At 39.4% G+C, this 144179-nt stretch overlaps 1 protein-coding gene across 3 annotated transcripts; it reads right to left on the minus strand.

Moving 5' to 3' along the window:
* Positions 1–26153: 26153 nt before the first annotated feature.
* On the minus strand, positions 26154–111238 carry trim44 (tripartite motif containing 44). 3 transcript variants are annotated; one of them, XM_022672166.2, is made up of 7 exons: positions 111173–111236; positions 108730–109018; positions 106232–106774; positions 98961–99038; positions 85657–85968; positions 77222–77244; positions 26154–27327 (listed from the first exon to the last, which is right to left on the minus strand). In XM_022672166.2, exons 3-7 carry the CDS (start codon positions 106733–106735, stop codon positions 27249–27251), a joined length of 996 nt encoding a protein of 331 aa, XP_022527887.2. In that variant the 5' UTR covers positions 106736–106774; positions 108730–109018; positions 111173–111236; the 3' UTR covers positions 26154–27248. The 3 variants fall into 3 exon arrangements, with proteins under 3 accessions (XP_022527887.2, XP_049331185.1, XP_049331186.1); XM_049475228.1 differs by having other exon boundaries at positions 108736–109018; positions 111173–111235; XM_049475229.1 differs by lacking the exon at positions 77222–77244 and having other exon boundaries at positions 27245–27327; positions 108736–109018; positions 111173–111238.
* Between the last annotated feature and the right edge of the window lie 32941 nt (positions 111239–144179).

The following is a 144179-nucleotide window of genomic DNA, read 5'->3' on the forward strand; positions in this document are numbered from 1 at the left end:
TTGGACATGAACGGAGACTGGACATTAGACTGTACACTGGACAAGAAAGGAGACTGAACGGGGAACTGGACAGGGGTCGGTGACTGGACATGGGGCATGACTGGTGACTGGACTGGACTGGATAAGGGAACAGGGACAAAAACATTAACCGGGATAGACACGAACACGGTCACAGGGACAGGTACACAGAAACCAGACAAGACAGGAACAGGAACATAGACCAACACAGGAACCAGAACAGGGAGCGACAGGGGTACAAAATAAACTTGGGGATGCCCAGGACTGGCTAAAGTCTTTGGTGTGGTCCGTGGGGCCAGCCTTGGCACAGTTCTAGGGCTGAGGTCCGGGACCCTTGGGGCAGACCTGGGTAGACGGGGCCTAGGGCCAAACATAGTCCTAGGAGCTGGAACTGGCGTTGGTGTGGTGACGGGTGCAGCTTGGGCAGGCGCGGCGGCGGGTGCAGCTGGCATCGGAGCTGGAGAGATAGGCACCACTGGCACAGGAACATTGGCAGTGGGCACCGCTGGCACAGGAACACTGGCGGTGGCGGGTACCGCTGGCACAGGAACATTGGCGGTGGGCACCGCTGGCACAGACACTGGAGCGGTGGGTACCGCTGGCACAGGAACATAGGCGGTGGGCACCGCTGGCACAGGAACATAAGCGGTGGGCACCGCTGGCACAGGAACATTGGCGGTCTTGGAGACTTGGGCTGAAGGAGATTGCGTGGAGATGAGGGCTGCTGAAGAAATCACAGAGACTTGAGCTGAACTCACCTCAGTGTATGCAGATTCCGGGGTGGCGCGAGCAGGGGAGTGTAGTGCCGTTGCCAAGGGAACCGCGGAGCGGAGAGCTGCTGCTGCCGCGAGTGACTCGAAAACCCGGACTGGATCAGCTGATTTGCCGGACGAGTCTGGAGTAGGAAGCGCGGAGCCGCCGGTAGAGTCCAGCGCAGGGGATGTGTCGGAGCGCGGCTGTGCGGCCGCCGTGGAAGCTGGATCTGCCCTCGGAGAGGTGAGCGCCGTTGCAGCCGGAGATGAGAGCGTCGTGGTAGCAGGGGATGCTAACTGAGTTAGCCGCGCCGCCGAATAGAAGGCTGGAGCAGCAGCCGCAGGAAAAGCTAGCAGGTTAGCCGCTGAAGCTAGCTGAGGAGCCGTTGAAACAGAGCGCATCATGGGAGGCGGGCGGACAGAAGACGGCGTCTTGAGGACCGGCGCTGCTGAAGATCGGTTCGGGGTGAGGGATGCCTCCTCCAGGAGATCGAGTGGACTTCGGAAAGCCAGGTGCAGAACAGATCCCGGAGGAAGCGGCAAGCGGGCTCGCGTCGGAGGGTAATCCTCATCCTCCGAACTAGACGCGGCAGCTACATAGTTCCAAAAGTCCTCATCGCCAGCGTCTCTGACCACCTCGCCTCCCCCGCGGTTCAAAGCAAGGCCCATAGCCCCAACCGTGATGCCCCCCCAAGAAAATCCTCCGGAATTCGGGATCCCTTAGAGCGCCTAGACCGAGGCCCTCTCCGGCCTCGAGGCCTCGGATTTTCCTGCGCCGGGATCCCGAAAGGGGGGCGATGGATGGCCGGCCCGGACCTCGAAAGAATCCACCCGCTACGTCCATAATTAAAGGTCGGTCTTTCTGTAACGCGGGACCAGACGGATGGCGGACGTAAAAGCGGGTAAGACAGACTTTAATGAATAATAAGTAAACAAATAAACAAACAGGGGAATAAGGAATAAATATATATACATAAACAAACAGGGAAAACAAACAAAGAGCTAAACTAAACAGATAAGTACAAAACAGGGCTAGGGATATATATACAAAGGATAAATACGTAAATATGTACAAAACAAGGAATATAAACAAACAAGAGATATAAACAAATAATACAAACTAAACAAAGAACTAGAAACGTGGAGAAGAGCAAATAGGAAACGTGGCAAAACTAAGCTAAGACGTGACGAGACAGACAACGTAGGAAGGTGCAAAGACCGACCGAGACAAAGTGGCAGAGGAGTGCTATTTATAGTAACATGTAACACACAAGAATAGGAAACACCTGGGGAAGGGGCGGAGCTACAAATGAGAAACAGGTGGAAAAGTACTGAGACGGGAGACACAGGGGAGCACAGGTCACGTGGGGAAGACACACAGAGACACGAGACGAGGCCAAGACGTGACATTTTCTTTGTTGAAATATTGTGACAATTTCTGTAATATTACAGAAATAAAAAATACTGTTATATTTCAGCATTTTAAAGCATTGTGAAAATGGAGTGTTTTCCAAAAATGCTTTGGTGTTTGTTTTAAGTTAGTTGGAAAGGAATTTTAATAGTAGTCATGTGTTGTCATTCATTGTTTTATTGTTAACTGTCTAAAATGACTTTTTTAAGTATAGCATCTTATTATACAACGTGGTGTGAATAAAGATAGCTGTAGGAAAATATCTGGCGTGTTTATATGTTGGTGGTTGTAAATACGGGTGCGTCACTGACTGATTTAAACCCTGACAGTCAGCCACCCAGTTCTAACAGTTAATTCACAATTAGGACTTAAAATCTGTATCCAGGCAAAACAGTAATTTGTTGTTCCACACCTTACAGAAAATTATCATTACTGGCATCTAGAATATATATTTTTTAACGTGCATTAAAATGAGTGAAGACTGTGGTACAGATGAACCCTAATGCAATAAATAAAATAAAATTCAAGAAGCGCAGAACATTATATGGCAGGTTTCTCTGCATGAAGTGAAGTGAAGTGTGAAGTAGGTTAAAGAGTAAAAGAGGTAAAGAGGTCAGTCCTGAGGGGCACGGACAGACGCTGCCCCGCTCCCTACTGGAGCAATTAGACCGACTGCACTGCCCAGACCCCCACACCACCACCACACCACTTAACACCACCAGCAGCAGCAGCAGCAAGCTAATTTAGCTGATGTATGAATCCACCAGCACCAACACAAACACACACATAAACACACACACATGCACATTTATATACAGGTTAGAGATCATAAGTGCACATGTAACAAAACGGATATGCAGTGAACATGCAACGGCTCATCTACAACTCCATTTACTCCCACACACACATGTACACACACAACTCTTCTACACAGCTTATACACACTTACTGTATATGACACATACTACACACACACACACACACACACACACACTGATGTGATGTCAGTCAGATAAGCTTGTGTGGGCAGAAGTACTAATGACACACATGCTGGTTACAGTAGAAAAACACAGTTTATTAAGAGGTTTAAAGTACCTTTTTAGAAGAACAGCATTAGATACTGTTGTCTTCACAACATGCTGTGATGTTTTCTCTCCTCTGGTAGCAGATATACAGATTACACACATGCATATTTACATTTATTAATAAGGGTTTTTAAAGAGAATGAAAAAAAGTGCTGACAGATAAATATGTGTGGGGCATGTGTGCTCGTTAAGGAAACATACCTCAATATGTTTAATTTAGTTATCAGCTAAATACACACACACAGACAAATAGTTTAATAAAAATAAAATACAAATGCAATGAGAAGGGGTTGCTGGAATAGAATGAAATTTTATATGTAAATGTAACGTTACACATCATTACAATATTAAAGGAAATTATATATTTATTGAGGGAAAACTACAATTGAAAACAGATTGTAGCTCCCTGTTGGGCACCTCTAGCCAGGCCCGTTGCAACAAGGCAAGCAAACCAATCAACTGCCCAGGGCCACGAGCTGGCCTGGGGCCCCTAGACAACGCCTAGTTTTGAACTGAATGCAACAATAAACAGTGTGAACAAATCTTTATAAATTCTGTAATGATCAATAAAGGAGAGAGTCCAACAACACTGTTAATGCAATCCCCCTCAAAGAGGACCCTACCACTAGTTGCCTGCCAGCCAGGTTCGTAATTCCTGCAGCCAGCAAAATATGAAACTGCAGCAATCATAAACCAGAGATATCCTTCGGGAAACCAGAACAGTTGGATAAATTTGGCCTACCATATTTTTTTCACACTATAAGGTGCACCGGATTATAAGGAGCACTATCAATGAACGCCATGTTTCCTTCTAATTCATCAGTTAAGACCTGTAAAGCTAAGCTAAGTTAAGTGAAGAAAACTGTAATAATAATTAAAAAAAACATTTCCTTTTAAAGTCAAACAAAGGCTGGATGGTAATCTACACAGATTTCTCACCTGAAAACGGTTTATTAAGGTGTGTAAAGCACTTTCATTTAATTACAGTAAGCTTAGATTAGCAGATTTACTAACTAATTCTAGCTACAGTTAGCGGCTAATACTGCCCGACAGCACTACACTGAGGAACCCTGAATGTTCTGGTAAGCCAGGGCGATATTAACAGGGCAAACACGCAGACTAAAGTCCAATAGTCAGTGTTGTGCCAGTTAACAGCTTTTCTGAACTAGTTTAAGTTCAGTTCATACATGCTCAAAGTGTTGTTCACGTTCAAAGTTTACAATTTTAATTTTGAACTAGTTCAAAGTTCAGTTCATTTTACTTTTTTCATGAGATATTCAAATAAATACTTTTTTCACACTACAAGCTAGAAATCACTATACGTTCTTTGAAACTGCTCATTGTAGACATTTGCTCATGACACTGCAATTGTGTGTTTCTTACCAGGTGATGAAAATGTTCATAAGGAGAATCGGTGTCTGTCTCTGTGCATCACTTCCACTAGCATTTTTTTTTAAATTGCAGCTCTCTCTATCTCTCGCGCTCCGCGTTCTCTGCATTGTTGCTTCTCTCTCTCTCTCTCTCTCTCTGTGTATCTCTCTCTCTCTCTCTCTCGCCCTCGCGCTCCACGCTCTCCGCGTCATTGCCAGTATGTTATTAACTAGCCAACGTTCATTTACAGGGATGTCTGCCGTTTATGACACATACTGTGAACTAATTCGCGTTTAAGTTCTTTATTTACAAATGTATTGTGTTCAGTTCAACGTTCGCGAAAAAATGAGCATGTTCAATGAACGTGTTCTTTTGAACTCGTTCACGCACAACACTGCCAATAGTACTCATTTCTGAATAGCAAAAGAGCTAATGCAGCTAGCGGGGTAATGCTTATGCTGCTCCGGCAGTGCTATCCAGGGTTAGCAGCAAGCTGCAGGCCAATAATACTCCAAAAAATATGCCAAAAAAGCTCACACTTAGCGGCTAATGCTAATACGTTTTCACTTTCGATTCTCTGTACTGGAGAACTAAACTGAAACTTCTGTATAATGCTGCACTTCAGCAGAGTGGCTTTACTGCTCTTTATAACTTGACTGGTTAAATTCGATTTTTGGGAAAAAGACGATTTTTGGGAAATTAAAGAATTTTAAGCCCTCCTTGTAGTGTGAAAAATGCGGTTCTTGTTTTGTACCATGTAGTACAAAGCGGCCCTCCCTCTAGCCTGGATATTAGATGAGATACAGATGGACATGGAGACACACAGGTGTCCAAATCCATGAAGACGTCCACCATGTGCTCTGCTCCTGTACCTGACCTGAGGTGCAGGTCAGCTGTCTGATCAGATGGATGCTTGTAGAGGGCAGCAGCCTCTAGGGGAGGAGTCAAATAAATCAATCTGGGACTGACTTGATGGACCTTTTGACAGAACATGTGTCTGGGGCACCTTCACACAGGTTAATGGACTTTTCATCACACGGGAAGACACTAATATTGTGATGCCAAAGGATGACAAAAACCTTCTTACCCTAAAGCCACTCTCATCTTCAGTGGTCAGCAGCAGATTCAGTCATTCTGGACGTCTGTATAGTTTACAGCACAGAGAGAGAAAGAGAACAAGCGAGATAGAAAGAATGAGAAAGAAAGAGTGAGAGAGTGAGAGACAGAGAGAGAGAGAGAGAGCACATGATGGACAGTTTCAGAACTGAACGTGGACATTTTTCCCCCTTCTTCTTCGCAGCACTGATAGATGTTCCTTAGAGCATGAGAGAGAAAGAGAGAGAGAGAGAGAGAGAGCACCTGTCTGTCTCTCTCGCTCTATCTGCTGCAGCTTGATTCATGCTCCAGTGCAGATGGTCACTGTTGCTGCAGGAGCTATGGATGTCATACGCAGCTGCGGACAGGCAGGCCGGATGGTGGGATTGGCAGGTCCGGGGACAGTCAGAGTGATGGGGTTTGTCAGCAGGAGATGGATATCTGCTCCTTGTGCTTCCACAGAGAGGAGTTGTTCATCCACAGCAGGTCCCAGACGCCCATATGTACCTGTCAGGCCTGACAGATGCCCGACGCCACTCGCACCCCCAATATCTCACATCACACAGCTCTGCTGAACGAGTCATTTCTCTAATTTCACTTCTGCTGTATTTGCTTCAGGCAGCCAAAAATGTTGGAAACAGTTCTTCTGAGAAATGGGACAGAAACCAATATATTAAATGCATGGCTCACAGAACGGGTTTCAGACTGAAAGAGCTTGACTTTTTTAACCCTTTAACATCTTCACGAAAAGAAAAAAGTAATAGAATATATTTCTTTATGTATTTTATTAGTTTGGCACAATGATATACCGTAATGTTCCCAGCAAACAACTTTTGATAAGTAGAATGTTTTCTACAGCGTTCAATGTGTCAAGTTTTCTGGATGTTCTTAGAAAGTTTTTATTTAACGTTTTTTGTCACATTTTCGTCCTGTTCTGTGTCTCTCCTTCTGTCTCTGTGTTTTTCCAGCCCTCCTGTTTGTTAATTTATCTTTTTTCTCCCTGCCTGTGTGTTCTTTCCCCACATGCTTTTCTGCACATGGCTTTGTGTGTTCCTCAATTGTCTCTGTCTTAGTGTTTTCACCTGTGTTCATTTGTTGCTCTGCCCCCTCGTTACCTGTCCCCAGGTGTTTCCTGTTTCCTGTCTACTTCTGTCTGTATTTATAGTTCTTTTGTTTCTGTGTTCATTTGTTGGTTCTTGTACATCTTATATCTGTTAGGTTGCTAGTCCTTTGTTTTCTGTTTTAGTGTTTACTACTACTTTCTATTTTCTGTCTTGTTTTCTTGTTTTTGTTAAATAAATACTTGCATTTGCGTCCACTCTCCTCGTCTCCTTTCTGTGCAACCCTGACATTTTTAAACATTCTGGTAATGTCACTGTAATGTTACTTGTGTCACTGTTTTCATTTTTAATTTTGGGAATGTTATTTTTAATGTTTGCGTAATGTATGTATGTAGTATTCGCCTTTCTGGAAACGTCTTTGTGAGAAACATTTATACAACCATTATTATGTTACAGGTTTCTGGATATTCCTGGAACATTGTTTCTGTAAAGTTACAAGCTAACCTTATTGGAACCCTTTCAAAACCTTGCTACTCTGCTAACTGGGTTTGCGTTCATTTTTCTTTTTTCAGTTTTAAAATCTACACCTCCATCAAATATATAATATATAATGTGTATGTGTATGTTGTATAAAGTTACATAATTCCAGTAATCAAAACTCAATTTCAGGCTTAATTTCAAGACTTCCTAACATATAGCATGAACACAGTGATCACGTGTATCTGGATTTCCCTCATACATACAAACATATCGCCTCTGATTAGCTAACAGCAGTGAGATAAACAACGGTTAGAAATGTTGTAAAATAAAGACATTTTTACACTAATAACAGTCTTTGCAATGTCATGTGTAACTTTATAACATGTGTAATGCCCTGCTAAGGGCAGTTCAGCCACTGATCTAGTCTTAGAGTCTCTGTAAAACACAAAATCCACCGGAGATCCTATGTAAACTTTATAGTTAAACACAGAGATGGATAGTCCAGGTCCAGGGGTGGATTTTAATTTTAACTAGTGTAGACAGAACTGTTTGTGGGTGAGGCCATGAATAATAATTCATGGGTTGACACAGGGCTTTTTTCTGATTTACTCATTTTTCTGAATATTTTCTTTTACTAGCTACCGCAGACAATGGAGGTTGAGAACGAGTTTCATTTGCAGCATCATATACAACTCAGAGACCTATTGTATTTCATAAGGAACAAGAAAAAGTGCATTTTAGCAGAAGAACACCTTCAAAGAATCTGCACTGTGGAGAGCAGTTTAGAAAAGTGTGTTTGAGAGGCCAAAAAGCAGAAGAATATCTCGTTTTAAGAAACATCTATGTGAATAGGGCCTCAGTCTTAAAGTTTTATTAGACTCTGTGAGGATTGTTCTTGATTATATTAAAATTCACACGCATGCTTGTGGGTCCAGACGCATCAGGTCGAAGGAGAAAACAGAGGCTGATAGATGATCTTCTGTCAGCTCAGCATTGCCTCTTATCTCCTCTGAAGGTTTGCTCTCAAACACACTCTGAAGACTAAAGCTTGACAGGGAGCAACTTTAGAGCAGGAGCTGACAGCAGTCTGTGCAGCGTATACAAAAGTAAACAGTAATATTTGTCATCTTACAAATATTAGATGCGTTTAAAGGAAACCTACACTGTGTTAAAGTGAAATAAGACCACCAGTGGAACTCTGGAATGATGGAGCTCCTTATGATACTATTGGGGTAAGTTGGGGAGTTGGGGATGAGGTGGAGTGGTGCTGAGTAACAGTGAAGATTCAACATGACTGACGAGAGCCAACAGTAAACTTTTAATACATTGTTAACACTATGAGGAGTGGCACAAATGTCTTAGCGTGGCCTCGATGAACAGGCTATTAGTAGTTTGGTAGTATTCTACTACTGGCTTGCTGGATTAGTGGTTAGCACATTTGCCTTCCAGCACTGGGGTCTTGGGTTCGAGTCACTAAATGGGTGGAGTTTCTATGTTCTCCTTGTGTCTGTGTGGGTTTCCTCCGGGAGCTCCGGTTTCCTATGTATGACTGTGTCCAGATATGGATTGGCTCTGTGCTGGGTAAATGCTGTAGTGCCCGATGCAGTCCACCAGGTGGACGGTTGTTTCCGGTTGAGAGTACGCTGTGTGCTATTGGCTGCCGCTTCCCACCGGTGTGTGGATGAGTGCTGAGTATAAATGGTTGTGTGTAAAATGTGTAAATTACAAAGTGTCCTTGGGTGTCTAGAGAGACGCTAAATAAGTGTAACTTTATTCATTCATTTATTCATTCATTCATTCGTTTTCTCAGAGATGATACAGCCATGATTCATGCCGGGGAGTCCAGTAGAGCATCATTTCTTCATGCTATTTCTGAGTAGGTAGGATGGCTCTCCTTCTCCTCATCACTTGGCACAATATGAGTTAATGTGGATGTCTGTAGACTTTATCAAGCAATCTCCTCCAAGGCCGGCATGTGGAGCCATCCAGTGATTGAGCTGCATTGAGCTGCACTGTGTGATCTGGGGAGAACTAGTGTGTGGGAAACGTCAATTACTGAATTAGGATGAAGAATTAGATTGACCAGACATAAGCTTAAGGTAAAAAAAGAACAAGGGAGAAAGAGAAATGATAAAACCCTGCATACCTCTAATTCATTTTCCTAAATCATTTTATGAAGGCCTGGTTTATGTAGGATTATAAAGTGATATAAACCAAAAGCAACCCAAGAGAACAATGTAATAATATGACCACTACAACCTTTGCTTGCTACACAAACATAGAGCATTACATTAGGTCGAGATGCCAGTTTAAAATGCTGCCCGAATCAAAAATTTGCTGTAGCTAATCAGATGTAGACAGGTTGTAAATGTCACTGATCTTGATGAATCCTCTTGCTCAATTACTGAACCATAAACTCTGCAGCCAGTCTAATTCAAGGTGCAGCTTTTTGTCAGGGTGACCTTTCACATGCAAAGACTACAAAACAAAAAAATCATTTTTCATGGAAATGATGAACACCTCAGTTGCAGATCATTCCAGATATTTTCACAAGAACTCATTATGAGGAATGGGAACGGGATTTTGCTACAAAGGTTTCTCTGATTTTGCTATTTATAGGTTTATGTTTGAGTAAAATGAACATGGTTGTTTTATTCTATAAACTACGGACAACATGTCTTCCAAATTCAAAATAAAAATATTGTGGTAACACTTTATAATACTTTTCCATAGTTAATAGGTAACTACGCAGGAACTAAGCAGTAACTAATTAATAGTGCTGCATTAACACCTAAATATTTTCTATTAACTACCAGGAAGTACTGAATAATTACTCAGTAGATAGTACTGAACTAATGATTATAGTAGTTCACTATTAACTTCACAATAATTACTGAGACTTACATATCTCCCAGAGAACTACTTACTAATTATGTCTCCTTTATAATAACTATTCATTAATTACTGCTCAAATCAACATTAATTACTGAAAACCCTTACATCCCACCTGGGGAACTATAGATCTAAATCAGGCATATTTGAGTTAAATGCATATTAATTGAAGGCATATTTGAATTAAGCAAGTGACACCTTTTGTAGTAGTGGTAACCTTAATTACCTTATTATCCTCAGTTCCTTCCTAATATTAGCAACATATAGTAAAATATTTAGTGTGTATTACTCTGCTTAACCATCAATTTTTGGAAGAAAAAAAGAACATTATAACGTAATATTATTGCATAGAAGACATTGATGAAAGTTCTCCAGAAGGCATATAAGACTCTAAGAATGACTGTAAGACAGTAATAATGTAACAATCACTGCTTTAATATTAGGTATCAGCCTTATAAAAGTGGATCTTCAGCGTTTGCAGTCTCACAGAGATTTATTTACTGCGCATTATTAGGGCAATTACGGTAATTTCACAGCGGACGCAGCTCTCCTGGTCCTTCGTGTAAATTCTCTGCTGCGCTGCTGCTGCTGCTGCTGCTGCTGGAGGAGGAGGATTAATAGAGACTCTGCTGCTTTCATATTTCTGTATTTGATTGAAAATAAACTAGTAACGTAAGAGAACGGTATATCGTACACTTCAGTATTCCGTACAGTTGAGCATTTAAACAATAAAATACTTAATAATAAACTATTGTTATGTTTGAAATATAGTCTGGGTCATTGTCAATCCTTCCTCTTTCCATTAAAACAGGTCAGTGACCATCCACGTTGTGTTTTCTCTTGAAATTCCGGTAGGTAGGGAGGAACCGCCCGCGTCGCCGAAAACGGGTGGGTGGGGAAGGGTTAACAACGCTGAGGCTAAGGGGTGGGGAAAACTTTATCGACTAGTTCACGTAAGGTTTTACCCACTTTTAACATCGCATTTCACCCAAAATGCAACGTTAAGCATCCAACTAACAGCATTTGTTGTAATATTTGATTGAGGAATTAATAATCATTGTTTATAACTTACTTTAAAAAACGAGCTTACTCCAGCTCCACTTCACCACTCATAGACAGCTGAGATTTTGTGCTGCAGCTTCAGCACAATTTTTTTTCAATTCATAGACAACTTATCAAATCCATTTGACAAACACTTTACTAAGCATCTATGTCAGTCTAAGATCATATGTTAAAGGTGGTGAAGTTTTGCAAAATACAGCCACCACGAGTGGAAATCTGAGGTGTACGGAACACCGTTGCCTGTTTGTTTGCAGGTGTACGGAATACTGATGCACACTGGTGACAGGACTGAGGTCAGTTTTTGGGGTTTTCTTTAAAACTATTGGTCCAAAAGTAACCAATCAAAATTTATTTTGGTTGCTAGGCAGATATTCCATAGTTTAGCCAATCACTGCAGCCTATTTGAACTCGGGTATTTTCGTAATATCCACTCAAACGTGGAAAATACCGAAAATGTGTACGGAATACCGTTCTCTTACGTTAATCAAGATATTGAGATCTTTTCCAGCTTATTTTACCCCCGGATCAGAGGAGGACTCTTTGTGGGTTGTTAACCAGCTTTAGGATGTGTGTTAGCTAGCTAAGTTAGCTAGTTTATGTGTGTGTTAGTTAACTGGCTAAGTTAGCTAGGTTATGTGTGTGTATTAGTTAGCTAGTTTAAATGTGTGTTAGTTAGCTAGGTTATGTGTGTGTTAGTTAACTGGCTAAGTTAACTAGGTTATGTGTGTGTTAGTTAACTGGCTAAGTTAACTAGGTTATGTGTGTGTTATTTAGCTAGTTTAAATGTGTGTTAGTTAGCTAGGTTATGTGTGTTAGTTTGCTAGCTAAGTTAACTTTTATGTGTGGGTTAGTTAGCTAGGTTATATGTGTGTTAGCAAGTTAAATGCGTGTGTGTTAGTTAGCTAGGTTAAATGTGTGTTAGTTAGCAAGCTAAGTTAGCTAGGGGAAATGTGTGTGTGTTAGCTAGGTTAATTGTGTTAGCTAATTTAAATGTGTGTGTTAGTTAACTAGGTTAAATGTGTGTGTGTTAGTTAGCTAGGTTAAATGTGTGTTATTATTATTATTATTATTATTAATGTATATTTCCCTTTATAATACTGTGACATGATCTGCAGTAACTCCTAAAGAAGAACACAGTAACTCCTCAGTCATTAGTAATGGGTTACCATGTGCTGCTGTTAACTCCCGAAAAAAGAAGACAGGGACCCCTTATTAATTATCTATGAAGAACACAGGGATACCTAGTTCGTAATCTAACACAAATATTTATTCATTTAAACATGATTTCCCCCAGAATAAGGATCTAGGACACAACCTACAGTAAAGCTGTATGTGAGCCATCACTTCTACTGAGCACATCTCCAGGAGGACTGAAGAAGAGCACAGGTTTAGAATAAACACCTGTAACACACTGACAGAACATTACAAAAATGTGGGTTAAACAGACTACTGCACATTTCAGTGTGTCTAACATTTGGAAGATATTGAGCATACTAAGGTAAGTAAGGTTAATATATGATAAGTGGTGTCACTGACTTTAATATCACCACTGATAGAATAACCTGCAGCAGCAGATAAACACACTGATAGAGGCTAGCGGTCTTGCGCTGTGGAATTACCGTAATTACCCTTATAATGGGCGCTAAAAGTCTGTGAGACTGCAAGGCTGAAGATGAAAGTTTATAAGGTTGGTGCTGAAAATTAAAGCAGTGACCATTAAAACAAAATTGAGTACAGTCAGTCTTAGAGTCTTAGATGCCTTCTGGAGAACATAAATAATGTCTACTATGTAATAATATTACGTTATAAAGTTTTTTTTCTTTCAAAAATGGGGTTTAAGCAGATTACGACACCCTGTAGTATTTTAGTCAAAGTCAAAGTCAAAGTGGTTTTTATTGTCATTTCAGCTATATACAGAGTACACAGTGAAACGAAACAACGTTCCTCCAAGGACCATGGTGCACATAAATATATATGTTGCTAATATTTGGAAGATAATGATGATAATAAGGTAATTAAGGTTACTACTACTACAAATGGTGTCACTCAAATATGCCTTTAATATCACCACTGATAGAATAATTGTTTGTGTAGACTGATTTAGATCTATAGTTCCCCAGGTGGCATGTAAGGGTTTTCAGTAGTTAATGTTGATTTGAGCAGTAATTAATAAGTAGTTATTATAAAGAAGACATCATTAGTAAGTAGTTCTCTGAGAGATATGTAAGTCTCAGTAATTATTGTGAAGTTAATAGTGAACTACTATAATCATTAGTTCAGTACTATCTACTGAGTAATTATTCAGTACTCCCTGGTAGTTAATAGAAAATATTTAGGTGTTAATGCAGCACTATTAATTAGTTACTGCTTAGTTCCTGCTTAGTTACCTATTAACTATGGAACAGTATTATAATTCAATTCAATTCAATTCAATTTTATTTATATAGCGCTTTTTACAACAAAGGTTGTCACAAAGCCGCTTTACAGGAAAAACAGGTCCACGCCTCTTATGAGCAGCACCACAGAGATGCCAATTTTATGGTGACACAGTGGCAAGGAAAAACTCCCTTTAAGAGGAAGAAACCTTGGAAGGAACCAAGACTCAGTCCGAGGAACCCATCCTACTCGGGTAGGATAAAGTGTTACCAATATTGTCATTTACAGCATCTATTTGTAGAAAATGAGAAATGACTGAAATAACAAAATGCAAGATGCAGAGCTTTCAGACGTACAATAATACAAAGAAAACAAGTTCATATTCATAAAGTTTAAAGAGTTTAGAAATCAATATTTGGTGGAATAACCCTGGTTTTAATCACAGTTTTCATGCATCTTGGCATGTTCTCCTCCACCAGTCTTACACAATGATTTTGGATAACTTTATGTCTGCACTCCTGGTGGAAAAATTCAAGCAGTTCAGTTTGGTTTGATGGTTGGGATCATCTATCTTCCTCTTGATTATATTTCAGAGGTTTTTAATTTGGTAAATTCAAAGAACCCCATAATTTTTAAGTGGTCTCTTATTTTTTTTCAGATCTATACATATGTACAGCTATGAAGTGTGGCAGAAATGGAATACCACAGAGTTCCAGGGCAGGCCATGCAACATCAGGACACAACAGGAGGAACAGGGCATCTCACTACATGCTGTATCTGTATGTGACCTATGCTACATGTGGAACAACATGGATCATCACAGAGAGATGGCTGAGAAAGCTCTTAGATAAGTGGAAGACGAAATCATGTGTAAATATGTGGCAAATGCCTTCCATTAGGCATGGGAATGAGCCAATAAGAACATGTTTATGTTTATCTACTCAGGAGAGTCTTATTCTATTGGTGGTACGTCTTCACAGAGACACACAGACAAACTGTGTGTGTGTGTATTTGTATCTGTATGAGTAATGGGTTCAAGTGGATTAAAGTGGATTCTAAATTAATTCAGAATGAGAAGGGGTGTCCACGGATATTACACATGTAGTGGCTTTTGAGTTAAGTGTCCACTAATTGAAATGCAATAGGTAAAACAATACAATCATAAAAAGAAAATTGGGTAAGCAATCTAGAATTTTTACAGTAAAAAGGTACAAATTCAGCTCAATTTATTTTTCTAAATGGCGCACAGACATTGCCGTCTTCTCAAATCTTCTACTGTTTATGAAAACACACTCCTTAAAGTCAGGCAGCAGCTTGGCTATGTGTGTGTGTGTGTTGTGTGTATTGGGTTGGTCTGTATTGACAATAATTGATTCTCTTGTTTCTTCTGCAAAGAGATCAGAGGCCAGGGATACCATCTGGATACCTGAGCACAGAGAAACTGATTATGTTCAGCAGAGTAATATGTGTGTGTGTGTGTGTGTGTGTGTGTGAGAGAGAGAGAGAGAGAGAGAGAGAGAGAGAGAGAGAGAAAGAGAGAGAGAGTAAGACTCTTTTCCTGTATGTATCAAGGCGGCTCAATGAAAGGTGTTGTGGGATTTTCCTGGATTTGGTGTATAATGTAAGCAGTTGTGCTATTTGAAGATTTTCTGGGACATAAAGGCAAGGAATGCTGATGTCTCTTTCTTACTTTCTCTCTCTCTCTCTCTCTCTCTCTCTCTCTCATACACGCACACACCCACACACACACACACACAACAGGGACTTGAATGTATAAATTGAGAGGAAGTAAGGCACTAAACTTTGCCTTTTCACTAGCTTGAAGCAGAATACGTGATCAGGTTATATTCCATGAAAGAAAAGAAAGAAAAACGATTCTTTTATATTTCAGCTGTTTTAGCCTTTTTAACCCATCGTAAAAGTGCCAGAGAATGGATTGTGATTCATATTCAGAATTTAAAGTAATTTTTGATATAAAAACAATAACAGTTTGGACTTGGTTAGAGTGAAAAATGCTCAGATGTTGATGAACAAGTCACTTTTATAACCCTGTTTTACATATTTTTTGAAGGGATCCAGTTAAAAAAAAAGCTGTAATTTTATTGGCTGGTTTAAGCTGCCTCTAAGTCATGTCAGAAATATCATATTTACAAGATAAGTGCAAATGAATGTGGGGAAACTAGGATTAGTTCAGTGGGCTAAGCGCTGCCACTATGATCGTGAGATTTCAGGTTCGAATCCCGGTTATGCAGCTTGCCTCAGCTGCTGGAGCCCTGAGAGAGCACTTTTGGACTTGCTGTCTCTGGGAGGGTAGATGGTGCTCTTTTCTCTCATCACTTCAAAGGGTGATGTTGATTAGCACAAGGCGCTGCGCTTTCCTCTAAACGGATGCTGTGATGCTACGGTAATGTTGCATCAGCAGCAGCTTGAAAAGAGGCGGAGTCTGACTTCACATGTATCAGAGGAGGCATGTGCTAGTCTTTACCCTCCTGGTGTTGGGGCATCACTAGTGATAGGGGGAGTCCTAATGAGTGGGTTGGGTAATTGCCTGTGTATATTGGGGAGAAAAAGGCTGATTGGTGTATTTAAAACTGGTTATTTGGTAGTTATTAAGCTGCAATTAAACACTGCAGACTATTGTTAACAGCTTACACTAATTTAATGAGAAATGTGTTTTTCCAAGTGTTTTTTTTCTCTGTGTTCTTTGCATTCCCACTTGAACATACATCAGACCACAACCTCCAAAGGCATAAGTACAAACTTCCAAGGTGAACTTAAAGGCAGCATTAGCACAGTTTTAGTAACGTTACAAAAACACTGTAACACTTACCAGACGGTACCACTGTCCTCTTCTTGTGTTCTGTCAGCATGATTTGCTGCCAGAAAGCTGAGGAGAATGTAGCCAGTAAGTTCTTAGCCTTGTTTCACCTTCCACAGTGGATTTCTCTTTAATAAACTAAATACTATAAATATAAAAGACAGTACATAAGCTGGTACTTTCCCTTCTGAAGTGTGTGTAGCTCCAGTTTGTTTTTAAGGAACCAGATGTTGAGGTGAGGAGTTGGTAAATGCCACTAGAGCTAGTGTTAGCTTTTAGCCTACTACAGACTACTGATTGCCCTTGTAAATTTTTACTTTGGCACAACCAGAGTTTGAATAGAGTTCAGACAGTGGAAGGGGAAAATCCATGTATTCAATGCGACCTATATTTTCATAAGTAGTGTCTTGAGTCTTGAGGTGATGTGCTGCTCTCCAGTATCAACAACACAGGTTTACCAACAACACTGCTTCACCAGCTTTAACTAAGGCTTACATTATTGATTGGGATGGGTTATGGTTTATGTACAATTTGTGGGAGTAAATATTGAGTGAGTCAAGACTGTTCTGTAACACTTTTGAGATATTGGATATTGGACTCTATTGGTTCCGCTAAATAAAGAGAAAACAGTATAGGTTTGGTTTGTGGTTTGTTACTTTCATGTACTAAACTCTCATTATTCAGCTATTCCAAGATTTTTTCCAAGACGTTTTTCATTCTAGAGTTTCTTTAATGTTTCATCCTTTGATTAGATTTTGCTATTGGCTTGACATTTACAAAGTAATTCTAACAAGTCTGCTATAGTTTTGCATATTTTGACATTAAAAAGGCCTAATCAGCACTGCGTTAGGTGCCAGTGGAGTTACGCTGATTAATTTACAAACAAACAATCACATAAACAAACAAACAAACACTAGTTTGCTTCACATTTAGTAAACGGAGCAGAAAAACAAAAGGTTCATCGGAACGCAAGATTAAAGCACCGCCGCCTCTCGCACCCACCTCACGTAACTAATTTAATCTCGCCACCCACAAAGCAATTAATTTTTGTCAACACAAACATTATCTCCTTGGTTGCCAAAGCGGCTGGTGGGGGGCTAATGGCTGCCCGTCTGCAGGAAGGCAGATGAGCGGAGAAGAGGCGGGGTAGCAGGTGTAATTGATTGTGTTAAAAAAGGTAAGTAAATTAGATCAGTAGTTTTTTTTCTCTCTCTCCATTGAACACGAGTGAATTAACAACTGTTTCCGCTAGATTTGCTGCTGTTGGTTGTTTGACAGAGTGGAATAGGGGTGATTGAGATGTCTCTGATGATGACATAATGACCGTGTGCTGAGAGGTTCAGGGCTCTGATAATGATAAAACAGAGCTGCTGAAAGTGTAGCCTGATGTCTACAGCTGGCCAACGAGGGTGTTTGATGTGACCCATGATGAACTGACCTTAACCCTTAACCCAAACACCTCAACCCGAGAGCAAACAAAATAAAAGAGAGAAAAAGAAAAGTTAACTCTTAACACATTAGACCATAAAATACACATAATGCAAAAAGCACTTGCTTTTTTGGACATCCATTATACAGTGCTTGGCTAAAAAAAAAAAAAAAAGGTCTTTAGCTTTTAGCTTTGGTTGTGGAATGTATTTGCTGTGGTATTGTTTCGAGACGCTTCTGCAATGTCACAAGATTTATACCAATCCAGTGTTGCATTCATTTTTCACCAAGATCTTGCAGCAGCATTGATGATGGTAGAGTCTGACCACTGCACAAAGTCTTCTCCAGCACATCCCAAAGATTCTCAATGAGGTTAATGTCTGGACTCTTTGGTGAACTCTCAATCCATGTGTGAAAATGATGATCTCATGCTCCCTGAACCCTGAACTCTTTCACAATTCCAGACCCATGAATCCTGACAATGTCATCCTGAAATATGCCTGTGATAATCAGCAAAGAAAAAAAATCCATTGATGGAATAACCTGGTCTATATTCAGTATATTCAGCTGACCTCATTCTTTCAACACATGCTGTTGCTGAACCTAGACCTGCAGACCAACTGCAGCATCAACCCCAGATCATTTACTTTTTTTATTGGCCAGGCAGTGTATATTTAAAGTAACATTAAAAATGAGGAAATGCCAATTAATCTTTTTAACATACATTCTAGCAAGGTGCATCCGGTCATGATCATTACTGCACACTGCACTGTCCACTGAGTGGTAACGTCTTCTATGATGTATTATATCACAATTTAAACTGATCATCTAGTGTTGCGAAGGTGCTCATGGCAAGGCAACATTAGTTATTAGAGCTGGAGTGAGGCCTGATAGTGGGTGCCAGATGGATGGCACCTGATTTTACTATTTATAGGTATATGTTTGAGTAAAATGAACATTTAGTTGGTTATCCTATAAACTACTGACAACAACAAACACAGATGCAGAGCTTTCAGACCTCAAATAAAGCAAAGAAAACAAGTTCGTATTCATAAAGTTTTAGGAGTTCAGAAATCAATATTTGGTAGAAAAGCCTTGTTTTCATCTTGGAATGTTCTCCTCCACCAGTCATACACACTGCTTTTGGATAACTTTATGCCACTCCTGGTGAAACAATTCAAGCAGTTCAACTTGGTTTGGTGGTTTGTGATCATCCTTCTTCCAGAGGTTTTCAATTTGGTAAAATAAAAAAAAACAAACATAATTTTTAAGTGGTCTCTTATTTTTTCCAGAGCTGCATTATATATATTAAGTTGATAAAATGTTGCATTTTGGCGTGATTAAAAAATGTGAGTCACTCCTGCAGTAAAATAAAAAGCCTATACCATCGCTCCTTTTAACTTCCACTGTGGCCAGAAGCAATGGTGTCTCAGAGACTGTAGAGACTGTATACAGCAGAACCCGGGAAGCAGTGAGGAAGCAGACCTGCTGCGGAAAGTGCAGAACCGGCTGCATTGCTCCAAGTTAGCAATCGTTACAGGCAGAGTAAATGGAACCATTAGAGCCCATTATTCCCAAAAAGGGAGCAAAGACACAGAGGTCGATTTGCAGCTGCTCTTTTTAACCGCGGCTATGGGCTAAATGAGCTTTCCCACTGCTGTAGTGCTGTGGCAGCAAAGACCAGCCACAGCGATAATGCAACTTTCAGAAGGAGATAGAGCATGTGTAAGCAGGCCATGGTCAGCAAGGTTCATATAGTTTGTTTGAGTGTATGTGTGTGTGTGTGTGTGTGTGCTGGATGTCTGTCCAGAAAAATGGGACAATACTGCTGTTTATATAAACAGGAAAAACAGTAACTGCTGTGTGCTGCAAATATACTGTATAAAAAAACTGTTTAAGTGAAGGAATGAAAATAACATTACATTTTTTTCTAATCGATGGGGACAGAAGAAAGAATGTGCGTTTTACTTTTTAATTTTAGCTAAACTTCCCAAACATAAGCCATACCCCAAAGATCAACATATTTAACTGAAAAAAAAATAGTTTATTCACTGCAAAAAACTAAATCTTAGCAAGTGAATGTTTCTAAATTTAAGGCAATAAATCTTATTTTCTTCTCTGATAAGACTTTTTGTATTACTAAGCATTGTGTAAGTGTTAGATTATTTTGCTTATTTTAGGGATAATTATGCTAATCATTCTTACTTAGAATTTGTATAATCAAGCAGCAATCAAGTTATTCTGATTGTTGTGTCCAAAAACAGAGTTGTTTGCTTGATTTAGGTGTTACTTCACTCATTTTGAGACTTTGCCATTGCTTTTTGTAAGAAATCTTACTAAGAAAATTTTGCTTATCCCATTGGCAGATTTTTGTGGTTAATAAACATATATTTGTCTTCATGTGCATATATTTTGTCTAGTTTTTGCCAATGGATTTTTTTTTTGCAGTGTTCAGTTAAAGAAAATGAATAAATCAATTAGATGAATTAATCCTAACTAAATATATACCAGAAAGTGTGCAGCTAATCTATTACCTTTGACGTAGTTGGCTTAGGTTTTACATGCTGCAACTTGCATTGTTCCATAAAAAACAGAGGTGTAATTCAATACTTAATTACTTTACTTAAGTAGAAATGTTGGTTATCTATACTTTACTGAAGAGTTTTTTTTTTCTTTACAAAAGACCTTTTACTTCCCACTCACACACATTTTCATACAATTGTCTTCACTTCTACTCATTACATTTTAAAAATAGCCTCATTACTCCTATTTCATTTCAGCTTGTTTTTATTCCAGTTTCTCATCATTCAAAAAAATCCTATCCAGATAAATCTCTCCATTCAGACTTGGGATGGATTTAGAGAAGTATAAATATATACCATTCCGACACCCTATTGGCTCAGACGTGATTCATAGCACACTGCAGCAGTCATGTCTAGTGCATCATACATTTTTTCACATTTTAATGCAACATTATAGCAATTATAGCCTTTAGAAAAATGTGTTTTGGGGAAGGGGGGTAGTGTACTATACGCTTCTGTGTAGTATAGTAAACTGTGGCGTAACCTTTTATGCTTAACTGCATTTTTTCCCTTACATTACTTTTACTTTTATACTTTACGTTCTAACACATTAACTACTTCTAACCTAATTTCCTTCTTCCCCTCCTCTACTTTTCTATCCCATTATTTCCCTTTGACCTCCTTTAGGCCCTATCTAAAGATGTTTTTACCTTTAACTTCTATTACTTTATGTACTTCACTATTGTAAGTCGCTTTGGACAAAAGCATCTGCCAAATGTAATGTAATGTAAAAAGATAATGTCACCAAAGTTCTAACGCTAGACATCAACTTAGTCAACTTCAGCCCCTGTATGATATATATAATATTATCCTTCAGTTTTCTGTGACAGAGAGCTTCAACTAAAGTTAGACATGCTATATCAGAGAACTGACAGTTGGCAGCTTGTCGTGCAGTTAATTTCTTAACCATGTTATTCATAGATACGATGAGTTTAGTCTGCTGTATACTGTGTGCCAAACATGGATTTCATTGTTTAATTTTTTCTTTTTTACTGCCATCTTTACTCGCTTTGGACACCCAGAAGCCTTGCAGATTTATTTCCAGTTTTTTGGTGCTGCTAATAATCAAACGTAGCTACAGAGAATCATGTGACAGCAGGGAAAGGTGGCGCAGCCAATTACACTGGCCATATGTGTTACAGGGAGGTAGGACTCGAGGAGAGCATGTGATTTATCCCTTTCTGCACAATCAGTGAATATTGGTGGGGACACCAATCAACATCACTTCCGTCCATGCTAATTCTACACCCTTGCCTAGGATCTCCATGTCTAAAATGGGTCAAAAGCCCCATAGCCCTGTAGGAGCTGTGGAAATTCTGTGTTCTCTCTCTGTAATGATTGTGCAATATTGCAACACAGCACTGATAGTTTGAAAGCGGTATGATTTCTGGCCCTCAACTAATCAGCCATTCGTGAACCAATTTTTCACACAGGACAAAAATAAAACCCTCTGTCGATATAAAGAAAGACGCATTGCTGTGAGTCATCCCTGATGTGTGATTCCTAACTAAGGCCTAACTCCTGTTCAGCCCTGTGAACATGTCCTCTAAAAGGAGCCAGTGATTGGATCTGGATAATGCCTTGTGTGAAGAATGGCCACTACGGTATGTTTCTGTAATCGGCTACTTCCTGCTCTGCCACTGGTCTGTAGTATTATTTATGATTCAGATTGATCAAAGGTGTGAAAAGTATTTACATTCAGTACACTATAGGTAGACGTATAGATACTAGAGTTTAAAAATAAGCACCTCTGTAGAAGTTGAAGAACTCAAGCTTTTTACTCAAGCAAAAATGTAAAAGTACTGCTTTCAAAACTGCTTAAAGTTTAAATGTAAAAGCAATATAAAGAGGAAAAATGCCATTAAGGACAAAAGGTTAGGCCATGCCACAGACTATAGTGCACTACGTCCTCCCACTCCCCAAAAAACGTTTTTCTAAAAGCCATAATGACTATAATGTTATATTAAATGTTAATGTTGAACATTTTTGGGATGCACTAGGCTCCCTGTTTTTGCACTAGGAGTGGCATAAAGTTATCCAAAAGCAGTGTGTAAGACTGGTGGAGGAGAACATGCCAAGATGCATGAAAGCTGTAATTAAAAACCAGGGTTATTCCACCAAATATTGATTTCTGAACTCCTGAAACTTTATGAATATGAACTAAATTTCTTTGCATTATTTGAGATCTGAAAGCTCTGCATCTTTTTTGTTATTTCAGCCATTTCTTATTTTCTGCAAATAAATGCTCTAAATGACAATATTTTTATTTGGAACTTGGGAGAAATGTTGTCCGTAGTTAGTAGAATAAAACAGCAATGTTTATTTTACTCAAACATATAAATAGCAAAATCAGAGAAACTGATTCAGAAACTGAAGTGGTCTCTTAATTTTTTTCCAGAGGTGTATACCCATTGAATATGAATGCTTTTTAGTAAAATGCAGATATATTAAAGCTTAGTTGGGACATTTTGCTCGAGTTCTCTTGTATCTCTGCCATGGACAAATTAATACTAGGCTGCATACAGGGGTTGGACAATGAAACTGAAACACCTGTCATTTTAGTGTGGGAGGTTTCATGGCTAAATTGGAGCAGCCTGGTGGCCAGTCTTCATTAATTGCACATTGCACCAGTAAGAGCAGAGTGTGAAGGTTCAATTAGCAGGGTAAGAGCACAGTTTTGCTCAAAATATTGCAATGCACACAACATTATGTGTGACATACCAAAAGAGTTCAAAAGAGGACAAATTGTTGGTGCACGTCTTGCTGGCGCATCTGTGAACAAGACAGCAAGTCTTTGTGATGTATCAAGAGCCACAGTATCCAGGGTAATGTCAGCGTACCACCAAGAAGGACGAACCACATCCAACAGGATTAACTGTGGACGCGAGAGGAATCTGTCTGAAAGGGATGTTCGGGTGCTAACCCGGATTGTCTCCAAAAAACATAAAACCACGGCTGCCCAAATCACGGAGAATTCAATGTGCACCTCAACTCTCCTGTTTCCACCAGAACTGTCCATCGCCACAATAAATTATTGTGGTCTAAAACCAGGTGTTTCAGTTTCATTGTCCAACCCCTGTACATCTGCCATGTTTGTGTGATGGATCACATCAAACCAATAGGGAGTCGGAATGGTGTACGTTTATACTTCTCATCCAACCACAATCAAACAAGCTGAAATGAAATAGAAACAACGAGGCTGTTTTAAAAATTTAAGGAGTAGAAAGCTCAGATAACTGTGTGGAAATGTGAGAAGTAGTAAGTAAAAAGTAGTAGTATAGTAGTATAATTACTACTCCAGTAAAGTATAGATAACCAAAATTTCTACTTAAGGTAACAAAGTAGTCATACTTTATTACTTGACAGCTCTGATGTGATGCTGCTGAGGTGCATTGAGTACGAGTATGAGAGGAAATATATTCAGATCTCTTTGTGATTTTTTTTTCTTAAGTACGGTTAAAGGAACTTTCTTTTTTTGTGAGGATGTCACTTTATTGTCAGCTGTGAGTTGCGCTTTTGTATTACAGTGGTGTCACCATGTCTGCGAAATAACAGCAGAGGCCAGAAATGTTTAAAAATACAACTTTCTCAAGCTTTTCCAAAGTTCCTCCAGAAGAACAGACATTTGTGACATTTTTCATTAATCGCATAATCCAAAAACAGCACTCATGATGAAAGGCTAGACATTCCTTGCCTAGAAAAGCTCTTTAAAGCACTGCCAAAAGGCAGATAACTGAGCAGTAAACAGCAGATAGATGTTCAGCATCGCTGAAACTAGAGCTACATTTCTGTATGTAAATGAGTCATTCAAAAATAGACGGCCTCGTGGAAACACTTCTTCCACAAGAGGATCATTTAAAAGTCTGAGCAACTGTCCGTGCACAGTGCAAAAAAATAAAAATAAAATAAAATATCGCCTTAATTAACACAATTCATCAATCCATTTGAACCACTGCACTGTAGATACCAGGGCTGCACCATATTAAAAAAACAAATTATATATGTGTTGAGCTATGATTGATTGTGATATTAAAACAAAAAAACATAACCAAAATCCAACATAAGTCACCATAAGTCAGTAATAATGCAATGATGCATGTAATGATATAGGTACAGTCTGGTGTAAAATGACTGATATTAGGCAGATATAATCTGTGTTGAAAAGTTGTAGCATGATGTGTTTGAGTTTATTTGCTTTAAATGAGTTACTATTAGGTTGCAGCCCAAATACACACACTGTAAAAATGTAAGATTCGAAAATGATAAAGTAACTAATAACAGAGTTATTATTTAGTGTTTGAGTTAACTCAACATAGTTCAGATCACAAGTTCTCCTAATACACATCTTTATTCCTGCTTCTACACAGTTAAAGTTGAGGCTCATAAACATGTAACAGTAAATGAGCTGCAGCTGAAATTCTGGTTTGGGCTTCCCTGATAATTTTCATGATTTTTCTTATAAATATAAAATATAAAAAGTTGTTTAGATCAGCAATTTCAGTTAACTATATAAATCATATAGCAGACAAACACAGTCATATTTGAGAAGTGAAATTAAGTTTATAGGATTTACACAAAGTGTGCAATAATTCTTTAAACAAAATTAGGCAGTTTTGACGTTTGAACTACATACACTGTTGAATCCTGAATTATGAGAAAAGGTTAAGGAGCCAATTGCAAGTCTTTCTTCTTTTTGCATCTTTTCTGAAGGCAACATGGAAGCTTCAAAACAGAACTCTTAAATGACCTGAAAACAAAGATTGTTCAACATCATGGTTTGGAGGAATGATAGAAAAAGCTCAGTCTCAGAGATTTCTGCTGTCAGTTTCCACTGTGAGGAACATAGTGAGGAAATGAAAAATCACAGACACAGTTCTAGTTAAGACCTGAAGTGGCAGAGGATCTAAAAATCTGAACTAAAAATTTAGGGTGTCCATATTTATGCACCTGCCACATTTTGTTTCAAGAATTATTGCACACTTTCTGTAAATCCTATAAGCTTAATTTCACTTCTCAAACATCACTGTGTTCGTCTGCTGTATGATTTATTTAACTAAAATTGCTGAACCGAATAACCAATGATTTATAAATGAAAACCATAAAAATGATCAAAGGTACCTAAATGTTTTCACACCACTGTATTCGTTAAGATGCTTAGTCTGTTTCTCCTCACCCTCAATTTATTTACTGTTTATTCTGTTTTTACTACTGTTTTTGTGCTGGGCAGCCATCTTGGATTATGAATGTAGGGTTTGCAAGACTCCCACGACTTTCTGAGTAGGAAATCTAAATTGTGGACATAAAACTTGTAAGTTTAAACAGAATGCAGCATAAACCTTTGCAACCTTTGCTGGGACTTAATTCATCTCATATTTATTGAGCAGCAGTTAGACTGCTGGGCCACTCTAGAGCTGTAAAATTACACTATCTAAACTTACCTTCCCGTTCTACCATGGTTTCACAGTGGTGCAACTATCTAACTGCCTGCTTGTTCACACAAACTTCAAGAGAAACTTGGAGAGACAATCAGAATAAAAATCTTATGAAATATTTCAGATGCATCTAATTTACTAACATTTCTGAGTTAGCTCAACTCACTTTGTATTGTATTAAGTCATCTCAAAAATTAGAATATCATTTTAAAAAAGTTACTTTATTTCAGTAATTCAGTTCAAAATGTGAACATCATATATTATATAGATGTATTACACACAGAGTGATCTATTTTAAGCATTTATTTATTTATTGTTTATGATTATGTCTTACAGCCAATAAAAACCCAAAAGTCAGTGTCCCAGAAAATCTGAAAATTTGAATATTATATTATATGCTGGAAAATGAAATCTGCATCTCAATAAAAGTTGACAGCAGAGGTGAGCATGAAGTGCTGTAAGCCAGGTTATCTGCTGCTGTTAGTCCACTGTGTTCTATCAAGTCCAAAATCAGTGCAGTGTTCTCCTAGAACTAAATTACTGAAATAAAGTAACTTTTCAAATATTATTCTATTTTTTTAGATGCACTATTATTAATGACTTAACAAAGTTGAGTTAACCTAAAAAAGTTGCTCTGTAATCAGCTACTTCCATCATTTGAAGCTGGTCTGACCTGAACGTTTAAACTGCATGCATATATGAAACATTATTTTCCAGGTTAAGACAAAAGAGAAGATAGATCTGCTTGTTATGTAGACGCTTGAGACTCTGTAAAACACAAAGTGAAGACAATAAAACATAATGAGGAAGAAAATGAAACATAATGTCTAACAAAACAAGCTGGACTTGATGTTGGTCTTCAGGGCAGTGTGCATTATCTGCAGTGCAAAATCTGCACATTTACAATCACTACACTACAGTTCCATTCTTATTCAACAGCCACAGTCTTTGATATGTTTTTTTTTCTTTTTAAATAAGCCATTGTGCAAAATGTTGATTTGCAATTTCTTACTTTAGTTATGCTTCACTCATATTCCTCATAACTCCTGCACTATAATCAAGGCAACATGAACCGACGAAGGCAATTTTCATTCTGTGTTTAATTATGCAGGAAATAATCCAGCCCCTCATCTGATTTCACGCACAATTGAAGGCTGGGAGAAAAGCTGGCTCCTGATTGTAAGCAAGCTCATTCATTCCATTATCTTCATCAGGAAAAGTCAGTCAGTTTAGATTGAATAGAAAAAAGGCAACAAATCCGGGATATCAAACTGGTGGTTACAATGCAGTTCTGATACCCCGAAGCAGTCCACTCCAGTGTTCTGTCCCTGATAAGAAAGTAGGAGAGCAGAGATATGTGGAGATTTGTGGGCATTTTGCTGATATTATGGTGCATGTCCCATGAATGAGTCTCCGTCATCTCCATAGTCGCGATGGTCCTCTGGGCCTCGCCGGTGATCATGCCTGTGAAAGAGAGAAAAGAGACAATAAGTCAAATCAGAGTCTCAAATGAGTCTCAGGAGACAACAATACAAAAATGACTAAAACAAGAAACAGAACATAAACTGATAACAGAGCAGTGTATTTGTGTAGTGTACTGATAATACAGACAATGACAACGACGATGATGATGATACTGGTTGTGTTGCCATACAGATGTCTGTGTAACAGCCTATATAAAGCCCTATCCGGACGAGAGTAGTTGCTCAGGGGGACGTCTGTTAAAAAATATTTCATACTTCTACTCAGTGATAAAACTCTTGCATCCAGACTGCAATAAAAAAAAGGAGAACCAGTGAGTTTTTAGGCTTTCTCAATCACATGACCGCATTCAATAGCTCCTCCATTTCCACTCGCTTTTGTGTTTACATGGATCTCCATGGAAACGTGCACCCAAAGTGTAATTACGTGTAATTGAGTGTAGTACTGGAGGACAATGGAGTTCAGCTTAAAACAGTAGGTAATTCAGCCTGTAATTTTCTAACAGGACATCTGAGAAAAACACATACATGGTCATTCCAGATGAGAATAAAATCATAAAGGATCCCCCATAAAAGAGAACACTACCCCAAAACCGCCTGAGAAACGATTCCCACCCAGATAGGGCTTCAGTCTGTCTTTTTTCCCCTCCAGTACTTTTCATTCCCTAATAATTTGAAAGATGCAAGAAGTGTGCATATTTAAAAACCACAGTGGGCATGCTCATTAGAGTTCAAGTAATTTGGTTAATAGCACAAAATTACAAAATGACCCTACAAGGATTTGTTTTTTGATGAGTGAATGCAAGTCCATCATTTGCCATAGAGGTAAAGCTATTCGGTGAACTGCATTAGCCTCCAAGCTTTTACATGAAAAGATGAATACTGAAGAATTTCTCTCCAATTTTCTGCTAACCTACAAAGGCAACAGTGGCTCCCAAACATTATGCACAATTCAATTCAATTCACTTGGCTCTCGGTTTACTTGTTGCTTGTTAAGATGAGCAAATAAAATATCACATTCTTCTTCATCAGGGACTTTCCTCTTGGTGCAACAAACTAATGTATTTTTCACACTATAAGGCTCTTAAAAGCTCACACGTAAGCTCACACTTAAAATTCTTTTAATTTTCAAAAAAATTGACAGAGTTTCAGTGAAGTTTATGAAATGTAGTCATAATTTCTTTAGTTCTATCCCTGGTAAAATTAGCTAGCTCGTATAAGCTAGCTAAAGTTAGTATGTTAGCTAGCTTGCCGCTAAAGTTAGTATGCTAGCTAAAGTTAGTATGCTAGCTAAAGTTAGTATGTTAGCTAGCTTGCTGCTAAAGTTAGTATGTTAGCTAGCTCACCGCTTAAGTTAGTATGTTAGCTAAAGTTAGTATGTTAGCTAGCTTGCCGCTAAAGTTAGTATGTTAGCTAGCTCACCGTTTAAGTTAGTATGTTAGCTAAAGTTAGTATGTTAGCTAGCTTGCCGCTAAAGTTAGTATGTTAGCTAGCTCACCGTTTAAGTTAGTATGTTAGCTAAAGTTAGTATGCTAGCTAAAGTTAGTATGTTAGCTAGCTTGCCACTAAAGTTAGTATGCTGCTAATGTTAGCTAGCTCTCAGTTAATCTTAGTTCTCTTCCCTGACTAGATGTTTACCAAAAAGCAGTTTTCCCATCTGCAATAAATGCGTCATCTGAAAATGTAATACCTACAGCAAATTTACAGTAAATTTAAGACAATTTAAGACCTTAATAATCCAGATTTTAATTTAAGACTTTTTAAGGACCCGCAGGAACCCTGTATACGCTGTACTGATGACTTTTGGGAAAATTAAGGTGCGCCTTTTAGTGCAGAAAATACGGTATTTAGTAATTGCCAATAGTCTGATACACATCAGTATGGGAAAACGGAATCAGTACTGAGAAAATGCAGTCCTGATTTGTCCCCAACTGTAGATGACCATCAGCGTAAACTAAAGCTGAAGTTTTAGTCCGGCAACTCTGAAACCTCGCTGAGCACTTTGACCCTCCGCGTCTTGATGCATTCTTCCTCTGTGGACGGGCTGTCCTCCCTCACCTCTCCCTCTCTTTCATCCTACTCTTCTCTGCAGTAAGTACTGAGATGAAAGTGCCTGGCTGGCTATCAGTGGCTCTAATCAAAGCAGGCAGGCTTTAAATTGCTCTTGTCCGGTGGACTCAGCACATGTCCAATAGATTCCATTTTGCTGGGAATCGTTTGGAGTTCATCATATTGCTCTAATTGGGAGGCTTCTGGAGAGCGACTGAGAGAGAGAGGGAGGGAGAGAGAGAGAGAGAGAGAGAGAAAGATCCCCACATAAGACCGACATCTCTCTCCTCCCTCCTGTCTCATATACTCTCCCTACTACCAGGCTCTAATTATACCTTGCCACCACCTCACTGACAAATACCCTGCGCTCACTTTCTTCACATTTCTCTCTGTTTTTCATCTAAACTCCTCTCTCTCTTTTTCTCTCCTGGCCTAGCTCTTCTCCTCCACCATCCCTTTCCCCTACTCAGCAGTGGATGCTCCATTTGCATTAGGCAGAGCTTTCTTTACTCTTCTGACAGCTCGTACATGTGCGTGTGTCTTATTCCCCTTGCACTACATTATACAGTGATAACATGACATTATGCCTGTGTGTACAGCGCTCACCCGGCTACCCCCGCACCGCAACCGTGAATTGATTATGTCAGCATAACGCAGTAATGAAAGAGGTGCTGCATGATTTTCGTATGCATCTGATGTCACATGATCTGACATGATCTGACAGAGAAGCGCAGACTCATTAGACTAATAGAGTAGGATGTAAAATTCCTTTTCATGTGCATACCTGAAATACGACAGCTATATATTAATAATACATACAGTAACATACAGCACAGACCCCAATGTCTGTGGAAATCCTTCTGATTTAATGTATTTAGCTAGAAGAATATGGCACACACTGGACCAGGTGAGGTGCAGAATGCCTCCTTTTCTAGAATGATGGTGCTCCATTCAATACTACTTGCATGAGTTGGGGGTTTGAGGATGAGGTGGTTTGTATGCTAATCTTCTAACACATCATGACCTTGCTAATTCTATTGCATTCGCTGAACGCCAAGTCCTCAAATCCTCACAGCAGTGCTCTAAAATCGAGTTAAAATTCCTCCTCTGGACAAAAGAGACTCTTCTGTGAAATTCTTTTTAAATTCTTTCTTATTATGAAAGAATCAATGAAAACTTTTTTCAATACTGCGCAAAATTATTTATATATTACATTGTAATAAGTATATGTTATATAAGTGTGATATTGACTGTTATATTAGTTTTTAGTTTGAGTGAAAAATTCCGGAGAGCCCTGACATTTTAAATGAGGCAATAATAACTTAAAAAGTGCACAAGAAGCTTTTTAAAAAACACTGTTTTCATCCCATAATGCAGCCTCAGCTCTGTGTGCTGCCGTCTTTATTTTATTATAGACATATATACATAGACTCCACATAGCATGCCTCCTGGCGCCAGCTGCTACACTATGCGTCCTAGCTATGTATATATATATGCCTATGTTACTATAGGTACAGTGATGGCGGCGCTCGGAGCTGAAGCTAGTGTTACGGGATGTAAACAGTAGTTTTTAATAAGGTTCTGGTGCACTTTTTAAGTTATTAATGCCTCGTTTTAAATGTCAGGGCTCTCAAGATTCTGGCAAGGAGGTGTGGAAGTTCTTTGAGCCTGGATAACGGTGGAAAAAGTGATTTATCGGCGCAAATTATGCCCAGTGTCTTCCAGTCTGAAGGGTGTTTGGACAAACTGTTAAAATTTCTGGATCTCTGAATGCTGTGGAGGAACAGAGGTGTGCTATTCATCAAAGGTAAGTACTTTTTACCATGTTTTACTACACCAAAAGTCCTTTTTACATTGGAGTTCTGCTTTAACATCAACCCGAGTGCAATACTAGCCCATTTCTTCTCCATATCCCACACTATGAACAACTTAACAATCCCAATTGTAAACATTTATCCAACTCATTCCTGTGTAAATCCTACACAGAAATATGAGAGTGTGTTTCTGAAAGGAGCTCATTGTGCTTTTTTGTATGAATCTGTTTGCTCACTTCCAGCTGAAGCTTCACCACATGCTGCAGTGTCTAAATGCAAATTCACGTTTCTCCTCTCCGAGCCGGAGCCGTGTGTGTACAGCAGAAGGGCTGTGCTTTTTCTGTGTACAGCCTTCAAGGCCATCACGGTTAGTCAAACACATCCTTCTGTTTGTCTGCTGTTGGCAACGTCTGGAGATGTTAAAATACGGTACAGTGCCAACCTGCTGACTGAAGCGATGGGATTCAAATTCTCCAGAGTCTGAAGTACAAGCAGGGGGGTGCGCACTTTTCCAGCCTGAATTAGTAACCAGAGTGAAATGAATAACTTATACATCCTGCTCTGAAGGGGAAAGAGTGTCATGCCTCTCTCAAAATCATCACACACACACAGGAAGGAGAAGATGCAGAAGAGAGCATGTAAAAGAGAGAGAGAGAGAGTGAGAGAGAGATGAAGTGAAAAATGGGGTAGGAATGCTAGAAAAAAAAGGCAAAGAAAGTAAAGAAAGAAAAATACAGAGTGACAGACAGTGGTTCTCATACTGTGGTAGGTGTAAAACATCCCAAACTGGTACAACAAATGACCTGGATGCACTACAATATTACAGACTGAAATCTACAAAAGTATATTTTTCAGTTACAAAGTAATTCACAACAATTTCATCATTAGGCTATTAAGTTAAGCGGTTATCAAGTAAACACGATATTTCTTTATATCTAACTGCAAACCTGTTGTTCTCATCTGTCCCAAAATTATCTGATATATCTCAGGGGATTTATACTGCACTGACCAGATCTGAAAAATCAACTATCCTACAATACTAGCATGCATTCCATGGAAGCTGTCAAATGTTACACTAACAGGTGAATTACTTTTGGCATTAAAGGGAATGTATAATGTGTGTGTGAAGGCCACATCTAGCCTACAGTGTGTAACTGCAATCTAAAGCCTAGACTGCGTTTCTCCACTGCTGTGTCATAGAAGGCAGTTCTAAAGCAAAGGAACCTTTGTATACAGGCAGGAAATGAAGCTGAAGTTCTGAGCGACTTCAAGAACGCAACTGATGTATCCTTCCTGGCCCTCGGTTGCCCACAATTCTGTACAAAATGTAAAAGCACCATAGAAAATGCAGAACATGAAGAATTTGTAAATAACCTGTAAAAATGAAAACATAAAATTGTTCTCCTTAAAGAGCCACTACACCCTAAACCATATTATTTCCATTAACAGCTGATATGCGTTACTTTAAAGTAATAAACACACCAGTCCTGCTTTAAACGTTTATAAACATTTCCTAACCTTTAAAAAAAGCTTTTATTGTGGTAATTTCTTCCTCTGCAACGCCCTTTCAGATTCAACTGTTCTGTAGGTGAACATGATGTGTCCATGTACTTTGATACAGACACACATCTTAACATGCAGACCAGTCAATCAATAATACCATCCCCCTGATGACGTCCAACCATCTGCATCTCCCACCGCTATTAGAGGCACACTGCTGCTGCTGCAGCTCAGCCAATCAGCTCTCCCTCCTGCCCTGCCTCTAAACCCATACATCACCCAGTGTTCCTTCCAAACTATCTCAAACTATTTGTTTAGTTGATCCTACACAGTAGTCAGCAAAACTTACAATACACAATTAATTTGTCCTATTTGTCCTAATTTAAGTTATATTCATATAACTTAAATTAGGCCAAATAAAACAAAGCAAATTTTTAAGTTGGTGAGATACAATATTTAAAGTTTTGAAAAACTGAAGAATAACTATTCATCTTATCTTTTGATGTTAATTAAAGGTCTCATTCCATTGTTGTTTCATTCATTTGAAATGTCTAGTTGTGGTCTCTAGTAGGAATGAATGCCATGTGAGCCGTTTTTTTTTTTTTTTGAGAAAAAAAAAAAGTGCTTAGGTGTTTTTGTTTAGCCCTGCTTTATTTCACTGAATTAGTGGTCTTTGAAGTGAGACAGATTTTGGCTCTTGCTCATGAATATTCATACATGCAAACATATCCCCTCTGATTGGCTAACAGCATGGCAGCAGAGAACGCCTACCTGCCTTTTAGAAGAAAGAGACCTTTAAAAAACACATGTAAGAAAAAATTAATTATTAATTATGCTCTAAATACATTAAAAACACTAATAAGCAGTTACAACAAACAAATAGAAAGGGAAACAGTGGCCTGTCATTTGCCAAATAAGGATTCTTAAATTAGGACAACAAAGTGAAATTTTAAGTTGGTAAGACTCAATATTTGAATACATATAAAAAATGATTATTCTTAACTAAATATTTGTAGTTAGCACATAGCTGTCTGTGGTTTTCTTCAAAACTTGTTTAAAAAAAAAAGAGTTTAGGCCTTAAAACCCAAAAATCTAGTGCACCAAGTCACCATGAAATTTTGAGCTTTTTCAACTTTTTTATTTTAAAATGTCATTTTTTCATTACAACACATTTTTCATGCCACAGCTGCAAGAGACGGGACCTTTCTAGTGATGTCAACTCAAAGCCTTGTTAGACTATTCTATATGGGTGTCCAAAACCCTAATAAGTGGTCTTCAAAGAAAATTACAGTCCTACCAAAGACCCGTCCTACTTCTACTCCAGCATGGACATAGTAACGCAGCTGAAGGGAGTGAGAGAAACAGTGATAGACTGAGACAGAGAAAGAACCTGAGAGAAGAGGTGAGAGCGAGAAGCGAGAGAGAATGAGTGATGGTGAGAGTGAGATACCTGAGAGAGTGGTAAATTCTGTAAGACAGAGACAGACAGACTAGGAGATAAAGATAATAGGCCCTATCGTACACCCTGTGCAAGGTGCGTCAAAATGTTCTTTTCTATCTTAAACCCAAACAACAGTCTATTTTCACGCTTGCGCCAATGCCGTCAAAATAGTGTTAGAGTTTAAGAATAGATCTACACTAATGGGTGTGGTGGTCTGGAAGTAAGATGTGTTCAGGTAGATTTCTGGCGTGTTGCTATTTTGACAGCAGAAAACACCGTGCGCCACTGACTGATTAAAACCCTGACAACAGTCTGTAGTCAGAGACATTACATATCTCAGCTAAGTCATCAATAGACAGAATAAATAATAAAATAGCATTGCTGTTCACTTAAATTGAGCTTCTGTTGTACCTTTACAGCATGAACAAGCAGGTCAATATTCTTTGCTGAGACACGCAAAAGCGCAGGGCTGTTAAGATATCAATGCGCCAAAGTCAGAGCTCATCTGGCTCTTAAAGGAAATGACTGAAGTGAAACACTGATTGGTTTATTTCACATTATGCCCAAAACACATTCAGGAATAATTAGGAGAATTAGGACATGCCTTTTGCACAATTTGATCTGCGCAAGGCATATTTTTTGCTCCCTCATCATACGAAAGACACACGACACATCCTAAATGCGGCTACGCGAAGCACGACTGACGTCTGGCCTTTAGACCGCTAAAACCGTGTCCAAAGAGTGAAAGTGTGGTTTAGAGAGTGTAATATTCTGAAAGGGAAAAATAATTTCCTATATTCTGTCCACAGTTGGGTAATATAATGTTCAGTGTGTATGTGAGTCTGTGTACATGTGTGTGCAGCTGTGGGTTTACTATATGATAAATACAGTAATAAAATAAAGGGCAGCTTTGGCCTTTTCTTGTGCTCCAATGCTTTCAATGCAATGCAATTAACGATGAAGGTCAATCAGTTTCTATTTCCTGGTCCAGATGGCCAGACCACTGAGTGTCTCCATGAATGGCTAGTCTGAGAAAGACGTTTTGCCACTGTACAGAAGTGTGACGGACAGCTCCAGCAGGGAGTGCTCGTTTAGGGAAAGAAGAGGGTCATGGGAGGTGGAGGCCTCTCTAATTCCCCTCATTTTTAGTCAGCAGGTAAAAGAGGAACGTCCTGTCAGAATCCATTACTGCTGAAACTGGATTCCAGGCCCTGCCTGAAGAGAGGCCTGTTAAAAATTTCATTCTCTGACCTTGTCCCATTTTTCCATCTCCTTTCCCATCTTCTTTTTTGTCCTGTTCTCTTTTTACGTCTGCCTGCTGTGAGTGAAGAGTCCCTATTTTCCAGAACAAGCTGGAATGTTGTGTTTAGGGCTGGAAATCAACCAGAAAGTGCTGGGTAAATGTGCACTTTCCAGGGGCCGGAATCACAAACTCTTTCCTAAGAAAACTCTTACGAAGAATCTTAAGATAAACACTAAAGAAATTCATAGGAATGTTCATAAGAACGCATGTCTCAAGTTCTTTAAAGAGACCCTCCTTTGGTTTCTCATGGTAAAATACCCTACATGGACAGAAGTATTGGGTCACCAATATGCTCATTCATTATTTATTTTAGTTTATTCAGCTTTTGTTGGAGTAACTACTGTCTCTACTGTCCAGGAAACGCTTTCTACCACATTCTAGAACATTGCAGTGAGGACATGATTACTTTAAATGACAAAAGCCTTAGTGACTGAACCGTATTCCCAACTCCCTTCCAGAAAACACAGTTCCACTGCTGCACTGCTCCACAGCTCAATGCTGGGGGCTTTATACCACTCTAGCCCACAGCTGGCATTAGGGATTGGTGCTCTGTAGGGACTAGGCAAGCTTTGTGTGTGCATGGCACATATGTATTTCAGCCAATGGTGCAACTTAGCTTAACTTAACTTGCAATAGCTGAACACATTTATTAAAAGAGCAGTCACAAACATATGGACACACAAGCGCTAGGCTTAATATCTGTCCTGGAAACCAACACATAGTGCATAGTTTTTAATGCTTATTATGCATTTTTACAGCTTATCATAAACAACATGAGACATTTTCCATTTTTCAGTTAAATTAATGCAGTGGAGGGAAATACAGAGAAAAAAACAATGTCAAACTAAGTTCTAGTGGAAGAAAATCAACAAGACAAAAATTCTCAGTGGAAATTAGAAGAACTGTAGCCTGAGTCCAGAAAACCATTTTTTCCCTTATGCAGAAACTTAATCTTCTCAAACTGTGAGCCTGCCATCAAGATATTTGGAGAATACCAGTCATTCTCAGAATTTCTATAATGAGAACATTTAAGACAATAAATGAAAAAAGAAACTACTACCAGGAGTTTCGAAAAACTAAAGAATAACTATTCATCTTATCTTTTGATGTTAATTAAAGGTCTCATTCCATAATTTTTTCATTTATTTTAAAATGTCTAGTTCGGATTTCGGCTCTTGCTCATGAATATTCATACATGCAAACATATCCCCTCTGATTGGCTAACAGCACTACAGCAGAGAGAGCCTTTTAGCAGAAAGAGACTTTTAAAAAGCACATGTAAGAAAAAAACGGCAAATGGTACCACTGTAAAATAATGCTCCTTTATAAAGGGTTTATAAATGGTTTACAAATAAGTCTATAAATGATGATTAATTATGCTGTAAATACTTTAAAAAACACTAAAGCAGTTCCAACAAACAAATAGAAAGGGAAACAGTGACCTGTCATTTGCCAACATATAACCTTTTAATTTTAACTATATTAAACTGACTTTCTATATTATTTTACTAGATACGTTGATGCTGACTGATATGAACAAAGTAAGATAAGCATCCAGACCACTGTTGCCTGTTGCCCTTTCTATAAATGTGTTGATTATTAACTGCTTATTAATGGTTTTACAACCTAGTTAACAGCCATTAATAAACTTCTTTATAAATCACAACAATGTGAATGAGGTTTTTTATTTTGGACATGAGACATTTGACATGTCCCATGAAAGCTACAGAATGCGTCACTGCGTGTCCTGCATTGAATGTATGTGTGATTTCTGCACAAGTCAGCATGTCTGTTCACATGGACAATTATAGCCAGACACCACCGGTTACAATCATTACCATCTAAGCTGGGGAAGTAATGCTTCATATGACGTATTCCCAGTAAACACGCGAGACACTGTGTGGATCGATAAATGTCCAACCCATCTGACACCCATTCCCATCATCTTGCAAAGAGTATGCTGGCTAGTGTTGAACTTCACTCACAAGATAACACCTTAGAACATATACAAGTTCATACTTATTAAGTGTAGGCATTACTAAGCCATCCCTGGAGTTAAACCTTTAGAGATAGCTGAGTTATATGAATTTTATTTTGTTTTTATTTTGTGTGTTTATTTTCTATTTCAAGCTTGAAATCACATTAAAATTAAGTAAATTATTGATATTTCTCTGCTTTTTTAGGCTTTAGTCATTAGGGACACTGTCGCTTGTTTCTCTGATGGATTTTTTTTTCTTTTTAATTTATTTAAGCAGTTAGTTACTGCTTATTCAGTTGTTTTGATTACTGCTTTAATTGACGTATGTGTTGTATTTGCTTTCTTTTTTCACTTTGTGATTTTTTTTATTTATTTCAAAGACCGGTTTTATACTATTGTTTTATTGCATTTTCTTTAAGCATTTTTTTTTCGTCTTTTTCTTTGTGGGTGTGTTTGTTTGTACCCTGTTATTGTTTTTATTCCCTTGTGGCACCCCGTGGCACTTGGCTACAGTAAAAAAAAAAAAACAAGTCTCCCCTCAGTGTAAACTGAGCCTAATTAAGTATGATGATATTACACAATCTGAATTATTATTTTAGCTCCATATGCAGCTATATTTATACTCTTACACTGCTGTTTAAGGACACCAGTTTCTAGCTCACAGTATTCACTCACTCACACGCCTCCTCTGCTCCACTCTTTCCCCTGAACTACGATACTCCTGTACTGGGACACGCTCAAAGTGAGGAGAACAAGTGTGTGTGTGTGTGTGTGTGTGTGTGTGCACACGAGTGTGTGTGTGTGTGTGTGTGAGCTGCCTGATTATGCAAAAAGGTTGAGTGTGGACGAGCCTGTGTGCAGCAGAGCCGTCACAGCAATCATCTTCTGGTTAAGTAAATATTCCTCATTTGCATTTCCTCACAGCAGCTCTGGCGGCTGGATGAGCTCCAGTGTAAAACGCCTCTCAGCTGATCAGAGAACAGCAGCAGCAGCACTGTGATTCTGATGATCAGCTCTGGGTGGGACGGTCGGGGCTGGTCCGGGACCACCGTGAGACTCTGCACCCTAATGAGGGAACATTAGTCTAATGGCTACAGATGGAGCCCAGAGGACGCACTGCTACTCCCAGTTTCCTGCCAACATTTTAACATTCTCTCTCTCTCTCTCTTACACACACCCACCTTTCATCATTCATTCACTCCTTCTATCAGTCTCTTTCTCACTGTAACGCTCCCTTCTTCTTTCTCCCTTTCTCTCTCTCTCTGTATGTATTTCACATTCTCTACGTCTCTCACTCACACCCACATTGCATCACTCAATATTTTATAACATACAGACATACATATATATATATATTTATATAGTTCCTCCCCTTCTCTCACCTCTTTCACTCTACCTCTATCCCTCCTTGTCTCTAACTTTAGTTCTTTCTCCTGTTTTCTCTTACTGACTCCTCTATCTCTCTCCCGTTTTAGCTCTCTCCTTTATCACTCCTTCTTACTCTCATTTACTCACTCTACCTCTCTCTTACCTTATCCTTCCCTCTCACCTCTACATTATTCTCTCCTTCTTCCTCGCTTCCTCTTTCACTCTACTTCTTACTCCCTGTTTCGATCCTTCCCTCTCTCACTACCAATCTTTTACACTGTTTCCTCCCTCTCATTTTACTCTTCCTCTATCACTTCTCTCAGTCTTTTTTACTCATTCTCTCTCTCTTTTACTCACTCCTTCCCTCTCTCCCACTCTCACACACACTACTTATTTCTCTCTCTTTCCATCTCTTACTCTCTTACTGACTGTCCACCTCTCACTACCAATCTCTTACTCTACCTACACGGTTTCCTCCCTCTCTTTTTACTCCACCTTTATCTCTCTCTACCATTTACGTACTCTACCTTTCTCTCATCCTTTCCTTCCCTCTCTACCTCTTTCACTTATTTTAATAAGTTGTTCCTCTTTCCCTCCTCCCCCCTCCAACTATCTTACTGACTGTCCACCTCTCACTACCAGTCTTTTTCTCTACTTTGCTACACTATTTCCTCCCTCTCTATTTATTCTATCTCTATCACTTCTCTCACTCTTTTTCGCTAGGTTTCTCTCTTACTCAACCTCCTCCTTTCTATAATTTACCTCCTTCTTTCTACATGATTACCTCCCTATTCTTCACTGCCTCTCTCCCACTCTCACTCTACTTCTTTATTCCTCTCTCACTCTCCTACTGACTCTACCCAACTCTGTCCCTCTTTCTCCCTCTCTCTACCTCACTACTAATCTCTTACTCTACCCCTCTACTCTGTTGCCTTCCTCTCACACACTCTCCTCCTTTTCTCCTCCTTTTCCCTTCCCTTCCCTTCTCACTTACTCTTACTTCTTTCTCATTTCTCTCTCCTTCCCTCTCTCACTACCTTACTGACTCTCCCCACTTCTGTCCTTCTTTCTCCATCGCTCCACCTCTCGCCACCAATCTTTTTCTCTACCCCTCTACCCTATTACCTTTTTTTTCTCCCCCTCTCCCCCTCTTTCTCTTCTCTTTTCTTCTCACCTACTCAATTATTTCTCTCTCCTTTCCTCGCTCACTCCCTTACTGACTCTACCCACATCTATCCCTCCTTCACCCTCTCTCCACCTCTCACTTCCAATCTCTTACTCTACTCTGTTGCCTCCATCTAACACTCCCCCTCTTTCTCTCTTCCCTCCCTCATCTCTACTTTCCTGCCTCACTCTTTCTTACATTACTCCTCACACTACCCTTTTCTCTTACTGACTCTACCTCTATCCCTCAGTCTCCCTCACTCTACCTCTCACTCCCTCTCGCACCTTGAGATGGCACACCTTTTATAACAGCACAAGAAACCCAACAGTTTTATCTGAATAATACTTCTTAACATAATACTCTAATTGTATCATTTTAAAACAGTCCATAAAACACCTTAACTATAAATCATATCTGCTGTCAACATAGTTGGTGTAGTTATGAGATTTAATAGTCATTTATGCACTTCAAAACCATTATTTTACACAATTACTTACTGTGTCAGGAGAGAACCAAATGCTTTAATTCATTTATACTTCAATAAATGGTGCAGTATAAAGAAAATGCTTCCTTTATATATTTATTTATTAAGTTTTAATGAGCCCCGAAGAAAAGAAGACCTTTCAGTGAACACTGATACAGATCTTCTCTCTCAAACAATAAACCATAAAAATCTACAGAAAACACGAGAGTTAAAGCTTTAACACTGTACTCAGTTCTGGAACAGAAAGAGCTGGGATGAGAGATTGAAAAGGATTCAGAGAAAAGAGAGAGGAGCGTGAAGAGCGAGAGATGGTGGGAGAAAAAGATAATGAGGCAGGGAAGCAGACGAAGAACCAGGAGCTTCTTCCAGGCTGACATGGAAGGTTCAAGCTGAGCACTGAAGGCATGATTGGTAATTTGACATTTCTGAGCTTTGAGATGTGCTAGATCTAATTGGCTGCTGTCCTACAGGGCTCTCTCACTTTCTCCCCAACCCCCCCCCCCCCCCCCTACTTCTCTTCCCCTCCTCTCTCTCTCTCTCTCTCTCTGTAAGATGTGCATCGTTGGACATCATTGCCTTCGTTTATCAGTGAGGTTCTTCACTGGAGATATTTAATGTAGATTTTATCTAATTTATAACTTCAGCTGAGAAGCTCACAGCATTCCCAAGATGCTCCTCCTGATTCCGCCGCAGCAAATTTCATTCGAGGAACGCTGGTGGGAGTAAGAAAGAGACTTGGGGGAAAGCGGAGAAATGCGCAGGAGAAGAGATGGAGAACAAAAAGCAGGGAAAGTGTTTGCATAAGGAGGAAATGTATTCTGCAAGGATGGTGTAATCGAAAGCGTAAGGCAAGCGGCAGTAATTGGATGCAGTTATCTAGTGCTGGAGGAAGAAAGGAGAAGAAGATTGAATTCTAAAGTAGCGTCTCTAGTTTAGAACTCAATCTGCTGATTATTTCACAGCACAAGCTGCTGTTGAGTGGGTGCTTGTAGAGAATGTACCAGCATCTACTGCGAGACTGTCAGGAGCTTCAGCTCCAACTTCCAAACACAAAAAAAAAACCCAGATAATACAGAATATACAGAATAGATACGCTGAACAGCCTGTTTCTTTTTTTAATTTATTTCATTTTTCCTCTTCTGGGGTCCTTTAGTGGCATACTTACACTCCTGACATACTTAGTAAGGCTGGGAAATATGACCAAAAATTTGTGTACTGGTACTTTTTTTTAAAGATTCTAATACTTTCACAGTACAACATGGCTTTGTTTTTAATAATAATAATTATCATATCATTTTTATTTTGTTTTTATCTGCTTTTCTCCCCCAATTTATCGGATTTAAGCCGATTATCCAACCCACTCAGCTGCACTCCTCCAATCACTAGTGATGCCCAACAACAGGAGGGTAAAGACTAACACATGCCTACTTCGATACATCAGTAAGCCAGAGTTTTTTTCGAACTGCTGCTGATGCAGCATTACTGGGTAGCCAGCACACTCAGAGGAAAGCACAGCAACTAGGCTCCGATACATCAGCTAACAGACGCTTGTGCTGACTGACATCAAGCAGCATGAGCGGTATTCAAACCAACAATCTCCTGAATTCTTGGGAGTAATGTGGCAAGCAGCATGAATGGATTCGAATTAGCAATCTTTTGATCCTAGTGGCAGCGCCTTAGCTCGCTGAACCACTCTGATCCCACTTAATTTTTTTTGTGATGTATTATTATGTCCAAGAGTATTTAAAAAAATTAAGCTTTCATTTAATCATGAACAAAATGATGACTTTGTGTAATATAGGGATATAGAGATATACAAAGATCAATGTGCTAATGAAAAAAATGGCAAGTATACTTTGAAAAACCTTTTTAACTTTTAACAAAAAAATAAATAAATCATTATAATAGGATTTTATTCAAAGTAATTTTGGACCATGTATATAAAATATTTGTCAGAAAAGAACAGAACAAAAAAATAACAATTGCCATATTCAAATTTTGCCAAAAAGTACAAACCAACAAATATATTGTGAACTTTTGTGGTGCAACATTGTGCTCTGCTTTTTTCATTGCCTGCCCTGTATTGTGCCTGATTTACCTACAGTGTGAATGTTTTGACATTAGAAAGTCTATTGGTTTATTCAAAACAATCTATATTTGTAGCTTACTTTCTTTGCATTATGTATGTACTCGTTATGTATATATGATTAACCATAGTACATACAAACTTCTAAAAATACAGACAGCAAAATATTTAACTAATACATTGTATTAGCTTTTACCTGCACTTTGTGTATATGTAAATGTTTTATTTGATTGACTTTGTTGTTATATATTTATTCTTATATGTATTATGTTTATTTTATTCTATATTTTATTTCAATATTTTATGTTTTTTATTTATTCAATATTATTTGTTTAATACTACTTATTGAACTTGAAATTAAACATTTTTCTGTTTAATTTAATTTTATTGTGAAGCACTCTGAGCTGCATTTGTATGTATAAAAGGTGCTATATAAACTAAATTAAATCAAATTAAATTACACAAATACACATCACCGGCCCTTTAAGTGACCTGATCTAACTGGTAAATTTGTGAATGTGTGTGACAACAAAGGACAGTGTTTTCCAGTTATGGTGCTGAAGGAGCCCTGTCCTGCTTCTTCTTCTCCTCCTTTAACACAGATGATTTCAGTATGTCCTTCCTGAGGGGAAGTGGGGGTGAGGGAGAGGGGAAGTACTAACCAGTGCAGGACAGGGCTCCTCCATGTCCAAGATATGGAACCAGTGATCCAGGGTCATCTTATCTGCCTCAACCCATTACTAATCTTCAAAGCATCTGTGTCCAGACTGCCTCCAGCCATAACCCCTTATCACAGCTGGGAGAATTTAGCCCACCTCTCTCTCTCTCTCTCTCTCTCTCTCTCTCTCTCTCTCTCACACACACACACACACACACACACGCATGTACACACACTGCAGGACTGGAGATAGATGATGAAATAGAGCAAAAAGTGACAGATTAATAAAGTGGTAAAAACAGGTCTTTTGAAAGCACGGTGACACATCATGGCATCTATATCTAAGAAGATCAGAAACATCCTCTCATCTCCTGCAGACATAATTCCTACACATCGCTCACTAGCAACCCCAAACCATGAGTCTAATGCACAGAAGGTACTAAAAATGAGAAAAAGAGAGAAATAAACTAAAAAAGGAGCTGTGGGCAATTGGATTACCTGTTAACATTACAACAGAGTGTCACAGTTTAAGGACACTTATGAATATGAGTCTTATCATTTACTTGTGTGTTAGGATAATATATAGTTCAAGAAAAAAATTGGGATTTATTATTACATTACTGCTATTTTAAGACAATTTCCTGCTACTGATGTACTGATAATTTAATAGCAAAATGATCCAAAAATGCTTTTTAAAACAATGTAGTTGGAATATTATGCTAATAACTTTTAATTATTTAGTTTAGATATTTGAATTAGAACATAAAAAATAGCAATTCTAAATAAATAAAATACTAGTAAAATAAAAACATAACAGGACACAAAGCCTGTAAAAATATGTTGATGAGTTTTTTTGATTTTATCAAATTGAAAACCTCTGGAATGTAATCAAGAGGAAGATGGATGATCACAAGCCAACAAACCAAGCTGAACTGCTTGATTTTTTGCACTAGGAGTGGCGTAAAGTTATCCAAAAGCAGTGTGTAAGACTGGTGGAGGAGAACATGCCAAGATACATAAAAAACTGTGAATAAAAACCAGGATTATAACACCAAATAATGATTTCTTTTTTTTTTTTTTTTTTTGTGCATTATTTGAGGTATTTTGTTATTTCAGCCATTCAGCAAATAAATGTTCTAAATGACAATATTTTTATGTGGAATTTGTGAGAAATGTTGTCTGTAGTTTATAGAATAAAACACCAATGTTCTTTTTACTCAAACATATACTTATAAATAGCAAAATCAGAGAAACTGATTCAGAAACTAAATCTTTTTTTTTTCCAGAGCTGTAGATATTCATGGGCTCTCCATAATAAGGAATAAATTGTAGTATTGAAGTATTAAGGTCAGCAAAAATGATTGCAGTTTTGTGAATATACTGTATTAAAGGTTGACAGGCCTCCCTGCATGTATCATAAACAACTGTAGAGAGTCTGTAAACAAAAAACATTAGTCTAAAATATCTGAACAAATAATTCAGGTATCTGACTGCATTTAAGCCCACAATGCCATTATCTTTTGCCATCAATTTTTTTTTTATCATGATTGCAAATTGCAAAGCAAGTTTTTAAGATATGAACACATTCCAACTCCAGATTTGGTCTGATTGAGTGATTTTGTGATGCATTATTCTTTTATACAGTAATCAGAGAAATGGTTTCCACATGGCAATAGATTTTTTTTACAAAACGTTTGTCCAAATGGTTGTGTGCAAGTTCTGATGATATAAATACAATATAGTACAGGCAGTACCACAGCAACCACTTGGAAACACCCGAATAAACACTTAAAACATCATAGGAACTAGGAGTGGGCGATATGGCCCTTAAATAATATCACAATATTTCATGGTATGTTCATGATAACGATACTGCTGGCGATATGACAAAACACTGAATTAATACAAAATATATTACAAGAATACACTACTGTAACAAAATGAAAATTAAATTGTATTATTGCATATGATATGATATGACAAACACCTATAAGATATTTAAAAAAATACAAGAATTTGATCAGATTTGTCATGATATTAATAATGCGTTCCATATATCTCCATATATATAGAATTAAAGTAAAATAAATTATACTGGACAGATATAATCTGTCTCTAGTAGATATAAAATGGGAAATGAGAACAGTATGAATTTTTCTTTTGCTAAAAACAGCAAAAAATAGAACCCTGATGTGATAATTAGGGGTGGGTGATATGGCACGATATTTCAGGGTATAATATCGTTCACGATATTCCAAAATGTTGGCTATATTATTGCATACAATACGATATGGCACTCCCCTAATAGTAACAAAACAGTAACTGTTTTATCATACTGACCGCAAAGCAGATAGCTGTCAACTGTTTGGAAGCAATAAACTGCTCTTTACTGTAATTTCTTCAGAAAATTCATGTTTTATCTAATTTTAACTTTTAACTGTTTGGATGTAAAGTACTTCCTTTGCAATGAAACTGCTGATAGAGGTTAGATTTACTGATCACTTTACTGTGCTATCTTGCTAGAGTACAAGCTAATGGCTACATGGCTAACAACAACAAACATGAATGTACTAAAACCTTGATTTAAAAGAAACACTTAAGACCAGAGAATGCATCTGTAGTACATTTGTTATTTTTGCTCTCCTTAGTAAATGTGTCAGTCGGTGGGATGCAAAATAAGCATGGCTAGCTGATTAGCGCGCTAAGGCTAATCAAGCTGAGGGCAAGTGATTTCCATTAAAAAAATTACTCTCCTCATTCTCTCCTGCTTTCTGTGCGCTGAGAGTGGCCACTTGTGGTTTGAGTTAAACTTTGCGCAGAGATGTTAAAAACATTATTGAAATGGGGGAATTGTGTATCATTAAAAAGTCTTTTTAGAATAAAGTTAGAAGTGGGAATAGAGTGGATCGGCAAAAAACAGCCTTATGGTGACTCATAGCAGCACTTAGTACTTAAAGTACCTTAGGAAAACTACTGAGCATGACACAGACAGTGTGCCTTCTAAAAGCTTAATGGTGTTCATGGTTCTCATGTGCCTACATCATAGCAGAGCCATTAAACACAAACTGCAGGGGGAGAAAAAGAGAGAGAAAGAGAGAGCGAGAGAGAGAGAGAGTATATAAGGTAAATATGGCTGTGTTTTCATTAAGCCTCGCTGGACCATCAGCTCAAAACAGCGGGAGCTCCTTTAACAAGCACAAATTACTTCGGTGATTACATCAATAAAAAATGACTATTTTTTACAGTACTCTCTATAGGAGTAATGCATAACGACAGTATTTTATCCCCCCTTATTATGCCTAGCCAGTTCCTAACGGTGGACTTACATTAGGCTCCGCCCCCTCCCCACTCCCCCGCTGGCCTGCACTCACACGGTGTTCAAACAATACGTGCCCGAGCACGCTTATGTCATTACTCACTGCTCAGTGGGCTAGACAGTGTTGTGCCGAATTCAACACCCCCGCCATGCAAAGCACCCTCTCTCGGGACTGGGTTTTCTTAATAAAAGCGGAGATAATCCTCTTTAACTTACTTGCTCGAGCACAGATCATGCTGACACTGCATGCGTACCGTGCTTGAGTCCAAGTGAACCGTGCTCTGGCCCCTTCTCCTCAAGCAGGCCAGAACACAGATAAGCGTACCGTGCCTGTGCACGTTTCGGAGGGATCACACTAGTCAAACGAGCCGTGCATTGAGACATAGCGGGCACGGCACTGATTGTCTAGTGTGAGTACACCCTAAGAGTTTGTTGATTTAGTCTTTATAATAGAATTTATTGTCATTTTATCTCAAATGAGTTGAGGGGATAATGTATTCAATGTCAATGCAGAAACAAATCATAAAGTAGCTAGCTATGTGAACCCAACATTAACAATAACTAGCTTTTTAACAAAACAAAAAGATTATAATTAGTGTTAAGCGGCACCTTATAACTTAACACCATATAAATCCACTGCCTTCCAGAAGAAGAGGAGCTGTGTCTGTGGTTGAAGGCGCTACATTTAAAACATGCACCCAAATGTCTCTGTGTCTGCTTTTACCATAATGCAAAAGGGACTTCCAGAAGGACTTGATTATGAAGCTCTGCTAAAGCAGATGCATCAAGTAATGTGAAGCTGTGAGGGAAGAGCCAACCGAAGAGACTCACAAACACCCTATGCATTTGCTTCACCAGTTGCTTCAGTTTCATAGGTAACACTTTACTTGGATGGTCCATTTGATGATGCTCAACTGACATTCAACTTACATTCAACTACATGTCTATTAAATGCAATTGAGCTGAAATGTGAAAGTAAATGATTCACCCTATATCCAACTCTAACCCTAACTCTAATCTTAACATTTTAGCATTGGGTTTAGAGTTAGATTTAAAGTTCAGGTTAGGTTTAAGGTTAAGCGTAAGGTTAGATTTTAGGGTTGATTAAGGGTTAAGACTAGTGTTAGGTGTAGGGTTATGTTCTATTTTGAATCATTTATATTCAACATATGGTTAAGTTGCAGTTAAAAGACATTTAGTTGAATGTTGGTTGAATGTCATTTGAGCGTCAACGAGGCCATCAAATGGACCATCCAAGTAAAGTGTTACCGTTTCATAAGCTCCATTTTTATCCTTCAAAAAAGATATCTTGATCTCAATGGACATTCAGGTTAAATAAAGGTTAGGTAAAAAAAAAATAAAATAATTGCTATTACTTTGGGTAAGGGTGTTCTGGTGTTGGTTTACCTCCCACAAAATGATAATGATATAATGATATATATATATATATATATATATATATATATATATATATATATATATATATATATATATATATGAATGTAAGTTCTATGGTGTACAACAACACTCTTAAAAGTGTCACACAGTCACAACCTGTTAAAAAAACAGTTTTCAAGCTAAATTCTACTCTTCTTTAAATTTTTGTCAAACCTTTTTAACTGAGCATACTATACTGTATTATCACAGAGGTTTATAACTATATATATACAAAAGACCACTTAAAAATGATGAGTTTCTTTGAATTCACCAAATTGAAAACTTCAGGAATATAATCAAGAGGAAGATGGATGATCACAAGCCATCAAACCAAGGTGAACTGCTTGTATTTTTGCACCAGGAGTGGCATAAAATTATCCAAAAGCAGTGTGTAAGACTGACGGAGGAGAACATGAAAAGATGCATGAAAACTTTGATTAAAAAACAGGGTTATTCCATTAAATATTGATTTCTGAACTCTTAAAACTTTATAAATATGAACTTGTTTTCTTTGCATTACTTGAGGTCTGAAAGTTCTGCATCTTTTTTTGTTATTTCAGCCATTTTTCATTTTCTGCGAATAAACGCTCTAAATGACAATATTTTAATTTGGAATTTGGGAGGGAGGTTGTCTGTAGATTATAGAATAAAACAGCTATGTTCATTTTACTCAAATATATACCTATAAATAGCAAAATCAGAGAAACTGATTTAGGAAATGAAGTGGTCTCTTCATTTTTTTTTCCAGAGCTGTATATATATCAGTGGTTCTGCTGTTGAACAGGAGGTTCTACACAATAGAGATAACCCCTAATTGTCACCATTGTTACACAACAGCCTTAAAATTTTTTACTAAAGTTTGGTCTATAGTAGCTTTGCAACAGAACATCCAGCACAGTTTATTGGTTTCCTGAGCTGAATCAGCAGAAGCCATAAACCATGCTGGATTTAGGCCCCACAGGATCAGAGTTGGGTGGGGTGGCCATGGGCTAAAACATCTATAACTCACCATGTTTAAATATTTAAAGGCACTCCACTGCATGCCTCAGAAGAATCGATGACGCATCCGCATTCGACAAGGATTTTTTATTTTTTTTTGCGTAGTTTCTGACAGCTTAGTTTAAAACTGTGCATGTACCAATTTCACACCTCTCCTACATAATTAGCGCAATGTTGCATCACTTCCAGGTAAAGACAGCGACGTGGGCTGAAGCAATCTCCGGAGGCAATTCACCTCCAATCTCCAAAAATGTTCCTGCATGACCGGTTTGGGGAAATAACTGCAAAAGCAATTCAGATAATACCATTAACAAACCCCTAACCAGTCAATCTTACACAGGCTCATTTAGCAAGTTTACAATCACTGTAGTTGCCACAGGGGTAATCGAGGTATCAATTTCAGACAGAGTTGCCCGCTTGTGTTGGGTCCTGATAATGAATAGCTCATTAATTAGAGTGTGAAACAAAAAAAAAAACAGGCCGAGTGCTCGGCGGCGGATGGATGGGTGGGTGGGGGAGCCGGAGCTCTCTGCGCAGCGGCTCCCCCTAAAGGCACTTTCCATCAAGATGTGCAAGGCGATAAACAATTAGGCCTCAGTCTGAGAACGGCTGAAGCCTGTTGGCTTCCACTCGTCTCCCTCGTTTCTCAAGAGTCATTAAAGTCCGATTAGACGGCAATTACGCTTTAATGAATGTCTGAAAATGCACCAGTGCAAAAATAGAGAGTGATGGATCAGACGAGGAGATGCAAAGATATAGCCCTGCCCGGATGATTGAAAGTATGGATCGTGTCCTCCAGGCAGCATTATCTCATGATTCCTCAGATGTTCCATCTGTGCTAGCATGTATTAGCGCATTGTTCTCTAAGGCAAAGTAGGCTGCAGAAGAGAAAGCGGCTAAGCAGAAATTACGCTCGGATAGTCTGTTAATGTTTGATGGGTTGCATAAAGAATCTTGCTCTACTTTCCACTGGGAACGATTTCGCTGACTGAATGTTCCGAACTTACCATCGTAAAGTGTGGCCACCATTATTTAACAACTTCAGCAAAGCAACAGCCGACATTCACTTTTATAATATATAAAAGTAAGTCTTACTGGAAAAAACGACGGAAATGGGTCTCATAAAAAAAATATATACACCATCCTAACGGGATTTTAAACGCAACGCCTTCTAAATCTTTAGCTAGTTTGGGCCCGACAGTGTGCTAAGTAGAGCAGGTCTAAGAACCTTTCTTCTTCTTCTTCTTCCCTTTAAAACCAAGAGGTGATATATATTCAAATGACTGCTGCCCCAGCAGAGTGCACAGAAAAAAATACTATAAAAATACCACAAACTCTCACTGATAGAACACGAGAGAGAGAGAGCGAGAGCGAGAGAGAGAGAGAGAGAGAGAGAGAGAGACTTTACATAACGCTGAGGTCTTCAACCCAGTCCTCCAGCATCTCCAGGCAATGCACATTTTTGCTAATGTTTTGTGCTTTTTCGATTCCCAGCGCACCTGAGTCAGGTAATCAAGTTTGTACGCGGACTGTAAATGTGGACTGGCTTGCTGGAGGTCCACTAGGACGTGGCTGGAGAAACAAGGTGAAAAAATATATACAGTTTTTTGGAAGAAATGCATAACAGAAATGTATAAGAGTGCATATGATATACAGTCATGGCTAAAAGTGTTGGCACTCCTGATGTTTCTTCAGAAACGTTACTGCAAATACACAAGTTTGCTTGTAGACATACGCTGAAGCAAATTCCGAAGGCAATTCACCTCCAATCCCTGAAATGTTCCTGCATGACCAGTCTACCTTGGTCTCATCTGTCCACTAGAGGTTCTCCAAAAATGATTTTTGCGTACATTTTGGCAAACTGTAGTCAATTTTTTAATGTCTCTAAGTCTCCTGCCATAACGATTAATTTTATTCAAATGTTGATGGATAGTTCAGGCAGACACTGATGCACCCTGAACCTGCAGATTATCCGGTGTTGCTTCCTTTCATCATTTTTTCTCTTTTGTTGACCTCCAGTGAGATGAACTACAGTGCCATGGTTTGTAAACTTCTTGATTATGTAGCGTACCAAGGACAAAAGAACACTGAGATCTTTGGAGATTTTTTTTTTTTTTCGAAGACAGTTCTTTTAGCCTTTTTCTGTTCTTCAGACACACAATGCAAAGATTGAATCAACTTCTTTCCTTTTTATCTGCTTTAAGGGATGATTTTTTTTAAGCATCACATGCTTGAAACAAAATTATTCACCCACAAATTTGAGTAGATGCCAAAAAAAAAAAAAATCAATTTTGTGGAGTTTTGTTTGAAATTATGTCAAATTGGCTTTTTCTTCCATGGCTGAGTAGGCCTTCCAACCCCCTTATTCTGACAGCTTTGTATCTATCCTGCTCTAAACTTTTAAACCTTCGAACTGTGTATCGTATAAACATATTTATAGAGTTTTTGGTGTAGGAATACTTGGACAGTCACTTTCAACTTGCATGTGCAGTGCTGTGTGGGAAGCCACTGTCTTGGCACCTGGGGAGGACTGACATTTCCTTAGTGTGGGACTAACATGCATGTATGGCAAAACTGACTATGAATACAAAGAGCAGAGAACAGCACGCACAGAAGGGGCGTGGCTTCAATCTCTAGAATGCTTCAAGCTCAGAATCCCTTTACTACACTACATCTTTGCATAGAAATTAGTTGTTTGCTACTACATTAATGCTTTAAATATATTAGATTTTGCACATTTAAGATCAGTGTGAGATATGGTTATCAATTTGGCTTGTAAAAAGGGTAAATATTGTTCCTCATACGTGTTTGTGAAATATTTAAATATTTTGAAATTGTGCTTTTGTTACTCTCAAGAATATAACATGACTGTAGCAAATGCCACGTACAAGTGGTGTTTGGCCAAAATCCATAAAATGTGATACAAAAGCATATAGTGATACAAACAGGTGCAAAAAAGGCTGTTTATGGTTATCTACAAATGTACAAATGTGAAGTAACTGCCAAATGTTGCCAAGTTTACATTCAAATGTAAATATATATATATATATATATATATATATATATATATATATATATATATATATATATATATATATATATATATATATATATATAATTAATTGTCTAAATAAAAAAAAAATATTGTTGTTAATTTATTTAATTGGTCAATTATTGATGGCATGTTCTTCCATGTATTTACAGTGGTGCGTGAAAGTTTGTGAATGCTATAGATGTTTCTGTATTTCTGCATGAATATAAAATTCAAGACCATTGTAACCTTTCCCAGGAGTGGTCAACCAAAAAAGATCACTCCAATAGCAAGGTGAGTAATAGTCTGTGAGGTCACAAAGGACCCAAGGGGAACTTCTAAGCAACTGAAGGCCTGTGTCACATTGGCGAATGTTAATGTTAACCCTGTCATCAATAATTCCTGTGCTCTAACCATTGAAGCACCACTGCCCTAAGTCACTGTACTATCAGCATTATTATAATACATTACTTTAATCTGCTTGAAGGCTTTTAGAACTTTGGCTTCACTCATTTTTTCCAGGTTAAGAAGTAGTTGGTGTGTGTGTTCACTGTGGACCTATACCTTGCTCTGTCTCGCTCTACCTCCAGTCTCGTAAAGTCACATGAGCACAGTCCACATCATAAAGAACAACACAAGAGGAATGCAATTGGAGTTTGCTGTTAAATACATGGTAAGAGCTGTGATAATATTGTGAATATCGTGAAAACTCATATTGACCTGTAAAAAAACTTTACAGAGAAAACTTATCCTGGCTGGTTGACCACATTTGCTGTTTTTTCGGCACAAAAATAATCCTTCAAAGCTTTCTAGCAGATGGCAAAAGCAGGAACGGTCGCTCATACTGTCCAGGTTGTATCACACAGGTTTTGGCGAGTAATAAATGAGACCAGTTCTGCAGACAGCAGGCCAGTACAGCTCAATAAAGACTCCGAAAAATAGGACTGATGGCTCTCTGACTAATAAACTTTTATGTGCACTAATGCATCTTTAAAACGTCTGTCATAAAAAGCCAGCCAAATCCTTGAGGTAATATTCCTCGATATCGCAGCTCATCACCACCCCAGACAGGAGCCAACTCGTCTGTTTTGGGGGAAAATGCCCACAGGCAGTCACGCATTATTCCCTCGACAGCCTCGGCAACTTTTGAGGCAAGGAGCCAGGCCTTCCGTCAAAAGCTGAGGAAGAGCTGTGGAGGAAAAGAGCGAGTACGGAGTGGGCTTCCAGTGATATGTAACTTTAAACAGCACACAGGTAAGAACAAGCAGACAGAGACAGGAGAGACAGGAGAGAGTGCGGAGGGCCACTCAGAAATCAGAACAATAACTATACAAGCACAGAGGAAAGAACAGTACGGGGCAGGAAATACCCAACGTCTGCAGGCAGGGGATATACTGTGCATCTTAATACCCTCAACCTTATCAGTCTGTCTCTGCTATTCTTTATATTCTATATTCTTTTTGCACTCCTCACCCTTCATTGTCTCACTTTCTGATGTTTGCTATCTTATTCTTGCTCACTCACTCTGTTTTTAGCTTTCTTGCTTTATTTCACTCTTTTTTTTTTGCTGTCTCGCAGTATTCCTGACATTCCCACTGTCTTTCTACTGTCCTCTCCCTTTCTTGCTTTCTCTTTTTTATGTCTTTGTTTCCCTCTCATCCTTTAACTCTTGTATTTTCTCCTCTATTATACCTTTGATAACACTTGTGTATTTTTTCTCTTTTTTACCGTTTCTCCTACTTGTATTCTGTTCTCTATTGTATTCACTTATTTTCTTTTTTCCCCTCTTTTGATTCTTCATTTAACCCAAGTTATCTTTCTCTTTCTTTCTTTGTTTTACCTCTCGTCTTCTGTCTCTCCATTACTCTGCCCAATATTTTCTCTATTTCTTACAGTTTCCCTCTATATTTTCCCTTTTGTATTCTTTCTCTTGTTAAAATTGTTTTCTTCTTTCTCTCCTTGGTTTTCTTCTTTCACACTCTCTTTCTCCTCTGCAGTTGTATTTTATCTATCGGTTTTCTGTCTTGTATTCTTACTCTCTCTCTACCTTTCTGCTCCATTCTTCCCCTATTTCTTTTTCTGTCTCTTGTACTCTTTCTCTCTACCTCCCATGTTTCTCCTATATTCCATTTCTTTCTGTTTGTCTGTTTTTTTTTCTATTTTGTATTCTATAGTGTTTTCTACTTCCCTGTTTTCTCTGCCTTGTATCCTGTTTCTTTTTCTCCATTTATTTTTCAGTCTTGTATTATTTTCTTCTCTTTCCCATTTTTCCTCTTATTCTCTCTCTCTTTCACTCTTTGTATTGTTTTCACTCATGTATTTGGTCTTTCTCTCTTTTTCACATCTTGTATCCCCCCCCCTCTCTCTCTCTCTCTCTCTCTCTCTCTCTGCTGCAAAGTACTGCTGTAATTAAATGCTGCCTGTGTGAGCAGTGTCTCTTGATTCTATTCAAGGTTGTGTGTATGTGTGTGAGAGAGAGAGAGAGACAGAACACAGAGAGAGAGAGAGAGAGAGAGAGAACCCTCTCAGGCATTGAATACTGATGGTTGAGAGGAAGGGACCTAGCATCCAGCGGGTTTTATAAATCGCCATAGCGACAGTGCTGGGCAACAGTTTAAGGGTTGTTGAATTAAGCGTGTCCATGATAATGTTCAGGCCACGCCCTCTTGGCTGCAGCAATCTGGGGGTTCTCTGCATTACCTTGGCTGTGACTCCCTCAACCCCAAATACACACACACACACACACACACACACACACACACACACTTCCGGAAAACAGAAACCCATCTGCTGCACATTAGTGTAGGCAGACCTGACTGTGCTCATATATTTGAGTGTTTATATGCCTGTAGCTGTGCAGTCCTGTGAGTGACTGTGCGAGTACACAAGTGTCTGTGTGTGTGGACCATGTGTGGGATGCGTAGGAGTTATCCAGCACTGATGATCTGTCTTAGCACCAACATACTGACACACACACACACACACAGAAAGAGAGAGAGAGAGAGAGAGAGAGTTTGATAACAGCCTGATTCATCACCCTTTGTTCAGCTGCACACTATCACCCCCTGTACTCCCCACACACAGGATGTGCTGCACTGTGCATGAGTGTGTGCATGCATAAATCATGCTTTTGTGTGTGTGTGTGTGTGTGTGTGTTTCTCAGATGGAGTGTGTGTATAGAGGGAACACTCCTCTGTGTGTGTGTATTCCTGTAACTCTCAGAGCTTACATTAAGCATGATACCTGCATGCAGCCTTGCAGCCCCTCCACCGCAGCAGTGCTAGTGTGATTAATGCAGACGCTCTGTGTAGATGTAAGACGTCCACATACTAACAATTCTTTTATTCTTTTTTTATTTTCTTTTTTGAAGATTTTAGTTTTTCCCATATTAATGAATGGGGTGCAAAAGTACAATGGTAATACTCCTCTGTAGGGGTAGGGGTGCCCTGATTCTTGTTAGGCTGGAGGAGTAGGGGGGAAGGGATCAAGCTGAGATTTTTCTGATGCACACTTCAAACCAAGGGGTATGAGAATCACTGATAAGATGGCGGAACAAGCGATCAAACAAACCCAATGTAAGAAAATGTAAGTATTTTTCTTGTTAAAAGTGATGATTAGCACTATTTTACCAGAGTCAAACTTTCCCGTTACATCTTAAATGGTGCAACAGTCGGCAGGGGCTGCAGCATTTAAGGCGGAACGGAAAAATAAAAGGTAATCAAATCTAATTCCATCTCCAAATCACAGAGGAATTAAGGAATGTACAATAATAATTGATTTCTGCACCATCTTCTCCTTTCTGAAAACATACAATGCCCTAAAAGAAAAATAGTTAACCAGCAGCTAGGTTACTGAACTTAGCAACCACCTGGAATACTACAGCGATCACTTACCAATACCATAATAACCACCCCATGGGATACTACAGCATAAAAACTTTTGTCTGGAATATATTTTACTTAAGTATTTGGGAGGAAAATGTCTATTCTTAAGCTATGTATTACTTTTTAGTGCTTAATTTTATTGTGCCACAATGGAGTGCCAATTATTTTAGGCTAAATAAATTCTAAAAAGAACAAAGAACACGTGATTTCTTCTGCTGGCAGGTGCTAGATGTAGTATGAAGCTCTCCAGAAGTTCTATAAGACACTATGTGCTTATGTTGCTCCTTTCACTTGATTTTTTTGCACTTTTCCCCAATATGAACATCGTCTGTACTTCTTTATTTTAGCCATTACTTTACAAATACTTTTACATGACTAAGTGTTTTGGCTGCTCTACCGACCTTGGGTTTTGACGGCAGTGATGTACTGCAGGTCCAGGAGTGCCTATGACTCACTCCTTAATGCCATCCCAAACTGGAAGTCTAATGTGGGCCACATGGTACGGAGGAAAAAACAGCCCTAAATCAAATCAATGGATAATGGAATCCGATGGTGCTTTACCTTCAATGGGACAAAAAAGCTGAGGTAATTCTGTTTGGCTTGTCGTGGCGCCACAAAGCTTATTTCACAGGCTAAGCTGCAGAGAAAGAGCCTCTCTCTCTTTCTCTCTCTCTCTTTTCCTTTCTCTGTCTCTCTCTCTCTTTGAGGAGATGCAATGTGACAGGCAGGATTGGGGGAGCTAGGCTTGACTTTAAAAGGGTTTTTCTTTTTGTGCGGCGCAGAGTGGAAGAGTGGATGCAAGCCTCACAATGACACACGCAAAGGGGGACAGTTCAGTGCCCTACTCTCGTAGAATGATTACTGTAGTGCACATGCACACACACACACACACTTACTAAAAAGACCCCACACTCTACTGCTGAGGTTCAGGATCAATACCCGCAAGAATTCTTCACCAGAAAGCGCAAACGCAGCTAAAAATGATCGAAAGCTACCAGGGCCCAGCTAACATTATGCAAATTAGATCAAGCTAACTGGTCCCTGTTCGCTTTCATTATCTGCCACTTTAACTCCATCCAACCACAAATCAGGAAGATGAAAGCGTACAGTTACAGATCAAGCCTGCTGTTCGGGCTCTGTCCCAATCTCACACGGCTCAAGCAGATGGAGGCAGTGAGTGTTTAAAAAGAGAGGCAGGCCTTCAGTACTGGAAATCTGATCTATGTATGACAGTGCTGCATTATTGAAAGACCCCCAGTGTAGAGACCCTCCATTCTCCTCTTAGATTAAAGGAACAGGGTCAGTTAATGCCAGAAAACTACAAGATAGAAGTCCTTTATCAGTGAGTAAAGGATGCTGCCCACAGGATGCTGCCCACAAAATGATGCCCACGGGACTGTGTTGGTGGGCTATTATCAGTCCAACAGTGAGGTGTTTAAAAACTCCAGCAGCACTGCTGTGTCTCAGATCCACTTACACCAGCACAACACCCAGCAATACACCACCACCACGTCAGTGTCACTGCAGTGCTGAGAGTGACCCTAAAATGATCCAGGGCCCAGCTAACATTATGCAAATTAGATCATACTAACTTGTCCATGTTCCCTTATTTTATCTGCTAATTTAACTCCAGCCAACCTCAAACCACAGGAAGATGAAAGCGTACACAGTTACAGATCAAGCCTGCTGTTTGGGCTCCGTCCCAATCTCACAGGGCCTCAGCAGATGGAGGCAGTGAGTGTTTAAAAAAGAGTCTACATTATGGGCAAGCTCTATTCTCCCTTTAGATTAGACTAGGGTAGGGTACGTTTTTAGCCAGTAAACCTAAAGACAGAAATGTTGGTACATAATTTATTACACTGTATATAATCCTGTATATTGCTACTATGTGACAATGTATCTCTATATGTAATTTTTTAATAATAATAAAAAAAAACACAAAAGTGAGTGTGTTATTGCTGAAGATCACCACAACCACGAAGTTAATCATGATAATGCATCTCATATTATATTTTATGCAAGCTTTTTCTTACAAAACAAATAAATAAATTAAATAAATTAAATAATTAAAAGTAAATATGCTTTAATATTGATATTGCCTCCTGCCAAAAACATAATTCCACAACAATTGAGTGACTGTTATGCAACAGTACCATTTTTCAAGGCTTTTGGCAAAATCAGTTACAAAAGCCATATGGTTTACATCACATATATTACATGCTAATTGTTACAATAATCTCAATACACTTGTATTTATTCAGTTTCTGCTACTATAAGGGACCTAGCAAATTGTAATATACAAAGAAAAGGTAATTTAAAGACTGATGGCACCATGTCTGAGAGAATATCAGACATTTACTTATTTATTCAAGTGTATTTTCTGAACTGTGGACATATTTTTATTTAATCTGTAAAAATATGGAGGTAGAAATATATTTCTAGTTATCAGAAGCCCCGAGAATGGCCCTGAAAATGGGAATGCGGCTCACACATATGCTTAGGTGGCCTTGTGCACCTTCACAACATTACTATCCGCTGTTCAGCACAACATGAAACATCCAAAGGAAATAACAGGTTGTATCTTGTAAACACAGTCCTGAAGGCACAATGAGAAGCAGGAGGTTATCTATCACCCACGCAAGAAGCACAAAAGCACAGACCACCGCAAAAGATAGCGAAAAGGAATAGTAGGAGACTGGGAGAGTGTGGCCACCAGTGTTGCTGTGTGAGGTGGGGTGTGCGGTGTGGTAGGAGATCGAGGCAGAACATCCCTGGCCTGGCTTTAAAGCTCTGTGCCTGCCCCCTCCTCTGCTTTGCGTGCTAAACCTAAATACTCTCCCTCAGGAGAGAAACCTGGGAGGTGCGCATCAATATTTAATAGGGTGCACTGCTGTCTCTCTTTATATATATTTTTAGACCAGCTATCTACACTTTCACAGCCAAAGAGTGTTCACACACACACACATAGAATATTTATATTGTACACAGTTATACAGTGTTTATTAGGAATATATAGATACCATTATTTCCAACTTACTAATTTTTCCAATTTTCTCCCAATTTAGCAAGGCCAATTGCCCCACCCATTCAGCAGCTACTCAGCATCACAACACGCTTGGAGGAAAGCACAGCGACTCGGTTCTGATACATCAGCTCACAGGTGATCGACATCACCCTAGGATTGATAAGGAGAAAGAGCACCATCTACCCACGCAGAGAGAGCAAGGCCAATTTTGTGCACTCTCAGGTCTCCGCCAGCTGATGGCAAGCTGCATGACTAAGATTCGAACAAGCGATCTTCAGATCATAGTGGCAGCGCTTTAGACCACTGGACCCCTCAGCACACTACACAAGCATATATTAAGGAAAATAATACTTAGTTAAAAAATAAAGACTGCGTTTACTCAAATGTGGATGGACAGAGTGCTTTATGAATTTAATCGTGCTAAAGATGGTTTGCTAAGCTGCTCATGCTGTGTTATCAGAGCCTCGCTTGCAATTATGAGAATGAGTAATTGAGCATGGTGTCGGGCAAACTAGACAATACCATCTAGTGTTTCTATAAAAATAAAAAACTACTGACAGACTCTACATGCGTATGCATTATTTTACTATTACAAAATACTGTGCAAAACTTAGCACTTGTTTTAAACCATGTATTTTCTGTAATATGTGTTTATGCAGTAATATAACAAAATAAGGAACTCTTCCTTAAAGAATTACATGGAGCATCTTCATTCCAGATAACACACTTCTTATCTACACCCTTGTAGGTCATGGCTGGCATTAGCCATGGTGTCAACATATTTATATGCTCCAAAGAGGTGGATGGGGGGTGTTGTTCTGACTGACGTCATTGAAACTCGTCTCTTTCTCCCTTCATACTCACTCAGTCACTCACTGATGGACAGAGTAATGGATCACACTCTGCTCTGTGGGCTCTGAGCACCTGCACTAGATGCATTGCTCAGCCAGACAGGATGCTAGCATCGCAATTCTGAAGCCCATGAGGGACACACTACAGCTCCACAGCACACTGCAGGATTACCGGTAAAGGTCAGGAGCCTGAAGTCGCCACAGAAAAAGGAAGATAAAGGGAAAACAGCGCAGTGAAAAAGGAGCTGGTAGAGCTGAAAGGAACAGTGTGTTCAGGTGTAAAGCCGGCTCTGAATCTCGGCTTTAAAGCATCACCCAATCATCCAATCACCACTCTTACATTCTCCCGTGTCAAACCGCGTCAACGCTACTGCAGGAGCTCCTCATTTATTCACCTGTTTATCTGTGTGTTTGTTTGTTTACTGAAGAGCTGTTCAAAGACTTAATTTCCAAACTCATTTTCATCCCTTTCCTGTTCTCTATCTATAAAGGCCCATATTTCAAAAAGGCAAGCAGGAAAGATAAATATCCAGAAAAGGCCTTGGTTGCCATGGTGACCTTGTATTATACCGAGATGGCTATCAGCTCCGTCAGTGGGGCGAGATTATATTTTTAATATTACACACTGAATCAGAGGAAAGCGCAAAAAAAAATAATAAATGGCATTCTGTGAAGATCAGGAGCCCATGAGCTCGTCTAAGACCACCGTTCCCACAGCTCCTATCTGCAGGGTCCACACAACTGCTGACATTTAATAATGAACTTCAATGAGAATCTGTTATGCATCAGGCTGCTGTGTACAAAGAGCAGCTGAAAGGACATGGCAGAGGAAATTTAAATGGATTTGTAACTTGTGTGTGTGTGTGAAGGTAGGTGTTACTGAATATGTGTGTGTAAAATTAGCACGTAGTGCAGGGTGTGTTAGAGAAAGGTGAAAGATGTGTATGTGTGGGTGTGTGTGTGTGAAAGAGAGAGCGAGCGAGCGAGAACAAGAGAGAAAAAAAAAACAGAAAAAAGACAGATGGGGAAAAAAACTGAGGAAGAGAAAAAAAGAATAAGCAAGAATAAGACAAGAGAAAACTAGGGATAGAAAGAGAGAATAAGGGAGAGAATGCTAAATAACAAATAAGAACAATATAGGACGTGAGCATACAGGAGGATGAGATAAAAAGAAAAAAGAGAAAGAGAGACAAAAAGAAAGTGAATGAGAAAGAAATAGAAGAAACAGAGAATATGAAGATACAGAAAAAATAAGAGAAAAAAAAACAAGAAAAAAAGGGCAAGACAGCGAGGAAAAAAAAAACAAGAAAGAGAACAGAAGAGAGACAGACAGAGAAAAAGAGGAAAGAAAAAGAGAAGCTGACATAATAGAGAGAGAAACAAGAAAAGAGTGAGAGATAATGAGGGAGGGACAGGGGCGGGGTGATTAAGAGAGTGATAGAAAAAAAGAAAAAGAGTGCACAAAAGGAACAGTAAAAAGATAAAGAGAAAGAACAAAATCGAAGAAGAAAAAGACAAACAGGGGTTTAAAATATGTGTGAGAAAGAAGAAAAGACAAAAAGACAGAGAAAAAGAGGGAAATAGAAAGAGAGACATAATGGTGGAAAGAAAGCAAGAGTAAGATGCAGAAAGTGAACAGAGAGAAATAGAATAAGAAAAGAGAGAAAATAGAGCAAGTAAATTAATAAAGAGAGAAAGATGGAGATATAGAAGATTATAGAAGAATAAAAAAGAAAAGAGAGGATAAGAAATAAAGAAGGAAAGAGAGAGAGAGAGAGAGAGAGAGAGTAAGAGAGATTGAGAGAGAAAAACACACCCTTTCAACCATAACCCCTTTAATTTTTTACAACCTGTGTGTTTATTCTTTTTGTGTATTAACACACACACACACAAACTCTGACAATAACATATTTATATTCAACCTTTCTCTCTTTCTCCTTCATACACACACACACTGACCCTGCTGTGAGAGTGAAGGGGTGTGTACACTCTAGGCTGTTTGAATATTTCATTAAAAGAAACCAAACACCTAGCCAACCTCAGGCCCCCTGTGTGTCTAAACACCCCTACACACACGCACACACACACACACACACACACACATTAACGCCCACACGCAGGCACACGGTCAGCATAAAGAATGCTTCTTTAGTGCTTTTAGAAAGCTAGAGAGAGGAGTGTAAAGACTGTTATTAAATGAAATGACTGAAGCGGGTGAAGAATCTCTTCAGATCCATGCTGTGCTGATACTCCTCACACTCGCAGGAGCGCTCTGTAATTTACACTCACACAGCCCCTTCACAGCCTCAACACAGGCAATGCATCTCCTCCGCAACACAAACAATAAAAAATTCACCAGCCCTGCTGAACTATGATAGAGGAGAACTTCAGAAACGATGAGGAGTAAAGTAGAGAAGTGGTGGAATGACACCTCAGTATGATCACATGCTGCTTCCATAACTGTGTGTTTGACTTGGTGCTCCTGCAGCCAATCCCAGAGGTAATGGATCCAATGGTTCACCTAAACCCCAGCCAATACCTCAGCAGTGACAGACAGACAGACAGACATGACTTCTACACACTACACTTAAAGGAAAGACCATAACAGACCATTCTATAGGGGTTGGACAATGAAACTGAAACACCTGGTTTTAGAATACAATAATTTACTGTCCCCGACGGACAGTTCTGGTTGAAACAGGAGAGTTGGCCGTGGTTTTATGTTTTTTGGATCCCTTTCAGACAGTTTCCTCAGTTAATCCTGTTGGATGTGGTTGGTCCTTCTTGGTGGTATGCTGACATTACCCTGGATACCGTGGCTCTTGATACATCACAAAGACTTGCTGTGTTGTTCACAGATACGCCAGCAAGACGTGCACCAACAATTTGTCCTCTTTTGAACTCTGGTATGTCACCCATAATGTTGTGTGCATTGCAATATTTTGAGCAAAACTGTGCTCTTACCCTGATAATTGAACCTTCACACTCTGCTCTTACTGGTGCAATGTGCAATTAATGAAGATTGGCCACCAGGCTGCTGCAATTTAGCCATGAAACCTCTCACACTAAAATGACAGGTGTTTCAGTTTCATTGTCCAACCCCCTGTATATCCATAGATATTAGAATGGAGTTGGAACTCTGCAGTTATTGATCAGTCAAGCATTGTTACTTTTACACACTGTGCTCCTTCTCAGTACTTTACGATCCTGCTCTGTAACTTTACCTGATCCTACTCTTTATAACAATGCTTTCGTTTTTTTAATAATACTCCCCACATTTAATATTGGAATATACAGCCCTGGAAAAAATAAGAGACCACTTTTAAATGATGAGTTTCTATGATTTTACCAAATTGAAAACCTCTGGAATATAATCAGGAAGAAGATGGATGATCACAAGCCATCAAATCAAGTTGAACTGCTTGAATTTTAGCACCAGGAGTGGCATAAAAGTATCCAAAAGCAGTGTGTAAGTCTGGTGGAGAAGAACATGCCAAAGGATCATGAACACTGTGATTAAAAAGAATTGATTTCTGATCTTTTAAAACTTTATGAATATAAACTTGTTTTCTTTGCAGTATTTGAGAGCTGAATAATCCAATATGTTCTATTTGGAACTTTTGGAGAAATGTTGCCCGTAGTTTATAGAATAAAACAATGTTCATTTTACTCAAACAAATACCTATAAAGAGCAAAATCAGAGACTGAAGTGGTCTCCAAACGTCTTTCCTGGACAGTAGAGGCAGTTAATCCAACAAAATCAAATAAACCACTTTTTTAATACCCTTGATTTCAATAAATGAGCAGGGGCTTTATGCCTCTGTCCATATAGCATGTGTGTGTAAATATATATGAGGGGAAACGGGGGGAGGGAGGGAGCGAGGGTATGGTAATTAGAAGTGCCAGATTCCCGCGGTGTGTTATCATATTAGAGTGATTACACTGCATGATTTATATGGCTCGTCTGCTCCCATTTGCAGAGCAGCCATGCTGTACTCCAAATAGTTACACACACATACTCACACCAGCGCGTGCTGTGACACTCTCACACACACATACACAGTATTTTTTTTTCCTTAAACTGTGTGTCTGTATGCCTGAATGCTTTAGTGATTATCAGAGACAGAGCAACTCGCAACACCTGACCTCAGATCTGGCCAGTAGAAGATATGCTGAGGTGAGGAACCTATTCAATTCACTGCAAACTGATTACAGTAAATTGTTAGAACAGCGTGCCGCCTAATGCCACATATAATGTTTATATTGTTTTATTTTAAAACAAGTTTGCTTGAAATGGTGGAGAACATCATGCACCACTTTGTAAGACTAATTTGACCTTAAAGAAAATCAGATACTGAACAAATAGTGGCTGGCGAGCTGCTAACAAATACAGCAAATACAGCTCTGGGAAAAAATTAAGAGACCTGATTTTGCTATTTTATAGGTATATGTTTGAGTAAAATGAAAATTGCTGTTTTATTCTATAAACTACTGACAGCATTTCTGCAGAGCTTTCAGAGCTCAAATAATGCAAATAAAACAAGTTCATATCTATTTAGTTTTAGAGTTCAGAAATCAATATTTGGTGGAATAACCCTGTTTTTTAATCACAGTTTTCATGCATCTTGGCATGTTCTCCTCCACCAGTCTTACACACTGCTTTTAGATAACTTTATGCCACTCCTGGTGCAAGAGTGGCATAAAGGTTTTTAATTTGGTTAAATCATTTTTAAGTGGTCTCTTATTGGGCCTCATCCCATTTAACCACTTAGGCCCACCCCTCTGTTTTGTGCTGTTTTGTAGGGTGTCCCAATTCTTGTTAGGCTGGAGGGGTAGAGGAACGTCCGAGGGCTATATGGCCTTTAAAACTGGAGAGCTATGAGAATCACTGGGAAGATGGTGGCACAAGCAACCACAGAAACTGACAATTTTGAGACTTTTACTTGGTACATATATATCAATAACCACTATATTACCATAGTTTAATGTGTGGTTTCAAAGTTTTCTGGACATTTTCTTTATAAAAAGCACAAAAAGTTTGTAGTAGTAGTTTGCTAATAGTTTGTCTCAGTAGCTAGCTATCTTGCTAACTCTACCGTTCCACCTTAAATGGTTCAACAGAGGGCAGAGGGTGCAGCATTTAAGGTGGAATGGAACAACAAAAAACAATAAACGTTAATAAATGCTAATTTCAGCTCCATATCACAAAATAATTAAGAAACGGACAATAATAGTAAATTGCTGCACCACCTGCCCCCTTTCTAAAGACTTACGATGCCCTAAAGTTAGTGTAACTCTGCTTCAAGGGGGAAAAAAAGTAGTATACTCGAAAACAAGGGGTAGTGGTACAAATGAGAAATGGGACTGGACCCAGGTATGCACTGCTCTGCCTGCTGAACAACCACCGTCTGTTTAGTTGTAAATATATATAGACTGCTTTAAAAAAGGCAGATCAATACAGCAGTAACGCTACACTGAATATTAGGCAGTAGGTTTAGTAAAGCACAGGTATACAACACAAGTGCCAGGAAGTGAACTCGTGTCTTATTATAAGGATTTCTTGGATTCTGAAGTGTTTACTCTTGTTTTTTTTATGAAAGTCAGTTATGGATAAAGGACCAGATGTACAAACAAGCTCAGCACAAAAAAAACAAGCCTTGATGAGGCCGCTACACACTCGCACAATGCTTCACAAATGAACGTTTGATTCACTAAGACTGCAGCTAATCACACAAAGTGAGCACAGCAATGCTTGCTAATTGCATGCTTGTGCACTTTGTAAACACAGAGTAGTTATTCCTGCCCCCAGTACCCTAATTACCTGCACAATTTAGTCATTTCCATTTCTCAACCACAAGCTACACTTCCTATATTAGTGGTTTTCAATCTGTGGATCATGGCCAAAAAAATGACTCTCGTTTTCTGTTTAGTTAATTTAAAGTGTGGCAGATTATGGTACTTGTTTATTGGTTTGGTATAATACTGTTACATTACTGATAAAGCTATGTGGTGGATTAGCAAGCTAGCTACATCAATATTATTGGTCTATAAGTCTGAATGAAACATTTTATCTAAGTTTTAACCCTCAAGTATAAATGGTTAAAAACCAAACCAAGGCAATTCCAGCTGGAATCAAGTGTCATTAATCATTGATTGTCGTGCAACATTTCTTAGGTTTTAAATCTTCAATTAATTCATGTTAGTTGGGCCTGGAGTTACATAAGTTTGTGAACCCCTGGATCATGTCACCAAGGCTTAATAAAGAAAATAACACATGAGACAAGATTAAAGCTTAATTGGTACACTTCTCAATACCACTTTAAAATGAGGCGCCTTTATAAAGGGTTTATACATAGTTTACAAAGGACTTAGTAGTAAGTTGGTTATAAAATATTAATAAGCAGTTACATCACACAAATAGAAAGAGCATCAGTTGGCTGTTGTGTACGAAGTAGTGATTCCATATTCGTTTATACTGTTAAACCTCATATCTTAGTAGATCTTTTTCTTACTTTGTCTTATCCATCAGTCATCATGAACATTTTTTATTAATAACTTTATTCATTTAACTATGATAACACATTATTAAATGACTGAACTGACTTTTTGTATTATTGTATAAGACTTGTTACATTTTTTTTATTTTCCGTTGTTCTTTCTACTTTTGTAGAAAGAGTGCTAAAGTGCTAATTTACAACTCAATTTAAAACCATTAATACACTTTATTATAAATGATTTATAAACCCTTTATAAAGGAGTCTTATTTTAAAGTAGTACCCACTTCTCTCTCAAAAGCATCCCAAAAAAGCTTTTTTTAATCTTGTTCCATTTTCTGTTTTCCTATCGGCTTTAAATGGCGGTATGGTGTTCGGAGCCCTGCCTAAAGCACATAACTAAACACAACCAGCATTGGGAGGGTGTCGGCTAGTATTAGTTGAGACCATAGACTGTGTGTAGCTGGACAGAGCCTCGTCTCTCAAAAGTGAAGCCACCACAGGTGGGGCGCCCCCTGCTGTGCGGTTGCAGAAAGCTGTGTAACCCCACCCATCCCCATAGGTTTCAATGGCAAAACAGACAACTTTCAATCACGTTTTTTTCCAATATACTGTAATTCTACCTCCTTTATTTAAATGCAACAGCTAGTGTAACCTCTGCTTATATTGTAATTTTTTTATATCCCCACAGAATTCGTTTTTTTAAAACGTTATTCAGCTCTATTCAAAAAGGTGTGGTTATTGTAAAAGAGCTGGTTATGGGCGGGACCAATAACAGACCGTCAGCTCCGCTCCGCAGCCTGTGACCCGAGGAGGTGGGGTTATTTAAATGAGTAGGCTGTCTCTCCACAGTCTTTCTCCCTCCTCTGGTCTCTACTGCGCAGACTCAGGTATCAGGATCGCCAACATGGCGAAAGATTTTGGCTTCATTTTCACTGAATGAATGGGAACGGCGACACGGCGTCCCTCATTTTTACAGTCTCTGGTTGAGACAGATGAAGCTGGATAGTTGGATAGTTGCACACAAGGAGAGAAAAACACTAAATGTAACACTAATTGTTATACTGAGTGATGGGGAGAGGGAGGGCCATTCCTTTTTTGAGAGGGTACCCAGCTAACAATTTCTGGATATTCTTAGAATGCCGCTGCAACATCACTTGTGTCAGTGTTTTAATGTTTATTTTGGGAATGTTACTTATGTTAGTTAATGTTTTTAGAACGTCAGTATTCATCTACCTAAGAACATTATGTTTTCAGAACATTCCTTTATCATTATGAACCTGAAACATTCGTTCTGAAACATTACTGGCTAACCTTTCTAGAACCTTTTCAAAAAGTAGCTAAATGTCATTTAACGTTCTCTCCCAGCCACTTCTACAGTGCATAAAAAGCAGAATTTGGCAAACCCATGACACAGACTGTGAGGACATATTGCAACCACACCAAGGGGCATTTTTGCACATTTGCATATTGTCTTCTCACACTTACATATGATCCTAAGAGCTGAAATGGTGTTATTCTGTTCGGGGATCAGTTTCAAAACAGAATGCCTTTGATATGAAGGTCTTAAATTACACTTGGCTTAAAAATGCATGGAATTCAAACAGCCATCTAGAGTGGAATATGTAATCACTCACATCCTCTGCCACAATATGTGCAATCAGTGCCTATACATCAGGAGGAGAAGCATATTTTTGGCATCATTTTATGCACACTGTACATCAATGACATGTTTAGGCTGTCAAGGCCCTATTGTTCTTACAATATATAGTACTGCTTCACTGCCTGGCCAAAAGAAAAAATAAGTCGGCACCCAAAAGAAAGATCACACACTGTAACTCTAATGCTTCATTGGACCACCTTTAGCTTTGATTGCAGCACGCATTCTCTGTGGCATTGTTTCAATAAGCTTCTGCAATGTCACAAGATTTATCTCAATCCAATGTTGCTAGATTAATTTTTCACAAAGATCTTGCAGCATTGATGATGGTAGAGTCTGACCACTGCACAAAGTCTTCTCCAGCACATCCCAAAGATTCTCAATGAGGTTAAGGTCTGGACTCTGTGGTGAACTCTCAACTTTCAAATGTGAAAATGATGATCTCATGCTCCCTGAATCCTGTACTCTTTCACAATTCCAGCCCCATGAATCCTGCCATTGTCATCTTGGAATATGCCCGTGCCATCAGTGAAGATAAAATCCATTGATGGAATAACCTGGTCTTAACCTTATCCTCGAGACCCAGTGTCCTCATACATGGACGTCACATTTCTGCTTCTCTAATTCTTAATTTTTTTAAATGTTGGCCATTTGGCCTCTTTTGGAGACAATGCCCGTACCATCTAGTAATCACATGACAACATCACGCTTAATGGATTGAAAACAAGACGGCAGGAATCCCAGTCAAAAGTTTCTACAGCCAGTTCAGACAGAAAAAAAAATCTGATTCATTATGTTTAAAACTAGTTTATTTGCTTACTCTAGAAAACTAAAATTTGGTAAGAATAGTAAGAATAAATTTTAAATCTTACATAAACTACTAAACTAATGTCCCCATGTTAGCAAAATGACTTTCTGTAGAAATATTTATTTTTGTACTTATTAGATTAGAAATTAAAATGAACATCAAGCAAAAGTCTGGGTCCCGGGAGGATATTCAGTATATATTTAGGTAGTCAGCTGACCTCATTCTTTCAGCACATACTGTTGCTGAACCCAGACCTGCAGACCAACTGCAGCAACACAACATCATTTACTTAGTTAAACCCAGGTGCCAACTTTTTTGGGGCCAGACAGTGTAGTACTACTATATATAGTAGTATAGTGTTGAGACATCAGCTTATGCATTGTTTCTTTCAGAATAAACTGTTCTAAAAAAAAAAAGAGTGTATCATGCTTTTGTTGGAGTAACGGTCTCTACTGGCCAGAAAATACTTTTTTAATAGGTTCTGGATCACTGCTGTGAGGATTTGACAGGGCATTGGATGACCATGCTCCCACTTCATCATCCCCAACGGCCCAATTCATTCATACATTCAAAAGCATTGAATGGAGCACCATCATACAAGAGAATATACTTCTACTGCACCACAACCCCTTAATGCTGGTGGGATCCATACCACATAATGCCAATACCTTTACACATGTTTATCTGCTCCAAAAAGCTCTATTCTCCTGGTAATACTTTCCCGCATAGTCTAGACATGCTGCGTGCATGCACTTACACATCTGTGTCAGCAAGTGGTCGAATTTAAAGTAGCGGAAAGCATTCTTTAGAACAGGTGTCCACAAACATTTGGCCACATAGTGTAGCTATGTTTTGAAGCCTGCATTTTTCAAAGCTGAAGAAGCAGTCCTCAGATACCAATCTGAGCTGATGTGTTAAAAGGCAGATAAGGAAACTTTGAGCTTGACATGCTAAATCTCTGGTGCCTGTTTTAACTGCGAAACGAATTCATCATGCTGAAGCATCATGTACACGCTGGCTCAACATTAAGAGTACACTTGAGGTAAGAGGAAAGTTGTGTATATTTGATCTTGTTTGCAGAACTATTCCTATAAACACAGGCGGATGTTCCCATTCCCAAACGGGAGCTCAAACTAGAAGATCTGCTAGCTCAGCCCCATTCACCGCACATGCTAGCAAAAGCACTTTCTTCATAATCACAGACAAGAGAGACAAGTATTAGAAAAATTACAATCGATAGGCAAAATGTTCCCTTAATTTTCTAAAGTGGTCAGTATTGATACTCAGCTTCCCTTCGTAATTATGAAGAAAGTGATTTTGCAAGCATGTGCAGTGAGTGATGACTGTAATAGAGAAAATGATATCCCTGTCTTTGCCACTTTGAATCTAGAATGCTGCTACTACACTATGTAACTTTGGTGGAGCATGAACGACAACTCCGACAAGAACTTTTAACTAGTACTTCCTAACATTTTACTTGTTATATGAAGAAGCTAGTTCAATATTCCCTGTATGGAAAGTTACTGCAAAGAGACCAAAGAAGACATTTTTTTTTTCAGTAGAAGAAAAATAGAGAGTATGGAAGATAGGTAACAAGCTGCAAACAAATCAGTCCCTGAAAAGGCACACATGTGCACACTAATATGTTTATGCATGCTGCCTTTGTTTGTTTTGTTTTGTGTTATGCCAAATTCAGGCCCCCACCAGAACCTGACTGTTAGTAACCAACGCTCTATAATCTTGTGAAAAGAAAAACAGAAAAATAATAATTATTCATGAACAGAAACTACAGGAATTGGGCATATACTGCTGCATGAAGTTCATGCATGAAAAAGGTGCTGGATTCTTAATCTAAGACACTCACGCCGCTTCTCTTATCACGTCTGACCGAATTAATCTAATTGGTGGATTCTCTCTATGTTTTATGTGAAACAGATCAATGGATACTCAGGAAATCACTAAGGACACACCCATCATATCAGAAACACATCCGTCATCAGAGAGAGGTGTCTATAAATAGTTTCTGCTGTAATTTTGGAAATCAGCATTACATTCTGAGGGGGTCTGATTTGTATGATGAAAAAAAAAGAGTTTTGTCTCTCATAAAATACAGGGAAGTACAATCATTAAAATGTTAATCAAGGTTTTAATTGTAATTATTCACAGAACATTATGGTGATTAATACAATAATTGTACCACTAATATAATTGTATTTTCGTTTCGCTAATCTAACACTAATCTCTCTTTTATTTTCATTTAAATATCCATCTTACAAAGAAGAAAAAGAGAATTTAATCATGATTTGTCACAGAATATAGTTGTGATCAATTTAAAAATCAGATTTTAACTGATTGATAGCACTAATAAAATTCCATTAAACATTCCATAAAAAAAACTCTAATGATACCTTAGTCCCATACGAATACACACTCTGACTTAACGCACCACTAGGTAGGATTTTCTTGATTTTTGATATTTTTAAAGAAGTACAATTACACCTTGAAACTCACTGCAGCGCTGCATTGAGGTGTAATAGGAGGAATAGCGGTCCTTTCGTGTCTGTGCCGAAGCTCCTCTGAGCTCAAACCCAACTCTGTAAGGTTTCTGAGGCGGCCACGACCAACGCTCGCGAGAACTGCGACCTGCTTTCCGACCTTTATTTCTAACATTTCAACAAGGACAACTGGTTCATTCTTTACAACCTAACATACAGACACTCTGGCAGAAACTGTAAAGAAACTGAAAATGTCTGTTAAAGCCACAATACAAGAAAGAGAAACTAATCCGCAAGAAACATTTATTACACTCTACAACTGTAGGGGGAGCCCACGAGCACAAAATCTCAATTCTACCTAGTGGAGCTTTAACTACTTGACTTGACTTAAATTTAAGGGTTAAAAATATTGTAAGTAATCTGATAATTGGATTTTAAAAATTGACACCATTGATGAAATACATTACAAAATATGTACAAAATACAGATACAGAACAAGACATTGTTCTGTATCCCAAATAAAATGCAATAATTATACATAACTGCTAATAAAACACATTCCATTTTTTTAAAAACTATAGGCCAAAATATGATCTTAAATCATAAGATACTATTTAATTTGTATGCGTTACAGGTCATAACTGATTGAGGGCATAATGCTAAATTCTAACATTGTTTAAAAACCTATATAATTAGCTACACAGTCCAGCCTGGAAACTGGAGACTGGGCATTATAATGATCTGACTCTAAACAAACACTGGATGAGTCATGTGTGAGTAATGTAGGTGTTCAGTGCCTATTAGCCTGAATGGGAGGTTCGCATTATAACCCTCACGATTGGTAGCTTTAAAAGGCTTCATAATAAGGTCAGTTCTCGGCTCCTCAGGTCTCTGAGCTTCAGGTGGTATAACAGAAATGTCACACACTCTAGTTCTGATTCAATCATGGCCTCTGTATTGATCTGTAATACACACCACTCCCTAACCTCACGACTGCCCCACCCCCCATGCCTCGTCCACTAGAGGGAGGACAGAGCACATCACACAACCTGACTGATCATCTCAGAGCCGCAGAGGGATGAGGAGCTAAAGTGAGATCAATGGTCCTAGCTTTGAGGTGTGTGTGTGTGTGTCCTCATGACGAGGGGGGGGTGGGGGCATTTTGTGTGTGTGTGTGTGTGTGTGTGTATTGGATTTGCTGGGTTTAATCAATGGGAGAAAGAGAGGAAAGAGCCTGTTTTCCCCTCATTAGTATGCACATGCAATGCAGTTCCATCCTGTAAGTTCTGCTCTCTTATCGTCACCTTCCAGAACCACACACACACACACACACACACACACACACACACACACACACACACACACACACACGTGAGTATGAACCTATGACTTGAATTTCTTGGAGGAGTTGTAATTAGAAGATTAGATCCACATGATAAGCCTGGAGAAAGTGTTTCTCTCTCTCTCTCTTTCACAGGTGTGTGCCAACTCTGTTTGAACGTGCAAATATATATGTGTATATGTGAGTGTGTGTGTGTGTGTGTATGTGTGTGTGTTAGGGTGACCAGATTCCAATTCAACAGATGTGGGACAAAGACTATTTTTGTGTGGGACAATGTGGGACACCAATGCATCGAGGCAGTCGAAACAAATAAAAAATGTGTGTAGCCTATATGTATGTATGTATGTGTGTATATATATATATATATATATATATATATATATATATATATATATATATATATATATGAAGAGTTTGGTTCCAAAACGCTATAAATCCATTTTTATCAATTTGAGTAAAAAAGGGTTTTCTTTAGCAAGAAAGTGGTAGGCTGAAAACCACCGTTTTCTGTTTCAAACTATCAAATACCATACTAAGGTTAAAATAACACAAAAAAATCAAATCAAGATTTTAATATTTAAAGATTTATTTTGAAAAATAATTCGTTTTTTCGCAAAACGCAATAAATCCATGCCAAGTTTTTTTTTTCAAAATGTCTTATATATCCTTTGGCATCAATATATATATATTTTACTAATTATGTGCAAAATACAATACTAAATAACAGTAAATTGTACATCTGAATATAATAGTTTAACCATTGGGCCTAAAAACACAAATTTTAAAACATTTCTTTTCAAAAAAGTGCAAAATTTCATTAATGAACAAGACATTAACACTATAAAATCCCCAAAATCACGTTACATTAATGTGCTGTAGTGTAGTGTAGTGTAGTGTGGTGTAGTATAGTGTGTGTGTGTGTGTGTGTTTGTGTGAACTGCAGATGACAGCGGGCATTTCCCCCCTCCTGAATGCCTCATTTTCTTTACCTTTTCTCGTACAGGAGACTCTTTTGATGGCTTTCTCTTTTTTTTCAATAACTGCTTCACGAACAGGCTCCTCTATACCATCAAAACCGCTCATTTTCGCGGACTTTGAGAGTGAAAAACGAAACTGAAAGTAGGCTACACGAAATACCGGCACGCTCAACAGCGCCCGTGTTTACATAAGATAGCTCGTGGAATGCTGCCCTGTGATTGGATGAGTGGAGATGTGGCGTTCTGCGGGAAAACAAGACTGGCGTTTATCGCGTTTTGGAAAAAAAGAGAGAAAACAGGGCAGCACGCCCCCTGCTGACAGCCTTCACTGCTTTCCCCACACAGCCGTTTAATAAATGCCAGATTACAAAACACGCATTTTAAAACTGGAGTCTGATTGCCACTAATGCGGGACAGCGTCTCAATTTGCGGGACGCATGAAAAGTAATGAAATTGCGTGACTGTCCCGCACAAAGCGGGACATCTGGTCACCCTAGTGTGTGTGTCTGTATTTCTATTACAGCTTGAAAAAAAGCTAAACCAGCAAAAAATTGCCACACATTTTTGTGTGTTCTACAGCTCTGGAAAAAAATAAGAAACCATTTAAAAATGATGAGTTTCTTTGATTTTTACCAAATTGAAAACCTCTGGAATATAATCAAGAGAAAGATGGATGACCGCAAGTCATCAAACCAAATTGAACTGCTAGAATTTTTGCACCAGGAGTGTCATAAAAATAATCCAAAAGCAGTGTGTAAGACTGGTGGAGGAGAACATGCCATGATTCATGAAAACTGTGATTAAAAATAAAAACAGGATTATTCCACTAAATATTGATTTCTGAACTCTTAAAACTTTATGAATATGAACTTGTTTTCTTTGCATTATTTGAGGTCTGAAAGCTCTGCATCTTTTTTGTTATTTCAGCCATTTCTCATTTTCCGCAAATAAATGTTAATTTTACTCAAACATATACCTATAAATAGCAAAATCAAAGAAACTAATTCAGAAACTGAATTTTTAGTTTAGTTCTCTAGCACCAGGGCTGGAGTAGCATTAGCATTAGCTACTTACGGCTATTTTCCCCCATTCAGAGGTGAGTATTATCAGCCTGTAGCCTGCTGCTAGTGATTAGCCACTAAAGCCACTAAAGCGAATGCTCCAGCTTAGTGCTGGAGAAGTTCAGTAATCTAAGGTTACTATAAATAAATGAAAGTGTTTTATTTACCCAAATAAACAGTTTTCAGAATAGAAATCTGTGTAGATTTATATACAATGCTTGTCTGACCTTAAAAGAAAGTCTTTTTTTTTACAGTTTTGTTTATCTAGCTTAGCTTTACTTAACTTAGTTAGCCCCCCCCCCCACCATCTAGTAGCGAGAGCTGCTGAATTAGAAGTTCCTTGTAGTGTCTCTTAAAATCTGCCTTATCATCTAGTGCACCTTATGTATGAAAATAGGCCAAATTTGCACATAATAGTGCAAAAAATACAGTAAACGAACATCCCATTCCTACATAAGCGTTAATAAGATTCATCAACTCATTACACTGCCTGCATTAATTAAGCGAGGGGAAAATCTGATGTCTGTGCAAGACTTTATGTTCAAGGTCAGGGTGTGCAGTGTAATGATACAGAATTAGGTTCCATGTCTTGCTCTTGTTGGATCTGGTTTGATTTCATCCTCAAAAACAACATGTTTATGGTTTTTGAAGCATAGTTTCAGTGAAGTGTGATTCATGATTCAGGAAAAGATCAGATAGCTCCAGTCTATGTTTGATCACAGCCTGGAGCAAAAATGTAAAAGAGAGAGAGAGAGAGGCACAGACGAGAGAGAGAAGGAGAAAAAGTGAGGAAGAAAGAGAGACAGAAATATGTTATATTTGTCAGTGTGTTAACATTTCCAAAGCTGTCGTCAAGGTACGTCCATTATTTACAGTTACCATCCAGTATTTACTTTATCTACTCAGTCTAGAGAAGGAAGGATTGATTGGCAATGCCAAATACGGGACAGATGATGGAACATAATTGGAGCTTATGATCTATATTTTGCGAGCTGCTGTAGTACGAGACACTGCAGTGACTTCTTCACCTTGTAGATGGCAGTACTGATCTGACACAAGACTGCAGTTTCCTATTAAAGCCAAGAAGTAGTGTTCATATAACAGGTGTTCTTCTAACTGGTGTTCATATAATGGGCAGTTGTCTAACGGGCTAGAATCTAACAACAGTTTTCGTTCTTTAAACTGTGGTCTTCTAAGTGTGATCTTTTTACTGTGATGTTTTTATTGTGGTCTTCTACCTGGTGTTCATCTAATTGGTGATCTTTGAACCAAGGTCTTCTAACAGGGGGTCATCTTACTGGTGTTATTCAAACTCAGGTCTTCATACTGCTGTCTCCTAACTATGGTCATCAAACTGGTGGTCATCTAACTGTGGTCTTCTTATTGTTCCTGTAAATGAGGGTCTTCTGACAGGTGTTATTGTAACATTGGTCTTTTTACTGTGGTCTTCAAACTGGTGTTCCTAGAATTTCCCCTGGGGGATCAATAAAGTATGTATGTATGTATGTATGTATCTATGTATGTATGTATGTATGTATGTATGTATGTATGTATCTATCTACCTATCTATCTATCATCTAACTGGTTTTCTTCAAACTATGTTCATCTAACTGGTGTTCTCCTAACTGTGGTCTTTTACCTGGTGCTGATCTAACTGGTCGTCTTCTAACTGGTGTTTGTCTAGCTGTGGTCTTTTTACTGTGGTTTTGATCTAACTGATGTTCTTCTAACTGGTGTTTGTCTAGCTGTGATTAGACAAACAAATTAGATGCATCTGGGACCAGTGAAAAAGCGTGTGAGAGAGAGAGAGAGAGAGAGAGAGAGAGAGAGAGAGAGAGAGAAAAAGAGGGAGAGAGAGAGAAATATATTATATGGGAAATGGAGTAATAGATCCTTGGTCTACCTGTAGAAGTGATGGACACAGCTGTGTGAATCTCATTAAACACCAAACCCACACACACACACAGACACAGACACACACACACCGAACTGGGTCATCGCTCTCTCTCTCACACACACACACACTTTAGCTCTACAGCACACAGACAGGCTAGGTGCTAACTGCATGTCCTTCTTGAGGACGTGCTGTGCATAAAGTGTGCACTAACGGTGTGTTTGTGTTTGTGTGTGTGTGTGTGTGTGTGTGTTTGTGTGAGAACCAGTATATAAAAAAAATAATAATAATAAAAAAAAAAGTTTACTGTTTGTCCGGAAGTATGCAGGTTGAAAATGGGCTATGGGAAGTAATAGATGTAGATAATTGTGTTGTTTGTTTGTTCATGTAAGTATTTTGTGTGTGTGTGTGTGTGGGGGGGTGTGTATGTGTGTGTGGATGGCAGGTGAAAGAGGTTTCCATAAGGAGGCAGACTGTGCTCTGAGCACAGAACTGAAGACTGTATTTATTTGCTGCAGTGACTGACTGATCAAGACCTTTCAACACACACACACGCACACAGTATTCTGTGAAAAAGAGAGGGAGAGAGAGAGAGAGAGAGAGAGAAAGAGAGAGATAATGTGAAGAGGGAGAGAGAAGCACTGTGAAGAGGGAGAAAAGAAAATGCACATGAGGGAGAGAACGAGAAGGAGAGATAGAGAGAGAGAAAGAAAGTGTGAGAGAAAGAGACTAAGATAAATCACTCTCGCTGTCTTACCTTGGCCTGGCCTCAGGGTCCATCTGGAAAACAGGGAAATAGAGAGAGACTGGATTGAATACAACACAAGCAATAAAGCGGAGATAGAGCAGATAATAGAAGCCCAAATGAAAAGGTGCTTTCAGATTCAATCCACAGCGGCAGCTTCAATCATAAAAACGCCTATAAATCAAACCCCCACTATTATCACTCGACAGAAAGATGAAACGTGCCTGCTCTCGCGCTGCACGAAAGCCGCTAACGCAGTAAGTAGCTCCGGCTCTGTTTCTGACTGGCCTGGGATGGATATCCTATTTTTGTCCAGGCTCATTAGTCTGACCACCAGAGGCTGGAGCTGTGGGCTTTTGACTGGCACTGCAAGACGGTCATCTCCTAGCTGCATTTGTAGCCTCACACTAACACTGCTAACTAGGCTGAACCTGAACAACTTTTTAACAAAGTTTATTTGATGGTTCTGTAGCTGCAGTTACCCATCTCAGTGTGTGTGTGTGACTGTGAAAGAGAGAGAGAGAGAGAGAGAGAGAGAGAGAGAGAGAGAGGAAAAGTTCATCAGTCATAAGCAGAAGCATAACACAGCGGGGACGGAAAAAGGACATAGTTGAAGATGATTACAAATACAGAGAATGAGAGAGAGAGAGAGGTTAGTGGTGCTAAAGACAAACACAGAGAGACGAAGAGAGTGAACAAAGTGAGACACGTGCGAGACAGAGAGTTAGGAGAAAATAAAAGAGGTGGAGAAAGCACAAGAAAAGGGGAAAGATACAGAAGGAGAGACAGAGACAAAGAGAGTAAGCAAAGCAAGAGTAGAGAAAGGAAGAGATAAATGAAAGAAAGAAAGAAAGAAAGAAAGAAAGAAAGAAAGAAAGAAAGAAAGAAAGAAAGAAAAAGTTAAAATAAAGAAGAAGGAAGATAAATGGCAGTTGGAAAAGAAGTCCAAGAGAAAGAGTGAGAGGATATAAGTATAGGTATAACAAAAGAAAAGGAAGGAAGAAGGGTAAATGAGAGGTGGAGACAGGAGAGAGACATGATAAGAGGAGGAGTAGAACAAGAGATGAGAAAGGATGAGAGAAAAGAAGAGGAGAAATAGCAAGAACTTGAGGAATGAGGGACAGAAAAATAAAATAGATGAGAAAATTTTGGAAAAAGTTCAAGAAAGATAGAGAGAAAAAATAAGATCAAAACATCAAGAGAGAGATGAGCAAGACGAGAGAAACAAAGGAATGAAAAGTAACAAAGAGAAAAGGCATTTAAGCATGATATGGGACGAATGAGACAGAAACAAAACAGAAAGAGAAAGAGAGAGAGAGAAAAGTGAAAGGAACAGAGAAAGAAAAGTTTGCAAACAAGAGTTGGAGAAACAGAGAAATAGTGAAGTACAGAGAATGCAAGAGACAAAGAGGAGGGAGAGACGGAGCGAGACTGATAGAGTGAGAGAGAGAAGGTGAGGGAAGTTGTGCAGGTTTAATTACAGTTGAGGGAGGTGTAATGAACAGGAGATAAGAGTGAGGCTGTTGTTCTCTCACTGTGAAGCAGAGTGAGAGAGAGAGAGAGAGAGAGAGAGAGGAGGGAGAGGAGAGCACTCCGGGTTTAAAAACCAATACAGTATGAAACAGAACAGTGCGGTGTAATTGGAGAGACAGGCAGAGCGAGGTGAGAGGGTCTTCACTGCACTGCACTGGTGTGTGTATGTGTGGGTGAATAAGTGAGTGAGAGAGAGACAGAAAGGGAGAGAGAGAGAGAGAGAGAGAGAGAGAGAGAGACAGAAAGGGAGAGAGAGAGAGAGAGAGAGAGAGAGAGAGAGAGAGAGAGAGAGAGAGAAAGAGAGAGCGAAAGAGAGAGAGCGAGAGAGAGAGAGACAGAGCATATCATTAGATTCTGGCCGGGCTTCCTCAGCTGCTGTTTCCCAGCCCCCTATTTGAACTTTGACACCCAGAGCGGCCAGAAGACAAGAGCAACCATCCAACAAACGACCAGAGCCAATGAGGGACTGGAACCCAGTCCAGGACAGACACTCGGACTCCACGCTGGCAGATCGATGGGTCTACTAGAGCATGAGAATGTCTGTGGGTAGCTCTGTATGTGGGCGTGTGAATCATAGCACGTTTTGTGTAGGATGAGGCAGTGGGAGCGCTTTTTTTTTTTTTTAAATAATTGATGAAAAAAAAAAAAAAAAAGACTGTTAGTTTTCCCCTATTAAATTGTGTTCATGCCCAACTGTGGCCAGATTTTATTTTATTTCTTTTCACCAGGCTGGAGCAGTAATGAGACCAGTATGAAAAGTCCTGATGTGGTTTATGAGAAAACCTCCAGGTCAGTGAGCAGCTGTTGCTTGATTTATTTTTTTATTTTTTTTGACTAGAGGCAGATAGTTTAGATTCAGAATTCGGGACACAATATAAAAAAATATATCTTGTTTGGACACCCATTCTAACAAATGCATTCAGCTAATTTGAGCTGCACTTATTGCTGACACAGATGTGCAAACGCACACCCACAGCTTGTCTAGTCACTGTGGAGAAAAAATTCTAATGCTGAATGCAATAAACCTTACAGCAATGCTCCAAAACCTAGTAGAAAGCCTTTTTTCATAAGTCCGTATAGTGCAATAGCACTTTTTGGTTTAAATTAAAAACGTTATGTGTGGAGAAAGGAACACAATGCATTCCAGCATAAAAACCTTATCCCATCTGTAAAACATGGTGGTGGTTGTATCGTGATTTAGGCCTGTTTTGCTGCATGTGGGCCGGGATGATGGAACAATAAATTCTGAATTAAATCAGAGAATGCTAAAGGAAAATATCAGAACATTTGTGCATGAACTAAATCTTGAAAGAAGGTGAATCATATAGCAAGATAACACATTTAAGGGTGAGAAAAACCAACATCCCAGAACTGAAGCTGTTCTGTACGTAGGAATGGGCTAAAATTCCTCCAAGTCAGTGTTACAGTAAATGTTTAGTTGCAGTTATTGCTAATAATAAAATATCAAGTATAATATTTCTGTCTGATTTTCTTGACTGGGTTCTCTTTATCTATCAAGGTTCTTGCTCCATCTTAAAATTAAAATTTTATGCTTTTTAAGACTCCAATTAATAGAATTTAAGGCCCAAAAATGTGGTCATAATTTCTTTAGTAGAAAATAAGTTATTGTATTGAAAATCAAAAATTAACGTTTCCCATTTTTTATTTATTTATTTTTTAAAATTTTCGTTCATTGTGATGCAGAACATGTTAGCATGTTAGCTAGCTCGACGCTTACCCTAGATTGCTCTTCGCTAACTCTAGTTCCCTCTCAGGTAACGTAGCTAACTTGCCGCTTGCATCAGTATGTTAGCTAGCTTGCCGCTAAAGTGGTAACATTAGCTAGCTTGCGGCTAATGTTAGCAAGCTCTCCGCTAACCTTAGTTCTCTCCCTGGTAACGTAACGTTAGCTAGTTTGCCGCTGAAGTGAACTCCGCTAATCTTAGTTCTCTCCCTGGTAACATTAGCTAGCTTGCGGCTAATGTTAGCTAGCCCTCCACTAACCTTAGTTCTCCCCCTGGTAACTCACCGCTAATGTTAGTATGTACTATCCCGCCGACATTAAATCCACCATCTAAAAATGTAATACCTACAGAAAATTTACAGTAAATTTAATGACAATTTAAGTCATTTGACCTTAATTATCCAGATTTTAATTTAAGACATTTTAAGACTTGCACGCAGGACCCTGTCTATGTTTAAGACTTGATGTTTTAGGTCATATTTAAACAAAAATATAGAAAATTCTCTAAAGGGTTCACAAACTTTCCACCACAAATGTATCTTGGCACAGAGGTTACCATTAGGCCTGATTCGACAGTAAACACAGTGCTAGACAGTAGCTCTGCTTCCCTACCGCTGCTCTATTGATTTACTGACAGATGTGTAGATTACACTGCAAACTAAACGTAAGTGTGTGTGGCTGAGTCGGCTGCATTGCCATTATCCTGGCCTTTCCCTGCATTCATCACGCAAAAAAACACATTAGCCTATTATGGAATTACATGTGTCTTATTTGTTATTTGTGTCAGGAGTTTTTCCGTACAATCTCACAGTGCTGCAAATGGGTTCTCTAGATCTTTGTGAAATGGTTCCATATGAGGACCATGTGTAACAAATTTTACATCATACAGAAAAGAGTCTGCCAAATGTAATGTAATGTAATGTAAATCAGAACCTCTTAACCAGGCAATTTGGTTCTACACTCCATGGGCAGAAGTATTGGGATTCCAGCTCACTTGTTTTCCAAAATTAAATGGTGTCATAAGAAGAATACATCCTGATTGTCTGGAGTAACTAACTCTTCTGCCCAGAAAAGAAGGCTTTCTACTAGATTTTAAAGCATTGCTGTTATGATTTGATTTGCATACAGTAATAAGGATCCCACCCACCCAGCACACACACACTTTTTGTCCTGCTCCCCTCAGGCCGGAGGCTGCGGAGCATCAAGTGCAAAACAACCAGACTGAGAAACAGCTTCATTCCGGAAGCTGTAAGACTGTTAAACTTCTCCAAAACGACACACTGCACCGACACTTTACAGGGACTATTACTGTTTACAAACACTGTCACTTTAAACCACTGACACGTCATGCTGCTATAGCACAGTTGCACTCTGGACTTCATGGGGGGGGGGGGGGGGGATTTATCTTTATTTATTTTGTATATTCTATTTTTCTTGTATTCTTTATTTTATCTATATATCTATTTTAATAACAGCTCTTGGGTGTAAACTGGATCGTGAGATCACAATTTCGTTCCACCTCATGTACCACATGTGATGCGAATGACAATAAAATGACAATAAAATCTCCTTGAATCCTTGAAAATAAGAAAGTTAGAGATGCTAGGATGTTGGATAATCAGCACTTCACCTCATTCCTATCTACACCACTCATGCCAAATATTAGATGGAGCACCATTATTCTAAAGAACATAGTTACACTGCTCCACAGCTTATTACTTGGGGTCTTTACTCCCCTCTAGCCCATGATTGCCATTAGGCATGATGCCAATAGGTGCGTTTTTTAGAATCTGCTCCAGAGATTTGTATACTATTGGTATTACTTCATTATTAGGACTAGACAAGTTGTGTGTGTGCACAAACATTTGGACACAAATCTTAGTAACAAACTTTATAGCCATCGTATGGTTTTCCAATGACTAGACAGTACTTAAGAAAGCTGTGTTCTAATACACCCTCACACTCACTTCCTGCCAATCAAGGGGATCAAACTGCTGACTGGACTCTCCCAAGGGCATTCTTTAAACTTTAGGTTTACTCAACACCAATGCTATTGCTAATTGTGGGCTCTGCTTTGCTCTCAATGTGCATCCTTTTGTTACTGTGGCAATTAAAACAGTCAGTTCTCAGCAGGCCAATAGACAACAAATCATAGCGCCTGTAAACTGGATAGGGTTACCCACATATCTTGAAAAAAAGCACAAGTCAATTTGTCGATTGTAGTTACCGTATTTTTCACACTATAAGGCACAGTCTATTTTCTGGTCTATTTTCATACGTACTCCCTACAGTGTGCTAAATGTTATGCTCAAAACATTAATATGTAATTTTATTTTATTGTAAAGAGGCAAAATTAGTGCATCTGCAATACAGTTTATAGAAATGTTCATTTTCTCTAATCAGATTATGACTCACTATGATCTATCAAATCCGCATCTCGCTGTGAACTGCCTACAAACATAAAGTTTAGATAACGTGAACACAGCAGGCACTGATGGCTCATGCTGTACTTCATGTCTTGCTCTTCAGGTAACTGCAGTCTCTATATTCAAAATATTCAGAAATAATAATATAAACATTTAAAATGAATTCTGTCTGAACCCAGGGTGAGTGGGAGTGGATCCATTAACTGCACAGAATTGGCCATTGAGCTCTAATTCATCAAATGGGCTTCGTTCCCTGACGCAAATATCTGTGTGGGTAAGTATGCGTGCAAGTGTGTGTGTGTTCCCCTCAGTGTGAGATACTGGGGCATGATGTGTGTTCTGCCCAGGGAAGGACCGAACTGAGAGCCAATCAGCTTTCAATTACTGTCGTAATTAACCCAGTCTCAGGGAGAGCCATTTTTCAGGCCCCAAAAGCAATTCTCACACTCAAGCCTGGGAAACACACACACACACACACACACACTTGCTTTCAACTCCTCATTGCTACCACTGAGACCATTTTCTTTCTCTGTGTGGTGACAAATGGGCCGAGGGGATCTTTTAATTCTATCCTGTAAGCAATAAAAGGAGCCTAAGTGTGTGTGTGTGAATGAGTGTGTGTGGGTTAGATGTGAAAAGAAAGAATATTTGTGTGTAAATGAGTGTAATATTGAATCAGCATATGTATGTGTGTGTGTGTGTATGTATATATATATATATATATATATATATATATATATATATATATATGGATGGGAGATGAAAGAGGGAGAGAGAGGGAGTAAAAGAGAGAGTAAACGCATAAGAGAAAGAGAGAGAGAGCAAGAGAGAGTGAGAGAGTATAACCTTGAATATGAGCAGCATTTATAGCTGTAGGTTTATGAGAGGAGGCACTGGCAAATATCCAGAAAACCAATAACATGCCCACACCACTGCCCTTCATTTATACTGTACGTGTGCGAGTGTGTGCGTGTGTGCATGCGTGTGGGTGTGTGTGTGGGTGTGTGTGTGCGTGTGTGTCTGTGTGCTAAATCTTTCTGCCTCCAGCACAATTTTTCATAACTGTGTGGAAGTATGCATGTTTCTGTATGTTTGTGTATGTGTGTGTGTGTGTGTGGTGTGTATGTGTCCTACATGCCTACATCCATGCCCTTCAGAAGCTTCCCTAGACTTGCTGAAATCTTCCTCTCCCCCTCCTCTCTCTCTCTGTGGCCCTGAAATAAACTCACTCACAATCACTGTTAATATCCTCCTACATCTGATGACTTTCCCAGCATGCCCAGCCCTCCAACCCTATTAAAGTATTTTAAAAGCACAGGTTGGCTTAGAATATTACCTGAGTGCAGTGAAAAGGGTTTTGGAAGCATTTTCAATGTGAAGTGCATTAGCTCAGGTCAGAGACTCTCTTTAGACAGTGATTAATAGAGAAGAGGCAACAAATATTTGCTAGAGATGTTTAAAGGCACAAAATGCAAAAACAAATTCGGTCAATCAATGCATTTCATACTGTTTTAGATGATTAAATTATTAATTACAGGGCAAATGAATCTCGGCTGCTCTTGTCTGTAGGTAAAAAACATTCTTGTGAATCACGAGAGGTCAGTCTTGTTAATGGCAAATACTAGGGACACGCCCCCCAAAAAATGAGAGGCAGAGTAGTTGCTGGGAGTGATAGTAACTTTAAAAGTGCATAAGAAGCTTATTAAAAACCTGTAGCGTAGCCTAATATCTGGGCGCTGCCATCACTGAACTGATCATGACTTTACTTTAAGATGGTGGTGCCCGGAGATTAGACTACACTACGGGTTGTAAACAGTGTTTTTAATAAGCTTATTGTGCACTTTGAAAGTCAATAATGCCTTGTTTTAAATGTCAGAGCTCTCCGTATTCCACCAAGAAGGTGTGGAGCTACTTTGAGCCTGGATAACAGTGTAAAGAGCGATTTATCTTTTGGGGCAAGTGGATGCCCCAAAGCGGCCGATTTAGTTCCTTATTTAGTGCACTTTAGGTCGGTTGTAAAAAAGCAGCACCTCCACCCAATTAAAATTGGATATTTCTAAACAATACTCAACTATTTTTAGTTAGTTAAACATTTGTGGGCACATATATACATTCAAACTGAGATCTTTAAGTTGAATCAACTTATAATAACTGAGTTCTTTTCCATTGGCTTCTGTCACAATCTAGTTGCATACTGGGTGTGTCCAACAGTTTCTGACACTCACCATCAGTGTGTAGTGATTCCCCCTGAGCTACCTTACAGATAAATCAACTTCCCATTTAGTTGTTATAACTTAATATTTGAATTTATGCTAACTCAAGCTTTCATTTCCCATTACTTGAAAAAATCAAGCAGAGCAGCTGCCTTAACAAAATTAAGTAAACTCAACTTATCTGGTTTTACAGTATAACAAAAAAAGTTAGATCAACTTCCCCCTTTAGTTGTAATAACTTGATGTTCTAAGTTATGCTAACTTAAGTTTTTATCATCCATTACTTAACTTTTTTAAGGCATCCGGTTTTCTCAAATTTCTAAAGTGAATTCAATTTATCCGGGCTTAAACTGTAGGCAGTGTGATGTTATTTAAGACAGTACCATGTTAGTGTGCAGGTTAGTAGTAAAATGATAACGGATAATTTTTTTTGGATTTTTTTTCCAGGGGAAAAACGGTGTTGCATTAAGTGTGAAAAGTTTTGCATGAGAAAAAAAAAATTCCCTGTTTGTAAGAAGATTTAACGCTCACCCTTGCTCTGGGTTCTGGTGGTGCGCGGGGCGGCTGTGGTTGGGCAGCCAGCAGAGGAGCCAGTGCAGCCGGGGCGACACCATTGCGCTCAGCCTGATCCAGTTCCCCCAGCTGCTGTGTGATGGAGTCCATCTCCTCCTGCAGACGCTCCGTGTGAACGCTGATCTCTGCGATCTTCTCTGCTGCCTGCGCTGTCAGGAAGGCCTCCTTCAGGTCCACCAGGTGCAGCACACGCCACTCCTCGAGTCGAACCAGTCTGTGTAGCTCGTCAAACTGCTGGTTTACATAGCGCTCCAGCTCATCCGGGCTCATCTGCAACAGGAGAAAAGGCAGGATGGATGAACATTAGGAGGGGACTAGAATAAAGGGTTCAAAAAATTTAAAAAAGCAAAAGTAAGTTTTGAATTAAGAGGTTTTTAAAGCATTTTAATAGGTAAATTCAGCATGTAATATTCAAACAATATAAAGAATGTTTTACCAAATATTAAAACAACAAACTTGGTGGTTCTTTGGTATATCAATTTCAAATTAAACATTTCAAATTACTTCCCCTTACATTTCCTTTTCAATAACACCCACTTAGAGGCAATTATATGCATTGAATATATCTAAGGATCTTCAAGACGTACAGACAGACAAAAGACAGCTGAGGTTTAACCCTTTCAGACCCTGCATCCATTACAAAAAATTAAAAATAAATAAATCAGTATCACTAGAGCCATTGAGGGAATGTAACAGCTCTTTTTTCCTAATTAGAACACTTTTTATTCATGTTTTTTTTTTTAACTGTTTATGGATTGTTTATGAAATGAAAGAAGGTCAATATGAAATTTAAAATATTGAGCACAGGCTTCCAATGCAATGAAGGTAAAAACCTAGTAAATATTTTAGTTAAATGAAATTATTTGCTATATAGATTTTATAGTAGATTATTAGAGTCTTCTTTTCTGTGCATTACAGACAGAAAACAATATATTTTTTTCCATCACTGGAGAAAATTCAGGTCCAAAAGGGTTAAAGGTGAGGTACAGCTCAGAAACACGACTTGCTGATAAATCAATAGATAAATAGATAGATATCAATTAAGGACAGATAATATGGACACATGATTTGGCACACCTACTCAATCATTGTTTTTTTTTTTCTCAAATCAAGGGGATTAAAAGAGTTTGTCCTGCTTTTGTTGGGGTAACAGGAAAAGCTTTCTACAAGATTTTGCACCATTGCTGTGAGGGTTTGACTGCATTCAGTAACAAGAGCTTTAGTGAGGTCAGGATGTTGGATGAGGTAAATAGAAGAGAAGTATAGTTCAGAAACAGAACACGCCAAAGAAGCCACAGTGATCTAATTCTGGGCAATATGTAAATGTGGAGCACAGGCACAGGTGGAGGAACCCCGAGATGATTCATGTTTGCATACAATATGAGGAAAGCAGGCAATACAGAGCAGAGAAGAGGAAAAACTGAAGGGAGTCTGAGAGTAGACAATAATGAGCCTGAGGTCTCAAACTTGTCCTTCTTCTAAAAGTTCTCTAAGGCCATTGGTCTCTTTTTCCAACAGGCACAGTCCTTCTCACAAACCCATCTGAGAATAGAGGCCTTGGCTGAGGGTGCCACCACCCTACACCATCTGTTCAGGCTCCGGGGCAACTGAAGTGCTAACAGAACTTCCTTTTAATCAAACTGGCTAGGCAGAAATTCGGGCTAACTACAAATGCCAACTCGCCAGCAGCCTTTCTCTACACTGCATTGTCATTTCTGGCTCTAGCACAAGGCACTTTTCTTGTGTACGATATGTATGCTGGACATGCACAATAACAACACAACCCAGCTGCCTACAGCTGCTATTTTTATCCCTTTTTCCTTCCTTATGCCAACACATGCATACGACTAAGAAACAGTTTTTTTCTGAAGGCCATTCGGTCAGTATTTGTAAGAAGCACGTCAGTGCTTCATAAGAGACAAAAATAGACGTACCTATTGGGTCTGTTTAATATGGCAGAAATATTATATTCAAATATTTTAAAACAAATTCACAAAATACGCTATTTACACTATATTGCCAATAATTTTTGCTCACGTCCAAATCACTGACCTCAGGTTCCAAGCACCCAGGCATGCAGACTGCTTCTACAAACACTAGTGAAGGAATGGATCGCTTTCAGGAGCTCAGTGAATTCCAGCATGGTACACTGACCATCACCAAATTTAGCATTTTATTTGGAAATAAAGAGAGCAGAGTCTGGAGGAAGAGTGGAGAGACACACAGTCCAAGCTGATTGAGGTCTTAGTGTGAAGTTTCCACAATCAGTGATGGTTTGAAGAGAAATGTCATCTGCTGGTGTTGGTCCACTGTGTTTTATCAAGTTCAAGGTCAGTGCAGTTTTGTTTTCCCAGAAAATCTCACAGCCCTTCATGGTTCCCTCTACTGACAAATTTTATGGAGATGTGGATTTCATTTTCCAGCAGGACTTGGCACACTGCCCACACTGCCAAAAGTATCAATTGGTCTTATATAATATTCAAATTGTCTGATTTTACTGATTTTTGGGTTTTCATTGGCTGTAAGCCATAATCATCAACAATAAAATAAATAAACGCTTAAAATAGGTCTCTCTCTCTCTCTCTCTCCAGAATATATCTATATAATATATGATTTTCACATTTTGAACTGAATTACTAAAAAAGTACTATTAAATGATATATATATATATATATATATATATATATATATATATATATATATTTTTTTTTTTTTTTTTTTTTTTTTTTTAGATGCACTAGTATGTCAAAATTCTCCCTATTGAAGTCAACAGAGCATAACAATGATTTTAAATCTGCTAGTTTAAATTAGATAATGTTGATTTAAGAAGAAAAGAACATTCACGATTTACTATGTAAAAAGTATGTTTTTTTTCTCAAGCAAAGGAGATTTAGTTATGGTAAAACCCTTTACCATCAACAAATATCAAACAAATCTTAAAAAATAACTCTTCAGTACAGTAAGAAAACACACACAATATCTTCATTTTCACCGCTCATATCAATCCACAATGCCAAAGATTCCTGGCGCCACTCTGCCTCATAATCTGTCTCTCGCCATAGTGTTCTCTCCCTCGTCTGCTATTTATTTGAGCCTAGCCTCGAGCCAGCTGGAGAGCAGGTTGTCATTTACACTTCCCGCCTCCCTGTTGGCCTGAGTCTGAAACGAACACTGGCCCACTGGCCCTGCTCAGCTCCACACAGGTCAAGCCAACTCCCGGCGTAGCCCAGCAATCAAGGCTGCAGCACGACCCCCACAACAATTGGCCAGAAGCAGAGAAAGAGGCTCTGACCTCCAGCACTGGCCCTTCATCACTGCAGCACCAGATGGAAGCTTCAGGCATAAATCAATCCCTCCACCGAGGCCTCATTCCAGAGAGAGGGCGGCTCCAGTGCTGAGACATTCGTACATGACCTTCCTTCCCTGAGCCAAGGTCAGCTCCACCTGCCCAGGATTTAACCTCTGCGAGCAATAGGACACACCATAAAATTCCATATCAGGTCAGAGTGAGGAGGTTATTTCTACCGGCACACGAGGGGAAGCATTGCTGAACGCTGGGGAGGCACTCATGCAGGGTAATCTTAATTCACTGTACAGCAGGTTCAGGCTCTATTAGAACTGTATCCAGAGCAGAGAGGGGTGAGCGGAGGAAGCCACAGTACGTCACAGAGGAGGGCTGAAATTGGCTCACTACCAATTACAGAAAGAAAGAAAGAGTGAAAAAGACAGAATAGACTAATGATTATTTTAGTAGTCGACAAATCTTCCAATTATGTTTGATTAGTTAATTAGTCACAACTTTTTTTTGTCATGCCCTCCATTTATACTTCCTATTGGTGAAGACAGCTAAACATTTAGACCAAACAAGACCAAATTTGCAGTAAATTCTGATAGTTTGCCATGTTTATATTAAACTAAAAATGACAAAATATATCATAGGAAACATTCACACAGAATGGATGTTATTTTCAGGAGATTCTAGGATACTTGTATGTAATATAACTTAATTTTAATGGAGTGGAGAGAGTACAGTATCTCTTTAACACTTAGTCAGCTAATATAATTTGAACTAATGTTAGTATAGTTACTAAAGGAGTTAACTTAAAGGGGTTTATTTAACTCACCACGGGTTATATAGAGGTAAATGTCAAATGAGGTCAACCTGTACAGAACCAGCAAAGAAAGTAGTGTGGAGTCAGATGGGTTTGTTTGTGTTTAATGGACACAGCACTGCTATAACACTGTCTCTCTCTCTCTCCCACCCACACTAAAACCTCATTGGCCAATTAAGAATGAGGAGAGGCCAATCAGGATGCTCAGAATTTGTTACTCTCTCACTATTTGTCTTTCTCCTTTTTTTTTCATGTCCGCTCTTTCTCTCTCTCGCTCAATCACACATTAACAACACACCGACAATGAAATTCTGCATTTTTTTTTTTTTTTTAGTCAACATTGCCGATTACACAGACTTATCATTGCAGCCCTAATAGACAGATTTTCTAATAGATGGATAGACGGATTTTAAACCCACCCAGCCAGTTCCTGTTTATGTGTACGTTCTATAGAAAATCTTTTTCTTTTGGCACTACTTCAGGAACTACAGGGAAACGACAAGCTGTGTGTGTGCATTTGCCTATTTGTGTCAGCAATGAATGCAACTTTAAGTAGCTGAATGCATTCATTAGAAGGGATGTCCACAAACATTTGGACAAATAGTGTATGTCAGGGGTTGACTACAAAGAAAACGCAAAAAAAAAGCAAGAATCCAGCCCTACAGGACTGGAATTCCCTACCCCTTGAGCGGACTAATGGATTGATGGACAAGCAGATAGATACAGATGGATGGATGGATGGATGGATGGATAGATAGACAAATAAAGAAAACGACAAAGATTAGCAGATGGACAATAGATGAGAGAAATTATAAATTGGCTTTGGAACATGCCACCATGACACTGAATCCCACGCTGGAGCCAAATTGACTCTGAATTCTAAATCTTTCTCTCCCCTCTCTCTCTCTCTCTCTCTCTCTCTCTCTCTCTCACTCTCACTCTCACTCTCACTCTCTCACTCTCTCACTCTCTCACTCTCTCATCTGTCATTTATTTGAGCCTAGCCCTGAGCCAGCTGGAGGGCAGGCTGTCATTCGCAGTTCCCTTCTCCCGGTTGGCTCAAGTCTGAAACGATTACAGGCCCACTGGCCACCGACAGCTCCACACAGGTCAGCCCAGCTCCCTGGGCACCACTATCTTCACCAGACGCTTTTCTTCAGCCAAGGACTGATGACATCATGCACTCAAACACTCACACACTCACACACACACACACAGAGCCTGAAAGGTAATGTGGCACATCCAGTGTAACAATACGTGGGATGCTTTACTTGCATCAGCACCATTCAGAACAGGCCTGATGGATCCCTGACAGGGCAGGCAGTCTCTGCACTGCACACTGTCACTACCAGTCTAACGTATACTGTCAAATATGGTACATATACACTGATTAGGCATAACATTAACACCAAATCTTTGGTTACTAGACTCATGGTCCATTTTACCAGCCAGCTCAGTTGAGCATCAATCAATATTAACACTTTTTACTTCATTTATAAACACTATAATTATAGTCTGTAGTTTTTCTGTTTCTCTGCATACTTTATTATCCGCCTTTTACTCTGTCCCTCAATGGTCAGGACCCCACAGGAACACCACAAGGCAGGTAATGGATGCAAAGTCAGAGACAGAAGCTTATCTCTTGCGGCATAATCTGTATTGGTCACCCTCTATTCCATCAATGCTCACTGGATGTTGCTCACAGGACACTGGTGGCTGGATAAGTCTGGTTGTTGGACTAGACTATTCTCACTTCAGCGGTGTTTAAAAACTCCAGCAGCACTGCTGTGTCTGATCCACGTGTACCAGCACAACACACAATAACACCAAATAGTACCTGCTCTAATATGATATTAGATTTTTGCTTTTAGGTTAGATTTTTTGTGTGTGTGTCACTGTTTTTATATGTTTTTTATGTGTGTGTCACCTGTTTTAGGTCAGTTAAGATTACTAAAATTATTTATATTTACCAAACGCAGAATAAAGAGAGAAAGAGAGAAAGAAAGAAAGAGAGAGAGAGAGAGAGAGAGGAAGAGAGAGAGAATTTTAAGGCAATATTATTACTTTCTGCAAAGTCAAATATTTGAATACACTACGATCACTATGCCTTTAAACAATATGGGTCAGCCCATATGATAATGTCATGTCTTTGAAAGCTTCTGATAGGTTTATTGGCAACATCTGAGTTTATAAGAGACACACCTGTGGACATATTTTAAGGCACACCTGAAACATACTGCATTTTGTGTAATATCATAGGAAAATCTAAAGAAATCAAGATTGCCAAGGTATCAGGCAAATACAAATAATGTGGGTAATCCTAATTCACCTAAAATAGGAAAGGTTTATGTAAAACATGCCCTTTTATATAGTGTATGTAAACAACTGGTTTTACCTGTATAACAACACAGGGGTAATGATTAAATAAATTATAATATACTGCAATAAAGTAATGAAGGCATAGCATAATTTTCAAGCACAGAAAAAACCTATATAATGATAAAGACTGTTTAATCTTTAAGGTCACACAAGCCTGAGTAACTTGCTGTTGTCAAATCTGCTGGCACATAGGCCCACAGAGAGTGTTGAGAGTGTTGAGTGGCCTTTGCCATGTTTGTACTTGTTGGTGATGTTCCCACCTCTTCCCAAGAGTTTCCTCAAGCACTCAAAGGCTATTGCTGCTCACTATCTAGCACTAGCACATGTTATGCACAAGTTTGAGGACTGAGTAGTCACCAAAGTGCAACACAGTACACAAATACTGCCATACTAACTGATGGACAGAAGTATTGGGGCATCTACACATTACAATTTTAGAAGGTTTTACTACTATCACATTTGCTTTATGTGATCTGACACTTTAATTTCAAAAATACCACTCCCAGCTACAATACACTATGTAGGAGCAGTGGTGAGCGTTTTTTTTTTTTTTTTCAAGATTCTGAAGGTTTAACTGTTTATTATAATATTTGTATTTTATTTTACACATTTTTTTTTATGATTGGGCTTTTATATAGGTTTGCGAGTTACTGTACGGTTAGTAGTACAAATAATATAAAATTGTAAGGCTTTAAATTAAGGCACTGATTATCGTTGGGTTTACTTTGTCCCAAACAATTACACAATATATGAAGAAATCAGACTTCATTAACAGAAAAATAGCTGAAGAATGTGAACAATAGACCTTAAAAAGAGATACGCCAACAACTTTAACACAGTTTCCTTTTAAAAAAGAATGTTTTTTTACAGTTTTTATAGCCATTCATAGTTGAAGCCATTAGAGGAATTACAGTATTAAAATCATCCACAATTGCTTTCTTTCTCCAGTTAACAAACACATTCAATTGTGCATTAAAATGATCCTTAAGCTACAGTATTAATATGTTTAAACTGGGTTGTAATTACTGCTTGCCTCGTATCCTCGAGTTTTAGGGAGTTTTTTTTACTTACTGAATAAATGATTCTGTACTCAGGATAATTTCTAGGCTCGTCTGTGGGATAAAGTGCTGCCTCAGGCAGGATGGAGCGAGGGACAAGTGTTTAGGCTCAGAGAGCTAAGCTTTCATCAACTCCAGTGTGTTAGCTTATTATGCTAACTGGCTAGCATTAGCTAGCGTGCTGTCTCAGCGTGCTTCTTTGGTGGCGCTGTTCTACACGGCCCTCCACAATGCCTCTGGCGGTATGGCAGTATGAGAAAAATGCATACCCATTCTAATTTCTCCCTCTGGTGTACCGTATGAACCGGTATACTGCCCAACTCTATGTGGGAGCGATGGCATCCTACTACAGTATCTTGCTGGAATTCAGTAAGCTCTTTTACTAGTGTTCGATGTTTTTTTGTGTCTATAACAACAGAGACTAAATGAAACACCTGAATTCACTCAAGTGTTGTGTCCTAATACTTCTATCCACATGGTGTCTGTGCTAAGGTGACTTGCTCCAATGCAGCTTTTATAGTTGCCATTTTCAAACATACTGGAAAATAGAGTGATCTCCATCTCTCCGACATGAATGGTTGTACCGGGTGCATGCAGCAATTTGTCTCCAATCTTGGAAACAATCAGGGCAATATAATCATCTAGTGTGCTCTCTCTCTTGCGAAGGATACCCACAACTCAGCCAGAAAGTCCAAACTAAATGGAGTAAAAGCAGACTGAGAGCGGCAAACATAACAGTAGCATTGGTGTCCACCCAGGGTGTCAGCGAGGACAGAGGCAGCTACAGAAGCAGTCACAGGGGGTGACAGCGGCTGAAGGATCTATTCAGGTCACAGTTAGCGGCTGCAAAGAGCTGTCAATGGGAGAAAGACATTAGCAGCACATTAAGAGCAAATGGCTTTGAACCGTCCATCACCCTCAACTAGAGTGATGGCCCTCTTCCAAATGAGCACTTTTTCCACACAGATTTGCATCAGTTTCCGTCTCCCTGCTATCGGCATTTCACTGTAGCCACACAATAAGACTGTAGAAATTGTGTGTTAACTCAGAAGAGAGTGTGCGAGAGAGGGAGAGATAGAGACAGCGGGCAAGAGATTTTTAATTTAGTTTCTTTTACTGCCCTGAGTGTAAACGTGAAAGGGAAAGTGGAATCTGAAGAACCCCCTGGCACTATAATGACTTCAATTCCTGAAGCCTCTCAGTGGCTGTAAACAAATGCCATCTGAAGAAACTAGCGGGTAATGATACATAAGGTAATTAAATTAGAGAGCTGCTGAGGGAAGGGTTAGGGGAGGAGAACGAGAACGACACAGTGAGAGAGGATGAGAGAGACTGAGAGAGATGACTAGACTGAAGCCGCCGTCGGTCCCGGGCGTTTTGGCTTTCCTGCAGCATTTTTAATGTATCGGTAGATTTTATGATGCAGTAATAAAATAGGTAAGTAGATTAAGAAAGAGCATGTCCTCCTCATTTCATTACTGAATCCCTTTGGCCTCGATTCCACTAACTAAGTGGGGGAGTGAGAGCACACAAGAGAGACAGAGAGAGCGAGAGAGCGAGAGAGAGAGAAGAAGAAGAAGAGAGACAGACAGAGATGAATACCTGCTGGCCTACTGTGACCCCGCTATTGTGGGCGTTGTTTTTCAAATGTCTAGAAAAACAAAATAAACAACCAAACAAAAAACAGAAGCCAGAGAAGAAAATAAATGGACAGACGTTGGAAGAAGAAGAGCAGTGATGTAAAAAGACTGAGTGAGAGGAAAGGAGAAGACAGTTAAACACATATTACAAGTATGACAAGAAATAAGAAATTAAGAAAAAAAGAAGAAAAAAAAGGATGTGAAAAAAAGCAGGAAGATATAAGAAGTGATGAACAGAAAGAAGAAGAGAATGGATAAATAGATAAAAAAATAGAAGAGAAAGTATGAGAAGAGAAGAAGAGCACATGAATGTGAAGCAATGAGACTAGAAACAGATATGAAAAGAACACATGAGTAGAGAACAAAATGGATAAGAAGAAGAGAAAAGAGTGAATAGATGAGAAAAGAAATGGATGAGAGGAAAAGAGAATGGATGAGAGGAAAAGAGAATGAATGAGAAGAAAAGGGAATGAATGAGAAGAAAAGAAATGAATGAGAAGAGACGAAAATGGAAGAGAAGAGAAGAGAAATACAGATAAGAAATGCAGTTATTAAAGGAAATGAGACACAGGAAGAGAAGTGAGGTGATAAACAAAGAGAAGAATAGAATGAGTAAAAATCAAAAGGATAAGAAGGGTAAAGGAAGAGGAGAAGAGATGGAAAAGAGTAAAGCAGAGATGAAATAGAGATGAAAAGAGAGGAGGTGAAGGAATAGGAGAAGTAGAAAGAGAACAGAAGAGATGAAAATGGAAGAGAAGAGAAGAGAAGAGAAGATAAGAGAAGAGAAGAGAAATACAGATAAGAAATGCAGTAATTAAAGGAAATGAGACACAGGAAGAGAAGTGCGGTGATAAACAAAGAGAATAAGAGAATGAGTAACAATTAAAGAGATAAGAGGGGTAAAAGAAGAAGAGAAGAAATGGAGAAGAGTAAAGCAGAGATGAAATAGAGATGAAAAGAGAGGAGGTGAAGGAAAAGGAGAAGTAGAAAGATAACAGAAGAGATAAAAGGTGGAAAGAGCTGGAAAAGAGGTTTGGAAATGGAAGAGCAGAGAAAAAAGGAGAAGAAAACGTAGAGAAGTAGGGGTTATCTGAGAGCGCTGCCTACACTTCAATAACCTGGTGTCCTTCTATAAATATGTATATGATCTAATATCTTCTTCACTGCATTCAGATTCTGTTCCCGCTGGAATATGGAGATATAACCTGGCAGACGCGGAGGAGAGGAGACCTGCCACCTGAGGGAGAACGCATGATTAAACAAGCAGACTAATGAGTAAACATGCTCTTCCCTTTCACCCTTAAAGCTCAACCCCAGCCCTCCCAGCACTGGGGCTGCACACTGGATTTCCCATAAGGCATTTGGCAGATGTCTCACCAGGCTGTATCACTGTTGCTATGAGGCAGTGTTGGCAAACATTGCTGTTTAAGGCCTTTCTGGGAGCAGTGGACAAAAAAAAGTACAGAAAAAAATTCAGGTTGTATAAAGTGTAGGCATGTAGTACTTTAGATCTTTGGACTCCTGGTCAATTACATACTGTATTTTTCTTCTGTTTATCTACAGTAAGCTTAGATTTCCAGATTTCCTCTAAGGCTAGCCAAAGAGCGCTACACTGAGGAACCCTGAATGTTTCCGGTAACCCAAGGTGATATCAGCTAGCAGTTTGTCCCACATAGCTTGTTTCATCACGGTAAACAGGAAGGCTAAAGTCCGATATATTCGTCTCTGAATGGCGAAAGAGCTAGCACGGTTAGCGGCTAATACTAATGTGGCTCCAGCAGTGCTAGCTGAGGATAGCAGTAAGCTACAGTCCAATATACTCACCTTGGACTGGCAAACAAGCTAACTAGTGCTTAGTGCAGTTAGTGGGCATTTCTAATGCTGCTCCAGCAGTGCTAGCCAGGGGTAGCAGCAGGCTACAGGTGGTTAATACTCAAATGTGAATGATAAAAGAGCTAGCTATTAGCACAGTTAGCAGCTAATGCTAATACTGCTCCAGCTTCGGTGCTGGAGAACTAAACTATAGAACTACACTATAATTTAAAAATTAAAAGGATTATTAAAGGAAATTAAAGGATTTTAAGGGTGCCTTATAGTGCGAAAAAAAAAAAAGTTTTTTTTTTACCTAAATATATAAGCAAACAACAATTGTCTACGTAAATATGTGTGTTTTTTTTTTTTGGTTTGTTTATTATATGGGACCTGCTCTATGGGACAATGAGCCCTCCTCACATTCTGTTTGTTTTACTTCATTTACTTCACAAACTTTTAAAAATGCTCTGTGGGGCTTGTCTTTGTTTAATAGTCCTTTTCTCTGGAATTCGCAACACAGCAGCTAAAACATAAACAAGAGGAGGGCGTGTGGCTGAAAAGAAGGGTATGGCTGTATATAAGGCATTTGTTTTTGTCTGAGACGCTGGTGCTCTAGTATGATATACAGTGGCATAAAAAAAAAAAAAAATTATATATATATATATATATATATATATATATATATATATATATATATATATATATATATATATATATATATATATATACCTGTATCAGTGGCGTACAGTAAATATATTGGGTACCCCCAAATTCCCCCAACCCCGCTCCTGGCCGACCGACACATAGATAAATATTACAATAACTACATATTCTCTCTCTTGACTTAGGTATATTAACTTAATACATATCAACAGCCCACAAATACAACTACAAACTACAAAAGTAAACAATAGATCCAACAATAAATGCCTACAAGTACAACTGTTCAACAAAGATCACTCATTTGTATGTCTACAGTACACAAGGTCAGCCAAAACATTAAGTACACACAAAAACTCACCAGTCAAGCGGCCTTTTATTGTGAATTAGTTTCACATTGAAGGACAGACTTTAAAAAGGATTTTTAATATGATATGACAATATTTGTCTCATTTGCAGCCGCAATTCCATGATAGTTCGCTAACTATTGAAGTAATCCAGCATGAGCGCTGTTTATGACTAAGCAAGGCGTAGCACCTTCAACACAGCGCTGAGAAGGGGTTAGACAGCCATGGCCCCGCCCCCGTAGTGAAAATCATGAATCTGATTGGTTAGACTTGCTTCAACTTTGCTAATAGATTCATTACCACACCCTTCTCAATATCAGGAGAAGGAGCACGCAGTCACGCGGGGGCAGAAATCATTTTAAAAAGCTTTGATTGGTTAAAACCGCTGTCAGTCAGATAAGAGTCCTGTAGCAACTAAAAAATTAGTTGCTGTTTTTTTTTATTTTGGTTAATTTATAAAATAAATTCTTACACTTACAATAGCTATGATATATATTTCCTGATTAAAAATGATGTAATTATTTACATGCATTTGTTGTCACCCCTTCTCTGAAGGGTTAGAAGGGCCTCAATGCACACCACTGATATATATATATATATATATCTGTTTATATGTCTGTTTGCACAGGCTCCTAAACAGGTTTCATGAGTTTTGCAGCTAGACAGAAGCAGGTCAGCACATATAAACAATAAACATCCTGACATGTAGTTATACAGTTTGTTTTGTGTATACATTTTTGTAAATGCGAGTGAAATAACAGAAGAGAGAAAAAGAGAACAACATGGATGTACAAAGAAAATCAAGAAAAAAAAAGGTGTCCAGGAAGGACGTGAGCCGAAGCATAATAATACCCCACAGGGCCCTTGGTGGGCAGCATTCATTATCATGATCATGGTGTTTCCATTTCACAAGTCGAGTTGAGTTATATAACTCGACTTGGCAGGTCAATTCTTGCCGGTGCTGACATTGTTATGGGCGATTCCCATCATTTTAGACAAAAGACACCAAGATCATGTTCACTAGGGAGTTCCACTTCCAGGGAGGGGAGGCCTCACATATTGACTTGAAGGTGTTGAGTTCTTTAAAAAGATATATTACAACGTAAGCATGGCCCAGAAATCTGAGCTGCATCTCAAACTAGAATGGTAGTGCGTGCGCACATCCGAAGAGTCTGTGACATAACATACCAACACACTGGAGCTGGGCTGCTCCAGATATCAAAGAATTTTAAAAAATATATAGAATTCACTCACATCTGGACTCGTCCACTTGGTTTGGATCTTTTCTGACATTTCTTGAGTGCATGCAAGCAGGTCTATGCCCTCTTTACTCTGTGAAAAAGAGAGAAAAAAGAAAGAAAGAGAAACACTTTAATGACTCATAAGGCACAATTTGAATAGTACATTTTCAGTCTTGTCTTTTCTGATCTTTGATAAGTTAATTATTACAATGGATTTCTATTAAATCTACGAGAGCAAAAATTAATTCAACTTTTCACCTACCACACTACATCAAATCCAATTCCCTCAGAGCAGTTGGAAAGTGTTTCAGAAGTACTAAAAATATCCCTAATACAGAAAAATAGACTGTGACGCACGGTGGTCTGATTTTTGCAAATATGATAAACATGTTCCTGTGCAGCTTTAGATTTAGCACTGCTGTCCATAAAACCTCTCATCTTTGTCTCTTTTTATTTATTCTGTCTTAATATTTGACCGCTTATTTTTTTTTTTACATTTTTAAAAGTTACAGTTTTCTTCTCCTGTAACCATTTTGTTACAATACAGTGATTATGTACAGTGTATCGTGTATTATGTCCTTTTGGAGGTTATGTACAGTTGTGGTAGCAATACTGGGATTAAAAAAAAATAAATAAAAATGGATAACTTTTTTTTTCTGTTAAGCATGGTGATGGTAGCAACATACTGTGTTTCTGGTTTGGAACTGAAGCATTGAAGAAATATGCATGGAATTAGGGATGAGTTATATGGTCAAAATATTACATAAATCTTAGTGATTTTAAACTGATTATTTGATTTAAAAACGCTGCATTTCAATCAAATAAAATAATTACAGACTAATTACCGTCTGTTGCAAGTTTGTTCAGTCGGTCAATGTTTTTGTAAGCAAAAAAGATATCCACAAAAAGCTCAGAAAATTATACTTTATACTGTGTCACAATAGCAATATTTTTAATGAGACAATAAAATCCTATTGTCATATTGCCCACCCCAGGATGGAATTATAAAGATTATTATAAAACATCCTGAAATCACAATTACAAAACACTTCAGAGGTCTTTTATTGGAAACAAGGGATGCAGTAGGAAGCTGTATAGAGGAGATCAGAAACAGTCCATATTCAGTGCAGGAGGCTCCACATACATTTCCCACAGGTCACTGCAGCGATTCTAAGTTCCTGTCCCAAGACATTTGGCATGTCAGCGTATGCTGTTTGTGCATTCTGCACCAGAAAATGAACGGTTATCATTAAATCCCAATACTGTCATGAACTCCATGTCCATTATGAGTGTATGTAAACTTCTGACCTCAACCGTACATTTACTGTAGCTATATGCAGCATAGTGCCTCAGGCGCCTCATAAAAAGGACACTTTTTTTTCATTGAGCTAAAAGCCATTTCCCACTGCACTCTGCACCAGACAGTGAATCAGGCGTCCTCTGAATAATGCTCACAGTTTCTGTGCTGTCTAGAAGCACTGAGGGCACACTTCTTCTTATATATTCATACATGATTAAGCTTAGTTAAAGACGAAAGGCAGAGAAATCACACAGTCAGTGGGAACATCTCATTTAGATCTTAGTAAGCTGCATTTGTATGGTTTTCCATTAAACACATAGTGAGGATGAGTAATGAGTTTATTACGAGCTCACATCTGTGCCCCCATTACACCATTATGCCTAAAACACATGGTGAAGGCAATTTTTTTTCCTCCGCAGGCCGAGGTCATTTCAGGCTATATAGTTTCTTAAGAAGTTCTTCCGTTTAAAAAGTGCTGTTTTTCCATCCAGCAGTGAAGGGTGGTTTAATGGGTACAGATACAACTTGTTTTTATATATTTAAAAAATCCTGCAGGAAACAAAACACTGTCGAATGACTGACATACACAGTTTAAACTAGTAAATAAAACAATAGCATCACTATCGATTTTATTGGAAACATCTATTTTTGCTATTGTACACTATAGTATGGACAAATGTATTGGGTAACCTGCTCAATCAGTGTTTCTTGTAAACAATGCTGTCTGCTTTTGTTGGAGTAACTTTCTCTACTGTCCAGGGAAGGCTTTCTACTAGATTTTAGAGATTTGCTGTAATGCTGGATCAAGGATTTTTCCTGAGTAAGGGGCTATCAAGGGACCACAATATTTATAGAAGGGCCAAGTATTCTTTCTCCAGTATATAATGTACCATGCTCAAATATAAATGTTATTTTAAAAATAAATGTTATTAAAGTTAATTTTGTAAATTAGGTTTTACACACAAAAACAATATATCTGCAATCAAAATGTATTAATCAAAAGGAAAACATTGCAATTTCAAAAGAGAAAAAATATAAAATATATGTTTTTAAATATACTTGGTTACTTTTTTTCTTCTTTGCAGTTATTTAAAAAATTATCTGCGTTTGAATTTTGCCAGTCTTCACTTTAATTTTTTTGTTTTTGTGGATTTTGCTACTAATCTCTTTTGCTTCTGGAAACCCCTCATTGGCTTCTGCTTGATCTTTTTGCTTGTATATGTATTTAATCTATATATATTTTTTATATGTAATTAATTTTGATTGCTGATTGCAGATATAAAATTTTGCAATTATTTCTGGGACCATATATGATCAAAAAAAAAATAAAAAATGGGTTACCATGACAGGCCTAAATTGTGCATCTAATTTTTTCTACTTTCCTGATCATTGATTGTATTGTTATATTTCTAATTTTATAAAGTACTTAAATTGCCACTGAGTATGGTTTATGCTATATTGATAAACTTGCTTCAGAATAAACTGATTTGTATGTCCACTCACTCTCTTTACTTTCTAATGTTATCAATGTGTACAACTACATACAGCAGCCCGTCTGTTGTCTTGCACAGCTGTCCCCTACCTCATTCATATTACTGATCAGTGTTAACCACTTTACACACCCACAGTAATCACACTGGTCATGTGTGTGTGACAGTAACCCAAAAATATCCAGTAAAGAGAAATTCTGTGCTCAGAAACCGACCACTGAAGCTAAAGCTAAGGAGGCAAACACATGGCCTGTGGGATGGAACAGAACCGATAAAGGTTTTAATCCGGCCGTCCAGAGAGAGCTGTCTCAACTCAATAATCTGGTAAATGTTTTTACTCCGATGCACAAACTAATATTTGTACACTCGGTCACAGTCTGTGTGCAAGTCTCCAAAAGACTGGTGGAATTTACTCAATGCTAAATGCCAGCCTTTCTCTCCTGCTGCCTCACAAAGACAGGACCTGATGATCTTCAGGGATGTTCTTTACAGAACACTGAGTGCTATTCATGAATCGGTTAACAGGGACATGTTAGAATATTATAGCTCTGGCTGAGGCTGAATGTAGAGCTGAGAGTCAGTGTTAATGAGTCAGTTAGTGACCCAGTTGTCTTTCATCAGTCAGAGAAAGCTGTCATTTGTCAGTCATTCAGCTTCTGTTCCACCGGCCCACTTAACCAAAATGTGCTAATGCTATTTCATTCTCCATTAGCAACTTCATGAAATATGGAACTTCATGTCTTGCATCAGGACAAAGTGTCAGGTTTTGTAATATAAAATTGGTCCAATTTACTAGAATTTCTGAATAGCATTTCTAAATAAGGCCACATATATATAATTATGTCTTTCACCAACACATATATACCGTATGTCTTTCACCAATATATATATATATATATATATATATATATATATATATATATATGTGTGTGTGTGTGTGTTGGTGAAAGACATAATTGAAAATCTCCTTTCCACTGGTAGGGCTGGGCAATATTGTGAGAAAAAAATATTCTTGATATTCTTTTAGTATATGAGTGATTCTCAATTATGATTACAATTTTTAGTTCTTAGATAACTTTTAGTGAAGAAAAAGTATAAAATAAAAAAATCACTGCCACACGAAAGTTCTTTACAGGTTTCTGACAGAAGCAAATGTCTATCTACTAAAATTCCCTCTGACAGCTTCTATATGCAAAAATAATCTCAATTATTATTTAGAAAATCACATTTTGACATTAATCCCATTAATCAAATTAATTCAATTAACCTCCCAGACTTACAGTACACACTGGGTAATGGGGACCCTTTTTTTTAACACCAACTACATACATTTAAAGTGACTCTTTTCGAATGTTTTCTTTTAAAATGTCACCTCCTTTGTGACATTCGGTTCATTTGTTCATACAACTAATTTGGTAATAATAACAATATCACTTGTCTATGGTGTTGTGAACTGTTACTTCATATTGGCTACATATGTTAAACTGATAAATAAAATAATAATAATAATAATAATAAAGCAAAAATTGACCCAGACCCATTGATACTGGACTGTCTGAAATGGGTACGTCAGTTAAAATGAGTCTGCCATGAGCAAGAGCAAGGCAAGAACAGGGAACTCTGCCTTATTAAAACCACTTGACTTAACTTACCAGTTTCCTAATAATGATTCATTTTAGCTATTTACGAACAATGTTAAGAACAACACAACTTTAAGAAAGTTTGCCAAAAGCCTTCTTATCCTTCAAATTTTGCAATTTGAGTTCTTCATCTCTATATTTGTGCAGGGAAGGCAATGCCAATTTAAACCTGAACCACCAATTTACAATTTTCTCATTACTATAGCGCAAAATAATTATTATGCAAATAATTCTTAAAAAAACGAATAACCAATATGTGCAGTGAAATGGATGTGGGAAAGCATTAATCTCTGTAGAGCTGTGGCCTGGAAGGAACAGAGTTTAATATGTTCCAGCTAAAGGGTAACACTATGAACATGGAAACGGCGTGGGTTATGAGAAGTCTCATCACACATGCACTTTTATGTAAAGTAATTAATCAGGAGGGGGTGAGGTGTGAACGCAAGCTGGAGTCTATGGATACGATCACATTAAAAGCTTTAATAATAAATTCAGATTTGTGCTTAGATTGGGTTTGGCTATCTTGCCAATTCACATTCATAAATGTAAGTGATCTCCATCTGTCTGTAGCATAAATGAATCTGTTCCTGAAATTGCACACATGCTCACACTGATACATTTATGTATTTCACTGCTGTTACTGACAACCAAACACAATACTAAGCTAAGCTAAGCTAAGCGCATGGGTACAGCCAAAAGTGATCTGATCGAAAAATTCAATCTGGGTCATATAAAAAAAAGTGACTCTAATTTTATTTAAAATAATCTGATTTTACATCCCTTATATCATCAGCCTGGTGATATAAAAATAGCCATAATTCCCAGTACACTTGACCAAGCAATTTATCTGCACAAGACCTATTACAAGTCCAGATTCTGCTGTAAAATATAGTGATGTCTTAATTACTGCCATCAAAGTGGAACGTTTCTGTGATGTGTTCACTTTTACAGTTGAGGTTTTTAGTTTGCTTTGGCGAGAGAACACACAATGCCTGGGATTTAATAGAGTTGCAGCACAAATGAATCATCATGTAACTTTTAAGGTTATTAAAGTCCTAAGACCTTTTCCACATTCAGAGCAGGTAAACAGCTTTCTTCCAGTATGAATAATTACTTGGCCTTTAAGGTGGCCTGGTTTGGAAAACTTTTCTCATGCTCACAGCAGAAAAGATGAGTATTTTCCAATATGGATCCTTTAAGCTGAAAGGTCTTTCCACAGTGGCAGCAAGTGTAAGTGTTTTAACATTGTCTATATTTAAAATACACTTTTGAAAAGCTAGTTACACTGAAAGGAGGGATGATCTCCTGTCCTATCATGTATGTCCATGTCACATTTTAGGGTCAACTCTTTCAGGTGAAATTCTTTTGGCAGCGAGAAGAGTGTAAAGGTTATTTTCTGCTATGAATACACAGGTGATCTTTCAGGTTGGTTAAACAAGCCAGCAAAACTATTTTTTTTTTCTACTGCGTTCTCAAAGTAGGAGTGTACTTTGTACTTAAATAACTTTTTCGCATTATACGGTGCACTTAAAATCTTTACATTTTCCCAAAAATCGTCAGTGCTCCTTTTAATCCGGTTCGTCTTGTGTATGAATTTTACCAGTCAGGTTGTAAGGAGCAGTAAAGCCGCTCTGCCAAATCGCAGTGTTATTTAGGAGTTTCAGTTCATTTCTTCAGCACCGAGACTGGAGTAGTATTAGCATTAGCCACTAACCACTTTTTTCCCGTTCAGAGGTGAGTATTATCGGCCTGTAGCCTGCTGCAAACCCCGGCTAGCACTGCTGGAGCAGCATTAGCATTACCCGCTGACTGCGCTAGTTCTTTCTCAGTGAAGAGGTGAGTGTTATCCGCCTGTAGCCTGTTCCTTATCCTGACTAGCACTGCAGGAGTTGTTAGCCGCTAATGCTAATGCTCCCACCTAGTGCTGGAGAAATTTGGGAATCTAAGCTTACTATAAATAAATAAAAGCACTTTACCCGCCCAAATAAACAGTTTTCAGGAGAGAAATCTGTGTAGTTTTACACCCAGTGCTCGTTTGACTGTAAAAGAAGGACTTTTTTATTACAGTTTGTTTCCTTAGCTTAGCTTTACTTAACTTAGTTAGCTACTCCCCCACGACCATCCAGCAGCAAGACCTGCTGAATAAGAAGTTCTTTATAGTGTCTCTTAATATGCACCTTATAATCCAGTGCACCTTATGTATGAAAGTAGACCAGAAAAATACAATACATTCATTGATATGCCAAAAGAAATGAAAAATTGATCAGAAAGTGTTTACATTAGGGGATGGCTTAGGTACATTTACACCTGTATACATTATGATGTGTTATCTTGTCAGGAGGGCTGAACACTGGTCAGTGTGCTCATGGCAAAGTTTAATACTATAACATCACAGCAAGACGTGTGTCTACCCACAGTGGACAGGACAGTGTATGGTAATGATCTTGACCAGCAATATCTGGTTTGAACTGTCAACATACACTACATTTAATTGAAGAGGCCCCTGCGCATATCCCACAGGTCAGTGCAGCATTCTCTAGCTTCCATGGGACAAGGCAAAAATAACAGTACATAATACTACATCTTACTCCATGTCATGTGACATGTCAGTGTCAGGGTCCTCATGCTGAGCACATGATGTCCTGTTTACCATACTTTAGTGGCCAGTATTCAGTTGGCATCTCAGTATTGTCTAAGGCCTACATGTGTTTAGTTTTGAGTGTGGAAAGGACTTAAAACTGTGCACCATTACTTAAGACCTACACAACAGTCATTTCCAATTAAGCGGCCAGTGAGGGCATACATTCCTAACAGTGTTCGACAAAACGTGTTTAGGGCGTGAGCTCATACTCACCTTCTGCCACATGTAGGCCTCTCTGAGCGTGATGATCTCATGTTCTCGATGCTCTCCCTGCACGGCACACACCACACACACAATCTTCTGGTCTTGTTTACAGTAAAGCGACCCCTCCTGTCCATGCTCTTGACACCTTAGTCTCTCTACGGTCACTGTGTCCCTCTTTCCTGTCTCGGCTGCACTCTGCTGGTCCTCCTCCTCTGGCTCACGGCCTTCTCCCCCAGCGGCCTCGGCCACCTCCAGCCCATTTTCGGCCACCTCTGCCTGGCCGCAGCCGTTGACTCGCTGGGCTGGTTCTGGAGGCTGGTCTGTGGAGGAGTAAGGCTGAAGCTGGTGCCTGGTGCTGAGTGTGTGTTTTTCTGCATGGTCGGAGCAGAAGGCAAAGCGGCAGAGCGCACACAACTGCGTGGCCGGCAAAGCCTCATCAGGCTCACAGGCATCGCAGGTGCCGTCCATCTGAGGCAAGTCGTCAACATCCCAGCATGCTTCTGGAGAATTCATGGTGCAGGTAGACCAGGAGAGAGAGGATCCCAGGGGAGCCTAGAGGCAGATAAAGGACATGTAAAAATAGCCCCAGTTCAAGGCACACAGCAAACACATGTCTCTGTGAGACATCCTCAGATCTGCCGAGGCCTGATGTGCTTTTAAACCCCTCCTCTATTTCTAATAAAAGAAGAAAAGTACTAAAAACTGTAAACAGACCTGTCCAGGTGACTTCCTTAACAGGGTTCAAAAATAGTAAAAACTGAACTATTGCTATCAACAGCTGTTCTGTATCTCTCAGCTTGTCCAAAAAAGTATGATGCGCAACATTTTGACTAAAGGGAAGTCAATGGGTTCTTCAATGCAGGGGTGCACCATTTTAGCATTGGAGGGTTGATATACTGCAAAGTTAGGTGGTTGAACTTAGGTAGTCAGTATAAACTCAGCATAAATTTATTTTACTTCAGTCCTGGATATATGGAGATATATAGATTGCATTATTAGTATTGTATCATCTCATAAAATTCATGTATCTTGTTGTATGCAACAATAAAAATTAATTTTTGCTTTGTTTTACGTTTTGTCATATCTCCAAGAATATTGTTAGCACAAAAATTACATAAAATGTTGTGATATTGCTTTAGGGCCATATCGCCCACCCCTAGTTGCACTGTTCAAACTCATCTAATATAATATATCAGTTAATGACCTGACTAAGTAGATGTTTTTAAGCAGGGCAACCACCAAGTTTTGGAGAACAGCCTGCCAGGACTGGAATTGTGCATCCATTTTCTATAGCTTTACTAAGAACCCTAGGGAAGTCACCATCCAAACCAGTGACTCAGGATCTGGGTTGATCCAGGCATATTTTAACGGTACGAGTCATTTAACTATGGTGTTTAGCATCATCCACTGTTCACAAGATGCCACTAAAGGACACTGCTTTCAAGCAGGTAGCACTGAGGAGAGTTCTCAGAAGGTAAATCAGAGCTTGCAGCAGAAGCATTGCCCAAATTTCTTTGTTTTTAAACCACCACTGGAAAGCATGTTCAGAAATAGAAACACAATCGTAGCATATTGAACTCAAAACAATCATTCAACACCAGTAATGTACACAGATGAATCAATAATTGCCCAGAGTGTGCAGCACTACTTACACACACAAATTGACTAGACTACAGAGTTTTTAAAGGAGCTGATCAGGGAGGAGAGTTAGTCTGGATTATAAATCTTATTAAAACTGCTTTTTTTATACAAATAAAAGCAGAGGGATATCTGCCGATATTAAGCATTAAGAAACTTGCAAAATGATCTGAGCGCGACCTGATCCCTGTGAAGAAGAATTGTAGCACTTTAATTTTAAGCCATTTAATTTTTAAAAGTGTACATTTGGCAACAACAGTGCTGATGTAGTACACTTTACTAATTTAGTAATGATCATGCAAGTAAATGAAATCAAGTCATTATTGTGTTTACTAATTTTAAGCATGTCCTGAGTTAAAGCAGGTGTGTTAAACCAGAGAAAGCATCAAAATAAGCAAGGCAGGGGAACGGCAGGACACTGGCATTAACTCACACATGTACTTCTTCATTCTGCAACTTGAGAACATACCACATACCACCAGCCACTGGCCATAAGCAGAACCTCCTACAAACCCCTCTCCCGCAATCTGGCTCCTCCTACGGGTGTCCAGCGTCGGGTCCTGACCTTCCTATACAGCACTTGCTTCTGTTGACATTCCTCTCCCCCCTTCCCTCTCTATTCCTCTGCGGGACAGCCGCGAAAAAATGGAATTGAAACGTCCTGCTCTCCCTGTCCATTCACACAGCACAGCATGAATATCCCTCTCCCACTCCACTGATACATCTGTCTCACACACTCTCACATTCTCATAGTCTCCTAGGCCTGACCCTTTTCAGTGCCTGCAACATACAAATGCCATGGGCCTCACACACACTTGCACGCACACACACACACACACACACACACACACACACACACACACACTCACACTCACAGTGTTTTCTCCCCTCTGCTGCTGCTTGTCCGTGTGCTCTAATCCTCAGTGTGTTCGCAGTGTGTCTGAAATACAGTCGCAGGTCTCCCCTCTCTCAAAGAGTTATTGTGACTGAGCAGCAGGCTAACACTCCAGCAGCTAGCTTCCTTCCTTAGCATTGCTGTGGCCTGATCTGCTTTCTCTTTCCAGCTGAGCTCGGCTCCCTCCACTTCCTTGTTTTGATCCGTGCTCTGCTGCTTATTTTTTTCACAACTTCCTGTTTCTGCAGCCGGAGCCGGGAGAGCTAAATTACACCACTACACATCTCTCTGAGTGTGTGTGTGTGTGTGTGTGAGAGAGAGAGAGAGAGAGTGAATGTGAGAGAGTGTGTGTGTGTTTGTGTGAGAGAGAGAGAGAGAGAGAGAGAGAGAAGGGGGGGAGGGGGGTGAGAACCATCTGTGTGTGTGAGAGAAGGGAGGAGGGAGGACTGGCAGCAGAAAGAATCTGGACTGGTAGGCTTGGGCCAGCAATTCCAAGCCACTGGCAAATGAATGCAACAATATATAAGCTATATATGTATATATATATATATATACATACATATATACTGTATATACATATATAGGGTGACATGCAAACGTTTAAGCAGTCACAATGGCTTTTAACTGCCACTGTGAACTGATCTCCAAAAGACATAATGTCAAATATATGGTGTACTATTATTATTAGTAGCATTATTACTATAGTAAAAAGAAACAACATACATAGGATATGTAATGAAACAGATATAAAAAAAATACAAATAGAACAAAAGAAATGACAAAAAATAAAAAGACAGAATAATAAAGAAGATTTTTGTGTCAGAGTTGGTAATTGGGAATTTCACAGTTGTGTGCATGGCCAAGATGCCTTTTTATGTTTTTAATGTGGTAAACATAAAATATGGATAACTGTTATTCTAATCTAAAATATACAATTTATATATATGTTTGTTTGTTTGCTTGCTTACTTAGCACCACCACACTCCAAGGAATTACCAAGCAACCCCTTGGAAAGATATAATATAACTGAATAATAAATAACTGCTTAGCAATCCCACATCAAAACCTTTGATACAGCTGCTGCTTAAAAGCAGCATAGTAACACTTTTGCAACATTCACAGCTTCAACATGATATACCATAACAATTACTAATAACTACTATTTTTATATTTGTATTATTTATCATTTACATTGCAATATATAATGGTTACCCGTATTCTATGATAATTCAAAACATAAAAACAGGCCCATTCAGCTGAACCATTCACAACAATAAAATTCCCAGTACACTGCTCAGAGATCAACAAACAACCTAGCTACTTTTTATTTACACTTTTATGGTTTATACTATTTCTATAATGCAATACTGATCCATTTAACTTTTAATTTTAACTTATTTAAGTTGGATTTTATATGTTTTGCTCGACATTATAAAGAAAATAATATTTTGTAATCTTAATATTATTAATTGTACAATCTCTTATTTTACTACCCATTTTGGTGTTTTAAGTTGGATATTGTTTTTTTTAAACCTACTTTGATACAGAGCGAAGCACTGTGAATTTTGTCATTGTAAATTGTCTGGAAAGTGTTTGCTACATAAATAAAGAGTGTTTGAAATGGCTTTATTCTGTTCCCTCTGACACAGATACTAGCTAACCTAATTACATGAAGAAAACAATAAAATGGCTAGTTTACAGCTGGAAACTGAGGCTTACCACCCTGGCAAGCACTTTTCTCTTTATGTCTTACTTCTATCTCTCAGAAATGTTTTTAAGTTATTAAGCCAATGTCCAAAATTTTGACAACACAGTTAAACTAAGCAGAATTAGCTAGTTTAACATAATAACGTTAAATTTTTGAAGTTGGTAACTAGTTAGCTAGCTAACTATATAGCTAACAGTTTTACTCACCAGCATAAAATGCACATAACCGTCGCCCCATTCAAGGTGTATGTTAATGGCAAAATTAGAAGAGGAACAAGCTATGTTATTTTTATATATTAACCATATAGCTAGCTATATTTATTTAGTTTTAGGGGAAAACAGCTCTAAAAAGCAAAGTGTGTAAATTTTAGTAGTGCAGTGGGGATATTTTCACTGTCTCTTCCCCAGCTAATATTTTACTGAGGTAGCTAGTGTTACCTTTAGCTAAGTTAACTAGTTAGCTAGGCTAACAACTAGCTATGCTAGTTAGCAGGGTAGCTAACTAAATAATAAATTCTGCTAGTTACCTAGTTAGTTAACCCAGCATATTTTGTATATTAACTAACCTTTGCTGACAACAAAACCAATGCTGGTGCTGTTTTAAAAAAATCTATCTCTATAAAAAATCCATTACTTTGCTAACTAGTTAAGTTAGAGTAGCTAGCTAACTTAGCTAAATGTCTCCTTTTTGTCAGTCTGTTGTCCATTACCAGAGACTGTAAAAAAAGATGGACGCCGTGTCTCTGTTTCCATTCATTCAATGAAAATGAAGCCAAAATCTTCCTCCATGTTGGCGATCCTCACACCCGAGTCTGCGCAGTAGAGACCAGAGGAGGGAGAAAGACTGTGGAGAGCAGCCTACTCATTTGAATAAACCCGCCCCTGAGGGCTGCCTCGCGGTCACAGACTGCAGAGCGGAGCAGAGCGGACGGAGCAGACTGTCACTGTTATTAGTCCCACCCATAACCAGCCCTTTTACAATAACCACACCTTTTTTGAATAGAGCTGAATAACGTTTTTAAAAACGAATTCTGTGGGAATATAAAAAATTTGACAATATAAGCAGAGGTTACACTAGCTGTTGCATTTAAATAATGGAGGTAGAATTACAGTATATGGGAAAAAAACGTGATTGAAAGTTGTCTGTTTTGCCATTGAAACCTATGGGAATGGGTGGAGTTACACAGCTTTCTGAAACCGAACAGCAGGGGGCGCCCGACCTGTGGTGGCTTCACTTTTGAGAGACGATGCTTTGTCCAGCTATACACAGTCTATGTCCGTTACAAATGAAATGTTTTGTGGGGAAATGTAGCAAACTACAGTTCAGTCTGAGGTAGGTTAAGTAACCAAAATGCTGAGTAAAATAAATACACAACTTGTTTCACAGCCAGATGATAAGCTAACCCAGTACAAATACACAGATATATCTACCCAACTTACACAGGCAACAGCATTTTAGGACATGTAGATCAGTCTGACTTAATTTTGCAAACTCAAACAGTGTTTTTTCCTCATAATTTTACAACTGCTTACCCACACAAGACCAGCTGGAGCTCCTGATGCTGACAGATTAGCTCTGTGCTGGACAAACATCTGTTATTCCAGCAACACAGGACCATATGAACTCCATATAATAGAGAATTTCTGCTGTAGAGTAACTCTGATGGTGAGATATACCGGTAGTTGACAAGGAGATGTGAGATCTGTTACTGGGGAAAAAAAGTTAACATTTGCATTTTAGATTTTCACTAAAAGTCAATACATATAATTTTAATACCCAGTTCCCAAGTAGGAACCCTCAGGGCCTCGAGACCTTCAGATTTTTTTTTTTAATATTCAGTAGAACGGTGCTTGTTTGTGTTGTTGTGTGCAAGGAATTGTTAATGGAAAAAATGCTGAAGGTTACATACCATCGCTATCTGACAAAAAAAACTCATGTACTGAACATGGCAACTTTGCAGGAGAGAGGAAAAACATTAACTTTCAATAGGAGTCAATGTAAAAAAATATTCCAAGTCATTTGGTGCATTCTACTGGCATCATAAAACCTGTCAAGGTGAATGGCAAATGCAAGATCCAAACTATACCAAGAAGAGCATTTTTTTGCTTCATGTAAAAATCTTGTATATCCAAAAATGCAGCTTAACAGCACTTTACCTTCAATAGAATATAATATAAAAAAGGACTAAATCCAAGTGATTTTGGAGCATTTCTACTGAAACAATGTAAAGAACAACTTTATGAACAAATTTACTGTATGTACTGTATGTAAAATTAAGTACAAATTTAATGATGAATGGACCAACAAAAATGCTCCAAAACAACTTAATTGGATTCAACTAAAGAATCTTTAAATCCTGTCAAATCTCCATTTAGGAGGAATAAAGTTTGAGTATATATTTAGGAGATAGAAAGTTATTATGTGACAGTGACAGAGCATATAGTAAATACCAATATTGATTGTAAGTATGTTTTAACGGCACTTTACCTTCAATAGAATATAATATCAAAAATAACTAAATCCAAGTGATTTCTGAGCATTTCTACTGAAACAATGTAAAGAACAACTTTCAAATTTATATAAGTGAAAAATAGAAGTACAACTTTATGTTAGTCAGCAGCTATGCTCAAGGTAAACTATATGTTTCGGTCAGTTACTAAGACTACTTCCAATAGAAAATTATTTTCACAAGCTTAAAATGGTCTGTGTTTAATCTAGAAAGGCCTAACTATCTTAAATAATGCTGCTATTAGCTTGGTTAGCGCTCATGTAAACTACAGTATAATGTCATATCAAGGCTAGCATAAATTAGCATTAACTGTATTTAAATGTGATTTTTTTTTCTCAATTATTTGACATTTATGTTCTAAACAAAATGATTGGGTTTAATGCCAAGATTCTTCACTGCGATATACATGGGCTGTTATGTTTTTTACACTATATTTGTTTACATGTATTGTCTTACTGTCACCATCTGTTCATTCTGATTTTCATTGTAAAAGTATAAAATGTTTTAGTTTTTTTTCCAGTATAAGCAAATGAACAAACAATTATGCATGCAAAAGTAGCCATCTGTTTTTGTTTTTTTGGCCTGTTCTATTAAGACTCTACAGAAAGAATGAATGTTTTATTTTCTAGCAAACTCCATTGCAAGGTAATATAGATATACTGTACAAAATAACACACTTGTGCGTGTTTTGCTATGACAGATGAGTATGTATGTTCTCTGGCTGCAGAGCTTAAAAACAAACAAACAAACAAACAAACACTAAACAAGGGATCTGTGCCCTTTATATGTAGGCTATACTCACATCCATACTGCTGCCCTCTACTGCGTCCCCCTAAAACCAGGACAGTTCTACAACTGCTCTTTTCCACTACGACCTGCAACTGACATTTCAGAGGGATCATAAAAGCTGAATCAATATGCTTCAGTGTGCGAGAGTGAGAGGAGAGGGAAATGTGTCAGGCCACATCAGACAGGCCTGTATGATGGACAACAGCTCATGCCATCGGCAGAGATCAAAGTACCCATGATCCTCAGCGTACTGACAGTGGCTATGATTTAAGACTGCCTCGTTCCCCGCAGGACCAGGAGGAGTATCCTCAAATCATTTCAGGTCATTACACTCTTACCATTCATTATCTCCTCGTATCACCATTGGGCAAGGCCTCTTTTTGACTTTCTCTTATCTTCACAGAACAGTCTGCCAGTTTAACAGCAGCATATAAGCAGTAGATACTAATATGAGCTACTTTTTACAGCTGTAACTTTTAAATAAAGTCACTGACAGGTTGCTTTAATATATAGTACATGTATATTATATAAACAAGTTTGTTGTTACGAATGAGAGGGTGGACGTAAGTGCAGATATATTACAAGTATTTTTAATAAACAAGATAAATGAAAACAAACAGAAAACAAACACGGGTATCGCATAAATAAAGAAATAAACCCTTAGAAGTAGAATATTGAATAGAACAAAACTAAGTATGACTAAACAAACAAAACACTGAATAACTAGAACACTAGGGACACAAAATAAAATAGGTACACTTACTGAATTAACAAAACAACAGACCTGGATTCAGGGAACATAAATGCACAAAATACAAAACTTGGATATACAGACAGCAAAGATACAAAAGACTCCACAAGGCAACACTCATACAAGAGGCTATTTATACACAAGGAGGGTGAAGACAGGTAATGAGGGGGCGGGGTTACAAACAAGACACAAGGTGACAACACTAATGGCTAGGGCGGGGCTAGGGTGGAGACAGAACAATAACAAAACAATGCCATGTGCTCAAAAAAGCACATGGCTGGAAACACAAGACAGGAAAACAGGGCAGGAGCACAGAAAACCAAAAGAGGGAAAAACACAGGACAGACAGGCTAATATGTGACATTACCCCCCCTCAACGGCGCCACTACCAGAGGCGCCGAGAGAGAGGGAACAGAAAAACTAAAGACAGGGCTAGACAAGACCTGGGGACGAACACAGGGGCTGGAACAGAGTCAGGAAACTAGACAGGGGGTACTAATTTGGACTGGAACGGAGACTGGACAGGTGGTAGAAACAGAGACTGGACAGGGGATGAGAACAGAGACTGGACAGAGGGCTGTACATTGGACAAGGATACAGACTGGACAGGGGGCTGAACTAGAGACTGGACATGTGGCTGGACATTGGACAAGGACGCAGACTGTACAGGGGGCTGAGACTGGACAGGGGATACATACTGGGACTGGAATGGAGACTGGGGAGGTGGGAAAAACAGAGACTGGACAGGGGACGAGAACTGAGACTGGACAGAGGGCTGTACATTGGGCAGGGATGCAGACAGGGCAGGGGACATGAACAAAGACTGGACAGGGGACGGAGACTGGACGAAAGACTGGACAGGGGGCTGGACGTTGGACAAGGATGCAGACTGGACAGGGGGCTGGACATTGGGCACGGATGCAGACAGGGCAGGGGATATGAACAAAGACTGGACAGGGCACGAGAACAGAGACTGGACAGAGGGCTGGACATTAGACAGGAATTCAGACTGTACAGGGGGCTGAAACACAGACTGGACATTAGACAACAAAGGGGACTGGACTGGAGATTGAACAGGGGACTGGACTGAGGATGTGAACGGACATTGGACGTTAGACTGGACACTAGACACAAATGGAGACTGGACATTGGGCTGGACAGGGGATGGGAAACGAGACTGAACAGGGGACTGGACAGTGGACATAAACGGAGACTGGACATTAGACAGGACACTGGATAAAAAAGGAGACTGGATGTTGGACTGGACAGGAGATGGAAACAGTGAGTGAACAGGAGACACAAATGGGAGAGTAGACTGGACAGGACTGGACAGGGGAACAGGGACAAAAACATTGACAGGGACGGACACAAACACAGTGACAGGAACAGGAACTGAGACATTACTGGAAATGGGTACAGGGACACAGACAGGAACTGGAACTAAAATGGGAACGGACATGGGTAAAAAAATGAGTAAAGACCCAGGACTGGCACAAGTCTGTGATACTGTCTGTGAGGCCAGTCTGGGCACAGTTCTGGGGGTGAATTCCGGAGGTCTTGGGGCTGGCCTAGGAATGCGTGAATGGGGAGTATAAATAGTTCTGGGAGTGGGCACAGGAACAGGGGAGGTAGTGGAAACCATGGTCACAGGGTCAGAGGCGGCCGGAGCCGCGGGCACAGGGTCAGAGGCGGCCGGAGACGCGGGCACAGGGTCAGAGGCGGCCGGAGCCGCGGGCACAGGGTTAGAGACGGCCGGGGCCGCGGGCACAGGGTCAGAGGCGGCCGGAGCCGCGGGCACAGGGTCTGGAGCAGTGGGTACCACATGGGCGGCAGGCACTGCTGGTGCTGGAGCTGAGGCTGGAGCAGCGGGAGCTGCTGGAGCTGGAGCTGAGGCTGGAGCAGCGGGAGCTGCTGGAGCTGGAGCTGAGGCTGGAGCAGCGGGAGCTGCTGGAGCTGGAGCTGAGGGTGGAGCAGCGGGAGCTGCTGGAGCTGAGGCTGGATCAGCGGGAGCTGCTGGAGCTGGAGCTGAGGCTGGATCAGTGGGAGCTGCTGGCGCTGTAGCTGAGGCTGGAGCAGCGGGAGCTGCTGGAGCTGGAGCTGAGGCTGGAGCAGCGGGAGCTGCTGGAGCTGAGGCTGGAGCAGCGGGAGCTGCTGGCGCTGTAGCTGAGGCTGGAGCAGCGGGAGCTGCTGGAGCTGGAGCTGAGGCTGGAGCTGCTGGAGCTGGAGCTGAGGCTGGAGCAGCGGGAGCTGCTGGCGCTGGAGCTGAAGTAGCGGGAGCTGCTGGTGCTGGAGCTGAAGCAGCGGGAGCTGCTGGTGCTGGAGTAGCGGGAGCTGCTGGTGCTGTAGCTGAAGCAGCGGGACCTGCTGGAGCAGCGGGAGGTGCTGGAGCTGGAGCAGCAGGTGCTGGAGCTGAGGCTGAGGCAGCAGGTGCTGGAGCTGAGGCTGAGGCAGCAGGTGCTGGAGCTGAGGCTGAGGCAGCAGGTGCTGGCGCTGAGGCTGAGGTAGCAGGTGCTGGCGCTGAGGCTGAGGCAGCAGGTGCTGGAGCTGAGGCAGCAGGTGCTGGAGCTGAGGCTGAGGCAGCAGGTGCTGGAGCTGAGGCTGAGGCAGCAGGTGCTGGAGCTGAGGCAGCAGGTGCTGGAGCTGAGGCTGCAGTGGTGGGTACCACGTGAGTAGCAGGCACCACTGGTACAGAAGCAGGGACGGATGCCACTGTCAAGACAGAAATGGGCTGCCTGGACCTGGAGGGTGGAGCAGCGGGAGCTGCTGGAGCTGAGGCTGGATCAGCGGGAGCTGCTGGAGCTGGAGCTGAGGCTGGAGCAGCGGGAGCTGCTGGAGCTGGAGCTGAGGCTGGAGCAGCGGGAGCTGCTGGCGCTGGAGCTGAGGCTGGAGCAGCGGGAGCTGCTGGAGCTGGAGCTGAGGCTGGAGCAGCGGGAGCTGCTGGCGCTGGAGCTGAAGTAGCGGGAGCTGCTGGTGCTGGAGCTGAAGCAGCGGGAGCTGCTGGTGCTGGAGTAGCGGGAGCTGCTGGTGCTGGAGCTGAAGCAGCGGGACCTGCTGGAGCAGCGGGAGGTGCTGGAGCTGGAGCAGCAGGTGCTGGAGCTGAGGCTGAGGCAGCAGGTGCTGGAGCTGAGGCAGCAGGTGCTGGAGCTGAGGCTGAGGCAGCAGGTGCTGGCGCTGAGGCTGAGGTAGCAGGTGCTGGCGCTGAGGCTGAGGCAGCAGGTGCTGGAGCTGAGGCAGCAGGTGCTGGAGCTGAGGCTGAGGCAGCAGGTGCTGGAGCTGAGGCTGAGGCAGCAGGTGCTGGCGCTGAGGCTGAGGCAGCAGGTGCTGGCGCTGAGGCTGAGGTAGCAGGTGCTGGCGCTGAGGCTGAGGCAGCAGGTGCTGGAGCTGAGGCAGCAGGTGCTGGAGCTGAGGCTGAGGCAGCAGGTGCTGGAGCTGAGGCTGAGGCAGCAGGTGCTGGAGCTGAGGCTGCAGTGGTGGGTACCACGTGAGTAGCAGGCACCACTGGTACAGAAGCAGGGACGGATGCCACTGTCAAGACAGAAGTGGGCTGCCTGGACCCTGGTGCTGGTGCTGGGTAGGGGTCATCTCTTTCGAGGGGTGCATGGGACAGGAAATCCATTAGATCCCACGAAAGGGGCTTGGCATGCTTACCCCTCCTAGACCTGCCTTTCTTGTTCTGAGGCGTGAGGCAAATGGCGCCAACCCTGACCTCCCCCCCAAAATCCTCCTCACCTTTGTAAGGAAGATCCTCCCATTGGGTGGGAGACCCAGCACACTGTCCATGGCCTCTTCTAAGGCGTCGTGGGTTGGAGGTTTCCTTAGCCTCCGAAACATACCCCACAGGTGTGCCATTGTGAAGAGGCATCAGTCTTATTGCACACCTGGCAAAGGGGTTAACTGCCACGTCCATTTTAGGTGGAGTCTTATGTTACGAATGAGAGGGTGGACGTAAGTGCAGATATATTACAAGTATTTTTAATAAACAAGATAAATGAAAACAAACAGAAAACAAACACGGGTATCGCATAAATAAAGAAATAATATATGACATTTGTAGACACCTGTTCCTCCAAACTTGCTTTTAAAATCAAGGGCAATAATCAGAGGTGGAAAAAGTACTGAAACATTGTTATAAAGTAAAAGGACCTTTACTTTGCTAAAATTCTACTCAAGTAAAAGTAAAAAGTACTCAATTTAAAATGTACTTTAAGTTAAAGTTACATAGTTACTTTTAACTATTTGATGTAAAAAAGTAAAAACAAATCATAAATTAAATAGTTTTTAATGAACTGTTATTCCACATAATAATTTGGACCTTTCAGGCAGTATTTCTTCAGACCACCCCATAAAACAAGTGGCATAGGTTTCTATGATCCATTTTTTTTCTTTACTAATAAAAAGTTGTGACTATAAACTGTAATTATAAACTGTATTATTTTTTAACTTGCAATTGCTATGCTGTTACTGCTATTTACATGTTTTTTTTTTTTTTTTTTTTACAATTTAAGCAGATTGTTTAATGATAAAAGTACTTACACCACATGCTTTCTCAGGTTTGATGTGGAAGTTTTGAAAGCTGACAGCTCTGTCCGGCGAGGCACATTTTGCATTGCAGGAGGATGTTATTGCCTCGTTATTCCATGCGCGAGCATCCGTACCAAATTTTTTTTATTATTCAGACAATTGTTTTTTCCCCCCAGCATTTTTTTTACTCAGTAATTGGGAGTTTTCCAATGTAGCAAAGTAATTACTTGTGTCAAAATGTATTTGAGCAAATGTAAATTTACCTATTTTAAAAACTACTTTAAAAATTACAAATTACTCATAAAATCTACTCAATTACAGTAACTTAAGTAAATGTAATTCATTTTCACTTCTGGCAAAAATAGGGAGTTTGTAATAGACTCCATTCTTTATTATTCTGCAAGATTTTGAAGCATTGTTATGAGGTCACAGCAGATAACAGATGATTATGTAGGTTATGTAGATCATAAGTGACAATCAAATTAAGCAAAGTGGTGTTGGATGATGGTCAAGAAGTCCAGAGAATAAAATATATGTCACCACTGTTTAATATTGTCTTTTAACTTTTTTAAAGCAATAACTCGAATAAAAAAACATTTTTGGATGTTAGAAATATACTGTAACTTTAATTCACTCATTCATTGATTCATTTATTGATTCATACATTTTTACTCTGGTAGTTCTGGAAAATCAAATTTCTTTCAATCCTGTCAAATCTCCATTTAGGAGGAATGAAGTATGAATATATATTTAGGAGATATAAAGGTATTATGTGACAGTGACAGGGCATATAGTAAATACCAATATTGAATGTAATGTTTTGTGCATGCTGACCCTTAATTCTCTTTATTCTTTAGCTCTTACAGGTCTCACCTTATACTGTAATCTGCAATTACTGAATATAAATAACTGATAACAGATTGAATGAAGAAAATTTGTTTGTGTCTTTGGGTGTGCACACATTTAACATGCTAGTGTTTACACTTCATTGCTGCTTCATCAACACATTACAGTCTATATTAACTAGAACTGCAGTTCCTTTATTCCCTGTGCAAATTCAGTTACACACATCCGTATTGTAGTGATATTTTGGGTAGTTGTTTTTTGTTTGATAGTGCTGTAGGTATAAATCATGTTGATAGCTGTATATTTATCCATGTGGGGGAGTAAGAGTGTGCATTGTACTCAGATGGCTATTGAAAATGAAGTGCTTTAGCTGAAAAAGCTAATTTGAAAAAAAAGCTTAATGGTTTTTGAAAAAAAAAAGACTGGTTTGGTATTCTTTATAGATTATACTCGAGGCAGCAGCTGGCTTGAATAAATGCTTTACTTCACTTTTCTTACTCTGATATTCTGTTCCACCTTAAATAGTGGAACAGTTACTGTAACTCATGTGCAGACCTGTAGCATTTAAGGTGGAACAGAAAATGTTAAAACATTAAGCTGGAAAATTAGATTATTCTACATTGTCAGTCCGTGTGATGTTTGTAGCTCTGGTTTATTAAAACACTAATCTATAAGAATATAGATAATCGGTGCTTAAAAACACATTAAACAATTGCACATTTAATTACTGAGAGTGTAAGTAGTCTCAGAAGGTCAATCACATCAGGAGAAAAATTTGAACTGATTAATCTAAGCCTCCGAGAGTTCCTGTAAATCTGAATTTAATAAAAAACAGTGTGTAACTTTCCACCGACAAGAAGGAGGAGAAAAAGAAGCTGAAGGACATCATGACATAAGGACCAAGACTGATTAGGTGCAAGTCTGTAGTCTGTGTTTGAAATGTCTTGTAGGACCTTCAGCATCTTAGAGGAGATAAAGCTGCAGTGCCTATGTGGTTGATGTGTCTGTTAGAAGTGTTTAAGTCAGTAAGCTATATATAAATGTCACTGCTGCACAAAATCTGACAAACAGAAATTCTGGAGGCTTTAATTTATACCAAAAACTAAAAGAAATATGTCCAAAATAGAAATACAGGTTTATATTAGGCAGCAGCAATACACAAGGTAACATACAGCTCTGGAGAAAAAGTAAGAGATTTCAGTTTCTGAATCAGTTTCTCTGATTTTGCTGTTTATAGGTATATGTTTAAGTAAAATGAACATTGTTGTTTTATTCTAAAAACTTCGGACAACATTTCTCCCAAATTCCAAATAAAAATATTGTCATTTGGGGCATTTATTTGCAGAAGATGAGAAATGGCTGAAATAACAAAAAAGATGCACAGCTTCCACACCTCTAATAATCCAAAGAAAACCAATTCATATTCATAAAGTTTTAAGAGTTCAGAAACTAATATTTGGTGGAATAACCTGGTTTTTAATCACAGTTTTCATGCATCTTGGCATGTTCTCCTCCACCAGTCTTACACACTGCTTTTGGATAACTTTATGCCACTCCTGGTGCAAATACAGTTCTGACATTCCTGCATCACAGTTTGCTAAGAACAATGTCAAGTCAAAGTCAAGTCAAAGTGGTTTTTATTGTCATTTCAGCTATATACAGAGTACACAGTGAAACGAAACAACGTTCCTCCAGGGACCATGGTGCTCATAAACACAGTGTAGACAGAACAATACAAGTGCAACAGTACAAAAGTGCAGACAGACAATACAACACAATACAGACAAAGAATAATAAATAACAAGACAGTGTGCAAATTATGCAGTGTGCAAAAAAGACCAGTGAGGTAGTAATTACTCTATTACACAGTGTGCAATAGAGTCCAGTGAGGTAGTAGGGTTTTTAGTGCTTTCCATTTTCTGGGGTAAGTGGGGTAAGAGTGTGTGTGCATGTACAGAAAACCATCAGTTCAGTCTCTGCAGTTGAGGAGTCTGATGGCTTGGGGGTAGAAGCTGTTGCAGAATCTGGTCGTGCTGGACCGGATGCTGCAGTACCTTCTTCCCGAAGGCAGGAGGGAGAACAGTTCATGTGAGGGATGGGTGGGGTCATTCACAATGCTGGTTGCTTTGCGGATGCTGCGGGTGGTGTAAATGTCCGTGATGGAGGGGAGAGAGACGCCGATGATCCTCTTAGATGTCCTCACAATACGCTGGAGGGTCTTGCGGTCAGAGACGGTGCAGGTCCCAAACCAGGCAGTGATGCAGCTGCTCAGGATGCTCTCAATGGTCCCTCTATAGAAGAGTGTGAGGATGGGTGGAGGGAGACGGGCCTTTCTCAGCTTCCGGAGGAAGTAGAGACGCTGCTGGGCTTTCTTGGCTGTAGAGCTGGGTCCAGGTGAGGTTATCTGCTAAGTGGACACCAAGGAACTTGGTGCTCTTAACAATCTCCACAGAGGACCCATCGATGTTGAGTGGAGAGTGGGTGTGTTGTGCTCTCCTGAAGTCAACAACCATTTCCTTTGTCTTGTCCACATTCAGGTGAAGGTTGTTGACTGTACACCAGTCTGTCAGCCGCTGCACCTCCTCTCTGTATGCTGACTCGTCGCCTTTGGTGATGAGACCCAGCACGGTTGTATCATCGGCGAACTTGATAAAGCTGTTAGAACTGTGTTTTGCAGCACAGTCATGAGTCAGCAGGGTGAACAGCAGAGGACTCAGGACACTGCCCTGGGGGCCCCAGTGTTCAGTGTGATGATGCTGCCCCCGAACCGGACTGACTGGGGTCTCCCCGTCAGAAAGTCCAGGATCCAGTTGCAGAGGGGGGTGTTGAGGCCGAGTGAGCTTAGCTTCCTGATGAGGTTCTGTGGGATGATGGTGTTGAATGCTGAACTGAAGTCTATGAACAGCATTCTGAGTTGAATGCTGAACTGAAGTCTATGAACAGCATTCTGATGTAAGTGTCCTTCTTCTCCAGGTGGGTGAGGGAGAGATGAAGAGTAGTGGTGATGGCATCGTCCGTGGAGCGATTGGGAATATACGCAAACTGCAGGGGGTCCAGTGAAGAGGGCAGTTGTGTCTTGATGTTCCTCATGACTAGCCTCTCGAAGCACTTCATGATGATGGGTGTAAGTGCAACGGGACGGTAGTCATTGAGGCAGGACACTGTGGACTTCTTCGGCACGGGGACGATGGTGGTGGACTTGAGGCACGTTGGGACAGTGGCGCTGCACAGGGAGATGTTGAAGATGTCCGTGAGAACATCTGTCAGCTGGTCTGCGCACTCCCTGAGCACTCTGCCGGGGATGTTGTCTGGTCCTGCAGCTTTTCGTGGGTTGACTCTCCGCAGAGTGTTCCTCACATCCACTGCAGTCAGGCACAACACCTGCTCGTCCGGCTTGGGCATGGTCTTTCTCGCCATCGTGTTGTTTTGTGCCTCAAACCGTGCATAAAAGTTGTTTAGGGCATCAGGGAGGGAGGCATCACGTTCACAGGACGGTGGCATTGTCCTGTAGTTGGTGATTGCCTGGATGCCCTGCCACATGCGCCGCGCGTCACCCGTGTCCTTGAAGTGGCTGTGGATTCTCTGGGCGTGTGCGCGCTTTGCCACTCTGATAGCTCTTGACAGGTCGGCTCTCGCTTTCCTTGTCACCCACTCTGAAGGCGGAGTCGCGGGTCCTCAGCAGCGCACGTACCTCAGCAGTCATCCAAGGCTTCTGGTTTGGGCATGTGGTGATGGTCTTGGAGACAGTGACATCATCAATACACTTGCTGATGTAGCCAGTGACTGATGCTGCATACTCCAAATCAACAGAATCGCCTTCAGTAGCAGCCTCCCTAAACATGTCCCATGCAGTGCACTCAAAACAGTCCTGAAGGGCAGAGATGGAGCCTGCCGGCCAGGTTTTCACCTGCTTCTGAACTGGTCTGGAGCGTCTGATGAGTGGTGTGTATGTTGGTGTCAGCCAAACACACATGTGATCCGAGAAAGCTCCGCCCGGTACGCACTGGGGATGTTTGTGTAAACAAGATCCAACGCGCTCGCTCCTCTCGTTGCAAAGTTCACATGTTGGTGGAATTTAGGGAGCACTGACTTGAGATTTGCGTGGTTGAAATCTCCGGCGATAATAAACAGTCCGTCTGGGTGTTTGTTTTGCAGATCGCTGATAGTCCGATAGAGTTCACACAGAGCCTCTTTAGCATTAGCACCAATGCTAGCGCTGGGTGGAATGTAGACAGCAGCTATTAGCACGGCGGAGAACTCCCGTACTAAATAAAAAGGTCTGCACTTGACTATCAGGAACTCCACCAGCGGAGAGCAGTGTTTGGCGACAGTCACAGCGTTGTCACACCATTCCGTGTTGATGTAAACACACACGCCTCCACCGCGGGTCTTCCCGGATAGAGCCGCGCTTCTATCGGCTCTGAACGCGGTTAGCCCGGCTAGCTGAATGGCGCTGTCCGGAATGTTGTCGTTAAGCCACGATTCCACAAAAACCAAAACACAGCAGTCTCTGAACTCACGCTGGGTAGTTCGCTGGAGTCGGATGTAGTCCAGTTTATTGTCAAGGGAACAGACGTTTGCAAGAAAGAGCGATGGTATAGCCGGCCGGCTAGGACTAGCCTTTAGCCTCCCGGCTCTCTTTCCGCTCTTCCGCTTACGCTCGCACCGCTTGCGATGGCACTTCCGCTGGGCTCCGGCGTCAGGAAACACCGCGGGCTGGCGGCCTGGGTCTCTTAGCCGGCTAAGCTCAAGTAGCGTCTGCAGAACCTCTTCCGGTAGCGTGTTTTCTGGCTGGTTTCTCCACTGTAGCAGGGTCTGGCGGTGGTAGAACATGTGCACGGGTGTTCCGATGCACATATTTGCAGGAAATAAACGGAAAAAACGACAAATAGTAAAACAAAAGCACCATTTAACGGACCCGGAGCGGCCGCTGCGTGTTAACGCGCCGCCATCTTGGGTTATGGAAGCATCAGAAGCATCAGATTAATGCTTCAGTACCTTCAGCACACTCTACTCTCTTTCTCTCTCGCCTTCTGCCTCCCACGTGATAAAGTCTTTCCACTGCACACAAAGGCTACCACAGTAAGTGCCTGACACACAAAGCAGCTTTATATAACGGCTCTCAATGCACATGCTGCACTTATGCATGGCTCACATACTCGTGTGCTGAAGTAAAGTCGTGATAGAGTTTTATATGCAACGCAACACTGCAGCCTTATTGGATTTCCAGAGTGGTAGGGCTTTAAAGGCATCATTCCTGCACTTTGAGCTGGGGCTCCCTCAGTGCCCGCCATGGCTAAATAAGTCTTCTGATCAATCATCCTGAGGCCAAGGCCACGTCGTGTGTCCTGTCATATAACACACCTGCTGTAAAGCTCACTGCACCTGACAGCCTGGTCAGCCTGAATAATGCAGCTGGAAAGGCATTAGCCTTTTCTCTTTATATGAATTCCAATAAAAATTCAGACAAATGAAAAAAAGTTAATATAAATGGGCTCTATATACCACTTTAAAAAAACATTAAGACCACTTTTGCAATAACATAATGGCAAAAAGCTCTATAATTAAGTTTGTAGACTTTATAGGAAGTGATCTCTGTATTTTCAAACCATAGAAATTAACATTTTTTATACACAAAAGTACACCTTTGTGTACATTCATTCATGTTTTAATGAAAACATGTTTTTTTTTCTCCATTGTCTAATTTCAACAGTTTTCACAATTTGTATCTTCTACCAGAAAGCTGTTCTTAAAACAATACTCTGTTATATTGTAAGAAGTCAGGGTTAAACCTAGAAATCTAACCTAGAAACCTTAAAACACAAGTCATCATGCATTTTCTGTTCATTTTTTTAAATAAATAAGTTGCTATTAAAGCATAATACTTATTATTAAAGCATAATACTTATCAAACAAACTGGTGGAAAACAATCCAGTAGAAAATTGACTTTACATCTATGATGTAAACACAATGAAGGCGTTCCTTTTCTCATCAAAAATGTGATGCTACATGGCTTCCAGTCACACAATACTTGAAGTAAATGGCATGTTCTATGGTCTTATACGATAACACAGTTTATTTGAATCTCTACACTGTTAATCCTCCTTCACAAAGAAGACCATGCCACTGCCCTCTATTTTATTCTGAATGATTTTCTTCTCTCAAATTCCTAAGATTAACAAAAGAGTTGCCAAACAAGATCAATTCAAATAACCACACCCACCGCCAGCACAAAGATCTGATTTGAAACAAGATGGTTTTGTAGATCAGAAAAAAAAAATCTGTAAAAACGTTACAAAGAAGATATAGGTAACACAAAAAATCAAACATATAAAGCTCTGGAAAAAAATAAGAGACCACTTAAAAATGATGAGTTTCTTTGATTTTACCAAATTAAAAAAACTCTAGAATATAATCAAGAGAAAGATGGATGATCACAAGCCATCAAACCAAGCTGAACTGCTTGAATTTTTGGACCAGAAGTAAAGGCATAAAGTTATCCAAAAGCAGTGTGTAAGACTGGTGGAGGAGAGCATGCCAAGATGCATGGAACTGTGATTAAAAAACAGGATTATTCCACCAAATATTGATTTCTGAACTCTTAAAACTTTAAGAATATGAACTTGATTTCTTTGCATTATTTGGGGTCTGAAAGCTCTGCATCTTTTTTGTTATTTCAGCTATTTCTCATTTTCTGCAAATAAATGCTCTAAATTACAATATTTGTATTTGGGAATTTGGGAGAAATGTCTGTAGTTTGTAAAATAAAACAACACTGTTCAGTTTACTCAAACATATACCTATAAATAGCAAAATCAGATCAACCGATTCAGAACCTAAAGTGGTCTCTTCATTTTTTTCCAGAGCTGTATATAACTGTAAAACTGCTTTGAGCACAGTTAATTCCTGTAGTTTTTTGTGCACTCATGATGCACAGTTTTGTATAAATTATTCTTGATGTTTTGTAAATTGCTATAATTTTACAGTGCACATTTAAGGCAGCAGTTTAAACTATTAACTGAAAGCAACTTGTGTATAATACTTAAACTAAGCATGACATAAGCATGTACACATCTTTACAGTTTATTAAATATTTAAGCTCTTCAGTTAAAAAGGCATAGTCACGCTATCTGTCATTTTCCTATTCATAATAAAGATGAAAGTACTAGCTGTAACATGAAGCCTTCACACAAGCAACCGATCCTCCACTCATAAAACGCACAGTAAATATAAGAGCGAACTGATTGTGTTTTTCAAGGTTTCAGGCTTATGAAAGATAAGTGTGATATATATCTAGAGGTCCACTCATATTCACACATTTCTGCCTTTAAAAGCTGACGTTGGCCCATTCCCAGGGCTCAATTTGAAGGATTTGGCAACTCCACACCCACAGCTCCTGCCACTTCTCCATCTCCTCAGGATTAATGGTCTCATATGATCTCACTTAATCACATAAAGTGTTTATAAGCACTTTTAACTTAGCCAAACAAGATTTGCAGTGACATCACTCAACTGATCATTAAAAACATCAGATATATAGCTAGTATCCAATGTGACTGTACGATATGTAGTAATATAATAATGTAATTTAACAGGATGGCACACTTCAGACACTTTAACACACTTTCACGTGCATTCAACTAAAACTTTTGAATTAATAATCTTCATTTTCAATAACCATAAACCTAATAAACCTAACCCACTCAGGTCCTAAGGCTAATCTTATTCTGATTAATGCATTGCAATAGCAGTGCACTATAATCTTCATTATAATGAACAGCATGTCCAACCCAAATAAAGTGTGTATTAAACTTGTATTTTCAACCTTTCTGCACAGTTTCATGAGCTAAGCTAAACTCCTGAACGAGATCACAGCGGGTAACTAAAGAGATTCACTCAGCAAGGGATCAGTTCTCTATTAGAACTGCTTTAGTATCGGATTTGAGTAATAAAACGAGTTATTAAGACTGTAAATCTGATATTCTGATTTTCACACATTATCCTGCATATAAAGGAGACTTCTGCAAGATTGCAAAAATAGGAATACATTTGTTCCAAAATGGTATTGGTAAGTGGCGGCTAAGGTATCACTTGTGGTTAGTAAGATGTTGCCTGGTTGTTGCTATAGTGTTGCTAAGCAATGGCTATGGTGTTGCTAGGTGGTTGATGTAATGTTGTTATGGGTGGTGCCTGTGGTGTTGCTAGGTAGTTAATGTAATGTTATGGGTGGTGCCTGTGGTGTTGCTAAGTGGTTGATGTAATTTTGTGGTGGTCCCTATGGTGTTGATGGGTGGTTGATGTAATGTTGTTAGGGTGGTTCCTATGGTGTTGCTAGGTGGTTGATGTAATGTTGGTAGGGGTGGTTCCTAAGGTGTTGCTAGGTGGTTGATGTAATGTTGTTAGAAATGGCCCCTATGGTGTTGATGGGTGGTTGATGTAATGTTGTTAGGGTGGTTCCTATGGTGTTGCTAGGTGGTTGATGTAATGTTGTTAGGGGTGGTTCCTAAGGTGTTGCTGGATGATTGATGTAATGTTGTTAGTAATGGCCCCTATGGTGTTGATGGGTGGTTGATGTAATGTTGTTAGGGTGGTCCCTATGGTGTTGATGGGTGGTTGATGTAATGTTGTTAGGGGTGGTTCCTAAGGTGTTGCTAGGTGGTTGATGTAATGTTAGGGGTGGTCCCTGTGGTGTTGATAGGAGGTTGATGTAATGTTGATAGTGATGGTACCTATGGTGTAGCTGCGTGGTTGATGTAATGTTGTTAGTGGTGGTCTCTATGGTGTTGTTAGGTGGTTGAGGTGGTTACGTTTTGATTAGTGGATGCTAAGATGATAATAAGTTGTTATTACATTTTTGCTGGGATGTTGCTAAGTGTTTGAAATGATGTTTATAATAATAATGATTTTTGATTGGTGGTTGCATTGGTGTTGCTAGGTGGATGGTATGATATCTTGCCAGATGGATGCAACAGTGTTGCGAAGTGATTACTGTGTCTAATTGGGTCGTTGCTAAGGCACAGCTACAGTAATGCTTGGCGGTTGCTATGGTATCCTAGATGGTGGCTACGGTGACTAAGCTGGTTGATCAGGTGTTGGTTGTATATGGTAGCTATGGTACCTTATGTGATTGATCAGGTGTTTCCTGTGTATTTGTATAATTGACACATGAACATTGAACAGGGAACAAACCATCTGTAGGTTTTGGGAAATTAAGACTTTTAAATAATACCACTAAATTAAAACCACTTTAATTAAAACAAAATGGCAAACAGCACCATTATTATGTCTACAGATTTCACATTAAGCTTGTGATCCCTGTATTTTCTTACAAACCAATTTTTCAAACAACCATAACAATGGGGTTATTAACACAAAACAAAAATGAAATATAAAAATAAAAATATATATTTACAATCATCAATCAAAACAATCTGGAGGTGGAACCATTTGTTTAAGTCTGTTTACATGAACACACAGGCCATTAAAGGCCAAAGGCTGCAGCTTGCCACTGCAGCACTGCAGTGTTGCCCTGTATTAGATGTGACACTTTGGGCTTTTTCCTACGGCAGTTCAAACAAGATGCAAATCACAGGCGAAGATGTAAACCTTCACTTTAGATCAAATCTCCCAGAGTTTCAAAAGTCTGCTCTCTCTCAGTATGCAGCTTATGTGGTCTGTGGGCGGCTATCTAATGATTTCGGCCACTTGGTGAGAAGACATGTCCGACATGAATATTTTATTGCGGAGATTACGCATTCATGCCCTTCATGTCTGTTAGAATCGGCTATAAAGCTGAGTGATACGTTGACTCATTCTGACACAAATCAAATCGCTGCTCGTGGTCTCTATACGAGAACGAGCGAGCGAGCGGATAAATCCTCTCATCAGTAATCACTGCAGGGTTCACTCAGGTTATTTGACGAATGGGTTTAAAATGCCCTTCAGGGATCCATTTGAGCTGAATAGTGGCAACTAAACAGTGGCCCTACTCTTTTAGGCTAATTTAGAAAAAAAAAAAAAGCGTCAAGCTGAGGAGTTGCGATTTTTCCAGAGGCCTCTCTCTCTCTTTCTCTTTCTCTCTCTCTCTCTCGCTTTTTCTCTGCTTCTCCGGCTGATAGTTCAGATAGAGTAACAGTGAAGTGCAGCGGGCTGTGGCTCCACGGACGGGCTCCGATGAGCGAGGATGGGGACAGATAAAGCTCTCCCCTTCCTTGCTTCTGCTCTTTCAAACGCTCCGGGCCTTATCTGCCCGTGCACGCTGTTCTCCAAGCCGCAAGCAGCAATGTGCATCCGTAGATTTCCACCGGGAACTCTTCACGCGTGCCGCCGCCGTCACCGCCCAACTTTTTTTTCCCAGGGAAATAAGCTGCTCCTTGATGGCTGGAGAAGCTGGCATGCCTGCAAATTATTTCCACCTTTCCCGCTCGCTCAGATTTCATAACTGGTGCTGCTATGTTTTTTTTTTGCTTTAAGATATGATGCAATGCCTCATTCAATTTGGAGGCAGTCCTGCACAGTCCTTTGGGAAAAAAACATGTCCTGCTAGATATTCCCAATAGAATTGTACACACTGGATTCCTATAAGCAGCCATTTAGCCTGTGGAAGTAATATCTTCCATTAAATATTGATTTTCAAGCCTGATATTGAAATCAGGAGAAATATGGATAGAAAAATGCTGACAGCCAGTCTCTCCACATGATTTGTATGTTTCCTTTTCCTTTATTTCTCTCTACTGTAGATCATTTGTAAACTTGGAGTGATTTCCTGTCTGAGAAAGAAATTAAATACAAGAAGAATGTCCTGCTTAGCTTAATCAGGTGGAGTACACCTGATAGTTGGGTCAGATCGAGGTCAGATCACATGCTCACCACAAATGAACCACTCCAGAGTTTGTACAGAGGATTGGTCTGGGTCCACCTCTTCTGGTCTGATTCAGACTTGCCCAAACAAATTCATTCAATCACCAGTGGAGTACGCTGTTTGCATATATTGTAAGTTATTAAGGACAATCTTGAGTTACAGCAGATGCAGATGATGCAATGCCTCATTCAATTTTGGAGGCAGTCCAAGCACAGTCCTCTGGGGAAACATGTCCTCCTTGATATTCCCCCTGGATCTGTGCATTTTTGGACTCCCATAAGGAGATTTTAAGCTGGTGGAAAAAAAATAATATAATAATATAAGTTTTATTAAATATTGATTTCTGAGCTTGATATAAAAAAACTGATAATGTTTCACTTTAGTCTATTGCTCTCTAACGTATATCGTTTTTACACTTGTAATGAAATAAATGATTTCCTGAAGAATGTCCTGCTTAGCTCAGTGAAAGTGGACTACAGCTTGTAATTGGGTCAAATAAAGGTCAGATCAAATGGTGACCATGAGTTAACCTTTTAAATTTGCTCGGGTTGGACTGAGAACACCTCTTCTGGTCCGATTTGGCTGAAGACTATGTTCATACTTGCTTGAACGAGTCACGAATCAAGGTTAAAACGTTCCATTTATTAGAATTAAAAGGGGCAGGTGTGGAAACACCAATACTATTACAGATACTTGAAAAAATTATCACAAAAATGACAAACTCTATATGCTATTTGCATATATTGAATATGCAATTAATTTTGCTCTGGGAGCTTGATATGACCCTTAATAAGGACAGTCTTGGATTACAGCAGATATGATGCAATGCTAGACTTTTTGATCCTTACAAGAATCCTATGGAAGTAATATATTTCATTAAATATTGATTTCTCAGCTCAATATAACAGAATCATAAGAAATACGAATAAAACATAACTTGACAGCTAGTTTGTCTACCCAATTCACATGTTTCATTTTAGTTTATTGCCCTCTTAAATAAGATCACTATATTGTAGTGATGTTGACAGAAGCGTTCTCCACGGGAAAAGACAACAAGAAGAGCACACATAACCCAAACACTGAGATCTACATCAGCCTGATTGCTGTGGGTGACATGACACGGTCGCAGTGCTTTTATATCTGTGATTCATCTCCGGCGATCAGACCAGGCCCTGGCTGGCTGGCTGTACGAGCGGCTGTGTTTTATTATGAACAGCCTGGCCACTTCAGGACAGTGTTCAGACCCGGAGATGAACTGCCAGCATCTCCTGTTTGATCTCTGTGTTTGCTGGCTGCGGAAAAAGGAGCGACTGCGTGTGCTGGTTGGAGAGATAATACGGGACAGCTCTTTACTGACTCATAAACCACACACATCTGTATCTCTCTCCCTCTCTCTCTCTCTGTCTTTCTCTGTCTGTCTCTGTCTGTCTCTTTTCCAACCCCTCTTATCCACACCCTGACTCCTACAACCGGCAGACTCCTCTATTTAACTGCACATACATACAATCATATTTCCCTTTCTATGCAGTGCTTATTTTGTTGGATGAATGGATGACTGGATGAATTGATAGATGGATTCAAGCTGTTTTCACACCTATAGTTGGTTTGCTCTGGTCTCAATTAAGAAGTTAAAAAGTTTGTAAAATTGGAGACTTTTCCACATGGTTTGGTTTCCCCTTGGTTGGAACAATCAATAATCGCACCAAAACACATCACAACAAACCTATTTCCTGCTTATTGGTCAGACCTGTCTGGGGCGGGGAGACGAAAGTAAATACAGGAAGAAGCTCCTGTGTTCTGGATTAGTGCATAATTATGTGTAATTTAACATGGAGCAACAAAAGAAATGCCATATGTTCACAGCTGTAGTAATTATTTGAGCAAACGACACCTGACCTTCTCAGGATTAGAGTAAAACAACCTCTTCTGAAGGGTTTTACTGAGTCTGTTTTAGTCCAATTTGACTGATTACTGTGTTCACATTTGCCCAAACAAATCGGACCAATACAATAAAAACTGATACTATCTGTAAAAAATGTTCTTTAATACTATTAATACCCAATAAGGATGGTGTTGGTTTACAATTGGGCCCACATATAAAACTTATTTTAAAGAAATGAAATGAGGAAGAAAAAGGCTACCACATAAGAGCCAAGATATCGCAGGGATCATTGCTGGGTGAACTCCAGAAACAGAACTTTTGTCACTAAATGCAACCAAATCCTCACAACAATACTAAAAGCAAAATCTAAAGCTGAATCTGTTTTATGTACAGTAGAGAGAGTTCCTTCAACAAAAGCAGAATAAACTCTTTTCTTAATACCCTTGATTTCAGAATCTCATGTGTCATATGTATCTCAATACTTTTTTTCCTTATATGTTCACTGTCTGTATTACATCAGGGGTTTTTACTCTTACCCACAAAGGGCTGCTGTGGCTGCTGCAGGGTTTCATTCCAAACATGAGGATCACACTTGACTCCACCTGTTTAATCAGTTGGCCCCAGCCTTCAAACAGTCATGTGTGGTCCTGCTTTGATGGAATGAAGGCTTGTAATGATGCCAGTCTTGTGCAGATACAACTGGGAATAGTATTACATAAATTAGATATTATCAATGTATTGTTTGTCAGTCATTAAAACAATACTTGCCTTTCAAATAATGATATTGATGGTTGCTACACAATATACAAATATAGTACATGTACTGTACAACTAAACCAATGATTCTCCAACAAAACACCAAATACAGTACCAAACACTGCACCATATGGCCAATATGTAAACTGTATGCATTCTGGTCATGCTGTGCAGCCCTCATAATCATAATTATGTTGCATTTACTGTACATACATCGTCATCTTAGAGTGCTTCATGTATGTTGGTTGAGTCTATCACTCAACAGCTGGAGAAGAAAAAGGCCATTACGTCAGAGCGCAGGATTGGAAGCAGACTGTCTGTGCTTGCCCTCAAACAATAACACTCTATATTTCACCCACAGTTTCCATCCAGTACACCACAGTTTTGCCCAGCTGTGATGCTCCAACGCCAATTTTGGAGTTCATCTACCGGGGCTGATGTTCAGACTTGGCTGGAGAGAGCTGCTCATAGATCAGGAAAAGAAGGCTAGAAGCCAAAAGCCCACAAGTGCATGGCATGAGTGCAGAGCACAATGTGCCACTGTCTGCAGCTGAATATGCCAGTCTGCCACTGCCAATTTTCCATGTGACAATCCAAAGCTAACAACTTTCAACAATATTCCCAAAAAGCTTCTTAACACAGTGAGCTCTCTGGTGGTTTCTAAGGCCTTATATGACCTTACATTTGACTGTACAGTTTTTAATTGGTTGCAGAATATGTTTTTCTGTTCTTTACTTCCAGATAATTATTCACAACTTTTTTTAACTATGGTTTTCAACACCAGCAGATGACATGACCCCCCAAACCCATCACTGACCATCAGTAAATTTATCGTTTCATTTGGAAATCAAGGGAGCAGAGTCTGGAGGAAGAGTGGAGAGACGCACAAGCTGCTTGAGGTCTTAGTGTGAAGTTTCCACAATCAGTGATGGTATGGAGAGTCATGTCATCTGCTGGTGTTGATCCACTGTGTGTTTTATATCAAGTCTAAAATCAGTGCAGTGTTTTACCAGAAAATCTTACAGCACTTCATGCTTCCCTCTTCTGATACATTTTATGGAGATGTGGATTTCATTTTTCAGCAGGACTATGTGAGAAAAGCATAACACACTGCTGTGTTCTTTTGTACCAGTCTAAGAGGATAAGTTAGCAGACAATATGTGCACTTCTAGAATGTCTCTTAGCCAATCAAATTGTATAGTGGGGTCAGGACAAACTGTGGTATAATATAGGTGTATCATTTACTTTTTTCGATACTCACCACTGGATCCTTGATTAAAGCCCTTAACCCTCACTGCTCTGGGCACATGTTCCATAATGTCATAACTGTGTCTTCTGAGTGTGCTCACTAGTGTGAATGTGTGTGTGTTCACTACATGGATTCAATACCAAATTCCATTTGTGCCCAGCACAAGTATGGTGAATATTGTTGCTGTTCAGTGAAAAACATTTACCTTCAATTTTACAGGAGAAAGATACAACCATCTTAGATTCCAATAAAAGCCAATGTGTTTCTTTTGGAGAATTTCTAATTGACCAATCATCAAGAATGGACTATGGAGACTGGCACAGAAAGCTTGTGCCATCCCAAGGCCTGTATTTCCATTATTATTAGTCTCGGGGTGATGGGCTGCTCTCCAGTATCAACAACACCATATTTTCCTAAAGACTTTTTCTCATTTTACTATTTCTGTAGACCTACAACTTTCTTTTTTTTTCAGAGTGCTGGGTGTATGTACATTGTTGCTGAGTAAATATAATGAGTCAAGACTGTTATGAAACAGTAATATACTAGTTCAGGGTTCCAGGTTCACAGTATGTGGCTATATCAGTGTTCTTTAATTGTGGTCCTGCTGCTCCCTGCAAAGCACATTTTAGAGAATTGCCTGATTTAATACATGTAAATGGATTGTTAATGATCTGATTAATTGAATCAGGTGTGTTAGAAGAATGGAAAGCCGTAGATTTGCAGGGCAGTTGGGCATCAGGATCAGGATTGAAGATTCTCGGTCCACACTATGTATAAGAAAATACAATTTGACCCTTGTTTCTTCTTTTTTTCTGTCTTAAATAAATGATGTTCTCTGTCTGCCATCTTTTAGGAGCAGAGAGGCTTTCTTTTCTCTTCTACAGACTTGTTCTCCTCTCATCATCTGCGATGTCCTCACCTCTACAGTGAACTCATGTTCCACCTAAAGCAAATCCGCCCACCGCCTCCCTTCACCGATTTACTGACTATTTACTGGAAGTGCCTGCAGAACAGAGTTTAGGCGGTAGAAGCATTTGCAGAACAGTGTGACTTCTGAAGAGCTTCTTTTTATAACTTCTGGCTCTCTAAAATGTTCAGACTTGAAAGAACAGAAAGAGCAACTTTCGCCTCCCGTTTCTGCAATATAATAGAACGCGTCGGAAACGCACAAGGCATTTTCACACAGTTAGATTGTGTGCCAGCGGCAGACGTGGTGTGAGGCTCTGACATATTGTAAGTGTAATTAACTGAAGGTCAAGACAAAGCACAGAGTACAAAGTGCTCCTTTCATATTGCCAAGCCTGGAGCACAGAGAACAGAGGCAGAAGCCACGCATGTGTATGTGGCGTCAGTGATGGGATTTTGTGAGGTTATGCTATAGAAAAGTAGGCAGGAATGAGAGAGAGAAAGGGAGAAAAGATGAAATGAGATTGAATTTCATCACACCAAGGCAGAGACAAAAGGATGAAAAGAAATATCAGCTTCTGAAACTACTGACCTGTCATTGCTCCTACATCAACTGACCAAAGGTTGGATTAGTTTTACAGAGTGAGATTCCATTCAACTTCGTGAGAAATTGCAGCCCATAGGCCTTTTTTTCCCTCCAAATACCTGAATGTGGAATGGAATTTCTAATTACATTTATTTAAAATGCATGTGAATAGGTAAACCGATCTTTTTATCTTATCTTATCTTGAGGCAAATTTCAAATTAGTTGAGTTTTGATTTACAATAACTGTTAGTCCTGACGCTGTCAGTCTGTCTCCTCCGAACTTTGAACTTGCGACACAAAACTCCACTTCCCAGCATGCAATCACACCGGACTTAACTGACGTGAAGCTACGGTGTTCCCGATCTCCGAGCTTCTGATTGTTCCCACCTGACCTCTGTGAATATATACCCCTCTGTTTGTTCTCCATGTTGCCGAGTATTAACCTTAGTTTTCTAGCTCTTCAATGACGCATTTCTTTTGTATTTCTGCCTTTTTGTTACCAAGCCTTTTTTGTTCTTTCTTTTTTGCCTTGCCGAGTAAATTGTTTATTTAATTGCTGACCTTTTTCTGCATTTTTGGCTCCCCTTTTGTTGTATTGAATTTCCTGTGTATGACCCTGGCTTGCTTCACTGCTCTCTCTGGTATGTTGTTTATTCTCGCTGCCCTCGCATGTCCCTCATAACTCTTTTAAGCTTATTCCTGTGAATAATAAACTTTGTTGTGTATCTGCGTGTGTCTGCCCTGTGTCTGGCCTGCGTGACAATAACATTTTTGGGCTTAATAGTGTAGAGTGTTAAGCCAGAAACCCAACATTATGTAGTGTAGGGTATTACAGGTCTGTATGTACTTTAATTTACACAAAACCACTGGTTAGGAATCAAAGCATTAGATGACTTGAAAATGACATGAATATCTGCATGTTGGCATTAACAGCACATGTCAATTTATTGTGTTAATGCAAATGCAAATGCTGTGGTTTTGGATTCAGATCAATAATCAGATCAATTCCACACATGGAAGGACTAAACAGTGTTTAATGAAATACTTTAGCTCATTTTGAATTGTACAATTGCAGTTTTTTTTTCTGTATTGCCATTAAATGTTATAAAAATAAATGTTTTGTTTGTAATTTTGTATTGCTTTCATTTGAGACACATGATTTTATTTATTTTAGATTATTTTTACAGACACACACTTAAAAATAAAATAAAAATTCTTCAAATGGTTCTTTGAAAGATGGCATTCACGTTTTTAAAGGTCTAAATAATTATATTACAATGTATAGGCAATTTAAAATATAAAGAAAAAAGTTGGTTCTTTGTGGAACCTAAACGTGGCTCATGTACAAGCGGATCAGACAGACTACAAGACTAGATGGTTACCAACACAAACTGTGCACCAACAGATTCAGAGCTTCTACAAGGAGGAGCAGCTAGGTAGGTGTGTTTAATGGAGTGGATGCGTGTAATGGAGTGTTTAAAAACTCCAGCAGCACTGCTGTGTCAGATTGGCTTATACCAGCACAACACATACTAGCACCTCATAAACCACCACCATGCTAATCAGTGTCACCGCAGGGATTAAATGACCCACAATCCAAATAATAATAGATAATAATAATAAAATAATAAATAATAAAAAATAATTAAATTATTTTTTATCACCAGTCAGGTGGTAAGGAGCAGTAAAGCCACTCCGCTGAAGTGCAGTGTTATACAGGAGTTTCAGTTTAATTCTCTAGCACTATTAGCATTACCCGCTAAGCGCTAGCTCTTTTGCTGCTCGGAGGTGAGTATTATCGGCCTGTAGCCCGCTGCTAACCCTGGCTAGCACTGCTGGAACAACATTAGCATTACCCGCTAACCGCACTAAGCGCTAGCTCTTTCGCTGTTCAGAGGTGAGTATAATATGGCCTTGGCTTACCGGAACTCTTAGGGTTCCTCAGTGTAGTGCTGTTAGGTGGCAATTGCTAGTGGTTAGCTGCTTATGATAATAGTGGAATAGTGGAAATCTGAAAATCTAAGCTTAAAAAGAAGCGCTTTAAGTCACCCAAATAAATGGTTTTCTGGAGAGAAATCTGTGTAGATTAACATCCAGCGCTTTAACTTTAACTTTTTGACTTTAAAAGTAAATGTTTTTTTTGTAAGAATAACAGTTTTGTTTACTTAGCTTAGTTTTACTGCTGAATCCGAAGGAAAACAGGGGTGACACCCCAGTTCCTTACTAGTGTCACATAATCTGCTTTATAATCCTGTGTGCCTTATAGTGTGAAAAATATGGTAGAAAGGAACAGATACAGAACTACAGTCTGTGATTATAGAAATACAAAGTGTCCTATATGCTCACTGGAGCTGATAAAATGAACAATGCATGTATAAACAAAGAGGTGTTATGCTGTATCAGTGTTTGATGTTTCTGGATTAGGATGAAGGAGAACTGCAAGGAGAGTGCATGTGTGGATATACAGTAGCATAAGTATACCAACGGCAGAACTGTGTAGTGACAACATCAGCCTTTGAAAGTGTGTGAAGGTGTGTGTGCATGTGTGTGTGTGAGTGTGTGTGTGTGTGTGTGTGTGGTGTCCAGAGCCTCACTGCAGGTGATTTGATGAGAGAAGGAAGGCACTATAATAAAAATGGAGATTTAATGAGAGTTAAGCTTCTTATTGATTTTGCTGACTGCGCAGATGTAAGGTGTGTGTGTGAGTGTGTGTGTGTGCGTGTGCGTGTTTGCGGGCTGTGGCTCATCTTTTAGGGAAGAGAAAACTGCTCTGGGCAAAAGCAGATTATGAGATTATGTGATGCAGTGGCCAGAATGAATGAATAAATAAATAAATAAATAAAATGAATAACGCATAAAATGAAATGAGTTCCGAATCGTCCGGTGGTCACAGCCGGCCGGTGGATTTGCACTGCTTAGCCACTGTCAGGGTGGACAGGAATAGGAGGGTGTGATGATGATATCTGTCAGCCGTGAAATTTTTGTGGGGAGGATAAAACGTTCCGGGAGAGTTTTTGTTTCTTTTTTTGTAAGAGCGAGCACCAGTGAGAACATTACCTGCCTCACACACAGACTGGAGATGGGAGTGCTGTTCTTTGTAGCTGTGTGTGTGAGTACATTATAGGAGCATGTGTGTGAGTGTGTCTGAGAGAGAAAGTGCGAGACCAAAAAAGTGGGACAGAAAAGACAGAATAGGAAAACTTTTTTTTATGGTCTTTTGAATATCAAACAGGAAAGTTTTGCCCGTTTCCACCCTGCTGAAAAAATAGCATGGCCAACTCAAGCTGGTAAAGTTTGTCAACCAGCTTAGAATCTAACCAGCATATGATCAAACGCATGGCCAAAGTGTAATTACGGTGTGTGGCAGTAGAAAAATAGCTATTTTATTAAACGCAAGGTGATGAAACTCAGAAATTTGCTTCCGGACGAGGTAAAATTACTGGAGGACTACGGAGTTCAGCGAAAAACAGTAGGTAATTCAGCCTGTAATTTTCTCAAAGGACACATGCATGTTCGTTTCGGAGGGGAATAATATCACAGAGGACCCCCATAAAAGAGAAAATTACCCCAGGACCCCCTGAGAAAAACGAATCCCGTCCGGATAGGGCTAAAATATTTAAAAACTCCAGCAGCACTGCTGTATCTGATCCATTCCAGTACCAGTGCAACACACACTAACACATGAAAAAACATGTTTTATTTTCAGCTTGTAGCAGCAGCACCACAATATCGCTGAAAATCCTCTATTAAAAAAAGCCTGGCAATAGACATCCCAAGTTGCAAAAGTTGATTTCAGGGAGGTTACCCTAACACCACCCCCGCCAAAACAAAACAAAAAAAACCTAGCACACACACCAAAGGATTACAAAACTTTACTTTTATGTTAATTAATTTTAGTTTTTTTTTTTATTAAATTAAGAGTATTCAGAGGTGAAATGAGTTTTATCTTTTTTCTTTTTGGAAGGCCATGCCTCTGCTTTCCTTTTTTTTTTTTGAAAAAAAAAAAGCCTTTATTTGACAAAAATTAACGGTTACAATATCACAAAAAATTGCACAACATCAGAAACATTTGATATCATATTACAATAATTATTAATATTGTCTCCCCCATGATCTGCTTTCTCTCAACAAATCCCGTCCGGTAGGGGGGAAAAACACTACCCGCCCACACTAAAAACTGATTGGCTGTCTCACAGACTCTTTGCAGAGAACAGGCTAATCAGAACCCTCTCCGTTTTCTCTCTCTCCTTCCCACATGCGATTAGAGAAAAAAGCCTGTCACCTGTGTGCGCGTTTGCGTGCAGTGCGCTTTTGGGGCGCTTGTTCTGAATTCCGGGAGATTATATGTGACTCGCGGGCATCAGGGAGCCGATACCGAAATGCGGGAGACTCCCGCAGCTTCAGGGAGACTTGGTTTGTCTGGTCGTGTGTGGGTAAATTTTGGTGTCATTAGTTAAAATGTCAGGACTGTTACATAACAGTTTGGGTTTTTTTGGGATTGGATCAATTTACAGTACTGTTTTACTTTTGCTTTTATCTTTTTTTTCTTTTTTTTTTGAATAAAATGAAGGAGAATAGTACAGTGTTTGAGGTTCAGGGTATATCACTTCCATATACTAAACTCTCAATATTTAATTAAAGCAATAAAAATTGTTTTCTACTTAGAAACAAAGTCGACCACACATGGTTACAAGTCTAGTTAAAACAGAGTTGTCAAGATTTGTAAGTGTATTTATCAGAAATAGACAGACACAACACAGAGAGAAAAGACAGAGAGAGATAGAGTGAGAGAAAAAGAGAGAGAGAGAGAGAGAGAGAGAGAGAGAGGATGAACAGTTCTGTGTAAATTGAGTGCAGCAGATGCTACATTCTGCCTGGCACAGTGATCTGTGAAGCTTTTCTATTTATATCCCAACTCTATCACTCCTGCCCTCAGAAAGAGAGAGACAGAGCCAGAGAGACAGAGAGAGAGAGAAAGAGTGAGAGAGTGAAAGAGAGAGAGAGAAAACCCAAAGGGCAAATGAGACGGCACACATTGAGGCCACACTAGCCGTGTCAGAGAAAGACCGCTGAAACGTTACACAGCGGCAAATCTGTCAACAAGACCACAGAGTGCTTTTTACTGGGAGAAAGAACTTTTCCAACAGATGTTGAAGATTGCCTTTATAATTTGCTGTAACACCGCACACCACACACGCTCTAAAAACCCACAGCCAGAGAGCCATCTGGGAGCAGGCAGCTCAGATATTTGAGTGGGAGATTAGTGAGGGACAGAGATGAACAGCGAGGAGAAGTGCTCTGAGTTTGAAATTCTATCAGAGCTCGTGGCAGAGTGATTCACACACACTGAAAATATAGGACAGTCTATTGAATACTTTGTTGTTTTTTTAAAACATATTTAAACACATGAACAGAGGTGTAAAGTAGCAAAATACAAATACTTTGTTATCTTAGTTAAGTAGAAATTGTGGTTATACTTTACTGAAATAATTTTAACTTTTAAATAATTTTATTAGAATTATTTAAATAAAAAAACATTTAAAAATGGCCTTTTACTCCTATTTCATTTATGCTTGTTTTTATGGTTCAACAACAAAAAAACTCCTATTCAGAAAAATCTCTCCATCAGGATAGAGTGAATCAGATTGTGGTTGGATGAGAAATATAAACATATAGTATATATCTGACACCCTATTGGTTTATACACGATCCATCTGCACGTCACGCCCACACTCCACCAAGAACACAGCAGACCTATGTAGTTCAGCCAAACGTCCAACTAAGCTTCTTTAATCAATCAATCAACCTTTATTTTCACTCGGTAATATATTGAGGGTGACCCTCATTTAAATGTTGCCGAGCATTTACAGTTTAAAAGGGATTACAAACATTTAAAAAGAAATTAGAAATAATAAGGAATGAAATAATAAACAATAATAAATAAAAGTAATACTAACTTTAAAACAGCATTTAATATTTATGAACAATATATATATATGTAAAAAGAAAAAAAAAACAAATTCTAAAAGACCATAAAAACAAATTGAAATATTAAAAGTAAAGAATTTGTAAAATGTAAAATAAGAAAAAAGATAATACTAGTAAAAGTAAAGTAAAATGTGATAAGAATGATAAGAAATTATAAAATGAATAATAATGAACTAAGAACATAAGAATCAAAATATAAAACATTAGAATAAAAAAGTAATAAATGAATAAATAAATAAAAATAAATAAAAAATGAAAATAATAATAAAAAGATAAACTCATTTAAAAAATCCTTTAAAACAATCACAGGCTTTCTGATGGTATTTAGAAACTAAAAGTTTAAAATGATTTCGTGATCCCAGCGAGCTGAGCTTCAATGTTTCCTGTAGTGAATTCCAGCTCATTGATGCACTGCACTAAATATTTACATTGTACTTAAATGCATTCATTTTCAATGGGCATGCAGCTAAAACTGAAGGGAGCCTAGTGAATCCCAAAAGTTTCAACATTAACGTTTTAATATAACATTATAGTCATTATGGCGTTTAGAAAAAATTGTTCGGGGAGGGGTATAGTGGCCTAAGCTTTTGTCCTTTTGTCATTTTTCCCCTTACTTTACTTTTGTTACTTTTATAATTTAAGTAGTTTTGAAAGCAGTACTTTTCCATCTTTACTTAAGTAAAAAGCTTGAGCTGATGCTTCAACTTCTACAGAAGTATTTAAAACCCTAGTATCTATACTTCTACCTGTTCTACCTGAGTAATGAATATGAATACTTATACTTATACCTTTGCATATAAAAATATAAAAAAGAGATGCAACTAAACACAAAATGGAAGAAATGTCTTGTCCACATATTTTTTGAATGAAAAAAAAAAAACATTGGGATGGCAAATGCCATTGGACAGCAGTATCTACTGATACCTCTTAGGAACACTTATATCAGTCTAAGTTGTGAGGTGTTGTATTGTAATTTGTGAGTAAGGTTGACCCAGAGACTGTAAAAAAAGATGGACGCCGTGTCTCTGTTCCCATTCATTCAATGAAAATGAAGCCAAAATCTTCCGCCATGTTGGCGATCCTGATACTCGAGTCTGCGCAGTAGAGACCAGAGGAGAGAGAAAGACTGTGGAGAGACAGCCTACTCATTTAAATAACCCCGCCCCTAAGGGCTGCCTCGAGGTCACAGACTGCAGAGCGGAGCGGAGCTGACGGTCTGTTATTGGTCCCACCCATAACCAGCCCTTTTACAATAACCAAACCTTTTTGAATAGAGCTGAATATAGTTTTAAAAAACGAATTCTGTGGGGATATAAAAATTTGACAATATAAGCAGAGGTTACACTAGCTGTTGCATTTAAATAATGGAGGTAGAATTACAGTATATTAGAAAAAAACGTGATTGAAAGTTGTCTGTTTTGCCATTGAAACCTATGGGGATGGGTGGGGTTACACAGCTTTCTGAAACCGAACAGCAGGGGGCGCCCGAACTGTGGTGGCTTCAATTTTGAGAGACGATGCTCTGTCCAGCTATACACAGTCTATGGGTTGAACACTGCTATGGGCTTTTAGCAAGGTAAAATAAAATAGCAGAGTTTGATTGAGGTCTAATAGTTGGTCCCAGATATATTGTGACATTCCATTTAAGTCCACAGTGTCACATGTGTTTAATGGTAATACATTATAGAGGGCATTGCCACCCACAGTGGACAGCACATCAACTTATTGGTAATTATTGTGACCCTCAGCTTCTGGCTAGAACTGTCCTTGTGACTAAGGAACATTAGCAGAAATTTCATCCACATTCAATACAAGAGGTCCTACATATAGATTACACGTCACACAGGTGAGTGCTGGATCCTTTTTGTTTTAATGGGACATGGCAAAAGTTATGTTAAACGAAAATGTTCATTTGTGGTTTAATAAATCAATGTGGTTCAATAAATATGTTTTAAAAAGACCATAGTTTTCTTTGGTGTAGCCAGGTGGTGAATTGAGAATACACCTTTAAAATGTGTGTCTGTAACTTTAAGAAACACAATCAGAAGTGTTGTCACCCTGAGAGAGGAAA

This window comes from Astyanax mexicanus, chromosome 2 (genome assembly GCF_023375975.1).
Source record: "Astyanax mexicanus isolate ESR-SI-001 chromosome 2, AstMex3_surface, whole genome shotgun sequence".
Classification (NCBI taxonomy): Eukaryota; Metazoa; Chordata; class Actinopteri; order Characiformes; family Acestrorhamphidae; genus Astyanax; species Astyanax mexicanus.

What these genes read in the sequence shown, in the direction of transcription:
- trim44 (XM_022672166.2), bottom strand. Translation starts at nt 106,735, where the DNA reads ATGAATTCTCCAGAAGCATGCTGGGATGTTGACGACTTGCCTCAGATG. An exon ending in AGGCCTACATGTGGCAGAAG is followed by an intron (nt 99,039 to 106,231) that starts GTGAGTATGAGC and finishes TCTTTTTCACAG; the next exon opens with AGTAAAGAGGGCATAGACCT. An exon ending in CCAAGTGGACGAGTCCAGAT is followed by an intron (nt 85,969 to 98,960) that starts GTGAGTGAATTC and finishes CTCCTGTTGCAG; the next exon opens with ATGAGCCCGGATGAGCTGGA.